Below are 144,179 nucleotides of genomic sequence, written 5' to 3'. Positions count from 1 at the left end.
ATAAAACGAAGTTCGGCCATGTTTTCTTTTTCTGCAGGGAGAAATTTGAAGATCACGTGACATAGACGCCAGCCATTGGAATGAATAGTGAAAAAAACGGGGTTTGTCAAACAGAGCACATGGTGTAGTCCAAACAATAGCTGGGGATTCTGGGTAGTGTAGTGTCTTCTGCCATCCTTTACTCCGAAAAAATATTTGTTTCTCCGAATCGAAGGGGAAAAATACAAAAGCATTGCACACAATTTAAACCAATCAATGTTGTGTAATTATCAAGGATAATCTGGTGTTTTTTAGCCAATGAGTGCAGATATCACTGTAAAATCAATCGACAGTAAGAGGAATACTTACTTCCGGGTGTACAATTCTCCGTTATCCAATGGGAATGGACGCTCACATTGCCTTTAAGGGCAGCCGACACAAACGAATGCCGTGCTTCCATGAGCGTCAAATCCCGCCGCAGATGGGAATACATTGCAATCAGTTGAAAGCTATTTGCGTCCCTTTATGATGCTGAAGGAGCTTAGGAGCGTCACAACTGGACGCCACGGACACTGACCAAACGTCGCTCCTGGACGCTTAGGGAGTGAGAGTGTGTTGGAATGCACGCGCATCACACCGTATAAAAGGAGGCCTCGCCTCCTGACTATCATCCTTTTCTCTTCAGCAGCGGAAGTGATTCCACGAGAGACTGAGAGACGTTTGAAAGAAGAGTTATCATACCTCCAGGGAGTCGCCACTGCTAGAGACCCGGGCCTGTCCTTCGTGCCCTGGCTGAAATAGCGGGCGCCGATCCCCACCACCTTTGCTTCGAGTGTTTGGGGGACCAGGATATGGCCGAGTCGGTGCCATTCACGTTCGCCATTCCTTCCGGGTCTGGCGTCCATGGAAGTCCACCGCCCAGGGCTGTACTCTCCCTGGATGATGATCATGGCGGCGGGTGTGTGGGCTACTCACTCATTGCTAGAGATGCCCCCGCCTCACCAGGTCAGAGCGATTATTGGGCCGCAAGGCCGAATAAGTAGCTTGGTCCATGGGCCTTGCCCCAGGCCCGGTTCCCCCGGGGACCGGTGGCTTCACATGATATAGGGTCGATCCTACTTCATCACAGGCCGCCGCCGCTGCCCGCCGTGTGATGTCCCTGGGATATCACGCCGCGTGGCACTTTCCAAAGAGGCTCCCGGGAGCCCCCGTGTTTACGGAAGGGCTCTTTGGATCGATCTCCTTGCTCACGGGATGAGGAGTTAGTAGTCGCAGCGTGGCTGCTTCTTGCCCATTCCCAGAGGAAGAAACACTGTCCTACACTCCCCGCCCTTGCTGTAAACCCCAGTATAGGGAGCCAGCAGGTGGGCGTGTGCACGTGAGTGGAATAAACCGAGTGCTGTCAAAGCACTGTGCGGGTTCAAGAGACGCTAATGCCGGCGTGCTGTTGTCAGAAAACACACCTTGCCTGGTAAATAGCTCCGATTAATGCATTTCACCATTGGGTAACACTTTACAATAAGGTACACAAAATGTGCTTAGTTACTGAGGAACTACTAGATAGTTAATGGTTAGTTCCTCAGTGACTGCGATTGAGGAACTGATGGTTAGTTACTGGTAAACAGACTGGGGGGCGCCGCCCCACCTCTTCCCACATTCAAAAATATATATTAAAAAAATATATATATTTTATATTTTTATTTTTAATGAACAATGTAAATATCATACAATTGGTATCAGTAAAATCTATAATCTACAATAAAATCTCGTTTAAAATTGTGTTACGATGTCTAAAGTTACTGATAAGTCACATGTTTCCTGCCTGGCCTTGCCCATGGCATTAGTTTATCATTACCGGGCGGAGCCCCCGAGACAAAGAGCAGCAACCAGCACGTTGCAAAAGTCTCAATAGTAAACTGTGCCGCCGAAACATAATTTCAGCCAATCAGCACCGTCAAATATTTTGGTCACGAGGGCGCTCACGTTGGCGCCCACGTTGCTGACGTGACGTGAGTTGTTTTTTAGACTCGTGAGTGACCAAGGTGACGCAGTATTTAGAATGGTGTGCAGGTGGAGTCGCCGGACCTCGGTCCGCACCATAGACTGTATATATAAATGGACGTAGGGTCCGTGACGTCACCCATAGGATTCTGCAGAGTTGCCGTGAAGCCCTTAGTAGGCGGAGTCGGCCACTAACGGCTCGACGGTGTCGTCAGAGTCTAACTCCCGCCTTCTCCCGCCTTCTCCAAATAAGGGCAAAGAGGCGGAGCTGAGGCGGGACAGGGCGGGACCTGCTGCCAACGAGCGTGACGTTCAAGTCCTAGCTCAGGCTAAGAAGCTAAGCTAACATGCTCTCAGTATCAATCGAATGTAAAACATGATTGATGAAAGTAGTAAATCGGTCAGATTTGACCCGAAGACAACAGGAGGGTTAATGCCATATTCACTTAGTAACGCATGAACAACTTTTACAAATATTTCTATATAGTCTGTGTTTGTAAATGTCATCTAGGTTGCACATTTCCTGCTGAAATACATGCATACCAAGTCACTGCGTGGCACTTTGGTTTTGATAAAACAGTGTAGTTCCACTATATAAACGTTACATTCATAATCAAACGAGACAATCTGCAAGATAATTAGCTATTTGGTATTATTCTTAATGCTTGTCATTCACATGTTAATAAAATAAAATAAGTACCGATACATAGCAGAATAATTGTGGCGGTGTTCAGCTTAATAAGCCTTGCTCAACATCATTTATTTAGCCAATACTACAGCGGGCTGCAGGCGAACCAAGTCCGCGTTACGATGCATTCCTTGATCTCCAGTTATAATGTTACGGCCGCCGGGACGCGCTAGCGAGCTAGCACCCTGCAGCCCCGTTAGCTTCGGCGGCGTGGACTCCGGCGGCCCACCCCTTTTAACATTTGCTCCCGTTTAGCATTATGGGCGTCATAGCCATATAGTATAAAAGTCTTACCCAAGGCTGAATCATAAACTAAACTGTATATATGTATAAAGGGTTACGTCCTTAGCTGGCTAATAAGCTACATAACAGGCTAAGCTAACAAGCACACAAACACCTGCTAACGGGGTTAACATGTATAATATTATCATTTTACTCACCGAAAAAAGCTGAAAGTAGAGTTCTTGGAAGATCTGTTAGTACATTCAAGCGCACAGCACGACATTTTAATTATCTGGTATTTGTAACAATATTCCCTAACAGGCACGATCACCACGAACACAGCTAAAGGATCAAGTACAGTAACTACAACTAACTAACGTTGTAGCCTCTATGGTTGTAGCCTAGCAGATTGGACAAGTTGCTGTTAGCTGACAGTGAGGCACGTATCGGTCAATCAAAGTGACCACGCCCTAATGTATGCACAAACTTTAAGACCTAATATAAATATAAAGGGTCGCGTTAGAAAACAATTCACTCACAGATCCATAATCATGAAGGTGGAATCTAACTATATCGATAATATGGAAATTGCTCCTTTCTGCAGCCATCGCCTATCGGCCAATATATGAACTGCAGTGTGTGGCACTTCCGTATTGGCTTCCCGGCTCTACCCCACAGTTTGCCGCTTGGTCCGCACCCAATTCCGGCAAGAGCTACTCTCCAATCCTTTCCAAAGGAGAAGTTTGGGAGATAAATTGATACTTAAAGACCTTGGACCGGACCAACCCGATTTGTATATATCACAGCAAACTCGTGAAAAAGACAAAACGTATCAACGAGGCTAGCTGGATGCAAACGATGCAAACAGGTAAATGCTATCTTTTGTTTCCCATGCTTGCTCTTCAAACAGCCGGGGACAGATACGATCTGTTCAGAAACTAGACAAAAGTTAAACAAGTACAAACCACAGACTGTCTGTGTCATGGAGAATACAGTCTGGTTTATTTATGTCTGTATAGGCCGTTGTTGTGAGTGTGGACGGTCGGAACATATATAACGTTAGCTTAGCCAAGCTCCATTCAGAAAACAAGCATTCTAAAAGGTTTTTCGCCTGACGTCTGTCTGCAGACTTGTCAAAGCATTAATTCATGGTTTTTACTAACCGGTATCAGTAAGTTGTTACGTCGGCCTCATTTAGAAACGTGTATTACAATTTAATCACGGTAAAATATGTTCATTTTGTTGTAGTTGTAGCTCCCGAGCCAGCGCGTCTTGTTTGAATGATACGAGTAAACACAGCTGGCAGCCGCGGTGAAACTCGAGCGACTAGAGCGATAGGAGCGTTTAGAGCGAAGCGAATATTCGCATCGCGTCCGGTCTGAACGCAGCATTAAAGCGAGCTCCGCGCTGCACTGGAAACTCGCCATTACATCACCAGAAATCCTAATTTAAGGGGTGATTTTTCCCCCAAAAAAATGTTTGACTCACTATATCAAAAGCCCCACCAAAAATATTTTCCACCAGCCGCCACTGCTGGGGGGTACTGTATTAATGAATCATTCGTTAATGGTTACTTAATGAGGATTTCCTGCGTGAACTAATGCTTAGTTACTGGTAAACAGACTGGGGTACTGTATTAATGAATCATTCGTTAATGGTTACTTAATGAGGAGTTCCTGGGAGACTTTGATTGAAGCAATGGTCCGCTGCAGCAGGGCACATTTAAACCTGACATCTTCGGCTGGCTTGGGTCCCACCCTGGATCAACTGGTGGAGGTGGATCCGATTTACCTTACCATTACTTAGGCCGTTTGGGTACGGTAAACTCAAGGAACGCAAACAAAAACAGTAGTTACCAATTACCTAATGATTACCTTACCGTTACTAAAACAGTAGTTACCCATTAAGTAATGCCTACTTAACCATTCGTTAAGCATTGTGTCCCCTCAAGTAAAGTAATGCATCAAAAACAGTAGTTACCCATTACCTAATGCCTACTTAACCATTCGTTAAGCAGTGTGTGTCCCCTCAAGTAAAGTAATGCATCAAAAACAGTAGTTACCCATTACCTAATGCCTACTTAACCATTCGTTAAGCATTGTGTGTCCCCTCAAGTAAAGTAATGCATCAAAAACAGTAGTTACCCATTACCTAATGATTACTTTACCATTCCTTAAGCAGTGTGTCCCCTCAAGTAAAGTAATGCATCAAAAACAGTAGTTACCCATTACCTAATGCCTACTTAACCATTCGTTAAGCATTGTGTGTCCCCTCAAGTAAAGTAATGCATAAAAAACAGTAGTTACCCATTACCTAATGATTACTTAACCATTCGTTAAGCAGTAAACAAATAAACAAACCCTGTGCACTCAAGTTTACATTTTTATTTAAACAACAATCCAAAGGACACTAATAATGAAAACGAGGTTGCATCAGAACTTGCGAAAGTGGCGTATGTCATGCAGCAATCTGCCTAAGGGACCATCTTTGTGTTCATTTGCCAGCCAATGTGTCCACTCGATCAAAGCAAGATGACTCTTCAGAGTCTTCACTGTGCGGTTTCCTCGCAGTCTCCAGACCTGTGACTTGTACGTTGACCAAGCCCACTCAATGTTTTGGGTGTGGGCTCCTGTGTCTGGGTTCACAAATGACCGGCTGTGGTTCACAGAGAAATGGACAAAGCCACTTTCTGCGATTGCAGTGGTGTATGCCCTCCACATGTCCGTTATCACCGTGGTCCCTTGGCGAACGTATTTTGTGACCAGAGGAATTAAGTGGCGCCGTGATCTTTGTTTCACCAGCCTCAGGATAGGTCTTCTCCTTTTTCCTCTGATGCCCAGCATTCCAAAGACCCATTTTCTCCTCCTCCACGTAGGACTGAATCTTCCCCTACCATACTGTAATAAAGCAGTGAAAAAGAACAACACAGTTATATAAAAATTAGGGCTGTCAAGTTAACGCAAAAAAAAATTAACGCCACTAATTACGCGATTAACGCATGTGTATTTTTTTTCCTCTGCCGCCCCGTAGTTTCAGAGCGCATCGAGTTTAAAATACCATCTACAAGCTGATGCTGACAGCCCTAATCCTGCCGCCCGCTTGTGGCAGACCACACTTCCACGCTCACCGGCAGGCACCGACTGGCTGTTGGGAGGACCGGGAGGGTGTGTGTATGTGTGGCCCGAGCGAGCGAGAGAGAGACCTTACGTGCATTGTTGTTGTTAGCATCTGGTGCTAGCTAGCTGCGCTAACGGATATGGAGCTGTTTAAATGAAAACAGAGGAGCGACATTTCGCCACAACTGCGCCGAGCACTTGACTTTATGCAGGAAGCCAGACAGTGGAACATTGTACGAAAAGTCAGCACACTCAGCACGGATAGTGCGCAACATGATTGCAGCGTCCAGGCAGCTCCCGTTCGAGCATATGCCTTGAGTTGCACATAGCTCCAACACACACACACACACACTTTGTATTGTATTATTGTATGAGAGAGGTTCCAGGTTGAATTGAGGCAAATATTTGTAATGTTCAGAGGTTGTCGTGTTTAATATTCATGAGAATATTTGTCATTGTTCAAATGATAATTAGCATAAAGCATATTTGTCCACTCATATGTTGATAAGAGTATTACAAACTTAAAAATTATTCCTCTAAGGTACATTTAGAACAGATCAAAAATGTACGATTAATCGCGATTAACTATGGACAATCATGCGATTAATCGCGATTACATATTTTAATCGACTGACAGCCCTAATAAAAATAAACATCAGGAATTTCAATTGATAAACAAAATGTAATGTGTTTATTTGCTTTCTTTTACAATTTAGAAAATATTCACTTCCTTTCTCAAAAAAAGAAGAGAAAAAAATGTAAATGTAGTGGTACAAACAGAAAAGGCTGTTTAATTTTATTAAGTTAAAGTTTGCTTATTTTGCTGCAAGAAACATGAAAATGTAAGATAGATATTGTAATAAGATGATATATAAATAAGATTATGCACTTTTAAAATGTTAGTAATAAAAAGTAAGAATAAGGATTTATTTCCTTAAAGGTGGGGTATGTAAGTTTGAGAAACCGGCTCGAGATCGCTAGAATTTGAAAATACACAACCGGAGAAAATCTGCCACTTCCTTACAGAGCCCCTCCTCCAACACACACGAACGCGCACATGACCAATGAGGGCACGAGATAAGTTTGTGCCCCGATGGGAGGCTGACAGGCAGGTAGGCCATCCAATCCGTTAAACGGATTGGTTGTACTTTTTACAGTATTACGGCTTCTACAGAGGACATTTTTTTTGGATTTTTTGTCAAAGCACTTAAGATATTCATTGCTATCGGGATGTTAAGAGCATTCCATGGAATATAACAAAAAGTGTATCTCGAGCCGGTTTCTGAAACTTACCTACTTCTAGGTTTAGCTTCTAAATTCTTTTTTTCTGTTATTTGACTGTGTATACACTGTGGAGCTAGCTCTCTCTAATGTATACTTTGTCTCGCCAGTCACAAGGGTGTGAATGACACAATTATAAAATTACATTACTTTGCTCATTCATTTGTTAATCTCTGACCTTAAAATATATGTTGTTATTTCACCTTGAAAAACAAAGGTTTTAGTTTTAGTGAGGCCAAAGGCTAAGGCTCTGTAGTTTATACACACCTTCCTTTTGTGGTAGAAGTTGCTTTCGTCCAGCATGACAAATTCGTTTGGTCCTCCAAGTCTCTGCTTTCCCCTCCTTTCTCTCCTCTTGATTGCACTCTTGCAGACCTTCCTCAACTTCAGGCTAATTTTTGACAGCGTGCGACTGCTTCCTGCCACGCCATCCTGCAGCATGTCAATTTGCCTTAGCTGCAGTCCCTGGGAAAATCTGTTAAAGATCAATATAGAATTACTAAATATGAACAAAAGCATATGAAGAAGAACGCATTCAGCACCAGTGGCTAATGTATAATTATAATTCACATTAGACATTTGTTATTACTCAAGATGAAACAGAATATTTTAATGTTGCTAATTAATTTTATCTATCAAGTTTCCCTGTATCAGAGCATCTACACATGTAATTTTAAGCTATTAGAATAATCACACATTGTAACGTTCTGAACCCATTTTTTTGTTGAGGAACATTTTGAATGCAGGAATTTTACTGTAACAGAGTATTCGTACACTCTGGTACTTCTACTTTTACTCTAATACAAGATCTGAGTACTTATAGTCAAGTGCAATATCTGAATACTTCTGTTTTACTCAAGTACAATATCTGAGTACTTCTACTTTTACTCAAGTACAAGATCTATTCTGTTTATAGCCTATGAGAAAAACTATTAGAAAACAAAAGCTAAATCTAATGTTAGCAGATAGTGACAATGTATGCTAGTTAGCTAGCTCAACGATTCCTTAAATAATATTGCGACAGAAACATTTTTCTGTTCACATCACGCTCTGCCGCTCCAACAGGGAGCTCTGCTCTGAACACCCGAACGGTAAGGCGATACGGGTCCGTTCTTATTGTGCATCCATGGGTAAAGGTAAAAGCTTTATATATACAGTCTATGGTTAAGGGTAAAACGCATGTAGTACAGAACACGTAACATGAAGGTGCCGGGCGGCGCGGTCCCGTGGGTTGGATGCGCGTTCATAATGCCGAGGGAAATAACTCTCGAATGTTCTCCTCAGAGTCCGGCGCACTTCCTGGGGGCTTGGTGTGAAAGCGCGCCATTGTGCCCCGCCACACCTCCAAGCAGCCTGCGTTGTGAATTGCCAAATAACTAGCGCTTAGTCCGCTAGCTCAATGCTAATGGATAACGTCATTGACGCGCTAACTGAAATTAGCATTTAGATATCGGTAATGTTAAACAACAGTCAACATGCTTAAAATAAATGTAATACTTACAGGCATTCATTTGCTGTGCTTTGAGGAAATGACTGATATTATTGATGAATTAATATTACCTGTAAATGTATTTCATCCAGCTGAACAAGGACAATTTGCTCCTCTGAAACAGGGACAAAGACCTCACTGACTTCTTCGTCGTTTTCCCTCGGTGTTTTTTACGTCGGCACTTCCTACAAAAGACAAATCGTAAATTCCTAGTCCTTTTTTCCTGATAAAGAACTTGTCTTTGTAACATTACATATCAGTAAACAGAGGAAGTCATCGTTAAAACCCGTGCTAAAAATGTACGACTTAGCCTACCACTGCAGTCCGTCGACGTTTGAGTGTTTCTCCAGTTTCATCCTCTTTTTGCAGTTTGCATTTCATTTTCCTTGAAGCAATTCCTTTTCATTAGCCATTCAATTAATTTTTTCTTTTTTTTAAAAGTCTGTCTTCCGTCAATAAGACTGAGTACTTTGGTGTGCAGTGTCATGATAACCTAAAACCTGACTACTGTGGCGTTACTACTGCATTACTGCGGCCCCGGCCCGTCCACAAAACCTAACACCCAGCGTAGTTCAAGATGTGCTGCCGCTGGGCCAGACCGGAAGTGGAGGCACAGCGAACTCCGCTGAGCGCACTAGCGCCCGAGCACCCTGATTCTCATTTCTTGTTCACACGATTCAAACCAATAGTTTTGACGTTTTGAATCAGGGATTTCATCTTCCTTGTTCAATTGACAAAGCACAGCTTCTGTATATTCACTGATATACAATTAAAATATTAAAACCGTAATAAAGTGTTAATGTGCTGCAAATCGGGATCCGGCTGGAGCACTATGCAAGACACGCCCCTTCATAGCATTCAAGTGCTACGATTGGCCATGAGCCTGTCACGTGCATCTCGGCTGGTGATAAAACTCAACCTCTACATCTTATATGTACAGTCTATGCTCTAGTCTACACGCTTAGAACTGAAAATGGACTCGAGGAGAAGCAAGTGAAAGAGGATGGGGCCCCCTAAGCGTTTAGTGTCAGAATGTAAGTATGAATTGAAATTTATTTTTGTCATTTGAGAAATCAGTAACACTGCATCGCGAAATGGTCTCAATTGACACATGTTATTACACTTTTTGTTCTGTGCTATCTGATTTGAGGTTGCTAGCTAAACCACGAGGACCCACGTGTTACATAATAATAATAATAATAATAATAATACATTACATTAAATGAGATGTAAAAGTTATATAATTAAACATTTTGTTATTCACTGACATTTAATCATTATAGAACAATATTTAAAAAGTATCTCTATTTTAAACTAAAACTAAGGACTTTAAGAAGAAGGACTAAGATGTGTGAAAAAAAATCAACAGATTTAGGGATTTTAGGAGTCATGCCTATTGAGGTTTGTAGGCTAGTGTAATATCTGCAGGGCTGGTGGAATACAATCCAGGTAACTGTAAAGCTAATAAGGGAAGTGGCTTGCCAGTCTTTTCACAATTCCAAAATATGGTGACAGCCTGTATATAGATTTTTTAAAGTTTAATTTAAATATCACTTAACCATAGTATTGAAGATAGCAGATCATTCATAACATTATACATACAAATGATCGAAATCAAATGTATTATTACATTTACAGCCTTCTGTAGATCAGATTTGTCACTTTTGTGTTGTGCAGGATACGTAGGACATGGGAAAATAGGTGTCATTCGGGCTATGTACTCTGAGCATCCTCACCCTGGGTTCTGCAGCCATTTTTCCTCAACGGATGCTGGGAATTTTGAGTAGGAGGTACCTGGTGTTAAGGCCCCGATATTCAAAGCACAGCATTGTTTTTTGCGTTAAAAACAGGCTAACCTTGACGCTGATTTGGGTGACTTGTGTAATTCGTGGAGAAGCGAAGAGTTGTAGTTTTGGTATACAGGTATAAAATACTTTGACAGTAACAAAAACGTTTTTTTAAATAACAAGAATACAGTTTAAAAGGAGAGTGATGTGTAAAATATCCATAAAGAAAAAGAGTAATCTGCTTACAGTTCTGTTTCATATGGGTGTTGAGAGATGTATCCATAGATCTCTTCATTTTGCTCTCAAAGTGCACCAGATTGATGTTTTAACTTCAATATTTAAACACAAATTTGCACACATCTTGTGTCCATATCTTTCTGTTTTGGTGGTCATGCCACAACCGTGTATGCATGCATGCGCGAGTCATGGTCAAATATCTGGATTAAGAGGTTGCTTTTTCTTTGCACAGCATGAAAGAAAGGTGAAATGAATGGGCTGTGATTTTAGAATTTTTAAGCAGAAATTGAGTTCAATAATTTGTACGGCCCTTGGAGAAAGTTGTACAAATTGAAATGGCCCTTGAGAGAAAAAAGTTCCCCACCCCTGATCTAAATAGTAATAAAAACCCTTTATTTGTAACTTAACATCTCTGTCTCCTATCCGTATATTATAAAGAATAGCCAGTTAATTGACGCATTATAGCGCAGGCCTTTGTCAGATGGTATATTACGCTGTTTTTTCTGTTTCTAATAGTTCTCTCTTATTTCACCATACGGGTGTTTGCATCCCTGAATATAAGTAGGCCTATAATGTTAAACAGAACATGCTGTGATGTCGCTCTGTTCAGAGCGACACCAGTGTTTCCAAACAACTGGTCTCTGCACGCTTACATTAACCTGCAGTGTCAGATTTTAATAAAAGAACAGAGAGCAGATTCTCCAAACTGTTCCATTTAAAGGCTGCTGAGACATGAGGATGCCAGGCTAAAACTTGGCAATATTGATGCGTTATAAATTAGAAACGGGGCAATGTCGATAGAGCGTTTAAATCCACATTGTGGATCGTCTTATCAGTTATCATTATTAAACATGATTGGATAAAAGTAGAGCTGATTGCCCAAACCTAACTTCTGTATATAAAGGTACACACCCCAAACACAATAACTAACATGTATACATACATTACTTTGAGCAAAGCTACACGACTAGTAATACCTTTACACTACACCAATTCATTACACAATTTTGTATGTAAGGATTACATTACCACTATATAACACTAGTACAACAATATTATCAATAAATAAACCCATATCCAAACTGATTTCTGCACTACAGACATCATTAGGATAGGCAACAACAAAGTACTGTTGTTAAATAGTTAAATATTTGTCTTTTTTTCTGTTTCAGTCCTGACCCCAGAAGACGCCATAAGCCGCTACAAGCGTGTTCTTGAGGCGGTAAACAAGGGGAATAATAAAACGGCGGCTTACAGAGCGGTAGGAGTGGACCGCAAAACCATTGCCGACACTGCAGTATTTGCAGAACTGCATGCCGTGAACCCGGGCATCGATCAAGATATCCGGGGAACACTGAAGAAGGGGGAAACCCTTCTCCGTTTCTCGGAGATGTGTAAAGCTGCCATAAAGGACCAACATTTAGAGGGGAAGGTCCAGGACTTGAAGACCAATGGAGGACTATTATCCATTAATCCAAAGGGGAAGTGAGGAAGGAATGGATGTTTTTTTGGTTTGCACTTGTTTTTAGTTTTCTTTTATAAAAAGTATTTTTTATTTCCATTTGTTGTTGTTGTTATGTTCATCGTTGTTTGAATAAAAATGTAAAACTTCAGTGGCTGTAGATCCGTCATTGTCATCAACAGTGTTTGTTTGTTTGTTAAACTGCTTAACTAATGGTGAGGTAATCATTAGTTAATGGGTAACTACTGTTTTGGTAACGGTAAGGTAATCATTAGGTAATGGGTAACTACTGTTTTTGATGCATTACTTCTACTTGAGGGGACACACACTGCTTAACGAATGGTTAAGTAGGCATTAGGTAATGGGTAACTACTGTTTTTGATGCATTACTTTACTTGAGGGGACACACAATGCTTAACGAATGGTTAAGTAGGCATTAGGTAATGGGTAACTACTGTTTTTGATGCATTACTTTACTTGAGGGGACACAATGCTTAACGAATGGTTAAGTAGGCCTTAGGTAATGGGTAACTACTGTTTTTCATGCATTACTTTACTTGAGGGGACACACACTGCTTAACGAATGGTAAGGTAATCATTAGGTAATGGGTAACTACTGTTTTTGTTTGCGTTCCTTGAGTTTACCGTAACCAAACGGCCTAAGTAATGGTAAGGTAAATCGGATCCACCTCCACCAGTTGATCCAGGGTGGGACCCAAGCCAGCCGAAGATGGCAGGTTTAAATGTGCCCTGCTGCAGCGGACCATTGCTTCAATCAAAGTCTCCCAGGAACTCCTCATTAAGTAACCATTAACGAATGATTCATGAATACAGTACCCCAGTCTGTTTACCAGTAACTAAGCATTAGTTCACGCAGGAACTCCTCATTAAGTAACCATTAACGATTGATTCATTAATACAGTACCCCCCAGTCTGTTTACCAGTAACTAACCATAAGTTCACTGAGGAACTACTCATTAACTAACCATTAACGAATGATTCATTAATACAGTACTCCCCAGCAGTGGCGGCTGGTGGAAAATATTTTTGGTGGGGCTTTTGATATAGTGAGTAAAACATTTTTTTTGAGAAAAATTACCCCTTAAATTAGGACTTCTGGTGATGTAATGGCGCGTTTCCAGTGCAGCGTGTTAGAAATTAAAATCAATGTTTTGATGGCATAATGTACCTTAAATGTACCTTTAGTTTAAATGCTGTTTTATACTGAAAAACCAGAAGTTCTTGTGCACAACCAGTTAGACTTTTATTCTGAAAACCCTTCACCTCCGGTTAGCATGAGGCTAATATACCATTTCCTATAGAGGTGAATTTAGCAGCGATATGATATGATGTTGCACACCGAAACCTACTGATTTCAACACTACAACTATAGACATCGAGATATTATTATTGTTGGATATTAAATGAAGGTACAGTTTATTTGAGTTCGTTATTGTTTACAGATGTGGGTATCATGTCACAACATTCGGAACGACCGGAAATCAAATTGCTGTGAAGGATTTCCTGTATTTTTTGGAGTATTGATTACAGCGTTTTAAATGTGTTAAATGAAAAGTCATGAAAGAGTTGAGGAGAAAAGGCGTGTTTAGATATATATTGAATGTACAATGTCTGTATCCTGTGATATGCGTAACAACGGACATTAAGATGTGGAGGGCCGGCCCGCAGGGAGGAGCCTGCAGAAGCTATATAACAGCAGCACCTGAGCGGTTCGGCCTCTTTTCTCTGCTAGCGGGGAGCCAGAGGCAGCTGCTTTTCTGTCGGACAAATATCCTGTTTGTGACTTTACCGCGCCTTTTTTTAATTAATTAAAGTACCAATTTCAAAACATCTCAGAGACTCCATTTAGTCTCCTTTTTAAGCTTCTCTTTCCTGGACGCGACAATAACCATCACAGTTAACAATTGGAATGACCCCGACGTGATTCTCGTTGCACCGGGAGAGACTATACACGCGGCTGTTCTCCGGAGCCGCTGGCAAACCCGTTCGACACACAGAGAGCTCAAACTACGGTAAAGAAGAAGCCTGTTACGTCAAATTTCTTCAATTGGTTATGCAGAACAATCTTAGGACTGTGTGTTGGACGGCTGCTTCCGGTTCCTGAAAATAGCTGGGAAGTTAATGTTAAAACAACCAAATTTATAACAATAACAATCATAACACGTGGCGTTGCATTTTCACAAGCAGGGTGAGTTCAAATTACTTATTTTTCTTATATTTAACCCTGCATGCTATTTGTTTGTCTGTTATTACATGTCGGCGAGGCTAATCATTTCAATTGTTTCTTGTTACGTCTCAATTTAAACGTGAATGGTTTTAGGCCATTAATCAGTGGGGACTGGTTGAGACAAGAACAAAGTGGAGTGAGTGTTTGTGTTAAGGACAGTGTGAGGCTGTTTTCTTTTTACAAGTTCTTTGTGTGATGATGGCAATCATTTAAAGTGTTTCTTGTTACATCCTAATTTAAACGTGAATGGTTCTAGGCCATTAATCAGTGGAGACTGGTTGAGACAAGAACACAGTTGAGTGAGTGTTTTAATTACAGCAAGGGGCTTTCTTATTAAAAAAGTCCTTTTTGAGGAAAAGGCCTGAAAAGTTTGAAGCTTTCAGTGGTTGTTTTAAATGTGCCCTGCTGCAGCGGACCATTGCTTCAATCAAAGTCTCCCAGGAACTCCTCATTAAGTAACCATTAACGAATGATTCATTAATACAGTACCCCCCAGTCTGTTTACCAGTAACTAACTAACCATCCATCGCAGTCACTGAGGAACTACTCATTAAGTAACCATTAACGAATGATTCGTTAATACAGTACCCCCCCAGTCTGTTTACCAGTAACTAACCATAAGTTCACTGAGGAACTACTCATTAACTAACCATTAACGAATCATTCATTAATACAGTAACCCCCAGTCTGTTTACCAGTAACTAACCATCAGTTCCTCAATCGCAGTCACTGAGGAACTAACCATTAACTATCTAGTAGTTCCTCAGAAACTAAGCAGTAACTAAGCACATTTTGTGTACCTTATTGTAAAGTGTTACCCACCATTGCAATGGGAAATACAGCGTTAATACGTGGGCGCGCGGCCCTCGTGAGAGTGGCCGCGGTGCGTTCAGGGACCCCCGCAGGAGAACGGTGGTTTACGTTCGTAAACTCTAGTTCTGGAGTGAGGTGTGTGTGTGGGAAAAATGCATTCAGTAAAGACTATTGCATTTATCCCAGAGTAAGAGTCATTTCTCTCCACAATTCCACTTTTCCCCATAATTTCCGTTTCAAAGAGGCGGCATTGTGACGGCGCGCGCGGCCCCCCCCTCCCCCAAGGGCGGGCCACGGTGCGTTTAAAGACCTCAGTAGAGAGGTGAGACGAAGGGAGAGGTGCCGGCACGGAGATCCCGTACCCGCGGCGCCCTCCACCTCTTCGGCCCACCCCGTGGAACCGGCGTGCCGGCACTGACGGGGACGGGCTTTCCGTCTTCACGGATCTGGCTGGCGGGGAGAGAAAATCTCTCCACCCGTGACGAGGGGCCGAATCCCGCCTCCTCCCTGTATAATGCACAGATCACTACGTTTTCTAATAAGAATGAGGTTGATCTGTATCCAAATCGAAGTGTCTTTTGTTTCCACAAAAGCTACACTTACACACAATGTTAACCGTACAAATTCCCCATTCGCTGCCCCAGCTGTAGCTCCTGTAAAGGAGGTGGCTAGTGGGTATGCGCAGATGAGAGGGATGAACCGCAGGGAGTGCTATCTAAAGGAGAGCACTATGCGGATACAGGGACATTATGGCCGGCGTATTACTGTCAGGGAACACGCTACGCCTAGAGAAAAGACTCCAATGCAGTTTACCGTAGTGGTAAAGGCTGCATTATGGCGGAGCCCGCACTCACACAAGAGCGCGTGGCGGTGCATTCAGGGACCTTAGTAAAACACACTACGCCTATAAAGACTCCGATGAATGTTGTTTACCGTAGTGGTGAGAACAGCATTAGGGTGGAGCGCGCTCTCACACAAGTGCCCGTGGCGGTGCGTTTAGGGTCCTCAGTAAATAATCGGCCCTTTCTATGTCAACCCTCCATGGGCAAATCTTCCCTTCGCGGGGAGTTTTGCGGCGGAACGGGTCACCAGAGAGTATCACAGCTTCATAGCTGCGGCCCCACAGCTGAGAGCTTGTCCATTAACACAATGTTCTGGGGAATGGAAACTCAGCTGTGTGCTAACAAGGTGGAGGGACAGGACGCTGAAACGGGGCCATTCACTCCAGTTTTGCAGCGTCCCACTGTACCACATGTCTATACACTACCACTGTATCACATGGACCACTGTCTTTTATGGGCATGCAAGAGGTAAATCTGTCCTCCCAGGAGGAGATGTGTTTCCTCTCAGCAGAGATTCAGGCTCTGGTGCAGAAACAGGCTGTGTCTGTTGTGCACCCTCAGCACAGAGAAAATGATTTTTATTCCATGTACTTCCTGGTTCTCAGGAAGACAGGGGAATTCAGACCTATTCTAGATCTCAGCGGCCTGAATCGCCACATTTCCTGCAGGAAATTCCGCATGTTAACTATGAAACAGTTACTGGGGCTTGTGCAGCCAGGCGATTGGTTCACCACCATCGACCTAAAAGACGCGTACTTTCATGTAGAAATTGCTCCAGAGCACAGAAAGTGTCTGCGTTTTGCCTTCCAGGGGATAGCCTACGAGTACAACAGACTACCGTTGGGCTATTCCCTCTCCCCATGCACGTTCAGTAAATGTGTGGCCACAGCGCTTCAACCGCTGCGCGCACACGTATGAGAGTTTCCTTTTACTAGACGACCTCATAGTCATGGCTGGGTCCCGGGACCAGGCAATGTTTTGCACAGCACAATTGATCACACACCTAACCAAATTAGGCTTTGTGATCAATTGAAAAAAGAGCACCCCCATACCTCACCAACAGGCGTTGTAGTTGAGTGGTGCTCGATGCAGGCGTGCTACGCGCCACCCTGTCAGAGAGCAGAAGTGCGTCCCTTCTCCGGGCGGTTCACAGGCTGCGACAGGGGGCGACAGTGACAGCTTTAACTGTCATGCAGACTTTGAGTCTCATGGCGGCTGCTCACATTGTGGTCCCGCTGGGGTTACTGCATATGCGCCGCCTGCAGAGGTGGTTCTCCAGCCTGCGTTTGGATCCCAAGAGGCACAAACGGCGGCTGGTGACCATCCCTCCCTCAATGGAGGGCAACCTCCGGTTTTGGGGGTCCCCGGATCACCTCCGGAGGGGTCTCCACTGGGACGGATGACCTCCTACATCACAGAGTTCACGGACGCATACAGAACAGGATGGGGAGGGACCTGCCTGAAGAGGGCTATAGGTGGGCGCTGGACTCTAACAGAGTTTCGACACAGTAACCTCCTAGAGCTACGGGCGGTAGTGTTAGTCCTCCAGCATTTCATGCCCCTAATTCAAGGGAGACATGTATTGGTCAGGAGCGACAACAGCACCACAGTGGCTTATATCAACAGGCAGGGTGGAGTCCGCTCCGCCGCCTTGTTGACCACAGTGGAGAGGCTGTGGTTATGGGCTTCAGAGGCGGTGTTAGCCCTGAGAGCCCTCCATATCCCGGGACTGGAGAACAGGGGGGCCGACCTCAGGTCGAGGGGCCCCCTGCCCCCTGCCAGGCGAATGGACGCTTCACCCGGAGGTGGTGAAGCAGATCTGGGCCCAGTTCGGGAGAGCGGAAGTGGATCTGTTCGCCAGCCGGCGCAACAACCACTGTGCCCTGTGGTTCTCCATGGCCCTGGGCGACGACCCGCCCTTGGGGGTGGACGCGTTTGCACATGAGCCATGGCCAAGGAAGCTGCTATACGCCTTTCCACCGCTGCGTCTCATTCTCCCTCTCATGGGGAGAGTGAGGCGAGAACGTCTGTCAGTCATCCTAGTGGCTGCGGACCGCGTCAGGGCGCCGTGGTACTCAGAGATGACACAGATGAAGGTGGGCCAGCCCTGGGCGGTTCCCCAGTTCTGGGGGGCGATGTCTCAAGAGGCAGGTGCAATCGGGGCGTTACCCACTCTCGGCCAACCTCTCCAGGCTTGGCTCCTGAGAGGGACAGGCTGACTGAGACAGGGTGGTTTGTCTGACAGCGTTATTCAGTCTATCCAGGCAGCTAGAGCTGGATCCACCACAGCCTGTTACAGGCCAAGGTGGCTAGGATTCCAGCGATGGTGTGAGGAGAAGAGAATAGAGCCCCTATCTTGTGAGTTGGGCTCTGTTTTTTCCTTCTTACAGTTACTGGTGGACAGAGGGTTTGCGCATTCAACAGTGAAGGTGTATGCAGCAGCCATCTCGTCCTGCCATGAGGGATTTGGTGGCAGGTCAGCCTTTAGTCAACCACTGATGTTGCGGTTTTTACAGGGGGTCAGGTGGCTGCGCCCAGTAGTGCACGCCTCCACCCCGCAGTGGGACCTGCCCCTAGTGCTCGGAGCTCTGGTCTTAGAACCATTTGAGCCTCTGGAGCTCTCCTCCCTAAAAGCACTGTTGTGGAAGACAGCTTTGCTTCTTGCCTTAACGTCAGCCAAAAGAGTGTCCGAGTTAACTGCTGTCGGTGCACCCGAGCTGTTTACTGATTCGGGGTGACCGGAGCGGCGCGACGCTCAGACCGAACCCCTCCTTTGTGCCCAAGAGCCTAAGGAGTGCGTTCAGGTCGAGGGCTATTCAGTTAGGGGGTTTTAGTCTTCCCCCCCATGCTGGGGACAGGGAAGCTAAACTGCACCTCCTCTGCCCGGTGCGTGCGCTAGCATGTTATGTGGAGCGCACGGCTGCCCTTAGACGCACCGAACAGCTGTTCGTGTGCTTTGGGGGCGGGGTGATCGGGAAAGCTCTGTTCAAGAAACGCCTGGCAGGCTGGCTCTGCGAGTGCATTGCACATGCCTACGGACAGGCAGGGAGAGCCTGCCCCACGGGGGCTCGTGCGCACTCCACACGGGCTGTAGCCGTGTCAACAGCCTTATTCAACGGTGTGAGTGTGGAGGATATATGCACAGCGGCATCTTGGTCGACGCCAGGCCCCTTCATAAGGTTTTATCTCTTGGACATGTCGGGCTCTTTCTCCTCGTCTGTGCGTGCGGGGGCAACACAGGACTGGTAGGGGGGGGGGGGGGGGGTTGTGGGTCAGTTGGCATCTGACCCCCTCCCCGGATGTAATGCGCCTTCGCTGTTCTCGGGCCCTCTGAGGGTCCCGGGATGGGCGAGGGGCCCTTACAGGGCTGGAGGGCTGCTCTCCTCCTGCCAAGAGGGGGGTAGCCCTCCACACTTTAGTCCACATACTCTGCACGGGGTCAGTGTTTGAGTGTGGGGCATGGGCTCTGGCGCTCTCCCTGTTATCCTTAGGGATTCAGGGAGGCAGGCGTGTAGTAAGCCCATTCGGGGCCGAGGGGGTTCTCCCCATCCGTCTATGGGCGGGGGGGGGGGGGGGTCCCCCGGCACTGTTTTTTGAGCACACTTTCTGCGAGGTAAGCGCAGCAGGGTGTGCTCTGTCAGCCACAGCCCAGATTTCTCCTCGGTTACAACCGGGTTAAAGGAGAATGTGGGGCAGCAGCTGCTGACCAGAAAAGCCGGTCAGGGGCAGTAGGGTGGAATGTTGTTGGACGACAGTGCGCGTATACATCGCGGCTCCACCCACTGTACCCATAGAGTCCAGTAGAGGGCGGAGCCTGTGAGATATATAACGTTGGGTTACGTATTGTAACCCTTGTTATATTAGCACAGGCGGAGCCCTCTACTCAGGGCACTGTCTGTCCTATTCCGCTCGCTGAAGAGAGGTGTAGGATGATAGTCAGCAGGCGAGGCCTCCTTTTATACGGTGTGATGCGCGCGCATTCAGGTAGGCCCGCCCAAGGCCGGCTACGTCTATAGAAGTCTCAGTGGGAGAATGCTTGCATAGAGGGTAGTACCCATAGAGTCCAGTAGAGGGCTCCGCCTGTGCTAATATAACAAGGGTTACAATACGTAACCCAACGTTACACAACAGTGTTGTTGATACAGAGTTGGAGTTTATTCACACGTCACATACTACAGTGGGTAATGTTTTCAAGAAACATTGAACAGTGCTGCCAGATATGACACAGGAAAAAAAGAAAAGACTCTGAACCCTTTCTTTGCCATTATATAAAAATAGTGTTGCTTCAAAAGTATAAATTAGGCTTACTAATAAGACAACTCAGATCTGAAGCTTCACAGGGATCTGCTGCCAAAGTGCAATAAAAAAGACAAAATTAATAGAATCAAACCCTTTTCTTTTTTGCAGTTTAGTAGATTATAAAAAGAAATGCCTTTTAAAATAGGATGCAAGCAACACTAGTTTCTTAACCTGAATCGATAATAGACTATAATCAATTTAAGTTTGCATTCTTATACCATGTTGTACAATAACTATAATGAATAAGTTCAAACAAACTAAAATTACAGCTGATTAATAACGGTATCTAACTTGAGTTTTTATTGTATCAAAAACCTGTTGAAATGCTACTGTTATTTTTACTGTCCCCAAAAAGCGCGTCGCAGCCTCCAGGAATGCTTCTTTCACAACTTCGCCGTCTTTGAAAGACTTAATGTGTTTCGCAAGAACGTGACTGACACGATAAGATGCTATGGTAGCAGCCTTGCTCTTGTTGTTGGGCCTGGTGAAAATGGACTGCTGTGCATTTAGCTGTCCTTTCAGACCCCTCCCCTTTTGGGAGCGTAGGGCAGAATTAGGAGGGAATTCCGTCTCGTAGCGTTTGTGCACTGTTTTGAAATGCCGCTCCTAAATTACCCTTCTTCGATAAAGCCACGCTCGCATTGCAGATGAGACAGATGGACTTTGAATTGGAATAGATACAAAAATAATCATCCTCCCACTCGGAGTGAAAATTATATATTTTGGGCTTTTTTGCTTCTGCCATAATTGCGGTCTTGTGTGTGTGCGGACTGCCTGACACGTCCAGCCATCAACCCCTCGTCTGTGTTCCTCCATGCTTCCACGCACAACAGCTCAAGCCTGTCTACTCTCGCCGGCTCTGGATCCCCGGCTCTCCTCGCCAGTGTATCCCCCGTGCTTCCACGCACACCAGCTCCAACCGGTAAACTCTCGCCAGCTCTGAATTCTCGGCTCACCTCGCCAGCGTACCTCCGTGCATCTCCGCTGGTGAAAACCCTGGCCCAGGATTAAGTGGATATCTAATCCCTCTTTTTGTCTCCTGAAAGGTTTTTTGGTTAATAAACCTTTTTTACCTCATAAACTCTCTTCCTGGTGTTCAGCATTGTGAGTTCAATCCTGTAAGCTTGTGGAGAGCGTAACAATCAGCACTAATGATAAAGCCAAAGCACCAATCTAAATATAGAGCTAAGCTATACTGCCCCATTCCCAGACCCATTTCCAGAAAGTGTCCAAGGACCAAGTTTGAGAGTGAATTTGAGCTAACAACAAACATTTGGTGCCGGAGTGTACCCTTAAAAAGCTCTTTGTCTTTGTCAGGCAGGGCATATAATGGCGCGTTTCCACTGTCGCGGGTAGCTCGCTTTAAGCGTGCCGAGCCGTGCGGGGACCGTTTTTGGTTGCGTTTCCATTTGGCCTAGTACCGGCTAGCGGGTCCTAATTCACAGTTTTTCAGTGGCGTTTTCTCCCGGAGGCCAAGGGAAGCCAGGCTTCCCCTGTTTTTTCGGATTGTAGTTATAATTTAAATAAATAAATAAAAACACTTTGTTTTGTTTCGATAATTCTCCTTTGTTGTGTGTTGCTGCCGGCCCGTCTCTCCCCCATTCTCATTGAGTATTTTACAAAGAGTGAACCAAACAGCGCCCCTCTAGATGTTATGGTGAAACAGTAGATTGCACTCACTGTTGCGAGAGGAGACCAGCCGAATCTGGCTTCCCTTGGTGGAAAAAAATGGAGGGATTGACCAATCAGATGAGGCTCACGTGATGCCCCTGCCAACCTGTGATTGGTCAGGGCCATGCCAAGGGAAGCCAGAGGCGGCTGGATTCCCTTGCCTCACAATCCAATCAAATCGCATCAATTTAGTGTTGCAGTGACGCTTCTTAAAATCCGGAAGTAAGCTGCGCTCGGTTTCCCTCGACAAAAAAGCTATGGGATTTCTCCATAGGATTTAGGAAAATAGCTCGAAATAAGGTCAGTGGAAAACGAACCTGTTAGATAAATGCAAGTTTTGTTCAGTCGGATAATATCCACATGTCTACCCTACTTTTATAATTTTCGAATCATAAATCTAATCGATAGAAGATAGATAGCGTCACTGCATCACTCTCACCGCCGTTAGAAAGTAGCAAGCAACTGAAGCAAGTGCAATTATGGAGGGTGGAGATTTGGAGTATTTCATCAAAAATAATTGTACTAAACTTCCGCTACAGCAGCAACAACTAATACAATCTGATGACAGGCCAATGCCCAAACTGGAGCTGTGTACAGCGAGGAAAAAAGGAGCGAATCGGACGTAAAACGTTAAAGGTCTCCTGATTTAGTTTGTGAATGAATGCTTATTAGAGTTTCGTCTGGAGAGTGCGTGCGGACCTCTCGGTTAGATAACAGGCGTGTGTAAGTCCTGCATCTGTACGATACAAATGTGTGTAAAATGATACCGGGTGCTGTAATCACTCATCTGGTTACGTTATTACATTGACCACCACACCCCGACCCAAAAGAAAGGACGTATTATTGGCTTCCCCTAATTTTTTCCCCACGCCACGCTACTGCAGTTTTTATGGCCCCATAAAATCGTGGTTCTAGGGCCAGGAACAACCAGGCTGAGTCGGGCTGAGTATGCTAAACTAGAGAGAGAATCGCTGGCAAAGGGGCTACAACTACAACAAGATGAACATATTTGACCGTGATTTAATTGTAATACGTTTCAAAATGATGCCGAAGTAACAACATACTGATACCGGTTAGTAAAAACCATGAATTAATGCTTTGACAAGTCTGCAGACAGACGGCAGGCGAAAAACCCTTTTAAAATGCGTGTTTTCTAAATGGAGCTTGGCTAAGCTAACGTTATATATGCTCTGACCGTCCACACTCACAACAACGGCCTATACAGACATAAATAAATCAGCGACTGTATTCGCCATGACACAGGCAGTCTGTGGTTTGTACTTGTTTAACTTTTGTCTAGTTTCTGAACAGATATGAAGAGCTGTGAGCTCTGAGTGCTAAGAGCTAACGGCTGTGTTGTTTTTCTGGGGCTCTCATTGAAGATGACGTCACGGCTCCGCCTACACTGCGTTACTATAGTAACTACCCCAGTTCCTAAACTGTAATGGAAGCGCAGCATTAAAGTGAGCCGGGCCTAATAAGGCCTACCCAAACCGAGCGAGGCCGAGTGAGGCCTGCAGTGGAAACGTGCCATAAGAGTGTTTCATGAGGTAAACGCCAGAGTCCACCCAGATTCCAGAAACAGAGAACAGCTGCCTGGTCAATACAGTTACAGAGGTCCTCTACCTGGACCAGTTATGCAATGGCAGTCCTACTTAAGGTCGTTAAAGTATGGCTTTACCATGACCGTAACAGCATCTACACTGATTGCCATCTTGGATTATGGGTCAGAGTGCTTAATTTTTCTTACAGCTGATGCTCAAAGGCTTGGTCTACATGTGCCTCCTGATGTCCTCAAGAAGTTCTTAAGAACAATTCAGAGACGACTCTCCATTTAGCAACTGTGAGGAGATGCACCTCCATAATGCCCTCACTCCCTGTATTGAACTCAATATGTTAAATAAATACTTTCTATTACATTTCATAATATATGTATCACTGTCTTTGTGTCTTTTCTCTTTTTAAGAGCACACGTAGCGAAGGTTGGCAAACGACCCAGTATGCAGCAAATTATTGAGAGTTTCAAAAGCTAGAAAGATATAGCTTTGTCACCAAGCTGGGTCCTGATCAGTGGTGACTCGTCATTAGGTCAGCAGAAAGTAATTAAAATAATAATTCCAAAAATATGAAAAATATATATATCTTAAAATATATTTTAAGATCATGTTCAGTCATCTGTTTCGTCTGTACATTGCTGTTTGAATCTGCGTTCTTGTAATTAGTGTCTACACTGTGCCTGTTGAGCGATGTGGGACAAGTCCCTCTCTGCTGTCAAAATGAATGAGTGCTACTGTAAAAACTACACTGGTCAGAGTCTTTTTGTATTCAATGTGTGCGGCAATTTGTTTTTATCATCAGTGGGGCAGTGTGCTGGCATCCCCACCAAACGTCATCTCATAATTCAGAGCCGATTGGCTCTAAGTACGTGTGCCACGAAAAGTGTAGTTGTGAAGAGGAGACGAGAGAGAGCAGCTTATAGCGATTAAAACGGAAAGAAAATGAATGAAGTTGACCATCTACTTCAGCTTTGGTAAGTTCATTTTATGCCGTATATTTTGTTGATCTTCTGTGTTTTGCCTATAGGCTATTGCTCTGCTGATATTGTGACACGCTATTGTGAACATGGCCCACCAGTGCAGAAATACCCGGATGTTGACAAGCAAGCCTCTATCACGACCTTTGGTTCACTATAACAAACATTTGTGGAGAATCCGAAGATTTTTTCAATTCTTGTCAAGCAAATGTATATGTCCTATTATGTTACTTAAGAGATTTTAGATTGGCCAGTGTCCATGTGAAGTTATAGTCATCTCTCGGCGTGAAAACAATATTTCCTGTGTCGCCGTTTTCATAGTAACGGTTGCGTAAATGAGTATTCTCGTCACTGTCCAACACATTCTCACTACCAACTCTTCCTATTTTGTCAGGATCCCTTAGCCTCACTATCAATGCAGTGATATTGGGAGTCCCATTGACTTGCATAGAGCGACACCCCCTCCCCCTCTATCAGAACCATGGATAGCCAGCTATTTGTTTACATGTTTAAAAAAGCACCAGAAGCTTATATATAAACATCTAAGTTTTTCGTGTCCCACAACTTTTGTACATATAAAAACGCCACTGGTCCTGATACAGTCGCCTAGGAAGAAGAATCATGGTGGTTTCAGGAGGAACCTTCACCTGTAAGTGAAAACATCACTGTGATAGTCCAGCAGGCCCACCTCATACCTGAAGACCACCCCTATAGACCAAACGACCTCCAGATATCTACTTGTGGCAGGGACTCTGGCTTGGTACTTCCATGTAGCCTGTGCTGTACAATGTTTGCGTTGTAAAGAACTGTCACAAACAGTGGCGGACTGGCCATCGGGACGTTCGGGACGAATCCCGATGGGGCCGTACTGAAGTGGGCTGGTCGGACGATGTGGGCCGGTCGGATAAGTCAAGTCGCTAGCCCACCTCCCTTTTCGACAATTACTAGCGGTATTTACTTGCGGTATCGAGGTGGGCCGGTCGGATAAGTCACTAGCATCTGATCTGGTTTGGACCTGCCTTCCAATCCACAGGGATGGACTGCTTTGGACCATTTCAGGTCCAGTGTTGGGTGTAACGCGTTACAAAAGTAACGCAGTTACAGTAATATATTACTTTTTGCTGTAACGAAGTAATGTAACGCATTACTAATGAAATGTAGGTAATATATTACCCGTTACAATGCTCAGTAATGCAGTTACAACACATTTTAACCCGCAATTAAATGGTGTTTTGTTTTTTAAGAATGTACTAACATAGCGAGACATTGCGACACCAGACAAATTGTGCGGGTAGATTAGTAAACCTGGTGTGTTTACCCTTCAGGCTTCGCATCAGGATCTTCGGGGCAGTTGAATGTTATGCAACCATTCAAAAAGAGAACGGAGCGAGAAATACAAACAACAAATTGTGTCAGGTGCGCGTGACCTGCTGAAGTGCTTCCACAGCAGTGACACACATCTGATCTGTGGATAATCATTTATACGAAAATGGTTAAAGCAACCACAAAGGCCATAATCTGTTCATTGGGGACCATCAATGCTATTTTTCATTGCTGTTGCCGGCCACTATTGCTCACGTAAACCTACTACTGCTGCGCCCCCTGTAATCTCAGAGGTACCCTGAGTCATTTTGTTCTGGAACCGGGCCTGTACACGGCCAAATACTAAACACACTACAGAGCCCATTCCGTGTCCTGTTATTGTTTACTTCCTGTCTGCCTTCTTCTGGTGATTTATCTGACGCCCAGCGCTCCGTATTTTAATCTCTTTTCCTTTCTCTTTCTTGATCCTCCTTAGCAACCTTCATTATAGTCCTTGACAGTGGTCTGTACTGGATTAACAACGCGTCACATGTTAAGAATTTATAATCAGAATCGAGTATTCAACTAAGCCGTGTAATACAAGTTGTTAGTAGCCTTAAGGGCCTACACAGTTGTTATGCTATACCACATTGCCCTTCACTGGATCTATAATGAGCTGCACTAAACTACATTTTAGCATTTAAAATACCTAGCCATTCTTTTGTGGTTATTTTGGTGAAAGTAACTAAAAAGTAGTGTAACTCATTACATTTCAGAGACAGTAATATTGTAATGTAACTTATTACTTTCAAAAGACAGTAACAAGTCATATGTAATATATTACATTTTGGAAGTAACTTGCCCAACACTGTTCAGGTCTAGGTGGGGAGACGCAGTGAGAAAAAAGGGGATATTGTTCATGGTTCTGACAACTAGGGCAGAACACTTAGACACCAGGACTGCCATCGATGCCGGCTTCATCCTGATGGCCCAAGGGATAGTATTTGTGATGGAGCTTGTGAGAGTACAGAGGCATCTGCTAGCCTTTTCCCCTGGCATACAGAAACAAAAAAAAAGCTTTCTGACTTAACTTCATGAAGACCAACAATTTGGCACAGCTTGGGAAGTAGAAATCCGCTCAGTCAAGATGGCTCTATATAGCTCTGTGATTTCCCAGGCAGCAGATCCGGTAACAAAGAAAAGTCGTCTTGATGCCAGACGGCCACACGGATCATTACCACATGTTGTGTACAGAGACAGAGCCCCTGTGAGCCCTTCAGTCAGAGTCGCTGGCACCATTCATAAGAACTTGTTGACCACCTGTTGCTGTAAGGCTGCTGCTCCTCCAGACATGTGCTGGTTGTATTTTCCTGCTTTTCTACTTTAGCCTGCTTCCTCAGATGTGTTGTAATCCCCACCTTTATGTGGACTTAAGCTTTCCTTTTGTAATAACAACCTGCCTGTTGCTGTTCTGCTTTTTGGTCCACCTCCCTGCATCATAGTGACAGACACATGGTGCACTTAGGAGAAAAAGAGATGCCAAATTGGCAAATAAATAAAGTCACCACGTACCCTGGGATGGAAGCTTACCAATTATGATGCTGCTTTAGATCACGAAACAGAGAAGCTTCATACAGTATCATACAGGGGACACCTTACTTCTTCCTTCTGTCTGTCTGTACCTGATACTCTCATGTTCCGAATAACCCAGATTCCCCCACATTTCTTTTTGGTGTCTATCTACGCCAGGATCCTGAGTCGTGGCTAATCCTGTTGCTGTGGCCCCGAGTCCTGGATCCTGCATCCTGAGTCCTGGATTTTGAGTCCTGGCTGAACCTGTCTCTGCGGTCCTGCCTGACTCTCATCATACTACTTCACTGATGGCTCCCACAGGATTGTTGACATCCTCGGGGATTCATCTTCTTTTTATAGACACATGCATTTCCAAACATTTGGACTACCTAAGTTATCTATGGGCTCAGAACAGTCTCATAATACACACATGCACACAGAAGGATTCACACTTGTATTTCCGGATCCACACTTGTGTTTTTCAATGCACACACAAATGTGTTCCGTTTCATATACATGTAAATAAAATCCAAATACAGAAAAAAGTTTTACATATGTATTTTTGATCCTCACATATTTGTTTTCCGTTTAAAACCGCTGCACCTGCAAACACAAACCGCTTTCTGTGCACGGATCGCTGTGCATTCGTGTGTGGGTTTTTTTTAGACTCCCCTGATGGCAGGGTCGGCTCTAGAACAAATCGAATGGGGAAGCAATCATTTACCATGGGGGGGCACACACTGCCGTCAACAACCAACACAACTTCAATTTCAAAAAACATGCTGTAAAGTCTATTGTCTTTCACACACATTGCAGGGGTGTAGTGTTATTTTCTAGCGCACTTATGACCTGTGCATACATGCACGGTTGTGGCACGACCACCAAAACAGAAACATATGGACATAGGCCACCATATAAAAAGTGTGCAAATGTATTTAGTATCCTATCCATGTGAACATGTTTTAGGTGGGGGTGGACCTAACCTCTTCTAGGAGGGTCTGGGGGCATGCTCCCCCGGGAAGATTATTTTTAAAATATTGAAGTTAAATGCATCAATCTGGTGCACTTTGAGAGCAAAATGAAGAGATCTATGGATAGCCTACATCTCTCAGCATCCATATGAAACAGAACTGTACACAGATTTACTATCTAAACACTGAGAGTCCTTACCTCACTGAGCTGAGGTTATACGATCCTCTCAGGAGAGGACTCTCCTCCACCTTGGTGTAGAAACAGCTCTTTATATCCGTTAGCATAGCTAGCTAACCAGATGCTAACAACAACATTCCACGTTACCGCTCGTGCACTCACAAAATGCGATCGTGCCACACACACACACAGAGCCGAGCTTGAATGAAACACAGAGACCCAGAAGTAGGCTACTTGTACTGTATATCATATTATTTTCGATGGCTTTACTGTATAATCAGTGTAACAGATGAACAAATCGCCACTGGCTTTCATCTAAACACACAGCCACGTAATGATAACAAAACAAAAGTCGGGGGTCATTGGTCTAGCAACACACCAATCAGAGAGCAGCAGTGAGTACACCTCAGGCTGTGTTTTATTTGTATTCTTTATTTCTGATGTATTTCACACAAAAAACATTTAGTGGAAACGTTTTCACTGATATGATTAAAAAAAGAAAAAAAAAGTGGCAAGGCTTGCCCACCCTGTGTTGGGGGGGCACAGTGACTCATTTGGGGGGGCATGGCCCGCGAATGACCCCCCATGACGCCGACCCTGCCTGACGGTCAGCCGATTCGTACTTGTAATTGTTTCTATCTATAGCCAATCAGATGTCTCCTACATTCTAAGCCAATCACATGAGCGCGCCCCCACGAGGGTATGATTTCTTGCGTTCATGACGTAGCGCTTCATGTACGCATTTTGCGCAGTCCGGTCAGCTCGCTAAACAGAGGGCGGAGCATCAGGTGATGATGCAGAGCTGCATGTCTCCGTCAGACTCAGCAGCTGATCTGATCTCTCTCGCGTCCGGTTATACTTCACTCGCGTTTGTTACCTTTTTACTAACGGTATCTCGGCACCGAAACCGTAGTTTCGGTTACACACCGGTGGTTTCTGACTTGGCTAGTTGTCAGAGTTGGGAGTAACGCGTTACAAAGTAATAATATTACTTTTGTCGGTAACGGAGTAGTGTAACACGTTACTTTTATAATTCAGTAATCACACTACAGTTACTAACATTGTCCCGACACACGTTACTTCGTTACTTAGGCTACTAAAATCAGTCATAATCAAACCTCAACAAACACCTGCAAAGAACACATGCTAAGGTGAAGCTAACGCACAGCTATTTGTTGTTTGTTTATATCACGTAGTCTGTTCTTCTTCTCTGTTTTACGGTTATTGCCTGTTTTGAATGAAAGGAATACACACTATCCAATCCAATCCATTTTATTTATATAGCACATTTATTACGTTACCATTGACTGTTAGCAGGCTCAATGTCGAGTCAAGGCAACATAATAAAGGAGACGGTAGCCGAAGTAATCAAAAAAAGAATTTAATTAATAATTACCACCATGGTTGAACAAAGGAAATATAAAGTAATGACAGACAAGAACACATACTGCACAGACAGGATCAACACCAGACAAAGGGGAAGGCAGAATACTTATACATGAGGTAATGACGAGACAAGACACACCTGGGTTAATTACAAATGGGTACACCTGGAGGGGAAACGATAAGGACTACAAAACCATAACAGGAAACTACAGCTAGACATGACACATCACACTAGGAGCGCCTAATCAGGGCACAAACACATAACACCCCCACACCCAACTTGATGTCCATAACCCCAAGGCGAAATGGGGGAATGAACATAAACAGAAGAAGGAAACAAGAAACAATAATACTGTCCGCACAATAACAAATAGTACTAACGGCCATAACCCCCACACCACCCCATGGATAAATAGCACCCCCCCCCCTGACTACAGCCGTGATGGCGCGTCAGCCAACACATTGTCCTTGCCCTTGACGTGCCCAACATCAAAGGCCTGCAGGAAAAGGCTCCAGCGCATTAGCCGCTGGTTCGAATTCCGCATCCTGCCTATAAAGACCAACGGGTTGTGGTCGGTGTATATTTTAATTGGTACCTGAGATGAGCCGACATACACCTCGAAATGGGAGAGAGCCAAAATCAAGGCCAATGCCTCCTTTTCAATTGTCGAATAGCGCCGCTGGTGTATATTAAACTTTTTAGAAAAATACGACACCGGATGTTCTATACCCCCGTCATCGTCCTGCAGAAGCACCGCGCCTGCGGCCAGCTCACTAGCATCCACAGCCAACTTGAAAGGCTTTGTGAACACAGGCGCTGCACTGACCAGGATGGACTTTAATTGCTGAAACGCAAAAATGCACCTAGGCGTCCACTGAAATGGGATCTTCGGGCTCAAGAGATCCGTGAGGGGAGAAGCTACCGCTGAGAAATTCCTGCAAAAACCCCTATAATACCCCGTCATCCCCAGAAAACACCGGAGGTCCCGACGTGTAGCAGGCTCTGGAAAGCCAAGTATCGCCTCCACCTTGGAGTGGACAGGGCGGACCTCCCCCCGCCCCACTACCTTGCCAAGATAGGTGACGGTCGCCCTGCCAAACTCGCACTTGGCCAGGTTTAGGGTCAAGTTTGCCTGACCAAGCCGGTCAAAAACTTCCCGCAAACTAACCATGTGCCCCTCCCAATCGTCAGAATAGATGACGAGGTCATCGAGGTAGGCCTCACAATTAGCTACGCCTGACAGCACACGATTCACCAGCCTCTGGAAAGTCGCAGGCGCGTTGCGCATACCAAGCGGCATTACCGTATATTGCAGGAAACTGTCAGGTGTCACGAACGCAGAAATTAGTTTAGCGCGATCCGTAAGTGGCTCCTGCCAGTATCCTTTCAGCAAATCCAGCTTGGTTACATAAGACGCACTCCCCACCCTGTCGACACAGTCCTCCATTCTGGGCAATGGAAAACTATCAGGCCTAGTCACGTTATTTACCCGGCAAAAATCCGTACAAAACCTATCTGTCTTGTCTGACTTATCAACCAATAAGCACGGCGAGCTCCATGGGCTGAAACTGGGCTCAGCGATATTGTTAGTGAGCATGTATTCCACCTCTTTCTGTAACCGCGCCCGCTTATATGGATTCACGCGATACGCGTGCTGTTTAATGGGTAATGCCTCCGCCACATCGATGTCATGTTGTAATACGTTAGTGCGCGAAGGAATATCGGAGAACAGCTCACAATGAGACCCAACCAAACCCCTGAAATCATCTCGCTGCGTTGTTGATAAATGGCCAAGATGACAGTCAAGAGTGATCAATGACTCAGTGTTTGTCAACCGTCCCTCCACGACCGCCTTGGATGGAATAATGACATCATCTTCCAGTTCTCCAACCCCCTCTGAAAAACAAAGACTGTCATTACTCTCATCAACGCTAGATGGGGCCAACATACAAACTGACACCGGCACAGTGGACACACTCGCAGAGGGAACAACAATACTGTCAATAGGATTCACCAGAGGCTCCCTCACATAATATGGCTTAATCATATTAACATGACACAAGCGAGTCTTCCGCCCACGATCCGGTGTCTCGATCAGGTAGTCCAAATCCCCTACTTTCTCTCTAACCAGGTACGGCCCACTAAACCGTGCTTGTAAGCTGGAGCCTGGGACAGGCAACAACACTAAAACCCTCTCCCCTGGCACAAACGTTCTATCCCGAGCCTTCCTGTCATACCAGCCCTTCATCCTCCCCTGTGTGTCACTCAGATTTGTCCTCGCTAGTTCACATGCCCTCTTCAGCTTCTCCCTAAAGCCACAGACATAGTCTAACAGGTTCTTCGGCTCGCTCTCCCCCAACCACTTCTCCCTCAGCAGCTTAAGCGGCCCCCTAACCGAATGCGCAAATACCAGCTCTGCAGGACTGACTCCCAAAGATTCCTGCACCACCTCCCTTGCGGCAAACATTAAATGAACCCCTTCATCCCAGTCGTCCTTCGTGTCACGACAGAACGCCCGAAGCATTGTTTTTAGCGTGGAGTCGAACCTTTCCAAAGCCCCCTGGGATTGTGGGTGATATGGGCTAGAGAAACTATGCGATATATCCAGCTGCTTTAAAACCTGCGAGAAGATGCGGGATAAAAAATTCGTACCTTGGTCGGACTGTACCACGCGAGGCAAACCAAAAACGGAGAAAAACCTCACCAAGGCCTGTGACACTGTTTTGGCCGTTATCCGTTTCAGTGGAATCGCTTCCGGAAACCGTGTGTTGGCACACATAATGGTCAAAAGAAAGCTATTACCTGCCTTGGTTCTAGGGAGTGGACCCACACAATCAATGATAACCCTCTCAAAAGGTTCCCCCACTGCCGGGATAGGGTAGAGTGGCGCCGGTGGAATGACCCCGTTAGGTTTACCCACCACCTGACACGTTGAACCTGCACCACATCCCGTTTCAACCCTGGCCAAAAAAAATTGACGCAGCACTCTATCATATGTCTTATTGACCCCCAGATGTCCTGCGAGCCTGTGATCGTGAGCCAAACACAGAATATCGTGACGGTATCTAAACGGAACCACAACCTGCGTCACCATATTCCAATCATTCTCCGCTGACGCGTCGAGGCTAGGAGACCATTTACGCAGCAATACCCCGTCCTTCAGGATATAGCAACTTTTAGAAACCTCACTCTCTCCCACTCCCACAGTGTTCGCAAAAAGGCCTGACAGGCTTGGATCTCTACCCTGTTCCGCGATAAGCTCCTCGCGAGCAAAAGAAAACCCAGCCGCGCTACTGGCAGACTCACACGAGGAAGTAGAGGGCAGTAAAGGGCTGAGACCGGCTGGAATAGATGGAAGAACAGCATCACATTCAAGAGGGGCAATTTCAGGAACAAGCTGAGACGATGACCACAAGTCGGGTTGCCCCGGGAGCGCCCCCTCCACCTCAGGTTCCCGTGGTACTGCACCCTGGGGATTATCCATAAGTGGGTCACGACACTCAGGCACCCCGTTAACCGTCGCTATGATGGTATCAAACAAGTCCACGTCGTCCTTTTCCTCGGCCAGAGCCTTAATAACCATGGCCCGCGTGACTGCACATGAGGAGAACACCCTCGGATACGCATCCGCCAGGACGTCCACCGCCCCAGACTCTGCTGGCACACAAGTCACATCTGCCTTCACGAGGACCCTACCCCCTGCCAGATCATTCCCGAGGATTAATGACACGCCCTCGACAGGAAAACAATTTTCCACCCCAATTACCACTGGCCCCGACACCAACTCAGATGTAAGATGGATAGTGTGAAGCGGAACTTCCATGACATGCATCCCAAAAGACCTGACAGTTATCCCAGCATCCACCTCTGAACCACTGTCAAAAGGCAGCACATCTCTCCGAATAAATGACTGGGACGCAGCCGTATCCCTTAATATGGTCACAGGAACCTTCACCCCTTCTCCGGACAAGGATACAAACCCCTCACTGATGAACGGTAAGTAAGCTTTCATATCCTCACCCCTTTGGGCATCCCTACTCAGAGATGTGTGTGTGGGTGTGGGTGTCATTACCAACAATATTTGTTTTACTGGGACGGGTAAGGGGAAAACAGTTCTCCTTTATGTGGCCTTTTATACCACAGTGGAAACACTCACACATTTCTCCCCTCATTCCCCGCTCAGCAACCTCGCCCACACTGCCACCGCCAGAGGCCACAGGCCTGTCACCCAAGCCCCACCTCGGTCTACTCTCCACACTGCGCACGGGATAATTAGGTCTGTCAAAGAGCACTTTGTGCGTCAACACGAACTCATCCGCAAGGCTCGCAGCCACCGAGCACTCAGTCACCTTATGTTCATTAATGTACATCGCCACATTATCGGGCAAACAATAGGACTTAAACTCCTCAAGAAGCACGAGTTCCCGCATCTTAACCAAAGTGTCCACCTTCTCCGATGCGCACCAACGATCAAACAACAGCTCCTTCTCGTAAGCAAACTCCACGTAGGTCTGCACATTGTTCTTTCTAAGAGCGCGAAACCTCTGCCTATACGCCTCCGGCACAAGCTCATAAGCTCTAAGGATAGCAGCCTTCACCACGGCGTAATCCTGGGTGTTTGGGCAAAGTGACGAGTAAACGTGTTGTGCTTTCCCGGTGAGTGCGCTCTGGAGAAGTAATGTCCACTGGTCATTAGGCCATTTCAGAGTTGTGGCTATATTTTCGAACATAGAAAAATATTTGTCAACATCCTTCTCTGAAAATTGCGGGACCAGACGTAGGTGCCTAGTAGCATCGAACCTAGCTTCAAGATGCACTGCCCGCGCCTCTACCCCAAGCCTTCCAAGCTCAAGCTCATGCACGCACCTCTACCCCAAGCCTTCCAAGCTCAAGCTCCACGCGCCCACGTTCTGCCTCCTCCGCTTCCCGAGCGCATAACCGCTCTGCATGTCTCAGCTGCTCGAATTTAAACTCTAGTTCCATCTTCCTCAGCAAAACCTGGTTCTCCGAAACCGGGTCACATGTGACTACCTCCTCCTCAGGTTTGCCCACAGAGCACTCCATAACCTCCTTGGCGGTCAAAGCCTCCACCAGCGCTAACCGCTGCTGCTGCTTTTTCATGCTCGGGGCAAGCCTGACACCGTAATGCTCTGCTATCCCCGATAATTCCTCCTTAGTGCACAAGCCCAACAAGTTGACAGTTGGCCTAGCCACAAAATCACATACCTTCACAGGCATACCTGCCCTAGTACCGTCGCACTGGGGGAGGAAGAAACTAAAGAACCAACCCCGCTTCCACCAGCATATACGACCAACTAATTAACATATACACAAAAAAAAAAAAACCGGCTTCACCCTACACGTCTGTACAGTCTGTTCTTAATAACTCTGGCCACCGCTCCCCTACCGCTATACACTAAATAGAGAAGAGCACCGGTATGACCTTCCGAAGCATCCACACTCAAAATTATTCGCAAGAGATTAACAACTGTCGTGTGTTTAAAAAAAACAACCTAAAGCCCATCCCTCACTATAAGACCACTATATAACTAACTAGCTGACATACGCCGGCCTAGGAGGAGCCTGACAGGGTCTTCCTACTACCCCGACCAGCATAGACGGTATGTCTACCAGGCGAAGGAAGGAACCATAGAAAATGGTCCAGCTGCCCTAGCTGGATGAAAACGCTCCTTATTGGAGAATTATTTACCAAGAGGGTATAAAACATGGGCCACACACACGACACTGTCAACCATAATTCAAAGTGTGGACTAAGCTCAGCGACCACCACCAAATTCCTGCTCAAATCAGTTTGGCACGAGCCCCCATATTACGTTACCATTGACTGTTAGCAGGCTCAATGTCGAGTCAAGGCAACATAATAAAGGAGACGGTAGCCGAAGTAATCAAAAAAAGAATTTAATTAATAATTACCACCATGGTTGAACAAAGGAAATATAAAGTAATGACAGACAAGAACACATACTGCACAGTAGGGCTGTGCATCTTCACTGGTCTCACGATTCGATTACGATTATCCTGTCAACGATTTGATTCAATTCGATATCCCGATGCAAACCAATGCGTTGCATCCTCAATTTTCTATATTGCTGCACATGGCTTATTTTTCATCAATGCATACATGCAGTAAATACATATGAACTCTCTTTTTATTATTTAGAAAGTGCTTCAGAAATCAATAACATAAATGTCTTGACATTAATTTATAAACCAAAATAAATTAATTGTATAGGTCTAGCCTCCCTATATCTGTGTGTGAAGTTGTTCCATCCTCAAAAACAAAAAAATAATGCTTCTGCAGTCTAGCTGCAGCTTCTAGCAACAGTCTTCTGTTAAAGAAAGGACACTGAATGTCCTGAATGTAGCATCACACACAGGACTTGAGTCTGAACACAGCAGACAACAGGAGTATTTACAATAGCATATAACAACTAAAATACTGCATGTGGGTGCACACTTACATTCTCTGTCTTACTGTTACATAAATCCCATGAATGTATGAGATTAAGTTAGCTTCATTATATCTCAGTGATTAAGTGAATAATAAAGTTTCTATCGGGTCACTATCAGCCTGTCACTCATTATTTTCAGGGGGGGCGGGGCTTAGAGGAACAGAGGAGACGGTGATCGCGGAAGCTTTTTTCCTCCTGCCTTCACAAACTTTACACACGTATATATCGTCTGAAAATTGCTTGAGGACATTCATACTTTGCAATCCAAGACTTAATTAAATCCACCAAAAACCTGACATGATTGTAACGCGATTATTTTTGAAAAACATAAATACCTGTGCCACAGCGACACGGAGTGATTCAGAGCGGGTCCTTCTGCTGTTGGTTCTGGACTGGTGGTGTTGTGTTGGTGGATAAAGCAGACTGCTCCGTGTTTGGTGTTGCTGTGCCGTCTGTTCCCTGATCTCTGCGTCACCGACCGATTTGATATTAAAGTGACAGAAAAAAAAAACGTTATAGTAAAGCCGCGGCCGGAAAATCAGGAAGCAACGTTACTACGCTATAACCGATTATCTTCCGTCACTGCATCGATACCGAATCGTCCACGTCCGCATCGCAATGCATCGTAGAAACGATTATTTTCAACACCCCTACTGCACAGACAGGATCAGCACCAGACAAAGGGGAAGGCAGAATACTTATACATGAGGTAATGACGAGACAAGACACACCTGGGTTAATTACAAATGGGTACACCTGGAGGGGAAACGATAAGGACTACAAAACCATAACATGAAACTACAGCTAGACATGACACATCACACTAGGAGCGCCTGATCAGGGCACAAACACATAACAACATTAAAAAACAACAGAGTTGAACAAAGTGCTGTACATCAACAACTGTATAAAAACATAGCAAAAATACATAAAAACAGACAGGACATGAAACAAATGTAATACGAGACAATGAAACCAGATCAGAAGCCACCGACTGAAAAAACTCTCCTATATGACGTAAAAACAATACAAAACACTAGTAAGGTAAAAAATAAATAAATAAAAACCACATTTTACAGCACAAGTGTCACCTGGTCTGTACAGTAAAAGCCAAGGAAAATAAGTGGGTTTTTAAGCGAGATTTAAAAACAGGCAGAGTTGGAGCAAGTCTAACCTGGAGGGGTAATTTGTTCCATAACTTTGGAGCTGCAACAGCAAAGGCTCTGTCTCCCCGCTGCTTTAGCCTCGATTTTGGGACTACCAGAAGGAGTCTGTCAGCAGACCTCAGTGACCGTGTGGGTGTGTATGGTTTTAAAAGATCTGCCAGGTACGGTGGGGCTAAAGCGTTCAGGGCTTTGTATGCGAACAGCAACATTTTAAACTGTATTCTAAAATGGACTGGTAGCCAGTGTAAAGAGGCGAGTACAGGCGTAATATGTTCACGCCTGCCTGTCCTTGTAAGGAGGCGTGCAGCAGCATTCTGGACCAGCTGTAGGCGTGACAGGGAAGCCTTGGTCACTCCAATATAAAGAGCATTGCAGTAATCCAGTTTAGTGGATATAAAACAATGTATTATCTTCTCAAAGTCATTAAAAGAAAGGAAAGGCTTGACCGCCGCCTGCTGGTAAGGAGAGTTATTGCCACTCATGCATGCGCAGTTCGTACGTGCTCGGCTGAAGTCTTGGCGGTGTGCTCCAGTCTGGTTCCAGTGCAACACATGACCAACACGCAGGAGAACACGCCGACGCAACAGCGTGAGCAGAGATAGACTGCGCAAAATATACAGATAGCAGGAGACAGAGAACAGCCATGGTCAGATAGGAAAACATTCAGGATCTGGATCAGTCTTATGCGACAATGGAAACTGCACTAAAGAGAACATTTGAAACTTTAGCAGTCTGCGTGATCTGCCTGCAGGGAGGGGCGGGCCGGCCCTGCGAGTAAAGTAACGAGTAAAGTAACGAGTAAAGTAACGAGTTACTTTATGTAGAGAGTAACGAAGTAGTGTAATATATTACTTTTTTTTAGTAACGACCCCATCTCTGCTTGTTGTCAGCCGGTAACCAGCTGCCCAGACATTTCGAGGGGAAAAGGGATGCAAACGGGGCGTTTGTGTGCCGTGGGAAGAACCTCTGTTTATTCACGTTCTTCAGACTAATCAGTTACATTGACACTGTATTGCATAGGCCTACATACAGACTAGTTACTTTTCCCGTTCTGACCACTTTCTCTATACTTTCGTCTCTCTCTTCATAACCCCGCACTTCGCCTTGGCCATCACATTTTACACACACACTCCAAAAACCCACAACCCCTTGCGGCTGCTACTCTTAAAGTGACAGGCCAAGCCTGTAACACGTTTATGTCCATATCGATCTAGCTCTCCTGATCGGCCTTTATAGAGAGCACCGATCAAACTATTAAGAGTGAATATCGGCCGATAATGACCGGCGGGGCTCCCCCCGTTGACAGTTCACTGTTTAGCACTGGCTTCGTAGTGCACTGATCGATTAGGCCTAACTAACCTAATCTACTAACCTGTAGCTGCTCCCTCCACACTCACAACAACTTCATACAGACATAAATAAAGCAGCTGTATTCGCCACACAGGAAACACACATTTAAAACGGTTTTGCCTGCCGTTTTTGTGTACACAAGCATTCATCAATGGTTCGGAAAGTGGCGCTGTACCTTAATAATATAAAGGCTTGTATTTGCGTGCATTTCCTGTTCGGAAAGTGGCAATGTACTGAGAGTGGAGGTGGCCTGACACATTAGCGCCTGCAGGCAAGCTCCATGGAGCTGTCAGCTCCGGACTGCGCAAAATGCGTACATGAAGCGCTACGTCATGAACGCAAGAAATCTACCCTCGTGGGGGCGCGCTCATGCGATTGGCTTAGAATTGAGGAGACATCTGATTGGCTATAGATAGAAAAAATTACAAGTACGAATCGGCTGACCGTCAGGAGAGTCTCAAAAAACCCACACACGAATGCACAGCGATCCGTGCACAGGAAGCGGTTTGTGTTTGCAGGTTCAGAGGATTTAAACGGAAAACAAATATGTGAGGATCAAAAATACATATGTAAAACTTTTTTCTGTATTTTGATTTTATTTACATGTATATGAAACGGAACACATTTGTGTGTGCATTGAAAAACACAAGTGTGGATCCGGAAATACAAGTTTGAATCCTTCTGTGTGCATGTGTGTATTATGAGACTGTTCTGAGCCCATAGTTATAAAATGTATTCTCTTTTCAATTGCACGTCTGTCCGTCCTGGGAGAGGGATCCCTCCTCTGTTGCTCTCCCTGAGGTTTCTCCCATTTTTCCCTTTAAACTGTGGGTTTTCTCTGGAAGTTCTAGGGTCTAAGGACAGAGCGTGTCATATTGTCATACTGATATTCTGTACAAACTGTGAAGTCTACTGAGACAAATGTAACATTTGTGATATTGGGCTATATAAATAAACATTGATTGACATTGATTGAGTATCTCAGGGCCCTTATTGTGGACATGCAAAAAGGCAGGAACATGTACGTCTTCGAAATAAAAATACTTCTGGTCGAGCTGAATGCAAAAACAACTCTAATTCTGATTTGTAAGTCATTAGCAACAGACATCACACCTCTACATGATAGGATTCATTCCTAAATTAAATGTTCTGGTGTTTAAGAGGAAGTGGTTACACAATTGTGAAGAAGAAGCCTTCATCACAGTTGGCATAGGGGCATGGTAAAAGGCACACTGAGAGAAACACATTCATAACTTACCTGGACATTGATAAAATAAAACCCAAGTCATTGTTTGTTCAAAACAGATTTATTGGAAGTCTTTTTACAAGTAACCTGCTTACCCTCTCCTTCAAGGTTGTGAAGGCCAAACAGAGCAACAGAAAGAAGCAGCCTTAAGTAGAGGCTCAATCAGTGGGAACACCTGTGCTCAATTGGAGCATACCATGTAGTGCATGGGCACGGGTGGCACTTTTCTTGCGAGTGTAAAAATGTTATTGTTTGGGGCTTCTGTGGTCAGAAAGATATAATATGTTGACCTATTTTGATTTGTTGTGTTTGGGTAATTTGTCTTGCATTGTGAATGTGTTTGTAGATTAGAATGACATTGGTTAGGGGTATAAATAGTGGATTGTCCTATGGGGAGGGGCTTAACATGTATAAAACCTTGGCCACAAGTGTTTTGGAGAGTCTGACTGTGGCTGTAGAGCAGAGAGCTACCAGTTATATGTCCTCGACCTGGATGTATATATGAGGTTTTTGTTTTCTTCCTGTAAAATCCTTGTTACTTTAGAGGCTTCTCAATACTCAAATTTCCCCTCCTCGGTTCCCCTCCTCGAGACTTAGACCCGCCCACAGGAGATGCGAGCAGAGGACCGAGGAGGGGAACCGAGGAGAGAGGAGGGGAAGCAGCAGACGTTTAAAGAAATGAGAACTCCTCTCCTCTGAGCGGTCATATTAAAGCGACGTCCGTTCATTATTAGGTGGCAACAGCTGCATCAGCTGTCGAGTGTTTTGTCATAGCGCTGTATTTTATAATCTCTGTTAGATCAGCTGAACATTGTTCCCCCACATATTTACTTTGAATTCATTGAGAGTGCGGTATAATGAGACAATAGCAGGCTACAGATGCGGACACACACACACACAAATATATGTATATTAATATATACAATTTAAAGTATGAGAGCTCAGCACTCTCACAATAACGTAACACAATCAGAGACTGGATATATCCCCCCTCTCTCTGGTCGCTGAAATGGGGAATTGAAATTACGGGCCAAAAGTTGTATTTACAAGTATTAACTTGTAATAATAATAAGCCACTTACAATTTTCCGTGAGATCAGGGAGCAGATATAAGATGGATGTTTCCCTAACATACAAAGCCATGTTAGGGAAACTTCCATCTTATATCTGCTCCCTGATCTCACGGAAAATTGTAAGTGGCTACTGCCTGAGATCGAATGTTGTGGTTTTATTAAATGTGCCAACTGCTAGGACTGTCTTAGGGAAGACAGCTTTTAGATGCGCAGCTCCTCTGTCTTGGAATAGTCTGCAAATTAAATGGAAACTGAACAATCTGGTGCCACTAATGTTTTTAAAGCTCGGTTGGATGCTACTCAATCGGAAGCTATTGGTACCTGTTTATGTGGATAGTTATGTAAATGATGCTGTATGATGTCCTTTTGTTGTTCTATTTATGTTTCATGTGGAACTACTTGAGCAGGTCTCCCTTGAAAAAGAGATCAATGATCTCAATGGGATTTATCTGTATAAATAAAGATTTGAAATTAAATTAAATTAAAAGTAAGCAGAGGACACCAAACCAACTGAGACCCGTCTGTCCGCCGCATCTACGCACTGTACAACACACACCTACATACTGTACCACACACACACATACACACTGCCTACAACACACACTTACAGCTCCTAAAGCATAATCAGGCTACAGCCGTTGTGTATTTTATTATGTGAAGCACTAAATGGTCTTAGAAAAATATCGACTCTTTGTACTACAGCAAATAAAGAGAGTAATGTAGGCCTGTTATACTGAGTGATATTGTACACTGCTCTGCTTTCTGCATGGACCCCACAGCTGTTCTCACTGTAAACATCGCAACGCGATGAAAGCAGTTTCTAAAATAATATCCAGAGGATGCATGCAGAGCTGTCATTGGCTGAGATAAGTCCGGCCGTGCGTCACGCCTCCACCGTTCCCGGAAATGCATCCGCGGAGGAGCCGTGGAGGAACCATCAGTGTATCCTCGGTTAGAGCTCCTCCAGAGAGCCTCCTCGATGCTCGGTCCTCGGTGTGCATTTAGAGAAATGAGATGTCCTTCAAAATGGCGCGCTGAAATTCATTTCCGGGTCACTACCGGAGGACCGAGGAGTCGAGGAGGGGAAATTTGAGTATTGAGAAGCCTCTTTTGTGTTTTTTCAGCATGTTGGCTGTCAATAAAAGCACCTAAGGATACATTTTTGGTGACTCTAGCCATCTTATTTAATTCCTAGTTTTTTCATCGAACCTTTTTGTAACAACAATTTAAAATTCGTGTCACACATAACAATTTTAAAAGCAATGTATTTCTATTGGTAGTATGTTTCGTGCCTGCAGCACGTCTTTTTGTCCGTTTGGGTCTTGGAAGACCAGAAGCTGTGGGGTTCATAAAAACATGTTCTTACTCAATATCAAGCCACGATTATTGTTTTTACTTTAAATTGTATAATGTCGGACTTTTTTTGTCGTCTGTGAGGAAAAGAAATGGGGCTCAGAGCCTCAAAATACTGAAATCTGTATTTTTTTTAAATCTTTTTTTCCTTCTAATTTGTTATTATTTTCTAAATAACACACTGTTATTTACTCAACAATAACACACAATTATCCTTGTTTTTATTTATTTGTTTAATTCCATAATCTCTGGCTTTTTTGGCGTCCGTCAGGAACTGAATTTCAAAATAAAAATAACCGGAAACAGACGTAGGCCTATAAGGGACATTTCGAGCATCATTGTGATACCCAGCCACTGAACTGATTACCCAAGATCCTCAGCTATGGTTTAAGCTCGCTGATTGGATGTTTTAGCCGCAATGCATGTAGGGATATGGTGTCAATGCGATATGAAATCCGAAAAACTATTTTTTTTAAAGAAAATAATACTTTATTCCGAGTGTTCTTGCTTTTCTCTTTGGAAGTCATCACATAACGGCATTGTAATACACGGTTCGGCTGCATTACATATTACAGATCTGCCGTAGTTCTTTATTTATAGAGCCCTGATGAGAAGACCTTTGGAAAAACTGGAAGAAATGCCGCCGAAACTGAATACTTGACGTGGATCATAAATATATCAACAATTAAACAACATCTTCAATTTCTCTTCACACAATACGTCTCCTTGCAGTATCAACACTAATTCGGCTGACTTTTACATTCGATCTAATTCGTAGATAGGTTATATTTACACCATAACGGTGCACAGCTGATATAAAAGGACTTGTAGTTTTTAAAGATATTACTGATTTTCTTTGAATATAAGAATGTAAATACTGAGTCTGAAATAATATAGCAATATGCTGTAAAATTATGTGAAAACATGAATAAAACTACACATCTTGGTTAAAGCACGTTATTTAATTATTGTTTTTATGTGTTATTGTTACGGCTGCTGCCTTCCTGGTCCTCTTAAAGAGCCTGTGACACGAGTTTCCCCCATCATCCAAACCCATCAATTTGAGTAAATATTGTCCCCTTGAAAATCGTTACTGAACTGATTTTGGATATTTGTATTTTGATAACCATTAATCTGCCCTTCAATGTTGACCATTTTCTGGATCTTCTCGGGGATTCTTCAAGTCCCGCCAAATTATGTGTGACGTCATTGCGGGCACAGCGCTCCAGCTGCACCGTTCAGGATCCCAGCATCTGCATGTAAACGCACGATGGCGCACACAGCAGCAAGCTCAGACAGCGATGAAAGTTTAATTTTGAACGTGTCTGAGAGCTCATATGAGGCTGAAGGATCGGTTTATGTTTTATCTGTTAGAAGTTTAGGAATTAGGTGCGTCAATATGGGCAATAATAGGGTCATGTAGCCAGTGGTGGACTGGGACTAAAAATCATCCCGGGACTCTCGACCGGCCCACTTCGGTACCACTAGTAAATTGTCAATGGGGGGAGTGGGGGATGTGCTAGTGACTTATCCGACCGGCCCACTTCGGTACCAGCCCATCGGGATTCGTCCCGATGGCCAGTCCGCCACTGCACCCAGCCCAACCCAAGTAAACTGTCAACGGGGGGAGCTTCGCTGCGGGGAAACGGTGGACCTAGTGTCCCGATCGGAGTGGGAATAATAATAATAATAATAATCTGTGCATTTTATCCATTAATTTCCCCAACATTGTGGTAAAAAAAACACACGTTTAATCCATGTTGGTGTACTACAACTACAAAAAGCATCGGTTTGTTTTCTCATCAGGAAATGCAGACCGGCTCAAACGATTTTTAAATCATCATCCTCACGATCATTTAATGTATCATATGTTCGCCGAATTGACATGAAAGCACTAATAAATGTAGTTTCATCCACTTGAGTTTACAACTACAAAAATAATCGATTTGTTTTTATCACATCCGACGGGAGGAAATTCAGCAGCTCTCACTACCGATTTGTAATCCTAATTTAATCATCATCTTCACCACAATCATTTATGTTTATGTTCGCCGAATTGACATGAAAGCACTGACAAATATGAATATACTGTAGTCAACTTCATTAAAACGTTATTAACGTGCCTAAACTCAGTAATTCACCATTTCTACGCATAACAACACACTTTGTCCGTGTTTGGCTCTCTCGCCGCACAGTGAAGCGTTCCCGCATTGACGTCACTTCCGGCTTCCCCCAAAACTTCAAAATGAGTCGAAGGAATTTCCCCGTGATGTTCGAAATTATTGATATTTATCGGAACGTTATCGCAACTTATTTTTTAAACTAACGGTTCGAGATTACTAGTAGCCCAATATTTCATTGCACAACAGTTGTTGGGAGGCTGTCACAGGCTCTCTGTTGTGTGCGTGTGCGTGTGCGTGTGCGTGTGCGTGTGCGTGTGTGTGTGTGTGTGTGTGTGTGGGTGTGTGTAAATGAGCATGCAAATGAGCTGTACGATTGCCCCGATGTCATTGGCTGTCCCGCCCTCGTATCATCCGAAGAGGTGATTGGATCGACGTCATCCAATCCCTGCCTGCTTCCGGCACATCTTCCGGGGTGAGGAGTACAAAGGCTGGGGACGGAGATCATTCGGGAGGCTCTGTGTTGTGAGACAGACGCCTCTAGCCTCTTGCTGTGCTTACTCGTTGTGCTCGATAATACTGTGAATCCTCTGTGTTCAGTTATACTGCTTCGAAGCGTGTTAAAGTAGTGTGCTCTGTTTAGCGTAGTGTGTGTAAAGAAGACCAGGTTAGCTTAGCGGTTAGCACCTGTTGATCAGCAGCTGTGTTTTGTTGCAGCCTTTTTCAGTTTCATGTACCACGTTTTAGTGAGGTTTTTGTTTCTCGTTTGTACTAATTATTACTGTGTATATCTGTCAAACTCCCTTTTGGAGTCTCTTTATTTTTTGGTTGTTGTCAACCGGTATTTGGCCCTTTGTTGGTGCCAGGCTATATGCCCTATTATTGTAAATATAAACTATAGTTATAATAAAACCACTTATAACTTTTACCAATTCCATTCTGGTTTGTGTTGCTTCCCTTTGGTTCCCCTAGCCCAGTAGGGAACGTGATACATGGGGGCTCGTCCAGGATATGGAACATCATTCCTGGGGTTATAGGTGGTTTTTTTTAGAGCTGGAAACAATTTGGTGGACTTTGTAAGCAGTTCATCTGAGTATGGCAACTTTTGATTTGGAGTCCTTTTTGGTCTGTCCTTCTCATGAGCAGTTAGTTCAGTATCGTAGAGACGACTTGTACAGATGTAGCACTCCAGATCGGACTCACATGGGTGTGTCCCAGTCAAAAGCCCAGCGGATGCCAGTGGCTGGGGGTGTTGCCAAATTGCTAGAGGGCGTTGCCCAATTTCCCCATTTGTTCAATTACAGGATTTAACCATGAGATGGCGCTTCATTCACAAAATACACAAAGACAACTGGGTGTTGTAGAACTTAGTCTGTTTGCAGCTCTGCAGTTGTGTTTGCTGAATACTGTAGCATTTAATCACTTATTTATTACTGTATGGTTTTCACAAGCTACTATAATGAAACAACATCAATATTTTCGATCAAATAAAGTATATAGTTTGCTTTATGCAGTATATTTCTTGTAATATTGTTGGGGTGTTTTTACACAGTACAGTAGATTGAAGTAAATCAACTTATACATTAAAGTGCCCGTGAAGTGCATGTTTTTGCACCAAAATGAAATGGCAGTTTCATTCCTTACATATCATTGTGCCTGTTCATGGCTAAAATAATTTTGTATTATTAATTAATTAATTAATTATTAATTGTAATAATATCGGCCGTCTAAGCCTACCGGAAGTTGCAGACGATAGCGGCTGTGACGTCACAAGATGGGCCCTGTTGTGATTGTAAACATGGCGGAGACTTTGGAAAGTGATACAAGTGCGAGAGAAATGATTGATTTTGACAGCTTTTCGGACAGGATAGATGAGGAAAGTGGCACAGAAGATGGAAGTGACGATGAGGAAGCGCAGGACATCATTGAACCCTACAGATTTTAGCCGTCAGGGACGTCAAGTGGGGAGGATGATGGCGACGACATGGACGATGGGGAAGACATTGACCGGCTACAGAACACTGAATGGTTAGCTAGGTTAGCAGTGACTGTGCTGTCACTGTCGATTGGAAAATAGGGGGGGGGGGGGGGGGGGGGGGGGGGGGGGCGTGAAGACTGAAGGGTCCTTTGCCTTGTTTAAAATCTCTGCTTGGGCTCAGCCTCTGGGAAATAATTAGCTTATGTACATGTCATGTGCTAGAGTATTATTAAACTATTAAATTATTAAACCCACTGAGATAACTTAGGCTACAGTTTACAATATAATCACTCGGAGTCCTTTACCTCCCTGAGCTGACGTTATCTCTCTCAGTCCCACAGGAGAGGACTCTCCCTCTCCTTATTGTTGAAACAGCTAATCTCCGTTAGCTCCGAGCTAGCACCAGATGCTAACAACAACCCTGTAACTCTCTCAGTCTCTCTTTCTCTCGAATCGACCAGTGGCCTTTATTTGTCATGAACAATCAACGAATCTACGAAACAATGACACCAGCCAGGCTCACCTTCATCTTTTGGGAACAGAAACATCGCCACTTCGGCAGACTTGACATTAATACAGCCAGCGGCAATGCATCGCTTCCCGTGTGTTTTTCCTCCCTTTTTCTTCACTGTCGTCTCCATTGTCAGGTTTTCTCGATTGGCAATCACTTCCAGTCGACTCCGACACACTTTCCAGTAAAATACTCGCTCAAAAACGTTGATAAATTCGACTTTGAAACAGAGAAACAATAAACTGTGATGAATGTAAACACTTCGGCGGCGACCATCTCGTGACGTCACGCAGTAGATCGCAAGCCACGCCCACGAAGGCGGAGGTCAACTGCGGATTTCCCTGCCGCAAATTCAAAACTCGTCAAATTCGTTGCTATTCCAACATCTTTTGATATGGGTTCCAATGGACAATTTTGGTCATTACTATACGTATTAGCATAACAGATCATGCACAGGCGTACACTTCACGGGGTCTTTAAGATAAAATGGACCTTTATTAATCCCGTGGGGAAATTCAGTAGTTCAAACAGCAACAGGGTGAGAGTGAAAAACAGGACAGCACAGATTCACACAGAATAATAAAATCAAAAATAAGATGATCGATAAAAATAATAATAATGAGAAATGATGAAATAAGAAATGAATAAAACTAAAATGTAATTATCATATCATATATTATAATGTATTGTATTATTAAGTAATATCATACATTAACCCCATTATAGCAGATGCCACATTGAATGGATGAACACATGTATGCATCAATAATTACAACAGAGTATTTCTAAATACAAGTTGTAAAAATACTTATATGTATTTAATATTAACCCTTTGGAGTCGACCGTCACGCCGGCGTGATCAGATCACATGACCTGTTCAAGCCGGTGCCGCATAAAAACAACAGTCCGGACAACATTGCCGTGTGTTTCTGTCGAAAGTACTGGCTTGAAACTATATCCCAGTCTTCGTTTCATGCAAAAAGACCCAGTAAACACGGAGATACGATGATATAAAGTTAATACATTTCAAAAGTATGAAAAATGGAAGCACATATTTGAATATCTTCGCCGTATTTGATCATTTTACGAAACGGAAAATACTGGAAACTGTAGATCCTGCTCAACAGGATGTATTTACCAGGGAGGGGGTGAGGTAATCAGGTAAACGGAGTGATACGAAACGAGACGAAGAGGGACGGCGGGAACCGAAGAGAGACGGCGGGAAATGGAGAGAGACGAAGATATACGAAGACAGGCGGCGGGAGACGAAGAGAGACGGCGGGAGACTGCGATTGAAGTAAAGTGACAGACAAACATTGAGAATTTAGATATAGTTAGATATATTTAGAGTTTTGAAGATTCAACTATGATGAAGAGAACTCTGAACATGAGTCAAGCTTTAAGCTTGTTTTTTTACATGGAGGAGGAGGAGGAACCTGTGATGTTGCCCTCTGTGTCGTAGTTGACAGAAACCGATTTGAAGCGTGGCACAGATAAAGACAGAAAAAACAGATTTTTGTACATAATGTGTATATATATATATATTTGTATTATATTTATAATAACACTTTTGCCTTATCAGAATGAAATCCCATGCTACCTCAATCAAACTTTCACATTATCATAGTGACATCCCATGTATATATTTCCAGCTTTTAAATGGTTTCGTTGTGTATGTTTGTGTTACCTATATGAAAAATAATATCATTTTCAAAATCTGTTTTTACGGTGTTTTTGTGATTTTGGGTCCAAAATGTTCATATAGTATCTCAAAATGAAAGAAATAACTATCAGGTTATATAGGTGAGGTTGTCCTTAAAAAAAGATACCAAACATTGACATGCCAAATATTTCTTAATGGGGTTTAGTAAGACAAATCAAAAGTATGTGAAAACGGCCAAATTAGCCCAGGACTCCAAAGGGTTAATAACATAATGATTACTTTCAGATGATAATACTTTTCAGGGTTACTGCTTGTTGCAGCTGGTTAGAAGCTAAACTGCATTTCGTTGTCTCAGTACCTGTAATCTGTGCAATAACAATAAAGTTGAATCTAATCTTGAGCAGGAACTAATGTAGGCTATTTACTTAGTACATATCTGACATTAATAACATTCATTTTCTGGACTCAATGTGTGTCTTGGCCGTTTTCTTTGTTCCAAGCAAACGAGTGCTTTTTGTTTTGAAATCACTTCCGCGAGTTTCGCGGGCCTCCCCCCTCGCTCCACTGACCATTAGACCATTTAGTAAGGTAACAAGCAAAAGGGCAAAAACGCCTCTCAGACGCTCTTCCGTTTACTTTTTTAATAAAGAAAAACAAATGGTCCGTAGATACACGGACTCATATAGCCTATGTATGTATACTGTAAGGAGAATGTATGTGCGTGAGAGGACCAGTATGAATTACGGCATAGAAATATGCAAACACAAACCTACAGACTGGGGGTTGGGAGATAACAGGAGTGGGGGGGGGGGAGAGCTGTGGAATGTGACCCTTGGGAGAATTCCTCCACACATTCCGATGGCCAATTCGTTTTAAACAAAGAGTTCGCAACACAGGACAGCATAGGCAACATGGGGGTGGGGGCTGGTGAACGGTCTGGTCAATGTTTGTAAACACAATCCCCAGGATGTGTCCTAATCAAACCAAAAGAGAAAATGCAGATATCATTCTCTCTCTCGACTCGCTGGTATCTCGAGCTGAGCACTCATTGGTGTTCATACTGCTCACAGGCTGGGCTGCTGTGTATATCTAGTGTATTCTGTACCCCTTGTTAGAGATTTAAAGGGAAAACTGGTCCGCTTTTCAAATCTCTGCGCGTCCCTATCAAGCTGGTTAATACAGGAAGGAATCCAGAGCTACCAAATAACCATTACTTTAATGATAATATGACAATACAATACAGTACAAATTCAACACAGTTAATCCCTGGGATCCCGAATGTACCTGCACGTGAGCCAGCCAGAGGAAAGAGGCTGAACACCGCGTGTGTGTCTGTTAATACTCTTTGACAATGGGAGGAGTTATCAGATCCTCCCATTTAGAGCTCATTGATTGGCAGCCCAAATATCACAGACACCTCCGACCTTAGGTTTCCCCAACCACTGTAGCTAGATAAGTTGAATGCAAATCAAGACATGCTCTCACCTTCCCCCATCTTCCTTTGTCATCAAAAACACATGTCAACAGGCCCCACATCCAGCTCACAGTTTCACCCAAATTATTCCCATTTTAAGCTTATCCATAGTTTGCTAACATGAATAAATACAAATATAACTCTACACCCTCCTCACTGTTTATTCATCATTCAACCATTTACACCTTCCTTTTTTCCCGTCAAGAGGTTGAAAAAGATTGAGTCATATGTTTCCAATTGGTTCCCAAATCTGAACATTGACCAGTGGCATAAGATCAGGAGCCGGGTAAATGAGAGACTGAGGAGCCCCCGAAAAACAGATCCCGAAATAGCTCGTCCTGGTTTCCGCAGCAGATAGGCCTACAGTATGGTGTCTGTTATGTCAGTTATTTTAAATAAAACGGTGAAAACTGAACTTGAAAATTGTTTCCTCTTTTTATTTATTATTTTTGGGACGGGGAGACGTGGGGAGACGTGTGTGATTAAAGATTCATTTGCAGAAATGTAAAGTGATCTAACTAAGTTCTATTCATATTCTTGACGAGAAGAGCAGTATAAATGGGTGGCCATATGCATTTGAAAAGCAATATAAATCACACAGTTATTATACAATAGGCTATAAAAGCACCATCGATAACCATTACCTTTATCCAATTCAAACTTTGGACGGGAAAAAAGGAAGGTGTAAATGGTTGGGCTATACTGTAGGCCTACTGTATACATACAAAGGCCATTCAAGCTAGAGTTCTTCTGGAAATGTTCACATCAGGCACCTTCAAGTTAAACAATACTACAGTAAACAATTAACACAGTATAATTATGTGGATTAAACCATATTTATTTCGTTAAAAATAAACGAAATATGATTTTGTTTGAATGATTAAATGTCATCAGGCACCTTCAAGTTAAACAATCAGGTGCACACCTCCGGAGCCACCTCCGGAGTCGGCTTGACTCGGTTTAAAGAGTGCACAAATGTGTTTAATCGTTAATGTCAGATATGTACTAAGTAGCCTAAATACATTTGTTCCTGCTCAAGATTAAATTCAACTTTATTGTTATTGCACATATTGCAGGTACTGAGACAACGAAATGCAGTTTAGCTTCTAACCAGGTGCAACAAGCAGCGAAAAGTAATGTGCACAATACTACAGTAAACAATTAACACAGTAAATGATGTGGATTAAACCACATTTATTTCGTTAAAAAGAAACGAAATATGATTTTGTTTGAATGATTAAATGTAGGGTGAATTGCCCTAATGTGGGACATTTTTGCATTTCAGACTTCGGGAATATATTGCGATATGAAGCCGATACAATAAATCAAAATCCAGTACCACTCCGAAATCCCCAGTAATATTAGACACTAATAATACAGTAAACTATTAACACTGTACATATTATTGTTTGCCCGTGGGATTAGGATGATCGGTAGTGAGAGCCCTGCATTTTCCTCCAGTCGGATATGATATAAAAACAAAGCGATTATTTTTGTTGTTGTAAACTCACGTGGATTACATTTAGTGCATTAATTTCAACTCGCTATGATGATACATGATACATTAAATCAGGGGTCCCCAAACTTTTTCCTGTGAGGGCCACATAACTTTTCCCTTCTCTGATGGGGGCCGGGTCAGTTTGTAACAGAAAAAGTGTGACGATCGCATGGGTGTCTAAACGTAAACATTTATTGTTTTCTAGAAAGCCACACATAACCAAATATTAATAACCCTTTCCGGGATCTTCACAGAAAAAAAGTCAGGAAATAAATAATAACACTATTAATGAAATAAATAACACTATTTATGAAATAAATAATAACCAAATAACCCTCTCTGGGTTCTTCACAGAAAAAAAGTCCATTGAAAATTACTGTAACTTTCTGTTGTGCCGTGCACAATCTTAACAGGTAAAAGTTTAGCTTAGTTGTCAGAGCAGAATCTCTCAAAATAAACGTGGATTTACGTAAAAAAAACTATTTTTTCGGGGTTCGGGTGTTTTGTTTGATTTTAAACAAACAAAGTCTTGGCTTTCAGAATATGAAACTTTTATTTCCTATTTATTTCTCACTCGCAATCTGCTCTTCCGCAGCGCCGCCCCCCCCTCACTCCGCTGAAATTATGAATGTAAGAGTATAGTAATCATAGATAACACGGCACGGTCCGTTACAGTTTGTTTTCATCTGATTTCAATTAAACAAAGTCTTGGCTTTCAGAATATTAAACTTGTTTCGGCAAATTCAGATGATAAATACAACTTTCAAGCTTCGGCATAATTACAAGCGGAGAACGGAGTAACTTGACGTCACAGCAGGCATAACAACAGCCGGTGTTTCTCGTGATTGTTTTCCCCGGGTAACAAACACAATACACACAAACACAAAATTACACAAGCACACACACTCACACACACACGTATACACACACACTCGCGAGCTTCCCCTCCAAACAAAAATATCTTCCCTCGGTAGTATTTTGATCATTTGCTCCGCTAATAATCAATCAGATCGATGGATTCCAGAGAAGAGACAACTTTGAAGGCCTTTTTCTCAAAATGATGACTCGGTGACAGTCATTATATAATGTGACATATTTCGCTTAATATTTGAAGTACAAAAACAATCCTGATATCATTAGAAAGCTAGGAATATCCTCTTTCCAACAGTGTATTCAACTCAAAAGGTGTCTTCGGGTCAATGCGACTGATTTAGATAGAGCAGGTCACAACATTTTGACAGGGGCTAGTCTAGGTTTCGCGTGGCCAGACTGACATTTTTTTTTTTTTTTTTAAATTCAAAATAAAAAAAAAAATCATAATGCGTCTCTGGTATTGTTCAGGGGGCCGGGCCAAATGTGGAGGCGGGCCGTACCCGGCCCGCGGGCCTTAGTTTGGGGACCACTGCATTAAATGATTGTGAGGATGATGATTGAAAATCGTTTGTTTGAGCCTGGATGCATTTCCTGATCTAAAAACATAGCGATGGTTTTGTACTTACGCCAACGTGAATTAAACATTATTTTGTTAAATAAAAACATGGGAATGTTTAGTAAATGATTACATGTCTCTTATTTAGCACAGAATATTATCCTATCCGTGACATATGGATCTTAACAAATATCCGCTATATCAGATACCTGTAGATCAGCTGTTTATTTCACATGAGTTCCAGTGTGGCAGCTTTTTAATCACGGCTCCCCCTGGTGGATCCATTATCCATTGCAGCTGGTTTCATTATAATTAAATGTATTTATCAAGGGGGCGTTTCAAGTCCTGCGGGGGGTTTTCCTTTTCAGCAGGGGCCCACCCCGTGCCGATCACGGACCCGCACGGGTAGGCGTCTGAAATGAAGCGCTACATCTGTATGAGATAGCGCAACATTTCAGTCTCGCAGTGAATAATCAAACATTAACAAAGGAGTTAAAGGCTCTGGTGGTGGATGAGTTGGTGGAAAGGGGTTTTCTGGTGCTGCCTGCACAAGCTGAGCTCACTGTGCCTGATGTCCTTGCGAAAGGAGAGGGTAATGACAGTGAGGGGAGCGAGCAGTGTAACGCACCGTCTGCGCCGCCTCGCTATGACCCACCGTCTGCGCCGCCTCGCTATGACCCACCGTCTCCTGGCAGCTCAGATTCCCGGGAGGGGAGTAAACTCAAGGTCCGTCTCGCACGTCTTCAGCTAGAGGCTAAAGACAGGGAGCAAGACAGGCAGTTCCAGTTGGAACTAAGACAGTTGGAAGTCGACAAGGAAGTCCGGATACGTCAGCTGGAGCTAGACTCCGAGCTGCACGCCTCCAGTGCTTTTGGCCATGTCGGAGGAAGCCTTCCACTTCCTTCTCATCCACCTGCTTTCAACGTGGGTAAAAATATCTCGTTAGTGCCGGTTTTCCGTGAGACTGAAGTGGATGTGTATTTTGGTGCGTTTGAACGCATTGCAACAGCTTTGCGGGGTGGTCAGTTGAAGTTTGGGCTCTGATGGTAACGTGAAAATGATATGGAAAAGCTCAGGAAGCAGTTGCGGCTCTCACGTTAGAGGACAGCCAGCAGTATGACTCAGTAAAGGTTGCCATTCTCAGAGTGTATGAGTTAGTTCCTGAAGATTTCCGGCAAAAGTTTATACACCATAGGAAGGGTCCTGATCAAACGCACGTAGAGTTCGCTAGGAAAAAGGCAATGTGTTTTGCTAAGTGGATTGCCTCATGTAATGCTACAGATTATTCTTCTCTGAAGGAATTGATTATGTTGGAGGAGTTTAAGAAATGTTTGACCGATCGCATTGTTATGTACGTGAATGAACAGAAGGTAAACTCTCTCTCTGCTGCTGCTGTGTTAGCCGATGAATATGTGTTGACGCATAAATCTGTGTTTCCCCTGTCTCTACCGCACCATCGCCTGAGCCGTTAAATGTGTATAATGTAACCAGAGAGGAGAGAGAGTGCTTTTACTGTCACCAACTTGCACATGTCATCGCCAACTGCGTAGCTCTGAAGCGTAAAGAACAGCGGCAGAATATGTCCCTGCCAAAAGGCATTGGCCTGGTTACACACACACGCGCACAGGCAAGTAAAAGTGACTCTGATGTCCCATTGTCTGAGCATGTGTTTGTGCCGGTGCTTCCAGATAAAGCTGTGTCCGAGGAGAAGCCAGAAATGGTGGCTTCCAGTGGCGGCTGGTGGAAAATATTTTTGGCGGGGCTGTTGATATAGTGAGTACACATTTTTTTTTTTTGGGAGAAATGACCCCTTAAATTAGGACTTCTGGTGATGTAATGGCGCGTTTCCAGTGCAGCGCGGAGCTCGCTTTAATGCTGTGTTCAGACCGGACGCGATGCGAATATTCGCTTCGCTCTAAACGCTCCTATCGCGTCGCTCGAGTTTCACCGCGGCTGCCAGCTGTGTTTACTCGCATCATTCAAACAAGACGTGCTGGCTCGGGAGCTACAACTACAACAAAATGAACATATTTTACCGTGATTAAATTGTAATACACGTTTCTAAATTATGCCAACGTTACAACATACTGATACCGATTAGTAAAAACCATGAATTAATGCTTTGACAAGTCTGCAGACAGACGGCAGGCGAAAAACCTTTTAGAATGCTTGTTTTCTGAATGGAGATTGGGTCGACCAGGCTAACGTTGTATATGCTCACTCCACACTCATAACAACGGCCTACAGACATAAATAAACCAGCGACTGTATTCGCCATGACACAGACAGTGCCGAGCCGTGCGGGGCCCGTTTTTGGTTGCGTTTCCACTTGGCCTAGTACCGGCTAGCGGGTCCTTGGTTGCGTTTCCACTTGGCCTAGTACCGGCTAGCGGGTCCTAATTCACAGTTTTTCTGGCCCCATAAAATCATGGTTCTAGGGCCAGGAACAACCAGGCTGAGTCGGGCTGAGCATGCTAAACTAGAGAGAGGATCGCTGGCAAGGGGGCTACAACTACAACAAGATGAACATATTTTACCGTGATTTAATTGTAATACACGTTTCAAAATGATGCCGAAGTAACAACATACTGATACCGGTTAGTAAAAACCATGAATTAATGTTTTGACAAGTCTGCAGACAGACGGCAGGTGAAAAACCCTTTTAAAATGCGTGTTTTCTAAATGGAGCTTGGCTAAGCTAACATTATATATGCTCCGACCGTCCACACTCACAACAACGGCCTATACAGACATAAATAAAGCAGCGACTGTATTCTCCATGACACAGACAGTCTGTGGTTTGTACTTGTTTAACTTTTGTCTAGTTTCTGAACAGATCGTATCTGTCCCCGGCTGTTTGAAGAGCAAGCATGGGAAACAAAAGACAGCATTTACCTGTTTGCATCCAGCTAGCCATGCCTTTCTGGTGTACCAGCTACGTGAGAAGCCTCGTTGATACGTTTTGTCTTTTTCATGAGCTTGCTGCGATATATACAAATCGGGTTGGTCCGGTCCAAGGTCTTTAAGCAACAGTTTATCTCCCAAACTTCTCCTTTCGAAAGGATTGGAGATTAGCTCTTGCACGGAATTGGGTGCGGACCGAGGTCCGGCGACTCCACCTGCACACGAAGCCATTCTCATCCATCTACTGCGTCACCTTGGTCACTCACGAGTCTAAAAAACAACTCACGTCAACGCACGTAAGCAACGTGGGCGCCAACGTGAGCGCCCTCGTGACCAAAATATTTGACGGCGCTGATTGGCTGATATTATGTTTCGGCGGCACAGTTTACTATTGAGACTTTTGCAACGTGCTGGTTGCTGCTGTTTGGCTCGGGGGCTCCGCCCGGTAATGATAAACTAATGCCACGGGCAAGGCAAGGCAGGAAACATGTGACTTATCAGTAACTTTAGACATCGTAACACAATTTTAAACGAGATTTTATTGTAGATTATACATTTTACTGATACCAATTGTATGATATTTACCTTGTTCATTAAAAATAAAAATATAAAATATATATATATTTTTTTTAATATTTGTTGTTGTATGTGGGAAGAGGTGGGGCGGGGCCCCTATCGCCCCTATGGGCCGGCCGCCACTGGTGGCTTCCCCTCGTGAGGATGTCGTGAAACCAGCGCAGCACGCCGGCTCAGACAAGCCTCTCGACTTTTCGACTCTCCCGGTAACCCGAGAGCGTCAGCTAGTTTATTGGATTCTAATGTTGGTGTTAGCTCAGCAACACTTTAAGATTTATGTTGGACCCAGCCTTTGGCCAATTGTGGTGTTTACATTTTACGATCCCTTCATATTCTGCCCCAGCGTGTCCAAGCACAACCAGCGTCTCATGCAATGGGCTCTGATTGTGCGGGACTACAACGTTACACACCCGTCATTAAAGGGCTCAGAGAATGTGTTGGCCGATGCTTTGTCCAGGTTGAGTTTGTGATGTTAGTGTGTGTTATTAGGTAGGTCTGTTTAGTGATGTTAGAATGTGTGTTATTAGGCCGCTTCGTTAGTGTGCTTAGGTTCACAAAACCTGTGGGTTTGTGTCTTAAGGGGGGGAGGGTTACGGCTGCTGCCTTCCTGGCCCTCTTAACTCTGTTGTGTGTGTGTATGCAAATGAGCTGTACGGTTGCCCCGATGTCATTGGCTGGCCCGCCCTCGTATCATCCGAAGAGGTGATTGGATCGACGTCATCCAATCCCTGCCTGCTTCCGGCACATCTTCCGGGGTGAGGAGTACAAAGGCCGGGGACGGAGATCATTCGGGAGGCTCTGTGTTGTGAGACAGACGCCTCTAGCCTCTTGCTGTGCTTACTCGTTGTGCTCGATAATACTGTGAATCCTCTGTGTCCAGTTATACTGCTTAGCAGCGTGTTAAAGTAGTGTGCTGTGTTTAGCGTAGTGTGTGTAAAGAAGACCAGGTTAGCTTAGCGGTTAGCGCCTGTTGATCAGCAGCAGCTGTGTTTTGTTACAGCCTTTTTCAGTTTCATGTACCACGTTTTAGTGAGGTTTTTGTTTCTCGTTTGTACTAATTATTACTGTGTATTGTTAGAAATTAAAATCAATGTTTTGATAAGCATAATGTACCTTAAACATACCTTCAGTTTAAATGCTGTTTTATACTGAAAAACCAGAAGTTCTTGTGCACAACCAGTTGTTAAGCTTTTATTCTGAAAGTCCTTCATCTCCGGTTAGCATTTAGCATGTGGCAAATTCACCATTTCCTATAGAGGTGAATTTAGCAGCGATATGATGTTGCACTCCGAAACCTACTGATTTCAACACTACAACTATAGAAGTCGAGATATTATTATTGTTGAATATTAAATGAAGGTACAGTTTATTTGAGTACGTTATTGTTTACAGATGTGGGTAGCATGCGACAACATTCGGAACGACCGGAAACCAAACTGCTGTGAAGTATTTCCTGTATTTTTGGAGTATTGATTACAGCGTTTAGAATGTGTTAAATGAAAAGTCATGAAAGAGTTAAGGAGGAGAAAAGGCGTGTTTAAATATATATTGAATGTACAATGTCTGTATCCTCTGATATGCGTAACAACGGACATTAAAACATTGGAGAGCCGGCCCGCAGGGAGGAGCCAGCAGAGGATATATAAACAACCGGACCTGAGGGGTTCGGCCTCTTTCTCTGCTAGCGAGAGCCAGAGACAGCTGCTTTTCTGTCGAACAATATCCTGTTTGTGACTTTACCACGCTTTTTATTAATTAAAGTACCAATTTTGAAACAATCTCAGAGACTCCATTTAGTCTCCTTTTTAAGCTTCTCTTTCCTGGACGCGAGAATAAGAACACAGTTAACAGTATATCTGTCAAACTCCCTTTTGGAGTCTCTTTATTTTTGGTTGTTGTCAACCGGTATTTGGCCCATTGTTGGTGCCAGGCTATATGCCCTATTATTTTGTTCATATAAACTATAGTTATTATAAAACCACGTATAACTTTTACCAATTCCATTCTGGTTTGTGTTGCTTCCCTTTGGTTCCCCTAGCCCTGTAGGGAACGTAATAGTTATATTTGATAACAAAAATATTAAGAGTACATACTTTCATAGGGGGAAAGTAGAAGGTCAATGATAGAAATATAAGAAATCAAGAAGATACTGTAAGTGACCTCTACAATAAAACAGTTTAGTGCCGGATGTACAAAGATATTAATATGAGGAGGTGCAAAACAGAACAACAAATTAACCTTTATTTAAACATTAAATAATACTTTCGATTAAGGTCTTCTTTTAAATAAGGAAAAAGCTTTGGGGGTATCTATCTACAGATAAATATTAAGCCTGACAAAGTACTTAACGTCTAATATATTGCTTTCCTGCAATGTTACCTATGTTGAAGCACTTATTTTAACTGATATTATACATATGAATTATACTCTTATGTATGTAGATAGTATAAGAAATGTGCAGAATATGACAGTGTAATGGTGGAGGTACACACATATTGATAGATGTCTTGTAATGCACTGTTGAGGAACCTGTGACCCAAGTTTTTCATTCATTGCATAACTACACCGTAGTTGTGTATGATATGTCAATACACCTTTGAAAATCTTGAAATCTTGAAAGGGATGTGCAAAATAGCCATCATATACAGTCTTTAATTAACTATTAGTAGAGAATAACGAGTAATGAATATACTTTATTACTCGTTTCCATTCATGTCAATTGCAGATAAATGTTTAGTCTTCTCAAGCACCAACTATCAAATATCTCTCCTGATTGTTGGCACTTGACAATCACCTTCCCTGAATTTTACTCAGGTGTAACTAAAGTCTGATTTAAGGGTTGTTTATATTTCACATAATTAATCAGAATCTGCAAAGTAACTCAAATAAGTGTAGTGGAGTAAAAATACCAGGTTAACCTCTGAATTGTAGTGGAGTAGAATTACAAAGTAACAATGAGCTGTCATGTGGGTATATATTAATGCTGCACATTATGGCATGGGAGCCTGCCTGCAGACCTCCACTCTCAGGACAGTTCTGGTGCAGACCTCCACTCTCAGGACACCTCCACTGTCAGTACAGGAAGTGACGATTCTGACGCGTTTTTTTTCCCGCCCACCGAAGGACTCGTTTGATGGAAGTTTTCAAATCACAATGGAGACTCATCACGGAGGTGATGAGTCCGCCCACCGTGCACTTTGGGTCAGAACCATTTCAAACAGCTGTTTGACGCTCGGCGTAACCTTGGCGCACTGCCACTCCAACATCCTATCCCAGAGCTTGAAGATTAATCACAGGGACAGTAGTCCTAAACGATAGCTGGGGATTATGGGTAGTGTCTTCGGCCATCCTAAACTCAGAAATGTTTTTCGGATTTCATATCGCATTAACACCATATCCCTACATGCATTGCGGCTAAAACATCCAATCAGCTAGCTTAAACCATAGCTGAGGATCTTGGGTAATCAGTTCAGTGGCTGTATATCGCAATGATGCTCGAAATGTCCCTTATAGGCCTACGTCTGTTTCAAGTTATTTTTATTTTGAAATTCAGTTCCTGACGGACGCCAAAAAGCTAGAGATTATGGAATTAAACAAATAAATAAAAACAAGGATAATTGTGTGTTATCGGTGAGTAAATAACAGTGTGTTATTTAGAAAAGAATAACAAATTAGAAGGAAAAAAAGATTTAAAAAATACAGATTTCAGTATTCTGAGGCTCTGAGCCCCATTTATTTTCCTCACAGACGACAAAAAAAGTCCGACATTATACGATTTAAAATAAAAACAATAATTGTGGCTTGATATTGAGTAAGAACATGTTTTATGAACCCCACAGCTTCCGGTCTTCCAAGACCCGAACGGACAAAAAGACGTGCTGCAAGCACGAAACATACTACCAATAGAAATACATTGCTTTTATAATCGTTCTGTGTGACACGGAAAAAAAAAAAGGGGAAAATCGTGTTGGTGAACACGAATCAATAGATTAAATGTCGTGACTATAACACGAAATACCATGAGACTGGGTTGAAATAAAAGTTGGTTACATGCTGCATAGTAAAACTGAACTGGTTGTTAATATTTGCTTTGTAGACAAGAATGAGTCCATTTTTGTTTTGTTAGCAGACATAAATTCTGTAAATCAAATAAATGTAACCTAATTATAAATTCCAGCAGTTACATTTTGACTTAATACATTCACAGCCGAGTCCTATCAATGTGGTGCAGTAGCCTCTCTGCCAATAGGAACCCAGTTGTGAGAGGCGGCCTGCAGTTTGAATCTGTGACATGAGGTGCTCTGAGCCAACAGCTGCAGGGATTTGTGTCTTCCTCTGGTTCAATCTGGTCTGTTGGTGAGTTCATGTGCTGCTGGAAACATGCAAACACACTATGAGCGGAACTTGGGTTGCGGTCGAATAGTCCATTTAGCTTAGGAACCTTCCTAACGGAGTGAAATGACCCGGAAGTACCTCAGTGGCAGCCATGATAAGAGCCGTTCGAATTCTCTAGATGATAGGAAAGGAGGTTTCAAACTTCCTTTATAACCTCCTTTAGCTTAAGAAACACTGGAACTTCCTTTATGAGAGAAAAGGAGAAAATGCTGCCCCACAATGCCTTGCAGCCGCAGCATTTGTCATCGCACAACAGTCGGCCGTTCACGGAAACAAACGATTATGACGGAGAAATTATATCATGAAAGTTACGGTGCTTATTAAGCATTTTAAAACGTATGTGGTAAGTTGCCAAAGTGCTTTGTTTTGAACGTTCATCAGTATTATAATCAAAGAGAGAAATATGAACGTTAGTTTTTACTGAAATGATCAAATAAAGTCAACATTTCACAGTCTTTACTGAGCTGTGTGGGGTTTGTTCAACTTTTAAAATATGTTTGAATGGTGATATACACAGTGATAGATGTTAAGGACTAACGTTTATAATAAATACATTTGAATTGATTTTAAGATATTTTCATAGTTCATACAATCATACGTATTGGGATCATTTGTATTAATGTGGACCGGAGGGAGAGGGTGACGAGCATAAGTTTGACTTTCCTTTTTTATTTCAATTCCAACTTTGGTCCTGAAGAATATGTTTCTCTGTTGTCCACGTTCATAAAGCATAAAGCAACAGTATCAGAGCACGGTGCAGAGTCTCTAGATGAGTTTACTGTAGTCCCTCGTTCTTATTGAACATCCATGTTGTAGTCCGCTGTATAGAAAACTGTAGTTTCCATAGTTTCCCCACAGCAGCAGACGCACATTCATGACGTCCGCTGGCGCATCATAAACACGTCGGATAGTGAAAGTGCAGTCGGATTCTCTAAAGTACCGCGGTCTCTTCTCCTAAGTCCTTTTGAATTCTCCTATCCACTATCCCTTAACCCCATGACGTTTCAGTCAGAGGTCAAGGCATAGACGATAGGGTTAGACGTTAGGAGCCGATTTTTGGACTATTCGACTGCAACCTTGGTATGAGTTTGAAGAAACCTGTCAGAAATTCAGAAATACAGTATGAGCTAAAATAGGATTTAAAGAGATTACAAATATATGAAATGCCTGTTTGGTTAAAAATGCATTAAATACATAATTAAATATGTTCACAGATAACTGAAATATGTCTATATTAACCTTTTCAGGAGAAAGCTAAATTGTATTATGAGTAAATAAATGACCAATTATGTAAACCCCAACGGACACTGGTTGCTCTTACAACCTGAAGGCATCACTTAAAGTTTTTAGAAGAACATTCCTTATTAAATATACAATAGCTGTTTAGTTATACACATATATTATTAATTGTAAAAGCAAACACATCATAACTAAGGAGAATGTATATTTTACATATTTTCTAACCTAAAACAACTTTCTATAGATTTTTGAATCTTTAATTAAAAAAAAAGGTTTTATGGGAGAAAAAAAGTGAAATCCCCTGATCATTGCAAAATATCACACTTCAGTGTATCTTTGAATTTATGCATATATTTTTATTTATTATTCTTTTTTATCTATTTTTGTATCATATACAAATGTAACACTAAAATTATATAAGATTATTTTCATCCTGTATCAGCACTTGTTTCATTCTTTCTTTAGCTTCAGTTTAATTGTTCAGTTGTTTTTCTATTACATTGAAACGCATTGTATTGTCTAAAGTCAATGTACCTGTACACTTTAGTTAAGTAGTAAACCAAAGTTGAATATCTGTTGTAATATCGGTTGGTCTTATAGTTTACAAGGAGTCTGTGAAGGCAGCATGGCAGGCGTGTTGACGGTTGACTCCAGTAGCCCCGCCCCCTGTGCCCTCAGCTCTACTTCCTGCTGCTAACATAACTTCTCTGTGCAGAATACAGCAGGACAGCAATCACACTAACGGCAGCTAACACCTGATGAACACAAAGCCGTAAGTGTTTCTAACCTTATAACGCCGTACTTGACCAATACATGTACACTGGTTCAGCTAGCTTAATGTTTTGTAGGCCTAACTCTAACTACAAACGTAGGAAACCCCTCCAGTCTCCCTTGTTTACGTCAGTTCTACCTTAGATTATCCTACTGCACTCAAATGAGCCGCGGAGATGTACGTTTTTTACCCATATATACACCGTAAACTAGTGCGTTAGCAACTAGTAACGTAGACACATCACCTCCAAGTTAGCATAGCATATAGGTAATTAATACCAGACTTTTGTTATGTGTTAAAAAGTCACTGTATACATAAGCGTCCTTGAATTAAAAATAAGCACGGTAACCGGAGTTAGTATGACAACAAATAGTGTGTATTACCGGTGTCATGGCACGTGTGACTGTGAGTCAACAGGATTAGTGTTAATGTGCCAGTTTACTGCACGAGCTGTTAAACTAAGGGAGGCGGGGCTTCACTGTCTTAACAGACTGCAGCAGTTTATCATTCATCAAACAAATGTAACTGTTTCTAAATGGACGGGGATATTATGACGCTTGTTTAGATTGTTCCTCTTTTAAAACCGAGAAAGTAGCCAATAGAGTAATAAAGTGCTAGAGAGAAATATAAACTGGTAGTAATTGATACCATAGAAATGTAGCTGCTAAGCTAACCCCATCACATCTATAATACTCAAAGGTGGGAAAGGTAAGTACAAGTAGTAGTAACAGAGTGTAGGAATCAGTGGCGGCGCTAGGGGGTGGCTACTTGGGCTCAAGCCCCGGATGTTTCCTGAAAAGCCCCGGATGTTTCACTTAAAAAAACGTCTCGGGAGTAATGTGCAGTCCACCAGAGACGCATCCGCTGCAGGACATTAGCCTGCGTACTGCGTAGCCTGCCCTGAAGTAGAAGTGATCCTTCCTAGTGCCTGACGAGTTTTAAGCTAATAGCCTATACAGTTATGGATATTAGAAAGTTATTGTCATTGAAGCAGGCGCCACAAGCTGCAGCAGCAGTATCAGCAGCTGACAACAATGTCATCACCAGCAGTGAAGAAATGGATGATGTTTCAGGTTTGTGAATCTAATGGTGATATCTGCACTCTGGCTGACTGAGTAAGAAGTGAAAAAGAGTGATGTTAATGTTATAGCTAGTAAACATGGAGTAACCACACTAAGTATACCCTTATGTTAGTATGTATACAGAACATGACAAAAAATTATCCTAAGATGTAACGTTAACCCTTCATACCTCAGTCTACTTTTAAGACACTAAAATAACGTATTCCATTTTTTATTTTGTTTTCGCGAGTGGAATTATACCGGCTCTCGTTTCAGTACACATAACAACGGAACTGACAGGCAACCCTCTGAATCAGACTCTGATTGGCTGTGACTGCATCCACTCAGAGTGTCCGATTCAGAAACGTGACTCTTACAAATTGTTTACGTCACAAACAAAGATGGTGGATGAGAATAGATCTATAAAACGATAAGCAATGCGCCAGAATCAAGGTGAGACTATCCGCATCCTTTAAAACTCTACGCACATTCGTTTCACCTTAATAAGTAAACGACTATTTGAGTGAGTTAAGGCATTAGTTTGCTTCATTAAAGGGTGTTAATGAGTGTTCTCCAGTGCCTTTTGTCCGCTTTAAGGTGTTATTAAGGTAGGGTTAATGTTGCTCTCAAAGTGCACCAGATTGATGCTTTCAACTTCAATATTTAAAAAAAAATCTTCCCGGGGGAGCATGCCCCCGGACCCCCCGAGAGGAGGCAACGACCTCCCTAAAGGATGTTCGGTCCACCCCCCACTTATAAAAAATAGCACTGTACCCCTGCATCACTTTAAATCTTCCATTTAAAGTGATGTTTAAAACTCAGTTAATGGGGCTCATTCACTGGAGCTTCCACAAACAACAATCAACTTAATTATTACATTCAAATGATGTACATTATTCAAGTTTACATTCACTTTGGATAATAACACGGGAGAAATGAGCGGAAGCGCTCTCTTTTCCTCTCTCCCCCTCTCTCCCTCCTGACAGCCTGTCAGTATCTCATGCAGCTCACTGATCCAGTAATGAGTGACCCGACAGTGAAGAATAAATATATTTATAATAACTAGTTTAGCTTGTTCCAGAGGTAGATCAAATAGCTAAGTAGGTCTAACTCTTGTGTGTTTTGCTCCGCTCACCGGTCCGTCTCAGCGGGCGGAGCTGCAGGACTTCTGCTTCACACACGTTGCATTCCGCTATTTTACTGTCTTTTTCGGACACCTTGAAATACTGCCAGACCGGTGAAGCCATTTTGGCGAGCTTGTTTTGCCGCGCACAGAGAAAAGTGTCATGTATTTTACGTCATGCGATCGGCTCTCGCGATCGGCATGGTTAGAGAGCACCGATCGATCGGTAGAGAGTGAGTATCGGTCGATCTCGATCGGTGACCGATCGATCGGAGCATCCCTAATGTTTTATAATTACTGATCATTAAAGTGTTCTCAAAGCTGGTAAAGGTGCAGCTAGTTTGAATGACTTTGTATACTGCAGGGTAGCTTGTGGATTTACTCCAGGTGTAACTTAAGTCTGATTTACAGGTCTTTTGCGGTTATTACCTGTGAGTTATGAAGCTTTTCCTGCATGTAAGCGGTCTGCAGAGTCACAAACCCTCAAAGTACACCCTGTAGCGAGTAAAACTCTAACACAGAAAATACCTGTCTCTGCTGCCCCAGAACGCCACGTTCGACATTTTTATTTTTCCATTTTTTTCTTCCTGGTCGTAGTGACGTAAGGGTCACAGTGACGTAACGGTCCGCGGACTTCCTCACACATACACACTCACTCAGCCTTATCTTTTCTCAGCCGCAGCTCCGCAGATTTCTCAGCCAGACTCACAGCCAGGCTACAAGTGTGAGTGTGTGTGCTCAGGCTGAGTTTCGCGGTGTCTCGCTGTCTCGCAGACCCCACGCAGCAACCAGGAAACGACACCAGTAATCCAGCTCACACTGTCCGCAGCAGCGAGCCCGAGCGAGCCCTGCAGCGTCCCGCCAACACGGCATCCAGACCCCACGCAGCATTCTCATCTGTTTGTCATTACTGGTGTCATTTTCTGGTTGCTAACAAACGCCATTGTAACACATAATCACTGATGTTCTGCTGTAATGGTGGTGGACTCATCAGAACAGAGTGGGCGAGCTGACCAATCAGAGCACAGTGGGCTCACAGGGAGGGGGGGGCAGGAGCTCCAACAAGCCGTGTAGGACAGAGAGTGAATACACATACTATACAGAGATGCTGTTTGAGAAACCAATGTGAGTTTGGAACATTGAACAATATAAATCTATTCTAGTAGACCTCAACAATGGAATTATGATCAGTAGAAATGGCCATGACATGAGACCTTTAAGACTTGATTATATTTCACATCATTCATCCAAATCTGTAAAGTAACTAAAGGTTTAATTCTAAATGTAGTGGAGTAGAAGCAACAAAACAAATTACTCAAGTCAAAGTACCTCAAAATTGTACTTAAGCACAGTACTCAAGTACATCTACTTAGTTACTTCTCTGATAATACTGAATGTTTCTTGTTGTTTTAGGTCATTGTGGATTTAATGTGTATTGTCTCCTCGAATTAAATAGTTTTGACAAATTTGGATTCCAAGATAGAAAGTGATAATTGTTGAGTTGTCAGATAAAATGAATAAAATAATGAAAACAGATGTAAACATTAGAAACATTTATTTAAAAAAAGAAAACAAACTGTATTCAGACTCTTCACAAGTTATTGCATACATGTTTTTGTTCGTTTTTATTGAGGACTGGGGCTAAATATAACTAAGTTTCAAGAGTCGGAGGGAACACCAGCAGAAGTTGGGCAGAAGGAATGTTGTGGTGGGGGAAATGAGTCATGAGGGAAATGTCTCATGGCTTCAGCGTTTTGTTTTCCCATGAAGAAGGAAAGTGGTGCCTCTGTGCTGCTGTCTTGTGCCAGCACTGTACTCCTCCCTTCAGTATAGACTCTTGAATACCTCCGTCAGTTGTGTTCTCCTGAGGGCACACTGACTATCTGCCCAAAGCTGGCTCCTGATTTATTGGAATGTGCCATTAACGTCTTCTTGAAAATGCACATTAGACGGGGGACAAAATATTTGAATGTTTCCAAAAGTGAAGGAAATATAACTGAGTATGTTCAAGTAGGACACGAAAAAACATTATTTGAAAGACAATCATGGGACTAATTTTAAGAAAATAATATTGTTGATGCCAATACATTTCAAGAAACAAGCTTTCCCATGATGCCACCAATTTGAACCTTATGTTATACCATGCCTTCATTGTAAATGTCTGTTCAAACTTCAAGCTCCCAGTTTGTAAAACAAATATTTTCTGTTAAAAATGGTGGTAAATGTTTTTCCTTTCCTTCAAAATGAAATAGTTGGAGTGGAGTATTTGAACAGAGAGCCGTTTGCATGTAACAGGAAGCGAAAGGAGTGCCTGTAACACTAACCTGATCAAGAAAATAAATGTGGAATGATTATCAACTTCATATATATTTTATATATACAGCTCTGGGAAGAATTAAGAGCACACTGCAGCATTATCAGCTTCTCTGGTTTTACTGTTTATAGGTGTCTGTAAAATGAAAATGTTTTAATTTTATTCTATAAACTACTGACAATATTTCTCTGTGTTGGAATTCGACAGACACTGGAATGGAATGGCTGCAATAGATTGAGATTGAAGAACATTTTCGAGTGGTCCCTTTTTTCTCTCACTCAGACGCACATTTATCCCGCTTGCTCTCGTTTATTTTTGCCATGAAAGGCCTTCTGACATAGAGGCCCAGTCAGAAAGTAAAAAACAAATGTTTTACTATATCTATTCATAACAACTTTGCTTGAGCTAGATGGATAACATCATGGGGTTGAGGAACGATGTGGAAGGGAATTCATCAGGACTTAGGAAAGATAAGATCAGACTGCACATGAGTCTGCTGTGGTGAAACTACAATGTTCCATACATGGACTACAAGAAATGCTTCTAGAAACCCTGAGCTTTCCTTTAGTTGTATTCAAAGCGACTTGCATGCACTTCAGTTCCATAGACATGCCGACTGGTGCAATTTGGGGTTAGATATCTTGCCTAAGGACACGTTGACATGTTTTCAGGAGGCTGACAGCGTACCAACCCCCTACAGCTATAGAATCGTGAACAACAGTGACAAATAGAACTGTATTAGCAAGTTTGGAAAATAAATAAAAAAGGGAAGTGACAGCAAATAGTTGTCACATTCAAAATGGTTGCTTGTGCTCACCCTACTGTCCACTTAAATAATTGACATGAATCCCAATTACATAACTTTATCAAAACAATTGCATCAATAACACTTCATGCGATATATGCATTACTTGTGAATCTTACAAATCTACTACTTTGCATATCGGTATTCAAACATGTTGAACTAAAAAGAGCTTCTCAACCTCCACATTAACAACACTGAAATGTTGACTTTTGATTTGATCATTTTACAAGTAGTTAGCATAACATCCATAGTTTGCCTTTTGGTTTCACATATTCGTGAAAGTTCCAAACATAAAAGCCCTTTAGCAGGTTTAAGCATAACATGTTATATGCATCATAGGCACTGTAACTTCCATGATCTGCATTTGTGAGTCATGATCAGATGTTTTCGTAGAAAATCGATTGGTGCGTCACTTTGAATGTTCAGGCTGCAAGGAATTGTGGGACAAGATTATCTCCTTTCCTTTTGTTGAGGATGGTCCAGTGTATCCTATGCTAGAGGAGATAATAAAGGAAGCATTGAGGCTCCTCCTCTAGAGGAAAGCTCTTGCCATGGCTGCTACTTAGAAACTTCCGGGTCATTTTACTCCATGAGGAACCTTCCTGAGAGACTACTGGACCTGAGTCTGACCTGTGTTTTTGTTTCAGGCCCGGGACTGGTCATGACACAGCAGCAGTTCAAGGAGAGCCTGGAGGCGGCCCTCTCCTGGATGCGGGTCGTCCAGGAGAGGCTGAAGGCCAACGACAACACCCAGGGCCCCCGAGACGCCCTGGAGGGCCGACTCAGGGAGACAGAGGTGAGATACTTCACCTTCTGTTGGACCCTTTGGTGACCCCTGACGCTACTTCAGTCTTTCATTAGACTCCAGAGTGGGACAGCTGCTCTTTAAACGGAGTACAGTGTCTGAAGAAACTTCCAATTTCTCTTGACATGTTACTATATATAGAAATACAATTTAGAAATCACAGAGAAAAATGAATATTCCAGAAATGCTCCATGGGATACATCGTCATAAGAAGGGGAATAAAACACACCACTGGATTAATGGCAGACCTTCAGAAACAAAGTGCCTGCAGACTGTTAAAGATGCAATGTGTAATATCTAGCATTAGCTCTATAGAAAAAATGGGGCAGCATCTACTACTGGGTCCATACAATCTCGATTTATAGTAATCCGTTTGAAAAGAAGAATCAAAATACCAAACGGCAACAAAGCGAGACTATGCAAATTCCATTTAAGTGCAGACTGTTGAGGCCAATAAAGTAAAGTAAAAATAACACAGCTCTCTGAGATGTTCACGTGTGGGTCTATATTAAAGTAAGCCAGTGTTGTGTTAATTTAGCAAATCTTTGTAGTGGCATACATGTAATGGTGGTTCTACAACCTCCATGTCAGTCCGTCATGTCATTGGGCGCAACATTTTTTTTTGATTGACGTAAATCCACATGCCAGGAAGATCACTTTAATAACCCTAATTTGCGTAAAAGATGTGAAACGTGCCAAAAGAAAAAACATATCGATGGGCCCATACGATCTGGGTACTTTTTCTCTCAACAGTCAGGCAATTCTACCTTCATGCGCCACTAAGCAACTTTCATAGGACCCCGCCTCAAAGGCTGTATCCACCTCTCTTTATACATCGTGCATAGTGCATACTCAATATCACTGCTATAGGTACAAGGGCTATTTCAGTGAGCATGCTTATTCAAGTAGAAACATAACATATTGACGTCTTTGACATAACTGTAGACTTTTCACATTCTGGTGATATTCTTAGTTACATTATTAACCTTTGAACCCCTTCTAGTTAATTCACAGGCATGTTACCATTTGAGGGTAGTGCTTCGAGATACTTCTAATGTTGTTTACATTTGACATTGACTGTAACGCTGCTCCCTGTGCTCTGATGAACAGAAAATCCACCACTCAGTGCACGAGGGCCGTCTGAAGATGGACAAGGCGCTGGTGGCAGCTGAGAACCTTTTGAAGAGCGAAGATGAAGAGCTGAGGAACCACAACCACGCTAAGCTCAAAGACCTGAAAAGCCTGTGGGAGGAGACCTCCACCTACATCATCCACTGTCACAGGTGCTGCACACTACAGCTTACAGGAGATCTGCGATAATATCAGGAAGAATCATGTGACATGACGGGTGAACTTTAGGATTTTAGCCTTCACAGACCATTAACATGCACACAAATCTATATACAGGGTGTCCGCGGGGTCTTAACAAGTATTAAAAGTTGATAAATCAATTTAGCGAAAATTAAGGCTATTAAAAAATATTAAACGGCATTTTCAAAGGTATTATTAAGAAGCAACGACAACATGAAACACCCTTTAATTGACTGAAATGACATGTCGGGAAACCCCCTCAAGGCGTCCCGTAAAATGCTGCTTCTTATTTTAAGTTTCGTTGCCTTGCTCCGCTCTGGGGGGGGGGGAAAGAGTCTGTCGATGAGGATCAAAGCTGTCCGGTCCCACATGCTAAGTGCTAGCCAGAAAGCTGCAGCGTTTAAGTCCCAACTCACACCGCTGCAGTGCAGACTCTCTGCACGGAGGAGCCGCAGAGGAAGAGACACACTTTCACTAGTAAGCCAAACTATATCCGGTCACAGAGATCTGCTATTTTAAAGTAAAGTCAACACATATCGACCCTAAATATAGTCTATATTAAGAACGAGAAAAGTCATAATCGTTTTTTGTAAACATATGACAAATGTGTGAGGGTGATGACATCAGAGCATCTTAGCCCCGGACAGCCCCGGCCCAATTGAACCCCTGGGTATTTGTGAGGGAGCTCCTATATGGCATTACCCCGCTGAAGCTTAATATATTTCATAGTTACATTACATTACATTGCATTTAGCTGACGCTTTTATCCAAAGCGACTTACAATAAGTACATTCGACCAGGAAGACACAACCTTGAAGAAAACAGAATCATATAAGTACATCAGGTTTCATAGAGCCAAACATTTCAAGTGCTAAATAAAGGACTGGCTTTAGGTAAGCCAGTGCTTTATTAGTATAAAAGTGCTTCGTTAATAGTTCTAACGCTCGAAGTGGAGTCGAAAGAGATGAGTTTTCAGTTTGCGCCGGAAGATGTGCAAGCTATCTGCTGTCCTGATGTCAATGGGGAGCTCATTCCACCATCTTGGAGCCAGGACAGCAAACCCACGTGTTTTCGCCGATGGGAACTTGGGTCCCCCTCACAGCGAGGGCGCAACGAGTCGTTTGGCTGATGCAGAGCGTAGTGCACGCGCTGGGGTGTACGGTTTAACCATGTCCTGGATGTAGGAAGGGCCAGATCCATTCGCAGCATGGTAAGCAAGTACCAGTGTCTTGAAGTGGATTCTAGCAGTTACCGGAAGCCAGTGAAGGGAGCGGAGGAGCGGAGTGATGTGGGAGAATTTAGGAAGGTTGAAGACCAGACGAGCCGCTGCATTCTGGATGAGCTGCAGAGGTCGGATGGCACATGCAGGTAGACCAGCCAGGAGGGAGTTGCAGTAGTCTAGGCGTGAGATGACGAGAGCCTGGACCAGAACCTGAGTCGCTTTCTGAGTCAGCTGGGGACGTATCTTCCTGATGTTGTAAAGCGTGTATCAGCAGCAACGGGTTGTAGCAGCGATGTTTGCAGTGAAGGACAGGTTGTTATCTAGGGTCACACCCAGATTCCTTGCAGTCTGAGTCGGGGAAACAACTGAGGTGCCGATGTTGATTGTTAGGTCAAGAGTGGGACAATCTTTTCCCGGGAGGAAGAGCAGCTCAGTCTTGTCAAGGTTGAGCTTGAGGTGGTGAGCAGACATCCACTGAGAGATGTCAGCTAGACAAGCAGAGATGCGTGCAACGACCTGGGTCTCTGAGCGGGGAAAGGACAGAATTAATTGGGTGTCATCAGCGTAGCAGTGGTATGAAAAACCATGCGGGCTAATGACTGATCCGAGCGAGTTTGTGTACACGGAGAAGAGGAGGGGACCAAGAACAGAGCCCTGAGGGACCCCCGTAGTTAATTGACAAGGGTCGGACTCAGACCCTCTCCAAGTCACCCTGTAGGTACGGTCTTTCAGGTATGAGGTGAGGAGGGAAAGTGCAGAGCCTGAAACTCCAAGTTTTTGGAGAGTGCGAAGGAGGATCTGATGATTCAACGTGTCGAATGCAGCAGACAGGTCCAATAGGATGATGACAGAGGAGAGGGATGCAGTTTTGGCAGTGTGCAGTTCCTCCGTGACAGCAATGAGAGCAGTTTCTGTGGAGTGACCTGCCTTGAAACCAGACTGGTGCGGATCCAGAAGGTTGTTCTGATGGAGATAGCAGGAGAGTTGTTTAAAGACAGCGCGTTCAAGTGTTTTACACAGGAACGGGAGGAGAGAGACAGGCCTGTAGTTTATAACATCAGACGGGTTGAGAGTGGGTTTCTTTAGGAGAGGGTTTACTCTTGCCTCCTTGAGACTGTTTGGAAAGTGACCAGAAGTTAGAGAAGTGTTGATGAAATGGGTGAGAAACGGTAGAATATCAGGAGCGATAGTCTGAAGGAGGTTTGAAGGGATAGGGTCCAGAGGACAGGTGGTAGGGCGGGCAGAGGTAATGAGGGTAAGAACCTCACTTGGAGAGAGAGGGGAAAATTAGGTTAGTGTGTGGGTGGAAGGAGGGTCTGGTGACCCAGCGGTGAGTAAAGGTGAGTCAGAAAAAGAAGAGCGAATATCATCAACCTTTTTTTCAAAGTGGGTAACAAAGTCGCTTGACAGAAATGAGGAGGGGGAAGGGGCTTTGGGGGGGTCCAGGAGGGAGGAGAAGATGGAAAATAGTTTTTTAGGATTGGAATAGGAAGATTGGATCTTATCTTGAAAGAAAGTGCTTTTTGCCTGAGAGATCGAAGCAGAGAAAGAGGAGAGGAGAGCCTGATAGGTTAGGAGGTCGTCACGGTGTTTGGATTTCCACCATTTCCGCTCTGCTGCCCTAAGGACGGTTCTATTAGCATGCAGTGCATCATTTAGCCAGGGAGCAGGAGGGGACTGACGAGCCTGCCGAGATGTGAGAGGACAGAGCGAGTCCAGAGTGGATGAGAGAGTAGAGAGGAGAGTTTCTGCAGCAGAGTTTGGAGGCAGGAGATGGAACGAATCAGAGGAAGGGAGGGCTGAGAGCACCGATGAGGCAAAGGTAGGGGGGGAGAGGGAGCGAAGGTTACGGCGGACAAGTGCAGGATGGGAAGAGATTAGTTTGTTATGTTTGGAAAGGGATAGAGAGAATGAAATGAAGAAGTGATCGGATGTGTGGAGCGGGTTTACAGAGAGGTTAGAAGTAGAGCAGTTCCTTGAGAATATGAGATCAAGGACATTGCCAGCTTTATGAGTCGGTGGGGACGGAGACAGTGAGAAAGCAAAGGCGGTTAACAGAGATGTTAGTTCGTCTATCTTCCCCGTCTGGAGGTTGAAGTCTCCGAGAAGTACAGCGGGAGGGCCAGTTTCAGGGATGAGTGAGAGGAGATTATCTAATTCCTCCAAGAAGTCCCCCAAGGCGCCTGGTGGACGGTAGAGAACAACAATGGTTAACTGTATAGGATGGGTTACTGTGACGGCATGGAATTCAAAGGTGGAAGGAGTGAAGTTAGGTAGCTTGAAGAGGGAAAAGCTCCATTTGGGAGATAGCAGGAGACCAGTGCCACCTCCTCTGCCAGTGGGTCTGGGTGTATGGGAGAAGGAATATGCAGTGGAGAGAGCTGCTGGGGTGGATGTGTTGGATGGAGTAATCCAGGTCTCAGTGAGAGCAAGGAAATCCAGAGACTGCAGGGAGGTGTAGCCAGAGATGAAGTCAGCCTTGGGAATAGCTGACTGGCAGTTCCACAGGCCACCTGAAACTAGATGTTGGATCTCAGTGGAGCACGTGGGATAGACGAGAGCAGGCCGGTTATATCGATTAGGAGATACACGGGGCCAGTGATAATTGCGAGAAGACACATAAACAGGAATGGAGAAAATACACATGATTATAGCATGAGGGGCTAGAAAACTAAAGAAAAGAGAAATAAGACACCAGCTCAATCAGAGTAGGATTTGCCTCCTCTTTGCCTCCCTCGTGACTCCCGCAGGACTCCAATGTCTTTGTCAGTCTTACTCCCGCAGGACTCCAATGTCTTTGTCAGTCTTCGGCTGTCTGACGCTGAAGCTGACGCTCCAGGAAAGAGCTACCCAAAAATGGACGCCTGATTGCTCAGTTCACACAGCTGTAGGGCCACGGCCCTCTAATTAGTTAACTATCTACAGCTGATGGGCGACAATAGACTGGCCGTGCCTATATTAATGCAGGCTTGAGTGCTGAGAGCTGTAAAGCAGGTTTCGCCTGAGCAGATCTGAGATTTAAAATCTCTCAAACGCGATTTAGCCGTTTACACTACAATAACAATTTATACAGAGTCGAATAAATGAAACAGAGAAGTCTAATTAAACAAGAATATAACTTACAGTGGTTGCTGCGTCAATAGGTAATGTCGTCACCAGGTCTAGATGCACACTAGTTCAAAGTTTTGTTTATTGGTCAAATACTGGTTTCTAATGGTTTCTGAGGAGTTTTACTGGAATGAAACAGCACAGAGTACAGAAGCAACAAAGCAGCATACTGCATTAAACCTGACCTTCACAGAGAGGTTGAAGTTCATGTGGAGAGGAGGCTTCAGTAGTCTGTCTGCACTCTGTTTAGTTGTGCTATCTTACAATCAATATAGTAAATGTGAGGTAAAGTGTGTCGCCAATGTAACCGGTTAAAACTCAAAGTTGCGATGAGGTACTAAAATATATGGAAAGGGTCTTAAAAAAGGTCTTAAAAGGTATTAAATTTGACTTCAGGATTCCTGCATATACCCTGATGTAACCCCGAATAGGGGCCCTTTAAGTGTAAAATCCGACCCCTCCTCCTCCACTGCATATACATATGTAGTCTGTGGTGAACCATACCCAGATACCCAGCCTCACTCTTCTTCATGTGTCTCCCCTCCCAGTCGTATAGAGTGGGTGTGGCTGCACTGGGGCGAGTACCTGAAGGCCTACGAGGAGTTTGAGCTGTGGCTGACCAGGCAGCAGCGCAGCCTGGATGTGGGTGTGGAGCTGCAGCTGGGGGTGAAGGAGAAGCTTTGGCAGGTGGACCAGCAGAGGGTGGGGCTGAGCGACATCCAGGGCCAGGCGGCGCTGCTGGAGAGGCTGTTGGACGAGGCCTCCGCGCTCCACAACAGAACTCAGGACCCCAGCGTGGATCCCCAGGCCCAGGAGGGGCTGCAGGAGGACTACAACGATGTCAGAGACAGGGCGGAGGTGAGCTGCTGTGCTCTGACTACTGAGCTGTCACCTACAGCCTGCTGCATACTGACAGAAGGTTTGCGTGTAGAGTGGTGTAGGAATGACACATTTTTGTAGGCCAACCCAGAAGTTTGCATAACAAGGGTTCCCTCGACAAAAAGCTATGGGACTTTTATGGGCACTTTTATAATTGTTGAAGTGTAAATGCAGAAGTAAAAAGCTAACATTTCCAAAATGAAAGGCTATAAGCAAACTACATTACGGTCACATGACTTCACGTCACCACTGCTAAGCTAAAGGCGGCTAATGTTCATCGTGATGACGTTTAGTAGTCTCATTGAGTCACTTGTTAGCAACCGCTGTTTTTAAGACACATAAGGCGCTTTCACACAGCAGTACTTTACCCACAAAGTTTCATCAGAACTTAGTTCATGAGAACTCTTTAGTTCTAATGTACAGATCGCGTTCACACCGGAATAAGTCCCTGAGGGAGGATTAGGCAAATGAAGCCGCTGACGTCACTTCTTCTTCTTCTGCTTTGGGTTTACTGGCAGGCCGCAAACCACTTCACGGCGTATACTGCCACCCGAAGACAGAAGTCCCCGGAGTTAGGGACTGGCTTCAGTAGAAGCTGCTGGGAGTCCCAGCAGCTTCTACTGAAGCCTTCCGAGTAAATCGCCAGAACGCCGACACCTCCTCATCTCCACCGCTCCCATGTTTTCTTTTGTGTTGCCATAAGTTAGTCTCTCTGCGTTTCTGCGCTGGGCTAATGCTAATGCGAGCACTTCCATTTCCCTCGTCTAAAACTCAATGGTTTTATGAATGTGTTTTTGGTTAGATCACTGTGGTTTACATGAGTTTAAGAGATTTTCTCGTTTGTTCTACGACATTAAATACATCAGTACATACCCCACTTCTATAGGCACGTTCACACTGCAGTACTTTTCCCACTAGTTCCGATATAGTTCCGAAATGTCGCGTTCACACCAAAAAGTGCCGGAACTAAAATGTGTTCATGAGAACCATTTTACCCTCTGAGAGCAGGTACTTTCGTGGGAGAAAAAGGTTCCTATTTCTGATTGGCTGGGCTAATGCTAATGCGATAATAAAATGGCGGCTTCACACACCCTTTTGGGAGTTTTACGGGGCGTGGTTTGCTCTCAGAGCCAGCTATCGAAAGAAGACCGCTGAATATCCAAATCGACCAATTAGAATTGAATATTAAACATTAAACTAAGCCATGTAATAAAGGGAGACAGCAGTTGACTGAATCATTTCATTCAGTGAGAGATACTGAGGGATTAGTCCACACCAACATGCATGTCGGCTGCTTTTCTCCTCCGTGAGCCGCATAATGAGACTGCTCTTCCTCTTCCCTTTTCAGACAGCCTTCCTAGTGTCACTCACATTTTACCACACACCCACAAACATTGTTATCTGCATCACACATTCACATAAACACACCAGTCGGATGGCAAATATCTCATTCTGAAGTATGGATTTAGATAATGTTATGTTTTACGGGATAATCTTCACCCCCGTCTAAAAATGCAATGTGCTCTCAAGAGTCTTGTAGTTGAAAAACCAGACGATAGATTTTAGTCTCTCAGAATACAAATGCACACTTTTCGCTCTGATACGCTGTGTGTATGTTTGCTGTGAGATGTGGGTTGATTTGAACAAAGCTTTGTTGACATTTCCCCTGCTGTGCTACTGTAGGAGCGTCTGTCGCTACTTCAGAAGATGGCTGAGGAGCACCAGACTTACCAAGGCTGCGTTCACAGGTTCCAGTCCTGGCTGCTGTCAAAAACCAAAGAGCTAACTGATCTGATGGAGAGGGAGGAGACAGCAGAGAACAAGCTCAAAGCCTTACAAGTGAGACGCACTCAGATGAATTAAGAAGCATGTATCTAAACCTGTCCTTTTAAATGGGAGAAGGGAAAATATGGTATTTGGAGTTGAATGAATATTCTGAGCTGGGTAACATGTGTTTTTAAACTCCAAAAGTACCAACAAATGGAGTGGTGCAGTGATGATGTGTTTTTGTAGCCAGACCTATAAGTTATTAGAGCAAGGGTCCCCTCGACAAGAAGCAATGGGATTTTTCCATGGATTCTAGAATATTGCAAAAATAAGATAATCGCAGGATACTCTCCACATATCAATTCCACTTTATGACTTTTGAAGCTAAAAAAGTCAAAGGCTAACATTAGGAACTACTTCACAGTCACATGATTGTTGTTACCTTCGATATGGTGGCTAATGTTCGACCTGATGACATTTAGTAGTCTCATTCAGTCCCTTGTTAGCAACCAATGTTTTATGACTCCATACAAGTGGGGTATTTACTGACATATTTTATGTAGTGAAGCAAATACTTAAAATCCCTTCAGCTTGTGTTAACCACATAACTTATTTGAGGCATCAACCCAAAAGTACATTCAAATATCGATTAACTTTGAGAACAGGAATGGTTCAAATGCTGACCTCATTTACAGGTTTCGTACTCTTTAAAAAAGTAAATATAATTATCGTCATGGTGGATCAAGACATACAAAGAGCATACACGGATCATAAGACCAATATGTGTTGGTTATTTAGCATTAGGGATGACAGCAGAACTTGTTAAGACACATGTCTAACACTACATCATTCTAAATATAAAAATAGGAATCCTATCTTATCCAAATGTTACTGTACAGTGTATATCTCAAATGATGTCTGTCTTTGTTTTAGTGTGATTAATGTACAAACCATTAACACAGGAAACAACGAACACTTTTTACCGTCATTATTATTTTTGACAACTAAAATTCATAAATGTATTTCCTGTATTCCTAAAATGTATTTTAATATATTTAAAGTATAATTTTAGGTGGCACAGATTACAAATTGAAAAAAATGTCCGTGTACCAAATACAATCCTCAAATAATAATAATTTTTAAAAAGGAACATTTTCCAATTCCATTTTCTAAATGACTGACTGTGAACATAGTTGTGCCTGATCCTTCCAGTTTCTGGCTGACATGTGAGAGCATACCGAGTCACTCTGTTAGGCAATTATAACTGTGGATATTATAACACATGAAAAAATCATTGAACATGCACATGTTACATACATAAATTATAGCGAAATGACCATGTGAGATAGTTCCACTTTTTTGACAACTAGCCTTAATTGTTAGGATTTCAGTATTCACAAATATTTAATGTTAAAAAAAAAAAATATGAAACCAAGTTGTAGGATATTTTTTCCATCTCAGCCTTCTAATCCAACACCACTCATCTTTATCTCCTGCTGCTGTGCCAGGCTCTGGACGACAGCGTGGCAGGAGAGGAGAAGACCCTGCAGCACATCGAGGGGCTGTCGGAGGCGCTGAGGGGCACCACCTCCCCCTCTGGGGCGGAGGTGGTGGTGGAGGAGGCGGAGGAGCTGAGGCTGGGCTGGCAGAGGCTGAGGCAGGGTCTGTGTGAGGGTGAGGAGGGGCTGCGCTCCAGCCTGGACTCCCAGAGTCAGTACACAGCCCGCTGCCAGAGACTGGGGGAGGACATCGGACACCTCAGGGTGCTGCTGCAGGGCCTGGACCAGGAGCTAGGGGAGGGCCGAGACCCCCCTGACCACACCGAGGAGCAGATGGTGGGCCAGTGGAGGAAATACACGGTACGTCTTCTTAACATATCTACAGTATTATTGAGTTAAAGAGGCCCTATTCTGCTTTTGAGGTTTTCCCTTCCCTGTAGTGTGTTCTATAGGTTTTTGTGCATGTCAATGGTCTGCAAAGCCTGAAATCCCTGTGTTCCCTCCAGAGGGAGTTTCTCTCAGGTGTAATTTTAATAAGGCGAGATTTATTTTTGGATTAATTAATATTTATTTACATGCACAAGATGATAGAAATGTGAAAAGTCTTTGGCGATTAGACCCTATCGGTGTATCATATCAACCCTACAATGTCCATTTCACAGTTAAAATAATTGTCCAACTTTCTTCCTAATGCAGTTTAACAATCCAGAAAAATGTAAATTCCAAAGTCATTAAAACAAAAAGTAGAATAAGGGCGCATTCACACCAGCCTTAAGTCCGGTTGAATCGAACCCTGGTGCGTTTAGCCGCTTGGTGCGGTTCATTTGGGTCGGTGTGAACGCAGTCCGAGACCTCTGAAGTGAACTAAACAACCGGACTCTGGTCCGCTAAAATAGGAGGTCTTGGAACGCTTGCTTGCGAACTCTGGAGCGGTTAATTGCTGGTGTGAACGCAGTGCGCACCAAATCATAGGAAGCGTAGTATTTACGTGTCACAAGAACGCGGATGTCTTCAAAAATCTTTAGCGAAAGACTCTTTCAAGACATCTGCGGTTGTTAATTTAAAGAGTGAAGCAGAATGAAGTGTTGAACAGTGTCGTGTAAAGTAAAAATGCTCCGTCAGCTACATAAAAGTAAGAACACCTGTCGCCCTCCTTACTGCAGAATGTCTCTCATGTGTTATAATGTTTTTTAACGGACGTTGTCTGATTATATAATCATATGCGCGGACCGCTAGTGTCTGTTGATCTCCAGATTAACAGCAGCATGAGAATAACCTGCCGAAAGTGCCGATGCTCCATGGCGGAAGCTCCGGTAGAAATTGCCGGGATTTGCGTTTTTACGCCCTTAATGTCTGACCAATGGTTGAACAGCATTTCCGTGCACATGACTTGTGTTTAAGTTTATAGTCCGTTTGAGTTTTGCCCGTGTGAACGCAAACCGAACCTTCTGAGAAATGAAACAATGTAACAAACTGTCGTCTGGTGTGCACCAGAGAAGCTAGGTGTGAATGCACCCTAAGAAAAAGGTCCAAAAAAGGCATCGATCTCACCAACCTAGGGGGCAAACAAAAACCCGGCTCTCACTGTTTGCTGCTCAATCTTTACCATCCTCACACTCCATTTGTCTCGATGTCCCTTAGCAGATCATACAAAGATCTAAATGCCCCTTTAGACTCTCTCTGGCATTCTGCTTGGCTCCCCTCCTCCTCTGTCTCCAAACAAACACAGCTTTCTCTTTCAAAAACAGTCCCCCCTTTTGTTCCCCAGGCCACGCCCCCTCACACCTGTGGGAAACAGCACACCAGTGCCCTGTACTACGAAGCAGGATTTGCGGTTAGCGAGGTAACTTCAGGATTAACTCTGGGTTTCCGCTCCTACAATGCTGGTTCACTTCTTACTGGGGTAGATCTCCATGGTAACTTATGCTGAACACCAAACCTGCTCCGGTTCCAGAGAAGAGATCAACTCAGTGAAAGCACCGCTTGCTGACCAATCAGAGCTCAGTGTGCGGGGTTTAAAGCTATCAAGTCTTATTAAGGAAATACAGTTAAAATTGCCGTTGCAAGAAAGACGGCCGGCAAAAATCACCGACTGTGTGAACGTGAAAATTAATAGAATATCAATCTGACTATTATAACATTAGCGTTAAGAAAGCTTACTTAAATATCTGCCACAACATAAGTAACCGGATCAGAGTAACATTACAGTCCACGACACTGAGTGCAGACATGGATGTGTCCATTATCATTCATATCACATCATAATGTATCATATATTTCCTGATCTGAGTCAGCTGAGCCGTATCTGGCCGTGCAACACTCACAGTGTCACATACTGTATGCAGAAGTATTATTTTAAGCAACACATTAAGTTGACGAAACACTCGAGTCAAATGTAACTAAAGTCAGATCGTGTCTTAGACGGGGCAGTGATATCATAAACCTGTTAATGTACGCATTCAAACACTTTTTCTTTTACCAGCTGTATTCACCTTGCAGGTGCAGCTCTGTGGCTTTGATCCTGGATAAAGTGTTTAAGTCAAGGATGTTTAAAGTTTAACTTCTTCATATTTGTCTAACGTGATTGTTTACTTTTCATTCATGAAGTATGACGCTGCGCTGTCAGTACGCTTGTCCATGTTTGTGATTGGTCAAATGTTGCTAACCCCGCCCCTTTCATGTGAACGTGCTCTCAGCTGGTGAGAGAAACCCTGGGTTGATTTTACCGAGTTGATAACCAGCGTCGTAGGACCGCTTAGCGAGATCTCGTTTGTTAGGGTTAGTTAAGCAAGAATCCTTCCTAGCCTCGGAAAACGAAGAATGGTGGAACAGGCTAACAGGTGTGCGTCATATGCGAGGCCCTGCCTTAAATGGGGCGCGATTTCCGCCAAAGATTTGGGAAATTGGTCCGTGCGCAAAGCATTATGGGGATTTTAAGACCGTGGAGGATACACATGTGCAGCCTCGAAATGTTCCGCAACGATGGACGCTGGCCTTGGTAGAATTCCAAGGATCCTGGACAGTGGAACAGTCCTTCGGCGGGACTCGATGACGTAGCATCCTTCAAATAGTGGCTCTGGAGGAGCCTTCCTCGACATTGAGAAAGACCCACTGGGTCAGGGAATATAAACCGTACATTCCCTTACATTTTTGGCGTTATCATAACTTATTTTTTTCTATTTGAAAGTTGATTGATTCCTTCTCTCGATGCCTTTCCTCCCTGAAATAACATCATTATTTCTCTAGTCCCTCTGAGACGTGATACAGTGGACCTGACTTGATGACTCTGGACTGGATTCTTTTGTAAACAGACTCTTGCTGCCCTGTCAGTGAAGCTGCTGAATGCCTCAGAGAGGTGTATCCACAGTCTGATTATTAATTATTTGTGGGTCTCTCACACCCTCCTCTTCGTCTGGCAGGTCACCTGCCAGACGAAGAGGAGGGTGTGACTGGAATGCTAAAGATCTGCATCCGTCTGTGTTCTGATGCAATCTAGACAGACTGTCACCTAACTGAGACACCGCCTATTTAACGCGTGGAATGGATTCAAAAGGACTCCAGTTTATCTACATTGCAAATAAGCCATTGTGGCTTAAATATGTAACTACTGACTATTTGCATTGACAGGAAATTGGAGAAAGGCCAAGTAAGATTTGTGGGCTTTTAATAAATACATTTGTTTACTAATTCACAGTAAATGTCAATGGCTGAAAAGAAGCCTTTCTAGAGTTTTAATAAGATGTTTTGTCTGTGTTGAAATCGATCCGGTCACATCCAAGAGGCCCTCCCAAGGTTCTGAGCCAATGAGTGCTTTGTCCTTCAGTTTGTTTTACACATACCAATTAGAATGATAAAAAAGAATGTTTCACTATTTATTCCGGTGGTTTTGTGACGGTTGTTCCGTTTCAGAATGAAATGAATAAAAGATAAATGGAAAATAAGAAGTAACAATAATAACATAATAATTCAACCTAAAAAATAAAGTAAGTTTGCAATAAAAAGACTAAATAAAAATGAAATAAAGCTATTCTTGTAAACATAAGTTAAAATAAAATATCCAGTAAAAGATACAAAATAGAATAAAAAATAACGAAAACATTTATATGCAAGTAAGAAGTAAAAGTAAAAAAGCACCTTGTACTAGATTATATATATATATGCAGTATTAGTATTCATATTATTATATGTACACATGTGTATGTGTATATGAGAACAACAGTTGCAGTGCATTTATTTCCATGGGTTCAATGTGACACCAACACACTGGTTAGTTCTATAAAATAAAGTGTATATATCTAGATCAGGGGTCGGCAACCCGCGGCTCTTTAAGCCCTCTGCTCTGGCTCCCTTGAGCTTAGACAAAAATAAGAAGGAAATAAAATACAAATATTTGTAGGACTATTTATATTTTGTTGCATGGTTGAACATGTATTTTGAGGTGATACTGTGACACATAAATAATTAAAAAAACTGTTTTAATTAGGTCAATTATAATATGCGTCACATCCTGCTACGGCCCCGCACCAGCGCCTTTTCCTGCAGGCGAATAACCTGAGCCCCGGCTCGATGAGCGAACTATGGATAAATCAAATAAAAGAAAAGTACCGGAGGAACACAGGGTTTAATTCTGCGTGGTTAGAGTTATCTGCTTTCAGAGCAAACGATGCTGGCTCACCGGGATGTTTGATATGTGGAGAGAAGTTGTCAAAGGTGCTGCAGCCTTTACGTATTGGAGGAAACACACGGGAGAGGAAGACAGCTGACGATCTTCAGTCATCATTCCATCAGTTAACTCTTTTTAGGGTGCAGCTATATGTTTTATTTATTTCAAAGTGGATCCATTTTAATTATATTCATTTTCTTCAAATGTGCAGAGGACTCCCCAAGTGCTGTGTTTAATTTATTTTAAAGTAGGCCGGTGTATTTTTTTTTAATTCTCCTTATAAGAGTTCTTTGTTTCTTATTAGAGGTAAACAGTTTCTATAATGTAATAAATGCAAAAAAACTGTAGCTTTTGTCTATGATGTAACAATATATACAACTTTATAAGCTATCAAATATGTTTTTACGGCTCCAGACAAAAGCAATTGGTGGAAAAGGGGTCAAAATGGCTCTTTTGGTCAAAAAGGTTGCAGACCCCTGATCTAGATGAATCAATGGGTAACTTTTGATAACGTTTGCAGTGAGGGTTTTTACATTAGTGCCATCGACTCTCCACAGATGTGTCAAAAGAAGCTATTCGTGGCTGCTGTTTTGTTGAAGGAGGTTGTGCTTCAACAATGCTATTCACAGTGCAGTGCAAACCAAAGGCCAGTAAACATATTTCAAAAACTAAATGTAAAGGGGTAGCACGTCCAAGTTTTTAAAGTTAGGTGGACAAAATAGAAATATTGCACTGGTTTATGAGATCCCATCACAATAAACATAGTGTTAAGCTCATGGTCTTCTTCAGAGTATAATTATGGCTGCGTCTCATTTAGTCATGCCAATTAGCAGCCGACCTTTAGAAACTGACGGTGCTCTCCTTCATTCCCTGAAGCACTCGGCACTGAAGTACTAGTGTGGCATTAGGACACAGCATTGGTGTGAAAAGGGTCTATTAGAAGAACTGAGGGCAGACTACAAAGAACCCTGTTCATTCTGAAAACAGTTGAACTACTGGAACTGTGGCATCATGCTCTTTTCATGCACTTTTGGCACAATGGGAAGATCATGAAAACCTCCTGTTATTTCCAAGTGGATTTGTTCAGTGTGTGGGAGAGAAACTCAACACAGGGACTTTAATCTTTGCAGACCAACTTTGTAGTAAAACCATCAACAAAACAGCCTAAACAAGCTGACCCAGACACCAATCTATCCAGACCCGCACTAGAATCGATCAATTATTAAAGATCACCTATTATGCAAATCATTTCCTCTTCTTCATGTCTCTCCTACATCAACATGTGTCCCCTCTTCTTCATGTCTCTTCTACATCAACATGTGTCCCCTCTTCTCCATGTCTCTTCTGCATCAACATGTGTCCCCTCTTCTTCATGTCTCTCCTACATCAACATGTGTCCCCTCTTCTTCATGTCTCTCCTACATCAACATGTGTCCCCTCTTCTTCATGTCTCTCCTACATCAACATGTGTCCCCTCTTCTTCATGTCTCTTCTACATCAACATGTGTCCCCTCTTCTTCATGTCTCTTATTCATCAACATGTGTCCCCTCTTCTTCATGTCTCTTCTTCATCAACATGTGTCCCCTCTTCTTCATGTCTCTTCTACATCAACATGTGTCCCCTCTTCTCCTGTCTCTTCTACATCAACATGTGTCCCCTCTTCTTCATGTCTCTTCTTCATCAACATGTGTCCCCTCTTCTTCATGTCTCTTCTACATCAACATGTGTCTCCTCTTCTTCATGTCTCTTCTACATCAACATGTGTCCCCTCTTCTTCACGTCTCTTCTACATCACCATGTGTCCCCTCTTCTTCATGTCTCTTCTACATCAACATGTGTCCCCTCTTCTTCATGTCTCTTCTACATCAACATGTGTCCCCTCTTCTTCATGTCTCTTCTACATCAACATGTGTCCCCTCTTCTTCATGTCTCTTCTACATCAACATGTGTCCCCTCTTCTTCACGTCTCTTCTACATCACCATGTGTCCCCTCTTCTTCATGTCTCTTCTACATCAACATGTGTCCCCTCTTCTTCATGTCTCTTCTACATCAACATGTGTCCCCTCTTCTTCATGTCTCTTCTACATCACCATGTGTCCCCTCTTCTTCATGTCTCTTCTACATCATGTGTCCCCTCTTCTTCATGTATCTTCTACATCAACAAGTGTCCCCTCTTCTTCATGTCTCTTCTACATCAACATGTGTCCCCTCTTCTTCATGTCTCTTCTACATCATGTGTCCCCTGTTCTTCATGTCTCTTCTACATCAACAAGTGTCCCCTCTTCTTCATGTCTCTTCTACATCAACATGTGTCCCCTCTTCTTCATGTCTCTTCTACATCACCATGTGTCCCCTCTTCTTCATGTCTCTTCTACATCAACATGTGTCCCCTCTTCTTCATGTCTCTTCTACATCAACATGTGTCCCCTCTTCCTCATGTCTCTTCTACATCAACATGTGTCCCCTCTTCTTCATGTCTCTTCTACATCAACATGTGTCCCCTCTTCTTCATGTCTCTTCTACATCAACATATGTCCCCTCTTCTTCATGTCTCTTCTACATCAACATGTGTCCATTCTTCTTCATGTCTCTTCTACATCAACATGTGTCCATTCTTCTTCATGTCTCTTCTACATCAACATGTGTCCATTCTTCTTCATGTCTCTTCTACATCAACATGTGTCCCCTCTTCTTCATGTCTCTTCTATATCAACATGTGTCCCCTCTTCTTCATGTCTCTTCTATATCAACATGTGTCCCCTCTTCTCCATGTCTCTTCTACATCAACATGTGTCCCCTCTTCTTCATGTCTCTTCTACATCAACATGTGTCCCCTCTTCTTCATGTCTCTTCTACATCAACATGTGTCCCCTCTTCTTCATGTCTCTTCTACATCAACATGTGTCCCCTCTTCTTCATGTCTCTTCTACATCAACATGTGTCCCCTCTTCTCCATGTCTCTTCTACATCAACATGTGTCCCCTCTTCTTCATGTCTCTTCTACATCAACATGTGTCCCCTCTTCTTCATGTCTCTTCTACATCAACACGTGTCCCCTCTTCTTCATGTCTCTTCTACATCAACACGTGTCTCCTCTTCTTCATGTCTCTTCTACATCAACATGTGTCCCCTCTTCTTCATGTCTCTTCTACATCAACACGTGTCTCCTCTTCTTCATGTCTCTTTACATCAACATGTGTCCCCTCTTCTTCATGTCTCTTCTACATCAACACGTGTCTCCTCTTCTTCATGTCTCTTCTTCATCAACATGTGTCCCCTCTTCTCCATGTCCCCTCTTCTACATCAACATGTGTCCCCTCTTCTTCATGTCTCTTTTACATCAACATGTGTCCCCTCTTCTTCATGTCTCTTCTACATCAACATGTGTCCCCTCTTCTTCATGTCTCTTCTACATCAACATGTGTCCCCTCTTCTTAATGTCTCTTCTACATCAACATGTGTCCCCTCTTCTTCATGTCTCTTCTACATCAACATGTGTCTCCTCTTCTTCATGTCTCTTCTACATCAACATGTGTCCCCTCTTCTTCATGTCTCTTCTACATCAACATGTGTCCCCTCTTCTTCACGTCTCTTCTACATCAACATGTGTCCCCTCTTCTTCACGTCTCTTCTACATCAACATGTGTCCCCTCTTCTTCCTGTCTCTTCTACATCAACATGTGTTCCCTCTTCTCCATGTCTCTTCTACATCAACATGTGTCCCCTCTTCTTCATGTCTCTTCTACATCAACATGTGTCCCCTCTTCTTCATGTCTCTTCTACATCAACATGTGTCCCCTCTTCTTCATGTCTCTTCTACATCAACATGTGTCCCCTCTTCTTCATGTCTCTTCTACATCAACATGTGTCCCCTCTTCTTCATGTCTCTTCTACATCAACATGTGTCCCCTCTTCTTCATGTCTCTTCTACATCAACATGTGTCCCCTCTTCTCCATGTCTCTTCTACATCAACATGTGTCCCCTCTTCTTCATGTCTCTTCTTCATCAACATGTGTCCCCTCTGTGGAAAGAGACTCTGAAAGTTTCAGGAACAAAGATTCTCTCTCTTTTTGATCCATTTCTATAAAAACCTGTCTGAAAATGAGCTGATCAGATTTTGGCCACTTTATGATGTCATAACGATGTTTTGTCTTGTGTAACCATTAGCCAATCAGCAACCAAGGTAACCCCCCCCCCCCACATTGAGTTCTTTGGAACCAAAGCTCTCTCAGAGGGGCGTGGGGAGGGGCTCCTTATTTTCATCTAAAGTCACAGACAGAGAATCAGCACTTTGGAAACAGGGCTGAAACAGAGGGGATTATGGGATGCTGCAATGATCTGCTTGGTGTTTCAGCCAGATCTACATTTTCTTAATTGTACTCACACACATAACTATAAATAGAGGCCAGAGCAAACTGATAGTTTTTCAGTGGTCTCTTAATTATTTCCAGAGCTGTATATTTTACTTATTCATAACGCAAGTTAGACTTAATGAATTTCCGGACCTTTGCTTGAGGGCCTTTTCTCTAACTCTTGAATTTGTTTTGAATACCCCTGGTCTATAGCTATTTTCTATTAGGCTGAATGACTGTATTAGTGTTAATATTGGGTTGTAATTGACTCACTCTGCAGTCATTTTTGCCACAGGCTATAAGCCTGACTTCTTTTATGTTTAATGGTCTGAATGAATTGATGTTCACATGGTGTTTAATGGAATACACAACGCCTGAACTACGAGTGTAAGACTGCTGTCTGTGCTAACATTATCAGAGCATCCTGTTATCTGGAGCTCACGCTGCTGGTGTTCCTGTGTCTCCTGCAGGGGGTGAGGAACACTCTGGCAGGGGAGGAGTCCCAGGTGGAACTACTGAAGGCTCAGCTCAAAGAGCTGTTCAGGTTCTCAGAGGACTCACGCCACCTTTCTCATGATGTCCTGGCTGTTGTCAAAGAACATCAGAGGTTTGTGACAGGAAGTCTCTAGCTGTTTAAAAAACCTGAAAGTAAAAAGTTACTTGTTTATGTTACAGTGTGCCACTAACTTTAGGATTGTTTTGCAATGTGTGAACGTGAATTATCAATAAACAGGCTCAGACATCAGGGATTTGAATACATGTAGTTGATACCTGGCAAAATCCATTTGAATTGAATTCCTCTGCTGACGAAATAAATACAATTGTAAGTAATTTGTGGGGGACTGTGGCCATGAAGTAGTGTGGTAGTTTACCAAATTGCTTCAGAAGGCAAACGGTGTGTGTATTCATTTTATTTTTGTTTCCTAAATGAAAATAAATTCTGTATGCAATTTTCCAAGCTGGACTACTCCCTGTGGGATTTGCAACTATTGAAAACTAAATAATGATGCTTTCAAAGTTGATTAAACTAAGACCCAGTTGAAAAAGGGGGCCTTTCTGATATTAACAGTGAGTGTCAGTAAAGAAGCCAATATAAACAAAGGTCTTGAAAATGAAATCAACTAAGAACTACTTCCTACCTGATAATGATAACAAGGAGTGCTTGGGTAAAATCCAGTCAAAATGTGTCTCCAGTATCGGTCCCTGTTCTCTGTTGTAAGTGTGCTGTTTGCTCACGTTGCAGTGTGAAGAGCAGAGCCACCAGGCTGTGTTCAGAGTCCGAGTCGGGGCTGAGGAACATCCTGCAGGACCCTCTGCTGGTGTTCGCTCAGTGGAGCCACATGGTGTTCCAGGTTCTGGAGAACTCTGCTGAGGTTACTGACTTCTCCAACAACGCCATGATGGTCCAGAACATAGAGGTAAACACATTTCCTTAAAGTGGCCATATTTCATTATTTCTAACTGTAATGTATCAAATGCGAGAGGTGGCCATTATAGTAATTGACCTACAGAGAATCATCCCTTTTTTAATTTGTATATTGTTGATAATTGTGTGGTCGTTCTTAGGCCACGGTGTCACAGAAGCTTCATTGAAAGTAATTCACAGTCCAAGTCCACATTGGATCTTGCACGGTCCACTACCAACGGGATAAAACCAAACTATAACACTGCATTCAGTAAAGACGGTACACAACTAGACTGAAACCTTTACAGGTTATTATCACGATAACACGTTAGCCCATTAGCACGTTAACACGATCAAAAACGTTTAACCATCCACGGTTGCACTGAAACCTTCTTTATGGTATGAATCCCCGTCGTAAACAACAACAAACCTTAGCATTATCCTTAAGCATAAATGAATACAAAACAGTGGTATTTATTTAAATGCAATGCAAAGATTATACAAACTGTCTAGCCAACATTAACATTATTCCCAGACATAACAATTAATGAAGTGGCTTTTCTATTCTCCTTAGTGTCTGGTGAATACAATACACACCGAATAGAAATACAGGGAAAGCACTTGCACAAGAACCTAATTATAGAAGAACAATTATCGTACATGAAAATCACAATACCAATGATATCATAAATCCATATTCAGGTCTGTTTTTTGTTCAGGCGGTTATTACAAACAGAACCATGCGGAGTCAATCAAACACACCAGAGTTAATACAAGTCCAACAGTTCTGTTGTGAAAGTGAACACATCGTCTGTTCACACTGCGATCCTAATTACAAATCAGAAATGTTTACCAGAACACCGCTCCATGCCAGGGGTTGCCACTCATCTTTCATTTTCTGTCATAAACATATTTTATGAAACTGTGAGCGTTTGCTACCAGACAGAGAAGGCTGAACATCACTATCACTAATACTAATCTATTAGGCTGTGTTTTGAATGAGTTTTCAGCTCCATGTTAGTGCTCTGGATTCCACCAGAGAGTAAAGTCCGAAACATGTTCAGCCTCCTCCCAAAGCTTCCCGTCTCTACTGTTACACATGACATACAACAGTGGGGATAAACAATGTCAATCCCACTGTCAGGATGCTGTGTGTCTCCAAGGCTAAAAGGAAACACAAGCAGCGGGGGGTGGCAGGTCAGACATAATATCCCTGCTTTCCCCTGCTGCACATACCTGAACACCCTCTGGACAAAAAGATCAAATGGATTCAGAGCCGTCCGACTTCCAGTCAACAGTAAAATCAAGTTCAAAGCTTGTGTTAGAGTAGCTTCACTATCACAGCACGTTACAAATCTCTATGAAGTTCAGTTTGACATTCAGTATGGAGACATTTTCTGAAGTCTGTGTATTGGAAAGAATCTGGCATTACGTCATGATGTGACGAGTAAAGGGGTCAATTAGTAAACACTAATTGTATGTATTTCTCAACTAAGCTAGGCAATACATATGTTTATCATTTTGGGAAAAAGACAAATCCTAGTATACTGAATAAACAAAAACCATTTCTTTGGTAAGGAATCGTCTCTTTAATATCACATCATGATCATTTTAACAGATGTTTCAATTTGAATGAGAATAATGCTTCAATAATGATCAGTCCCTCCACTGTGCAGAGTCTTTTTGCAAATGCAATATCAGTCAAAACTAGAGAATGCAATTCCTGAAGAAATTGCTAGTGGGAATGCTTTATGCTGAAAAGCTGATGCTACTGTAAACTGCTATGCTGAAATGTAATGTGTAAGAAGAAAGTGAAGAAGTGAGATTGAAATGGTACATGAACACTGGGGGCTTGAATGATGAGAGAAGAAAAGAAAGTCAAAAGGCTTGGAAAAGCAGCAGAATATTTGAACTGCATATATTGTAGGGCCATACCTATATAAAACATGTCTATGAAGTTTCTTTGTCAAAATACCAAACAGATCCTGCATTTTAGCCACGCCTCATTTCGCTCTATTTGCTGTATTCCAGCCCTGTCTTTGCAAAAGCTGATTCTGTGGCAAATGAGCTGCAGCTGACCACGCCCCCCTGCAAAGGAGGGGGGCGTGGCACGAGCGTCATGTTACCATGCTGTTACCATGCTGTTACCATGCTGTTACCATGCCACGCAACCTCTCATTCCCCTGATAGGTGGAGAGTTGCCCATATAGGCGGAGCTCCTTGTTTCTGATTTCAGAACAATTTCAAATCTGGATCAGTCTGGATCAGATCCGTTGCATCCCCTTTTTTAGAGATTTGGGTATGGAGGAAAAGAGAGAGGGTTGTGTTTTCTGATACTTGGTGAGTTCCCTGGAACACCGGGGACACATATTCATGTATAAAAGACGTACAAAAGTGCATTTTGAATGATAGGTCCCCTTTAAGTAAGTGCATTAATATTAATATTATCACAATATGAATAAATTAATCCACCTCAGACACACAATTGAATACAATTTTTAAAAAAAATTTTTTTTTTTAAAAAAAACATATATATTGCACAATTATGTTATTTCACAACAATGTTGTTGCAGTTTTAGGTTGGTGAGTGGCAACCAGTGAACACATCTAATTGAAAAAGGGAAGTATGAGAGGATACCTTTGCCTTGAGATTGCAACGATTGAAAAGACGGATAATGTATGTTGCACCAGTACGACCACTATTTGTCCAGGGTGGATTTTGTTGTCATTTTATTATTGTTTCTTCTAAGCCCCCCTTGTTTGAGTATCATAAAGGTACACCCCCATAACCTTGTTCATGTTCATACTTTATTTTATAGCATTTCTGAAGGTCAGCGAGTCCTTGATGTGTGCTTTCATTGAAAATGACTGAAGGCTAAAATAGAATATTGATAAGTATTGTCAATGATTGTATAAACTTGAAAAACAGAATTGAAGAGCATTTCAAAAAAAGCAAAAGGGAAGTGTATAGTGCAGGTAGGTAGTGTTACTGCATTGCAGGGTGCTGTGTGTATGCTGACGGTGTCTCTGTGGTAGCGCCTGCTGCGGGACAGTGGTCAGCTGCAGGAGCGTCTCAGCCTGCTGCTGGTGAAGAGGGGGCTGCTGGACTCTGTGTTCGGTCCTGAGAGAGCTGACGGGCTGCAGGGAGAGCTCACTGCTGCCGTCAGGAACCGAGAGCTGCTGCACGCCCAGCTGCTGAGCAGGGAGAGCCGGCTGCAGGTACACACACACCTCTAACATTCATGTGTACTGTCCACACCATGGAGGAAACTCAAGGTATCCTACAGGCAGGAAGAACATAACACAATGATCATTCCTGCACCACACACCAAATTGTAGTCTTTAGACACAGCCTATGCTAACTCACTTGAGGACATTCATCAGACTCCACATATGACAAAAGAAGCCTTTTTTCTCTCCTTAAGTCTCAGGCTCCTCCAACAATGCAACAATGCAATATACTTAACATAAAAGTAAAAGACATGAAATAGTGCAAAACACATACTTGTTCAATGAAGTTGCAGGAGTAGGAATGCATTTGCATATAAAGAAGAAAAGGATCAAATGGAATGTAAAAGGGAATAGAAGACATGCTGTCTAATATAGCAAAGTGTATATATGAAGACAAAACAGATGTATGGAACAGTGTATTATTAGTGTGATTATCAATTGTGTGGATGTGTTATTTAGCAGCCACCTCTCGCCACACAGTGTCAGTTAAACATTCCTACAGAGGTGACGTCTACCCATCAGACGGGCTGCCGTTGATCTGAAATAACTCTGCACCCCTGTAGTTCCACACATTCCATATGTCTTTGTCATTCCCATTGCTAAAGGAATGAAACACACTCACGTACACAAGCTCAGTAAACACCTCCTGCTCATTAGTAGCCCTGCTGGTCAAAATAGTGGTTTAACATGTGATGAAGCCAGAGGTGGGAAGTCATTAAGTACTCAAGTACTGTACTTAGTTAAAAATGTAACTAGTTTTAAATGTTTTACAAAAAGTAAATCAGATCTTTGTTTGTCTATAGCAGTAAAATGCTACTTATTTTATCTAGAAATGTCACATATATAATTGCACATACACACATACAAGGAATTTTTCTGCACAATGATTACTTTGACTTTTTATACTTCGAGTACATGTTGCTGATAATACTTTTGTTGTTTTACTTAAGTAAGATTTTGAATGCAGGACTTTAACCTGTAATGAAGTATATTGTTAATAATGTATTGGTACTTTTACTCAAGTAGAGCATCTGAATACTTCTTCCACCACTGGATGACTCACCCTGTCTGTGCAGGCTTCATCTCATCATGGAGGAGGAAAATACAATGACCAATCCAGGCTGAATACAATACGCTCAATTCTCATTTCTTCAACTCTCAGGGCTTAATCTCCAGAACCAAGGACTTTGGTGCCGCCTATGAGTCACTCCGCTCCAAGCTGTCCGCTCTCCAGCTCCAGCTGGTGGCGGCCGATAGCCTGCAGCCCGACATCCTGGCTAAGAAGAGCCAGGCGGACCGCTTCATGGTGAGAGTAATCCAAGACCCGACTCAGACAGCCAGCGCTTCTGTTAGAACACAAGACGCTCGCCATGGTTACAGTAGATTACCACAGCAAAACATGTGTTCCTGCATTGGAGACTTCACCTTTTACAAAGCGAGACCCAAGAGTGTGATGAAAAGATGTTTACACAGTTGGATCCATTGAAAACAAATTGTTTTTTGATTTATTACATTCACTAATATCAGTTTCAGCCAACAGCTATTTATTAGGGTGTGCTGTGATGTGCATTACTTCCATCAGGCAGGTTTCCATTGATTTACGTTGACAAATGAGACACGAGTAAGTTAATAACTGTGAACACCGTTTGCTTTGATTGTTGTCAGAATGATTGAGTTATTAATAGAGATCCTGCAGCGATGACGTACGTGATTAGATATCTGACACAATGTGAAAACATGAGTTGCCTGAAATGAAAATGAATAGTTGTGTGTTATCAGATCAATCAAAAACACTTTATTAATCCCAGAGGGAAATGAGGTTTTTATGACAGTTGCACTAAGGCTGACCAGAGGCCTGTACTACGAAGCCGGTTCAACCTAACCTGGATATGTTTGAGTTAGCCGGTTGGCCTAATCCAAAACATACGCGCTCTCGCTAAACGGTCTTACGACGCGGGTTATCAAGTGGATCGCTCAAGCCAGCCGTTTCCTATCTAGTTAGGTGCGCGTTCACATGAAAGGGGTGGTATCTGGAGCATTCGACCAATCACAGACATGGAAAAGCGTACTGACAGCGCAGCGTCATACTTCCTGAATGAAAAGTGAACTTTAATACTAGTCAAAAATGAAGAAGTTAAACTTTAAACATCCATGACTTAAACACTTTATCCAGGATGAAAGCCACATAGCTGCACCTGCAAGGTGAATACAGCTGGCAACAGAACAAGTGCTTTAATGCGTACATTAACAGGTTTATGATATCACTGCCCCGTCTAAGACACGATCTGACTTTCATTACATTTGTCTCGAGTGTTTCGTCAACTTAATGTGTTGCTTAAAATAATACTTCTGCATACAGTATGTGACACTGAGTGTTGCACGGCCAGATACGGCTCAGCTGACTCAGATAAGGAGATATATGATACATTATGATGTGATATGAATGATAATGGGACACATCGACGTCTGCACTCACAGTGTACGTAATGTTACTCTGATCCGGTTACTTATGTTGTGGCAGATATTTCAGTCAGCTTTCTTAACGCTAATGTTATAATAGTCAGATTGCTCTGAAGATGGAGCTGATATTCTATTAATGTTCACGTTCACACAGTCGGTGATTTTTGCCGGCCGTCTTTCTGTATTTCCTTTCTCCTGTAATATGACTTGATCGCTTTAAACTCCGCACACTGAGCTCTGATTGGTCAGCAGGCAGTGCTTTCACTGAGTTGAGCTCTCAGCCTGCAACCTAACCTGCTCCCGACCAGGTTAGCCGCTAAGCATAAGTTACCATGGAGATCTAGCCCGCTAAAAAGAGAACCAGCTTCGTAGGACCGGAAACCCAGAGTTTTCCCTGAAGTCAGCCGCTAAGCGAAAATCCGACTTCGTGGTACAGGCCTCAGGTGCCAACAAGCCACATGTGGGACAAAGAGGATGTTTGTGCAGGACAACGTGGGACATGTTACTGCAATGATAAGAGCTAGTTTAGGTTCAAATATATTGTCTATGTAACCCTTAAAAATAAACATTTCTATTGACACTATTGGCTTGTAAATATAATAGCACATTTGACTATGGGTTAATTGTTTGCACAAACTATGAAAGTGAAATAATTAAATGTATGGTTTGAATTGATTTTCTCCCAACAAACCATCATCCGTAAACATCTCCGTATTTATTTGCAATCTCTGAGTCTGAAAAATGACTCGAGCTATTTTAGCGCAGTCTGCTGAGCTGTGTGATTAGGGTTGCTCTACAGTGCGGTAAACGTTCTGTATTTCAGCCGCTGTTACCATGTCTGTTTGGTTATCCTCTTTTGGTTTCAGGAGGAATGTATCCAGACATTTTTCTTTATGAGCCTGGCATTTTTTGTGAGTTTTGCATTTAGTGTCGCTTCAAATCATAATCACCTCAATGCGAGATTGAAAACAAATCTGTCAAAGGTCACAAAAAGCTCTGAGGGAATCGCGTTCCACCGGCTACACCTATAGTAAATACCTACCTTTGTTGATTGACATTTGACACAGCTAATGGTGACAGCCCTCTTCTGCTTTCTAAACATCCTTGGATAAAAGCCAAGGTTAAAACGGGCGACTGTCAATCCAAAGTGGGACATTGTCTAAATGTGTGTGACAAATGATAAAAATGCTGTGCTGTCCTGCACATACTTATATAAACGTAAGTTGAAGTAAAAACATGCTACAAAAGTCTTGTAGCCACTGGGACACAGCGTCTAAGACAGGACGTCCTCAACAGCACAATCTCTGAAGACTCAGGCTCATGGTGAAGACATGGCAAGCATTTTTTTTTTTTAATGTGTCCCCCCAGGTGATCCAGAAGGACCTGGAGGACTGTGAGGCCCTGCTCACGGCGCTGGAGACTCTGGTGTCGTCCAGTCAAAGCAACAGGACCCAGTTTGAGAGGCTCTATGCCGACTGGAAACATCTGCACACAGCAGCACGGGTGAGAGAGGGCCATGTGAGGCTTTATTGTACAGCACTCCCCATACACATGACATCTCAACATGCTTTAACAACATGGCACACAACACATGTAGCAGTGGCGAACCATGTCTATTACAACAACATGACAACAATTCCGCAACAACATCATCTTCACCTGTTGCACTTTCCATTTCAACGTTAAAACCAATAAAACTTCAAATAAATTGCTTCGTCGCATTCATCTAGATCAGGGGTCACCAACCTTTTTTAGGAGGAGAGCTACTTTCAAAAAATAAAACAAGTCGGGGGCTACTTTTACTCCTCTTTTTGTTGTTTTTTGCAGTGTGTATATTTAGCACATTTGAACATTATTATATGCTTATCTTTAACCTTTGTGCTGTTTGGGTCTGTGGGACCCGTTTCAGTGTTTACTAAAATAACATGTCATTTAATTATTTTAACCTGCTTTATTTGGGGGTGGATGGGCCTCACCTCCTCTAGGGGGGGCCTCACATCCTCTAGGGGGGGCCTCACATCCTCTAGGGGGGGCCTCACATCCTCTAGGGGGGGCCTCACATCCTCTAGGGGGGGCCTCACATCCTCTAAGTGAAATGCATCAATCTGGTGCACTTTGAGCACAACATGAATCTATGGATACAGCTCTCAACACTCATGAAAGGCAGCTGTATACTTTTCAAGAATCCAAACATCTTTAGAATATGATCACAACCAATAATAAATCATTTAAACTTGTTTATTCTTATCTTGTGTTACCACATTCTTTCTTTTTATTTATGCATATTTTACTAATCACTCTCCTTTTAAACTGTTTTTGTACTGTCCTATTGTACACATTGGAATGATTTCTTACTTTATCTATATTAAATAGATAAAGGGGTACACACACACACACACACACACACACACACACACACACACACACACACACAGGCTGTGTGCTCCTCCGTGGCGATGACGGCTTGCGTTAACAAATAATAATAAACATATTTGTAAAGTGGGGGGACACAAACGGGATTTCGAAAAGTGCTGGGGACATGTCCCCCCTGGAGATTACGCCATGCGTGTGTGTGCGTCAAGTGGAATAAATATATGCAAGTTACAACACACAGAGTAAAACTATGGCCCTCATGTGTTGTATAGGCTGGCATGATGGGCTGTTCAATGGGGCTGATGTGTAGATTCTGCCAGAAGGAAAATCAGCGGGGAGGTGCCACATTGCTTTTCTTCCCGACTGCAACGCTGGTCCATGGATGTATAATAAGAACGCGCTGGTCCCGCAAATCAAGCAAGAACGTGATTGGTCGATATTCATTGTGGGGGTGGGGGGAGGAGGGGTGTTAGATATAGAGTTGTAGTAAGTAGATAGAGTTTGCTATGATTTAGGTTTTGTTTATGCATGGGGTAGATTCTTTTAATTACATTTCCTTTTTTGTTTTGTGTATTTTATACATTTAGGATTTTCTTGGCGAGCTATTTTTAGAACGTGCCCGGCGGGCGCCTCACGTTGCCCCTGCGGGCGACTGAGTGCCCGCGGGCACCGTGTTGGCTACCCCTGATCTAGATCCTCTGTCTCGAGCCAGTTAACTAGCGGGCCTTCTAGAATACCCTGGAACCGAGGGAAACTCTGAAAGAACACGCCCATTGGCTACAAATCAATATATGATTGGTTGATCAAACTGTCAGTCCAAACGTACGCTCTCAGTCAGTGTAACGGCCAGGGCATTCGATCAAGGATGTAGAATACCTTGGTTGAAGGATATTCTACCCAGAGACCCAGAACAAGATCTGATTGGTTGCTTTCTTTTCTAACACAAAACCACTGAAATGCGTAGTGCATGGTCCGAGAAGGACAAACAACTCAACGTAACACTGTGATATTACAGATCATCAACACAGATATGATTCTCATTTATTCATTTTATTTACATTTTATTTATATAATTAAATTCAATGTTTTGTTTGTTTTATCTGAGTGTTCCAGAGTATCCTCTGAATACCTTGAAGGCCCTGACGGTTCTCCACTGTTATAGATTTCAAGGAATAGTTAAAAAAATGATTAGCAGATAACCCACTCAGTAAAAGTAAGAAAGACACACTAAATACAGTCAAATCAAATTCAAAACAATGATATTATTAAACAAAGTATATATATTTCAAATGAAACAATATAAAAAATAACAAGAAGAATAAGAAGGAGTAAAAGGGAATTAAAGGAATATGTCACTAATTACAATTTGAGTTATTAGAGAGTTTGCCTCTAATATGTCTTGGTAGGGTGTTCCAGCGTTAGGAAATATGGTGCAGAGAAGCTGCTTCACCCATTCTATTTGTGGGGAAATGTAGGGATATTTAAAGAGGCCCTATTGTGCTTTTTCGTCATTATGTAACACTCACGATTCTACTGGCTAGCACTCCAACACATTGTACATGATAGGCTAAGGGGCGAGACATCTCTAAGCGGTTGACCAATCACAACAGAGCCGGCCAGCAAACCAATCAGAGCAGACTGGGCTCTGGTTTCAGACAGTGGGTGAAAAGAGGTGCTGCAGCACAGGCAGTATGAGAACAATAAAGAGCTTTTTGAACATTAAAGCATGGAGACGTGTCACAAGAGAGGAACTACAGCTTTTGAATACATTGTAAGGATTCTTTTTTTGCAGCTAAAACAGGAGGAATGTGCTCTCTTTTTCTAGTTTCTTTTTTGTTTGCAGCCTGGCAGCATACTTCTGAATTAGCTGCAGCTTTTAAATGGTCTTTTTGGGAAGACCTGTAGAAAGAGCCTTACAGTAGTCCAACCTACTTAAACAGTAACAAACAAGCTGTTTTGGTAACCCTTTTTGTAAGTAAAACAAATGACAGGTAATGCATACAATGAGACAGTCAAACACAAACCACTGACTGTGTGTACTAAACATCTTCTCAGAGAGTTGGTCATTATACTGCAGGTAAAGAGGCTGTTTGTCATTTGTCAAGCTATTCTGATGCAGGGCTGAGAGACAGACATGCTTTATGTGTCTCACTCGATCAAAAGAGGAATACAAAGCAATGTAAACAGAAACATTGGCCCGACCTTAAACATTCATAGCAGTATTGTCTGAGACATTTGCACCCGTAATTTCTGAATCATTTCACGCATAGTTAAAGCTGCAGAATTTTCTTTGATATGAATAATGCATCAAATGACTGTGTAATACGGGTAATTGGTTGCTCATTGGGATGAAATTATAAATGATGATCGTTTTGACTGGTTGCAAATATCGCACCTTAAGCAAACAGTCATTTTAAGAAGAACAGTTGTTGAGGTAGAGCACAGAGAGAACAGCCTAACTGTGCACACTGCAGCTCTCAGCTCCGAGCAAGTTAGCTCAAAGGCCCTTACAGGCCAGGGATAATAAAAACACCAATGTATTCTCTGCAACCATACATCCCTTCAATGGGAAACTTGAAAGAAACGTCGCTATCAGAAACGATGCACAACGTGTTTTGGACGTAATATGGTCTATGTTTACATTAGCAAGCATCGCTAACACAGCTAACCTGTACTGGAGAGAATATGTGTAAAAAAAAGGAACTCACCTTGTGGTAAACCCGCAAGAGAGAAAGCATTTGAGCTCCATGCTGTTTCAGAAATCATCCTTGATGTGGTTTTGAACATGATATGGCGTTTAATCACAGTAGCATTTAGCTGTATCTCGTAGAATTCTGAGCAGGCATTAGCTCCGCCTCCTCTTTTCTCTTTTCAAGCTAAGGACCTAGAATCAACACTTCTCTAACAGTGCTTAAATAGAGGGATATGAGGGATGTCTAAAATGCATGATCTGTTTGGTATTTTGAGCAAAACACATCATAGACATGTTTTTTATATATTGTTATATTTTATATATATATATATTTTATATCTGAGACCCATAATATATGCCTAAAAATAGCATGATAGGAGACCTTTAAAATGTTTCTTTCTGCCACTGAGTGATGTTTCTGTGCAGCTAAAGGTGTCAGAGAGTGAGGAGAGCATCTCAGACCACGAGAGCTTCCACAACAGCCTGCTGAACATGGAGAAGTGGCTGATGATCATCAAGCAGAAGCTGGAGTCCTTCCACAGCCAATCAGGAGAGTGGAGCATCGAGGGCCGCCAGCACGAAGCTGAGGTGTGTGTGTGTGTGACAGAGAGTGTGTGTGTGTGTGTCTGTGTGTCACCTCTCTGAATGAATAACACTTTTTGTTTCAAATAGAAAAATAACCTAAATCCCTTTTTTAAATTTTTTTAAAAGAGGCGTGACCTTCTTTTCCATTCTTTGAAAACAATGCAGCATTGATTATGGGTCACTTAAAGGTCCCATGTCATGGCCATTTCTACTGATCATAATTCCATTGTTGAGGTCTACTAGAATAGATTTACATTGTTCAATGTTCCAAACTCACATTGGTTTCTCAAACAGCATCTCTGTATAGTATGTGTATTCACTCTCTGTCCTACACGGCTTGTTGGAGCTCCTGCCCCCCCCCCCCCCCCCCCCGTGAGCCCAGTGGCCGTCTGCGAGACAGCGAGACACAGCGAAACCCAGCCCGAACACACACACACCCGCAGCCTGGCTGTGAGTTTGTGTGTGTGCTCACACACCGACTCACAGCCTCGCCGCCGTCTCAGGGAGGAGAAATCGGCGGAGCTGCAGCTGAGAAAAGATTGAGTGTGTGTGTGTGAGGAAGTCCGTGGATTGGTCCATTTGGACCAATGGGTCCATTTGGGTATGGGCACGTCACTATACCCAGGAAGAAAAAGATAAATGTCCAACGAGGAGTTCTGGGGCAGCATAGACAGGTCTTCTCTGTGTTAGAGTTTACTCGCTACAGGGTGTACTTTAGGGTTTGTGACTCTGCAGACCGCTTACATGCAGGAAAACCTTCATAACACAAGGGGACGGGTAATAACCAGAAAAGCATGACATGGGCCCTTTACTGAAAACCGCTGAATTTTAATAACACTATTTGAAATAGGAAAGCAACAAAATCTTCTAAAGAAAGAGGTTTGTTCTACCTTGATTATGAGTCTCTGGGACACACGACGTTGAAGCTATTAAAAAAGGATTGACACAAATATATAATAAACAGCTGCATTTTTTTTATAATATTCAATAAAGAAAAACAAAACGAAATGTTCAGATTATACACACAAATGCAATACTTATCATTCCAATACATGTCTGCAATTTCACCTGGTAAAACAATCTTCCTGGGGCTAGCATAAATCCGAAGACGTGTGCTGAATCGGTTAGCATATGAAAACAATACATTGTTCTAACTCTATGCTGTGTCTCAAATCGTGCACTTCTGCCCTTACATTTGCTGGTTTGAGTAGTTAAGTATTCACACACTGCATAAGGGTTTACAGTGCACAACATGGTACTGTGCTGAGTAAATCATCTGACTTGAGACAGTTGTATTCTAGCTCTCTTTAGAGCCTTGTGGACTTTTTGTTTTGCTTTGTAGTGAGAACATCCAGACCTGCAGGTGTTGTTACGATGGATAAAGTCATCAGTTTCATATCATTGACTGATGTATTGTTCTGTCAACCAGTAGTGATCTTAAGAGTTGGCCCCAGCATTCTTAATGGTAATCCTAAGTGAATGTTTTATCCTTACGATGTTCATTATCACACTGGTTGATATCCTTCACCTTTGCATTACTCCAACTCCTCCAACAATACCTGGTCTTGGAGAAGTGTATGTGAAGCCCTCAGGTTCACTCAGCAGATGGAGCGGCTCCGACTGGATCAAACCAGCCGCCTCCAGCAAATCCACCGCACGCCCCCCAGGAAACACAAGCTCTCCTGCTTTCAAACTGGCTGCTGCCCTGTCTCAAGTGGCCAATTACCATCTACGTGGTCACTTTCTGAACCCCCCGGCTAAGGAAAATAAAAAGAAAGCGGCATGGGATGTCACTGCTTATCTGAGTAGTGGAGGAATACAGATGTGCCCAAGAAAAGCTGGACATGACACCCACAGAAAGTCAAGTGTCGTTAAAGCCTTAGCTGAAGGAAGGCCTGAACTCCCACAGGAATCAAAATCAGCCCTTCAACACTGAGATGTAGTCGGCCATGTCAGTGTTGTTATTTTCTAACAAGGTTTTTATTGTGAAATATGTGCTAGATGGGCAGTTATTTGAGGAAATACCTTCATTAAAGTGTTTGTTTACTACAATGGATGGATAGGTTTGGACATAGAAGAGGACAGGAGTTAAGGAAGCAAGGAGAGGAACATATACAAGCAAGGAGAGCATTGAGGAAAGAGATAAGACAAACTCAGGAAAGGATGGGACCCTAATTACCCTAAATGACCAAGACTTGTTTGTACTGTTTTAAACCTGATAAAACAACGTGTTTACTAAAGTCCTTCATGTGTCACAGAGAGCGCTGGGAGAGTTCCCGGAGAAGGAGCTCCAGCTGCAGCAAATGGAGGTCCAGGGTCAGGGGGTCCTGGAGAGGACGTCAGAGGAGGGGCGGGTCCACATCCTGCGGGACATCAAGCGCCAATGGGAGTCCTGGCTGGCCCTGCAACACATGAGCCTCAATCTACACAGGTACCTGGAACATAGGGTGTTACTGCACTGATTAGCAGACACTTGCATACTAGAATATGTTTTTCTGTGACAATACACGCACGTTCAACACCTCACCAATGAAATGCATTCATAAATATTCATCTTAATTCATTGATTCAGCATGACACTAATACGCTCCACAGCAGGTCTGTACCGACTAAAACTCTCACTAACTAAAGCGGCGAGGCTTAGTTAGGCTCTCATTAAACAGTAACACTCACATCTTTAGACTGGCTTTAATGTGCGATAATTGACCTTGTGTTAATTGTTCTAGCTCGATTCAAATGAATGAATTTGTTATCTCGGCAGTGTTTTTGAGCACCTGTAAAAGAGCATTATGAAATAAATATCTTACATTATTATTATTATTAAAAATTATTATTTAAAAAAGGACAACTTTAGAATAATTGTAGGCAAAGAAAACAAAACAAACCACATAAAGTTCACACATTTGACATTTTCACCAGGCGTCTCATATTCTTGTGTCTTCAATATCACCTGTTTCTGTTCTCTGGAAGAATTGAGACCAGACATGTTGTTTGTAAAGACTTGCTGTGTTCCCTTGGCCAAGCCTTTTAATGAACCCCTCAGTGTTCAAATCAGGTGCAGTGATCCAGCATCTCCATTTTAGTTTCCAGTTGATGCTGCAATAACAACTTCCCTCAGTCATGAAATAACGTCTCTCTCCCCCCCCCCCCCCCCCAGGTTGCTTAACAGCTCCAGACAACAGACAGACTCTGCCTCTTGGAGTGTTGGGGGTCCGTCTGCAGACCCCTCCCTCACATCACCGCTCAGAGTGGGGGGGGGAGCCATGGCTAGCTTTGGGTCTGGAAGTGGAGTACACCTGGAGGGAGAGACAGGAGGGCGGGGGGGAGCAGTGGAGGGGGGGCTGATCCAGAGCCATGAAGGTGAAGGTCATCTCATCCTGTCTGCACAAGACAACACACTTCTCAAGTCACCCAGGACAGGAGAGGACAGAGGAGAGCTGGGGGACACCGTGGACTCTTCTGCCTGGAGCATTTACAGCAGAGCAGGACAGAAAGGCTCCACAGACCCCCCCCCTGATGGAAGCACCGGCAGTGAGAGATCAGCAGAGGCTGCAGACAGAGGGGGGGCAGCTTTAACCATAAAGGTCAGCCATGGTGAAGCCACTCTTTTGCCTTTATTTAAGCACAGCTTGGACAGTTCACTAGTTTACAACAGAAGCCAAGAGACACTCAGACCAGGGCACTGCTCAAACTGAGAGGCAGGGGAATGGATGGGGGGGCACTGGCTAGTGTATTAGGCCACCGCACGTTGCATGTTCCATGTCAGCTTTTTTACCACTCAATATGAAACAACGTGTTATTTTATAATCCTTCAGCTCAGGCCTTCCGTTGTTCATCACTTCCTGTTTTGATAAAAAAATCTATTTTGAGAAATCTTCCAGGTCAAACATGTTTTACAGGTGCAGCCAGATAGTTCAGTGGTTAGAGCTGGTGGCCCATATGAAGGGTCCGCTGCTACTCCTGAGCCCGCGGGACATTTCTGCAAATATGGCATCTCCTATATCTCCCCCTTTCACCACTACATCTCCAGTGGGGGAGATCTGGCCCAAACAGGGTCTCATGCTGCGTTCAGACCTGACGCGATGCGATGTTTGGGGGCGGCGCGATTACATGTAAAGTCAATGCAGAGACGCAGACAGATGATAATTAAAGCGGTGGACGCGGCGCGAATCACGCGATTAAGCCGATTGAACTGTGCCGCGTCAAACGCGAGAGTTCCATTTTTTCAACTCGAGCGTCAAATTCACGTGACGCGTTCTCGCGGAAGCCAATCAGCGGTGAGGATCTCAGCCTGCCGTTACTGACGTTCAACCAGAAAACATCAGCCATTAGCTGTTAGTAGTTAGCACACAGAGATCACAGCTCCTCATATCTGTTCAGAAACTAGACAAAAGTTAAACAAGTACAAACCACAGACTGCCTGTGTCATGGCGAATACAGTCGCTGGTTTATTTATGTCTGTAGGCCGTTGTTATGAGTGTGGAGTGAGCATATACAACGTTAGCTTAGCCTGGTCGACCCAATCTCCATTCAGAAAACAAGCATTCTAAAAGGTTTTTCGCCTGCCGTCTGTCTGCAGACTTGTCAAAGCATTAATTCATGGTTTTTACTAACCGGTATCAGTATGTTGTTACTTCGGCATCATTTAGAAACGTGTATTACAATTTAATCACGGTAAAATATGTTCATTTTGTTGTAGTTGTAGCTCCCGAGCCAGCGCGTCTTGTTTGAATGACGCGAGTAAACACAGCTGACAGACGCGGTGAAACTCGAGCGATTAGAGCGAAGCGAATATTCACATCGCGTCCGGTGTGAACGTAGCATAAGAGAGAGCAAAAAGGAAGTTATAGAGATAGCTAACCTGGACGGAGTTCAAGCATCAATTACTTGTTCTAAAGACACGCCCCCCTCAGTGAGACAGACACTTGTATACAATAAGTTACCATGTATTGAAGAAGTTTGTGACAATACGGGATAGTGACTTATTGCCCGTGCTGCATTAAGTATCCAGCAGAGGGGGGTGCTGCCTCACCTCTCCTACATCTGTTTATGTAGCAGAGCTCTGCAATTTAGTTTATTTTGTCTATAACAAATAATTGGTGAAGCTCTGCCTCCTCTGACTGCAGCTCATCCATCCAGTTTTCAAGCAGACAGATACGTGATCATTTGGACAATTAGGCATCACAAGCAAACAAGACTTTAGACGGCAATCTAAACGATGTAGAATCAGTCAAGAGGAGGGAAGGAATCCAAAGCTTACTATTCATTTCAGTGATGCAGCTGTTTGCTGCAGTTTATGATGTATTACTGTATCTTTGCAGAATGGCTCCTCATTTGCTTTGTCTCCATGGCGCAGGGAATCAATTCCCCCGAAGATTAGATTTTAGAAAGAAAAAAATATATATTTAAAAAATGCACGTTTTGATCACAAGGACTACTCTCAAGACACATCCAAGTCTAAATCTAAATGTCTGCCACTTTTCAGTAAAGCACTGCGGAGGTGACGAGTGTCCAGGATATGTGTAGGAATACGCTCTGAATGGCTGTTATCACACATATTGCATTTATCTAGCAGAAGGATTGAAAATGAAATGACATAATATGGGAGGGAAAACAAAGAAGCCTAGAAATGTGGTGACAGGTCATTGCTGAGACAATCCCCCATGATGGATTTGTTAAGTCCTGCCTCTCCAAACACAATCAGGCACAGAATAACGCCTACCTGTTGATGTGGGCTCGGTGCAAGAGTTTCATGAGCTGTGTCTGGGTTTATAGGGAGGCGGAGGGCAGTACCAGTCCAGGAGGAGGGAGTTTGAGGCCTGGCTGTCCAATCAGAATGCTCTCCTCTCAGGACTCTCCAGCAGCAAGGCAGCGGCACTCAGCACCAAGGAGCTGAAGACCAGACAGGACACGCTCAGAGTGAGGCTCTTATTATACTAAAGCTTGACTTTATACATGTTGATAATGTCTAAATGCTGCTGGTTGTTACTTTAATAAACGTTATTAATGTGTAAAGTAACTAAGTACAATTTTGAGGTACTTGTACTTTACTTGAGTATTTAAATGTTTTGCTACTTTTTATTTCTAACCCACTCTAATTCAGGTGAAATGAGGTCAATGTTCCTCAAGTGAAAGTAGAAAAGTATTCTCATCAAAATATAGTGGAAATAGCGACAGTAAAAGTAGTCACTGTGCAGATTGGTCCATTTCAGAATAATATATATGATATGTTTTATAATGATTGATCATGAAAGTGTTCTCAAAGCTGGTAAAGGTGCAGCTAGTTTGAATGACTTTGTATACTGCAGGGTAGCTGGTGGATTTACTCCAGGTGGAACTAAAGTCTGATTTAACACTTGATTAGATTTCACATCATTCATCCAGATCTGTGAAGTAACTAAAAGGTATTAAATACATGTAGTGGAGTAAAAGTACACCATGTACCTCTGAATTGTAGAGGAGTAGAAGTACAAAGTAGCAAAACATTGAAATACTCTAGTAAAGTACCTGGAAATTGTACTTAATTACTGCACTTGAGTAAATCTTTCCACCACTGGGTATTTAACGCACCTACCATCAGTTCACCAGGTGTGCCCTGTTGCTGGATGTACCACGTGTTCATATATAAGCAGTAGCCTCACATGGAGCTGAAAGCTCTTTCACATTTACCCGTGTTGTAAAGATGTGTTGCCTTGCGTTCAGATGTTTCCTGGTGTAGCGTGGCTAACACTCTGTGTGTCCTCTGCAGGCTCTGAGAGCAGAACTGTCCTGGGGTCAGGAGCACTTCCAGCTGCTGCTGCAGGAGAGTCAGAGCGCTGCGGCTGGTCCTGGACCAGCTGAGGATGTGGGTCTGGAGGAGCTGCGCTACCGCTGGATGCTCTACAAGTCCAAAGTGAAGGATGTGGGGGAGCTCAGGAGCAGAGCCAAGGTGAACACTGCCTGCACTGTATCACACTGATGGGCTCTCCAGGCTCTCTGTGTGTGAATGCAACAACTTCAATTGGAATAATTACAGGCTGTGCCCATGTAAAAAAACAAAATTGGGATATGATGTGTCACATGAGAGGGAATGACCACTGTTGAAACATCATTAACATTGCAAAAATATATTCCAATGATAATGGCGGGATTTGGAAGATCTGAACCAAACAAAGAGTTTGTAAACCAAGACTTGGAGATAATCAGGTATAGTTGAATATGACCATTTCTAAAACATTGAATCCCATTAGAGCATTTTATTGACCCGCAGTGGATATTTACTGCAAGCAGTAAGTAAGCGGTCAAATGTTTAAAAATGAAAAGATTGAAGATTGTTAAAAAAGATATCATACCCTTCTTTGGATGATCGGCTGGATTATATAAATGAACACATTATATTGTGTATTTGATTGATTGAAGACATTGTATTGTTGAATGTACTTTACCAGGAGAGAGAGCTACACACTTGTTTTAATGGAAATGTTTTTTCACTGCTGGTGTTTCACCACAAGATGGCAGTGTAACATCATTTAGATTCCCTGTCACACTTCTGTTCAACCAAATCATATAAATCTATCCCCAACTTCTATGTGTGTTTCAGAAAGAAACCCTGGGCTTAGCATCATGAAAATGTCACTTAGACAGTGTGGTTTAGATTTATGATTAGCGGTTAGTGTGTAATTCTAGCAATTTAATTAATTACAATATGTTGTATCTCTGCAGAGAGTCCAAGCCCAACAAGAGGAGCCGGCCGTCGCAGCAAAGGTGCAAAAGGTAACACAAATAAAATAAAATAAATATTTAAATCAACATACTGGGGCAGCTCCATAGTGGCATCATGGTCCACCATGGAACATGTGATCAGAGAGGAGAGTCAGCTCTGATCCACTGCAATCACAAAGTGCTGCACTTTAACTGTGGTGTTACATTTCAAATGACGTGTGACAGGGGATCAAACCTCAGACATTAAAGAGGTTTGCCTGATAAACAATATCAAAATGCTAGAGCAATCTTTTTTTTGTGCTATTTTCTTACTGAGCGAATTGTTTCAGCAATTGAATTACACAGAGTGGTGCAGGAATGAGTCCTAAAACCCAGAAAGTTTGCATTTGACCACTTCCTGTTCCTTTGTCTCCAAGCCAATTTGTTGTTACTGTTTGTGGTGAAATGCCTGAAATAAGGTCTTTGGGTAGGACAATGTGAAGAGATGTATCCTACAACATGAAATACATCAGTATATACTCCACTGCTGAATGTTTGAAGCTTCTATGCATCTGGAAAATGACGGTTGCTAACAAGTGACTAAAAGAGACTACTAAACTAAAGGGGGGCGTTGGGGAACTCCAGTTCGAAACCCGCTCCCGCCCCACTGCGTCAGGCCGTTGTGTCCTTGGGCAAGACACTTCACCCGAATTTGCTCCTGTGGGTATTGTCCACAGTAGATGACCATTACATGTATGATCTGTATGTGTAATGTGTATTTGTAAAGCGCTTTGAGAGTCTTTGATAAAGCGCTATAATAAATATAAGGATTATTATTATTATTATAAACATCATCACACCAAACATTAGCCTTTAGCTTAGCGGTGGTGATGCGCAGCCATGTTACTGTGAGGTCCTTTGATTAGAGCCTAACGATAGCCTTTTACTCAAAGCAATTGCATTTATGATTCAAAAATCCTAAAAATATTGTTAATATGTGGAGATGATCCTGCTGAACAAAAACGTGCAAGTATTACAAACGTGTGTCAGCGACAGATCTTATGTTCTGCAATTCTCCCAACAGCAATGGAAAAGCCCTTTGCTTTTTGTCGAGCCCTTGTATTTTTGGAGGCCAACCCGGAAGTTGGCATCACATCATCCGTGCACCATTGTATTGAGCTAAGACCTAAGACCTCCACCAGTGTTACAGGATCCTGAGTGAACAACTGTTTTGTAATGCAGGATTAGTGACCTGCACACATTCGGACAGTTCCGGTCCTTCTTTAACACCTGAACCATCCTGCCCTAATACTCTGTATAGAGCCACAGACCTGACGTGACCACCCAGCACTGCACCAAGTCAAGCATACCAAAGCCCCCCCCACTCCACCATTCCTTTAGTAAGCAGAGGCTGGTGAGCAGATTAAAGCCCCCCCTTCTATTGACCCCTTAGCTAAAGGAGCCCTCCAAACATTCCTCTATCTGTTCACACGCTTGTTACTCCTTCTTTATCAGCCTTTCTTTCTTTATAAGTGGGTTGTGAGTCGCTGCTCTACCTTTACTGTTCTGGTCCCATGGAAGAGAAACAGTGTTCAGCAGCTATGACTTCACCGGATGAATGATGTGCGGGACTCTTTGAATCAAGACATTGTGTTTCTTCTTAAAGACTGCCAGCAGCTTTGTGAGCATGTCAGCTCAGCGTTCACATCCTGTCTGCTTTGATACCTTCTTTTGGACATCATGTCTTTAAGCTGTCAGACCTCTGATAGGCCTGCAGTCAGGAGTGAGTTTATCAGCCCTTTAACAGACACTTTCCACCAGATCAGAATACAGATCTATACTGAATCCTAAGAGCAGGGGTGTCCATACTACGGCCCGGGGGCCAACTGTGGCCCGTTGTCCATTTTGAAATGGTCCTCAGCCAATTCTAAAAGTATTATGGAATATGGCCCGCACATGAAACATGTGCTTCTCTTACATTATATTGTACTTCTTTCAAATATATCTAAAAATATATTACACAGTAGTGTTCATTTGTTAATAAACCCACTTTTCAAATAAAATCAGCCATTTAAAGTTGAGAACATTTTCCAACAAATCTTAGTTGATAAAAAAAAGCCCAATAACTTATTGACATAGTAATCTTGAAATATACCCTTCGTATTTCCCCTCATTCTAATCAATTTGAGGCTTCTGTTTTAAAGAATGAGCTGCCAACACTGTTTGTAACAGAACAAGTGAAACCCTATTTGAAGCATATTCAAGTATCAAGCATCATTGACCAGCTGCTGCTGCTGGTCAAGTGTTGACTTGTATCTTGGTACGCGGATCGTCCTCCTGGCTCTACGGCTGTCAGACTGAGCGCTGAAGCTCTTTCAGACAAAGTGTGAAAGTGCTCATGGTGAAAAACATTGTCAAGCAAATATATAGTAGCAACAATACATAATAAAAGGCAAGTAGGCGATGTTAATGAATCATAAAACAGTGTTGATTTCCTGTCAATGTCTCGTTTTCATACAACATTTAAAAACCGCTGGGTCGAAGCTCTGCCCATCACCCGGCAAGCAATAAAGAAAAACACACTTCATGGACAAAGGGACTTATTAAAACATGTAATGTGAACAGCCGTGCTCAGCTCTTTGAGCCTGGACTCAGAGTTAACATTCTAATCTGGATGCTAACATGCTCACAATGCTAACATGCACAGGCTTAGTAGCCATAATGTTTGCCATCTTCAACATGTTACATAAGGATGTTGGCATTGTAGTTAACATAACAAAGACCAATGAAACCTGAGCTGTAGGTGTTGGGGCAGTTGGAATGTTGACCTGATGACCCTTTGGTCATCAGGTCAACATGATTACCATTCATCCTGAGGGGAAGTTCAGAGTGGATTCAAATGGTGATTCATAAAGTGTTGTCAAGAGTTATCAGTCGAGACCAAACCTGTCAACTAACTAACCCTGCCAGAGACATTCTTCTATAATGGCAACAAAAAAGAGCTTTTGAAGGCATGTCACCACAAATAAATAAATCAAAGACAATAAAAACGTTATAAAGAGGCTGCTTGCTGTTCACGTACTCCTGTCACCTTTAACAGTCCAGGAAACCCCTGAAATCAATGCTAATGCTATCATTTTGACAAGCACACTAGTTCTACATTATGCTTACAACATGAATATAACTTTAAGCCATTTTTCCACCAAAGGAAGTCACCGCTGACTTGACCCTGAGCAGGTTCTAGCAGGACTCAGGACACATGCTAAATGAATTAGCTAACTGAATGCACAGAGTCCTGCTTGACTCTGACTGTGATAGACCTGCAGGAGGTGTTGAGCACTTCTCAGTGAAGTGAGGCATTGGGTGTTCTGACTCCAAGAACTGTGTGTGTGTGTGTGTGTGTGTGTGTGTGTGTGTGTGTGTGTGTGTGTGTGTGTGTGTGTGTGTGTGTGTGTGTGTGTGTGTGTGTGTGTGTGTGTGTGTGTGTGTGTGTGTGTGTGTGTGTGTGTGTGTGTGTGTGTGTGTGTGGTGTGTGTGTGTGGTGTGTGTGTGTGTGTGTGTGTGTGTGTGTGTGTGTGTGTGTGTGTGTGTGTGTGTGTGTGTGTGTGTGTGTGTGTGTGTGGGGCTAGTTTTGCTTCCATCAATCATTAGCCTTTCCACAAACACACGTCTCTCCCCTCCATTGTTCCTTTCTCTAGCAACCAGCTTGCTCCTGCCTGCGAGAGGCGTTGTTTAGCTAACATTAGCTAAAGGGTTTGACCTTAAAGCCACATGGTTGGTTATTTAGTACCAACAGTTTCAGAGTGCAATATTCTTAAGCCTTTGTTGCTATGGACTGCTGTAACGTACCATGTGCAACTGTTATGATTCAATGACTTTTTTTAGTTTTCCCTCTCCTGTAGTAATAATAATAATCCTTATATTTATTATAGCGCTTTATCAATGACTCTCAAAGCGCTTTACAAATACACATTACACATACAGATCATACATGTAATGGTCATCTACTGTGGACCAGGGGCGGATCTATAAAAATATCCATGGGGTGGCAAGAGGGTGGCAGGAGAATTCCAGGGGTGGCATCCCCTGGCAGAAGTATATGCTGATTTAATCGCAGTCATATCAATCAGTGTTAACTTGGAAAGCCACAATATTAATATTTTAACTCAATAACATTTGGTGACATTATTGTGGCACATCAGTAAAGCCTTACATATAAATATAAGGTGGCAGACATCATTTAATTAATTTTAACTGAACAATACCAGGGGTACCAAATCTATGCAGACTGCTGCAATAAGTACATTAATTAACTGTCTCATCGATGTTTGTCTGAATGAATATGATACTATTAACAATCATATTATTCCTATCAGCTGTCAATCACTGTTATGATTCACATATTCAGTGTTATTATTAAATAAACTATATTTTTTGGAGGAGTTAATGATGAATGCTCCTCAAGATGCTTGCTCACCCTCCTTCGAATTCGAAAGACAAGTAATTACTATCATATATCAAAATAATCAAAAGAACAGTTCAGCGCCCCACAACTTCATTGCAAACAGTTACAACCTTGACTTTACATCAGAAAGAACAAACATTAAAGAAGTGACTAACTGCATCAGTTAGGGTTAAAAAACGTGTATTCAGCTAAAACATATACATCGCTGCAGCTATTATCCAGTGGAAAGTCCGTACCTACTGGCCTAGTTCAATCAAAGTGGTTACTTTCTTTTGGCTGGGCCGTGAAGTTTTACACACCGTCTTATTTGACTTTCTCAGGACTTAAAACTGTTTTTTACGGGCAGACCCCCACAAAGAAAAAAAATATTATACACACGTAAGGTCATCATCTTAACAGTTGTTATTCGACTCATCCGTGAGCAGAGCATCAAGTTGGCATGCCTATTACAGCTGAATGTGGCGACTTATTAAGATCTAAAGCTATGGTGTGTTTTGATTGAATGCTGAGTACAGCCAAACTTGACAGGCTCTTCTCTGTCATTGTAGACCGCAAACAGTGGCGGCTCCAGAGTATTTTTGTTGGGTAATCTATGGTAGGGCTAACCCATACAGTGGTGGGGCTCAAGTCAGTATTTGCAATGTAATTACATACACGCTCCCCTTGACAGTGAAACGCCACGCGTGAGGTTTTGATTATTTCCCTGTCTCAATCCAAATTGAACTGTATGAAATTTGTCTTGTAGTAAATTTGTCTTGTAGTAAATAAAAAGGGCGACCTGGAGCCAATCCTGCTATTTCCCCACAGGTGAAAGAGTTGACATGCTGAAAAGCCAACCCCTGCAGGGGGGTCTGGGGGGATTCTCCCTCAAGGAGATTTTTTGAAATACTAACATAAAATACACATTCTGGTACTCTCTTGAGAAGACAAATAAATAAATCTATTACTACACGACATATTTAAAAAAATGAATGCCATTTTAGTTTTTTGTTACTTTGTTCTGAAAGCTGAACCTGCTGCTCCTCACAAAGAGAAGAGGGAAGAGGCTGTGAATGACTTTACATTGTGGATAAGGGTGGATAGCCCCCATTGTCCTGTGTGTCAAAATGAAAGACAGCCCACACACCTATCAATCATCAAACCGTGGGGTCTCATTTCATTACGTGTTGATTTCTATCAACACGTAATGTTGTATCGATGTATCAGGACTTCCTGCAACAACACCACGCCGTTATCGTGATTCTGATTGGCCAGAAGACATTATCAAAGATGTTCTATTGAGAAGACGATCACTACGTGACAAAAGTTTTCAAAACCGTTTCTAGTCTTCGGTATTTCCAGACAAGTGGCTACTGAAATCAATCTTACTGACTGCTGTCGGGGCAATTTACTCCGCGAATTGGCGGACTTTATTTTGCTTACCTTAACATCATTTTTCATGGTGGGGCTAAGCCATTTCTTGGTATGGCTGTAGCCTACCCCAGCCATACCCTGGCGCCGCCACTGACCGCAAATACCTCATTCCTTCCGTCTACTTGGATCCGAAATGCTTCTCGTTTTGCCCCGTTCAAATGAAATCGCCGCCAATCATATTTCCACGCTCGTTCCAGGGCCGGGGGAGGGGTTACAAGGCTCGCGTCTTGTGCTGCATTCACTTGCACTCGGACATTAGAGATTTTCTCTCATAAATGTCCGATGAGCCACAACTTTTTTTTCAAAACAAAGCTGCCAACTGGGGTGGCAAGGCATTTTTCTGAGGTGGCAGCTGCCACCCCGTGCCACCCTGTAGAACCGCCACTGCTGTGGACAATACCCACAGGAGCAAATTCGGGTGAAGTGTCTTGCCCAAGGACACAACGGCCTGACGCAGTGGGGCGGGAGCGGGTTTCGAACTGGAGTTCCCCAACGCCCCCTTGATCTGATGATCAAACGCACAGACCACTGCGCCACCCGTGTTCCACACTCCAGTTTCCCCCCGCCTTCCAGAACCTTATGACATCACCATGTAACACTCACACTCGCACACTGTAGTTGATAGGCTAAGGGGTGAAAAGAGGTGCTGCAGCACGGGCAGTATGAGAAAAAGAAAGCACTTTTTGTACATTAAAGCATGGAGACATGTCCCAGTAGAGCAGTGGTTCTCAAAGTGGGGGGCGCGCCCCATGCCAGGGGGGGCGCGAGAGACCAGGAGGAAAAATGGTTAAAAAAAAAAAAAATCATAATTTTAAAAATTATTGATTCGAAAATAATATGATGCAGTACAGTATTATTACGTGTTGAGAGATGTATCCATAGATCTCTTCATTTTGCTCTCAAAGTGCACCAGATTGATGCATTTAACTTCAATATTTAAAAATGAAATCTTCCTGGGGGAGCTTGCCCCCGGACCCCCCTATGTGAGGTCCACACACCACCTATAAAAATAGCACTTTACCCCTGCTAAGCTGATTATCGAGCCTTCATTGTAACAGTCGCGGGTACACTGTGTGTATGCGTGGGGAATGTTGCAGTAGAAAATTCCACTGTAGCGACCGGTACATTAATGGGAAACCCTAAATGTTTGAGCACCCTCTATGAAACGTCAAGCTACCTGAGCTACTGAGCCTGACTATTTGTGTTGGGGGGGGCACGACTTTTTTTTTTCTCCAACGGGGGGGCCTGACAGAAAAAGTTTGAGAACCACTGCAGTAGAGACACAACATATGAAAATAAACCTAATATGTCCTCTTTATGAATGACTAAACTAACGAGTAGTCAAATTCACAAGACGTAAAAAAGCTAGCTAATGTTAATTTCATTTTTTAAACTACACAAAGCGAACTTCTCCCTTGGAAGAATTAAAATATATGGAAAATGGATAATCAAATTGTGCCTATAGCTGCAATGATTTAATTAATTGTTCCCCCAAAACATTCTAAATGTACCAAATGTACAATTTCATTTCAAACCTTTATTTAAGCAGGTGAATCGCATCCCTTTTTCAAGGGAGACCTGCTGAAGGTAGGTTCCACATGAAGACATCAAACAACAGAAAAACGCATATTTACAGCGACTACAGTTTACATAGCTAGTGACATTTACAGGTTCCAACAGTTTCCGATTGGATAGCATCTATCTGTGCTTTAAAAACATGTAGTGGAACCAAATTGCTCAGCTTCCATTCCTTTTGCAGACTGTTCCAAGACAGAGGAGCTGCGTATCTAAAAGCTTTCTTCTTTAATTCAGTCCTAGCACTTGGCACATGTAATACAAGCCCATAGTCTAAAGATCTGTCACATTTGTTAGAAGGGAAGTCTGGATTGGTTCCTATTTATTTTCCTCCTTTTCCCTTATTCCGTTTTTAAATGTAGCAAACACCCCTCCAAACTATCAACAGCCTGTTTATTGTCCAAATTATCATGGGATAAGTTTCAATTGTACTTATTATTATCGTCTAATAATGGTACATTGAGTGGAAGTAGTGGGAGGAGGTCTTCGAGCGTACAGGAAGCACACCTACAATTCATATCATTGAAAATGCCACAAAGCACAGTTTACTTCCTGTGTTATTACAGTAGTTACTTTATATCAGTACCACAGTTCAATGGATTTGAACAAATGATGTTCACACAACAATCGAACACTCTAACTGTTAGTGACAGATCTCTCATCTGTTAGGGTAACAGATGAGAGATCTGTCTTCATGTTGAACGCTGGGCCTGCAGGCTCTCAGTGACGCAGAGAGAAGGTGAAGGATGAGCGTAGGCAGGGAACATGATTCACAGAATAACAAGTGAGAGAAGCAACTGTGTTCATCATGTTCCTCACTGCTGCTTCTCCACATTTCCTTACGTGCTTTCTCAGTGTGCATCTGGCAGTATGTTGGTTTCAGAATATGTCATATTTCCCAGAGTTTCAGAGCTTATGAACCATCATCATTCTGAAAATAAAAAAGCAGTCCAGACAGTGTTTAAGGCCAGCAGAAAGAAAAAGTTCAGTTTTGAGAAGTGACTTTGTAGTTTCATTCATAAGACGCAGAGAAACAGAAGCCAAGTCATTAGTAGAAGCCAGCAGACCAGAGGTGTACATGATGTAAATACAACGCAATGCCAAAGTTATTAATCACAGTGCTGAGGGTTCACTTTATCTCCTGTCATGAAGCAGCACATCCTTATCAAACCTAACAAGCAGCAGGATGTGAAGAATGTTTGCTGATGGCCAAATGGTTCATTTTTGATAATAATAATAATTGTATTTTAAATGGAGGCCATTATGGTAAATAAAGTCATTATGGTAATTTATGACATTCATACCTGCAGTTTATCACATATTTAAAAAATAAAACAAAATGGGCTGAGGGATTAAAACATGTCAGTTTTCCATTACTTGGAATATAAATACTTACTAAGTGTTTGTTGAAAGGGTTAGGTTATTCTTCCGACCTCCAGGTTCATATCAGTGTGTAGTGTCTGTTAATGTTCAAAAAGCTCTTTATGTTTCTCATACTCCCTGCTGTCAGCGAACACGGCCGGCTCGGTTCGCTGGCGGCCGGCATCGCCCTTTATTTTGTATGTTTTTAAACGGCATCATTTAAGTTGTGCTGACAGGCGACAGAGGTCCGTTCAGCGGGCCGTTTCCACGCAGCAAGGCTTTACTTCACCACCGCTAAGCTTAAGGCGGCTAATGTTGGATTTGATGACGTTTAGTCATCTCATTTAGACACTTATTAGCAACTGCTGTTTTTAGATAGATGGACAGATAGATAGAAAGATAGATAGATATATATATATATAGATGTTATGACACAAAGAAGCTTCAGACATTCACTAGTGGGGTATTTACTGTCTATTCTATGCATGTAGAAGAAGAAAATCCTATTTCCGACCTTGAACCAAAAGCACAATAAAAAAACCTGTTGACTTCAAGACAAGCTAACAGGAAATGCTAAAATGCTAACTAATTTCTGTGTTTTAGGACTTACTGCACCACTCTATAGGATAGAGATTTCAAAAACACATAAGCCGCTTTCACACCAAGTACTTTGCCGTGCTTAGATCCCAGCACTTAGTGCCAGCACTTAGTTCCCCCATGGAACTAAAGAGCCGATCGCGTTCACACCGGAATAAGTTCCCTGAGGGAGGATTAGGCAAATGAAGCCGCTGACGTCACTTCTTCTTCTGCTTTGGGTTTACTGGCAGGCCGCAAACCACTTCACGGTGTATACTGCCACCCGAAGACAGAAGTCCCCGGAGTTAGGGACTGGCTTCAGTAGAAGCTGCTGGGACTCCCAGCAGCTTCTACTGGAGCCTTCCGAGTAAATCGCCAGAACGCCGACACCTCCTCATCTCCACCGCTCCCATGTTTTCTTTTGTGTTGCCATAAGTTAGTCTCTCTGCGTTGGTGTGCGGGGCTAATGCTAATGCTAATAATGCTAATGCCAGCTAATACAATGGCGGCTTCACATACATTTTCAGAGTTTTACGGGGTGTGGTTTGCAATTCGCCCAGCCAATCAGAAATTGGAACTTTTTTCTCCCCAGGAAAGTACCTGCTCTCTAGCAGGGGGTAAAAAAGGGGGTAAAAAAGTTCTCATGAACTAAGTTCTCTTTTTGGTGTGAACGCAAAATCCCAGGAACTATCGGAACTAAAAGGGAAAAGTACCCCGGTGTGAAAGCGCCTATAGCGATCTGTTTCTACAGGGCATTTACAACATACTCTTGCTAAATTGTGTGTGTGTGTGTGTGTGTTTTTCAGAGGGCGGGGCTGTGGCAGAGGGTCTGCCGGCTGGCCCTCCCCCTCTGGCTCCTTCTGCTGGCTCTGCTGCTGCTGGCCTTCCTGCTGCCCTTCATGGACGAAGGCAGCAGCTGCTCCCTGACCAACAACTTTGCCCGCTCCTTCAATGTCATGCTGCGCTACAACGCACCACCCCCCACGTAGGAGAAGCCCCCATAACTCACTATAACGGACCGTGGTTTATTAGGTGACGTTGACCCTCTCCCTGGATTACAGAGAAACAAAGAGGACTAGAACATCTCAAGGGCAATCTAAGGCTTTGCAACAAATCATATTCTCATTTAAGAAAGTTATATTCATTGCTTAACATCATTTTCCTGATGCTTTACACATTATGGACAAAAGCTCTTAGATAATGGTGTAGAAATGATGTTCATGTAAACTTTAAATAACTTAGCTTTAATATTAACAATATAACCCATCATCGTGACACAAAGACTCTGCTTTGAGATTTGGTATACCCAGCAATTGTTTACACCATTTTCTTGTTCACTTCATGCCAAATTTACAATTTTATAAGATTAGTTTTTTGGGCTTTTTGACTTAATGGTTAGAAGACCTGCTGAGAGCCAGGAAAGGGGGGGGGGACATCGGCAAAGGGCCACAGGTCGGTGAGGCCTTTGAACACAGAACGCCCCAGAGAGCTCATTTTGAGCAAGAAACTATTATGGTTGTTATAACAATTGATCTTTTTAGAAGATCCAAACTAAAGACTGCAGCAACAGAAATAGACATGCTAAGCTTCGGCTAATGCTATGCTAATGTTGTAGCAGTGCACGATAACTATTTTGCAAGGAACTACAAAGTGCAACCTTTTATTTTGAATGGTTGTTTTACATGTTTTAGGACATTGTGTGTTCCTATTATAACAACGTCCACCAGTACTGTCCCTGTGTGTTCATACTGAGAGCTAAGGACTCAGCATTAGCACATGTGTGAGTTGTTAGCATTTTTCACACTGTAGGCTATTATCAGTTTTTACAGCCTGGCAGCACAATCTGCGATCTCCAGTGCTGGGCAGTAAACCTATACAGAAGTGCCAGAAACTGCAGCTCCATGATGACCACTCCACCCCCGTGTTTAAAGGCAGACTGTACTGCAGAAATACACGTTTACAGCCACATACCAAAAAACTGTTTTACAGTTCTTTTCATATTCATCACAACTGTATGCTAGGAACATTTTCATACAACTCATGTATTTTAAACTATATTAAGGCTTACATTTAGGGGCGTGGCCACTTTGAGTGACAGGTAAGAGCGGTCCCAGTTTGCTAGCTGCTAGCTACAGCTCTGCTATGCTACCTAGGTGCGCCTCAATATTATCCACAATGCTGGTTTTTAGATGAGTGGAGAGTCAGAGGGCGGCGTCACTGCAACACGAGTGACAACCAGAGGAAATCTTGAGCTTCACAACAGCTCTTCAGACACCTGTGGGTGACGCCACAGAGAATCTGTCCGGCTTTAGGAAGGCAGCGCAGTCCACATACAAATGGCACAATCAGAAAAAAGACAATTCTTATTCAGATTCAGATCCTTCAGTTGTTTTGAAATAGTGGAACAGTGGTTTATCTTGATCAATCAGTGTTGGACTCATTCACTTTCACTTCAGTCCCAGTTGTACACATGAAGAATCATTATGATAGTATGGCCTATTTTGTGTTTAGCCAAATATTGTTATCTCTGTTTTAATCCTGTCAGCTATGATGTCATGTCATCTGCTCACATACATGCAGGGAAACTGAGGTGGCCCTGATCTATATGCTTTAGGTCTACTTTCATGTCAGTAGGGTCGTAGCTCTTCTTCTTTGGTATTTATTTGAAGCTTCTTGTACCAGAAACTCCTGAGAGCAGTACTTTTCTTATTTTCTGAAGCTGCTCCTTTGGCTCGAACATGGTGAAAACAACCTGCCTGACACTCTGGCTGTGCTCCGGGTGCCAGCAGAACTATAAAGCTTGGCAATCATCTTTTTATGTGCAGACATGAAATAACTTAGAACTGTTTTTCTCCTCTCTTTACACTCCACACACAGCTCTAAGAATACACCCACCCCCTCCACACACACCTTCCCTGTTTTGTCGGGCTTGTGGGTGTTATTGAATTATCATGCTGCCATGGCAACAGTGACCAAATCGGGTGTATCTATTCTTCTTAAGTCTCTGTTGTTGTTTTTACATTATATCTGGAATCGTGGACGAGGAAACACATCATCTTCTACCCTCATGTTAATCCTTGATTTCCTTCTGCTCCACCAAAACACTCAAAACAGAGAGGTCCCTGAACTCATCACACACAAATACTGGTTCATGCTGTGTTTACATTATCCGGGAAATAAGTTTCCCTTTTATTGGATATCCTTGAAATGCAGCTGTAGGTTATGTAACAGACATGCTCACACTAGAGCTATCCCTGTCAGAAACTTGCATTTTATCAACTGAAATGATTACAGATGCTTTCTCACCTCTGAATTATTCTGTTCGGATGTTTTACATTTGACAGTCCTGAAGAAGACTTGAGTCATGACCTCGGTCAGTTCATGTTAGCCACCAAGAAGAGAACAAGGAATATTTATATATCAGTACAAAATATTTGTTCTCATCACACAGTAAAAAGTGAATTTCAGCATCACGTTAAAAGATGTTTGCCACTGACACTGTTAATCCTATGGTTACTTTATATATCTACCTGCTAGCTCAGGGTAGACTACAGGCTCATCTTTAACTTATATTCATGTGGGTACATTACAAAGAAATGATTACAGTTATTAGCACAAGTACAACAGTACAGATATATTTGATCTTCTTTTCCCCAGGTTTGGTATTGTTCATAGTTTTCTAAATGTGTTTTCACATGGTATTTCAAACAGTTCCTACATTTGCACGTAGCTGAAAAGCATGTTTTCTTAGTCTGTGTTGAGGCCCACACTGTAAGAGGAGGGGGCCATCATTCTAAAAAATCACTTCACGGTTAAAGAGTATGTGAATATGCTACGTCCAGCACCACATATTAAATATTCAGTTACCTTGAAGCTTTAAGTTAATCAGCCGTTCCATATTACATTTGTATTTTCTATGTAGCTTTGTACTATAAACGATATTAGCAAGTTTAATAGAAGGTTTAATGCGGCATTATATTCTATTGTACTGCTGCTTATCCCCCCCGCATCTATGCATGTCTCGCTTAAAAGCCTTTTGTGTATTTGAACACTTTATGCAACTTGAATTGACTTGAATCGGAGTGTGTGACAAACAAGAATAGTGTGAGAACACTTAATATGCAAACATTCTTAATGCCGGCTCAGATAGAGGTATTGATTATGGAAATATACAAGTAGTGTTAGAGCTTTTGTATTCAAAGAATTATATTTTATTCATCTTTGAGATGAAACGCGTCATGTTATTCAAAGAGCTTGTATTCACCAATGTTTTTGTATTCTGTTGAAATAAAAGTGCAGTTTGAATATTCTGGGCTGGAATTCATTGTGACTTTAAAATGATGATTATGATCACACAGGATGAGGAGAACACACCTTTGGAATCATTTCTCACTTTGTATAGAGCGCTTTTCCAACAGCGTCCTGTCTGTGTGGACCCAGTGTTCTCAGAGGAGAGACTGATGGATGCAGGTGGTGCAGACACTGTTTAGAGAATTACTAACACATTTCTGCTTTAGTCTTTATATGGAATGAGTCAAAGAGAACAACGGAGAACACATTGTACATTCACACACATCCAGTTGATATGTAATGTATCACATTTTGTGTTTCTTATCTGTGTGTGTATGTTCGTTTTCCTGTACTAGTGAGCACCAACTATTGAGAAACAACCGGTGATGTGAGGACCACCAAAATAATATGCTATATTCTAATGGCCACTTAGCCTATACTTCATGCTGGGTAAGTGCAAAACTCCTCACGGAACGTGTGTGTGTGTGCAGCCTCCTACGCTTCTCTCACCTCCCCCCCAGCCAGCCCACCGATCTGTGCTGCAATCTGGAGACCACTCTCTGCCAGATACAAGCTTCCAGTCCTCATCAATCTGCAGCACCAACATTTATTTCAAAAATCCTGTTTGTTTTCTGACTCTGATCACTATGACAACCAGATCACAAAGTCAATGAGGGTCAAAGGATGTTTTTATATTTTGTCTTTGAGAAGTGGCCTGATCAAGTCAGTACAAAATGTCATTTTCCTGTGCAAATAGTCATTTCTGCTAATATGATTTAAAAAATCCTATTATTCTCCATCTTTCTGTGGTCTGATTCAGAGAACAGCATTTGAGGATTATGAACTCTCTTTTCATGCAGAGTGATTCAAATCTTTCAGGATTAGCGGGTCACAGAGAGTTGCTCTGACAGGTTTGTGAAGGTTTTCAGGAAACACACACTGCTTCTGCAGAGGACTCTTAAATACAGAGTTAGTGGTATCAGTATAATACTGTATGTCAGCACCTGTATGAGATCCATCAGTCAGTTCAGCCAGACACATGCAGGGCTATCATTTCTGATCTTCACTTTTATGCTTTATAAAATTCTTCTTCCTCTTCAATTCTTCTATCAGGTTTCTTTTATCAAATTGATGAAGTGGTTGAATAACCTCGCCCCAGCTGTACTTTTTCCATATGTCACAAAAACAATCAATACAATGAGCAGGAAATGGAAACTGCACAAAACTGACACCAACACATTTGAGATGATATTCATATTTTAACTTTTATATGATCATATATGACAATTTCGTATACATCTCATACAGAATCGATTACGGTAAGCAGTTCATGTATCCGATGTACTTTTGACAATGATGACACACTGTTTCCTGTAGTAGAGAAGTCTGACCAGGGACGAACAACATGTCAAACTGTATCCTGTTACAATGTGTTTTGCATTTCTTGCAAATAAAGTAATACAATCACAAAATGGAAGGATGACGGGGGAGTACACTGAACTCTCACACAGTTTGTATTATTGTTGATTTCCCAGTTAGTCGCATGCTGCCATCTTTATACACCCTTTCATCATGTTCCCAATTCAGATGACTGCCAATCAGCTTTGTGTGTGTGAACTCAAGTGTTCACTTCCTCTCACTGCACGTAGTGTCAGTACTGAGACTACGTGTGTGTGTGGGGGGGGTATTCAGGAAGTCTCACTACCGATGGTAAGGAGGGTGATTCGCACATGTTTGGTGTCCATTAGCAAAAGTGTGGTATAGTAACTGCTAAGTGGTTCTGCTTTTAGCAGCACCTCAACCAAGGTTCTAGCCCACTGATTGGTCACAGAGAATCGTGACTATTGCGTTTCTTTAACTCTTTTGATTACCTCGTCTTAAAGTGAATGTTTTATGATTGGTTGGTAAGATACTTGAAAAACGGTCTGTGGTTAACACAAACAGCTTCCATGCGTCATAGAAACGGGTCTGAATGAGACTATTAAACGTCATCACCCCCAACATTAGCCGCCTTTAGTTTAGCGGTGGTGACGTGAAGTCATGTGACCGTGATGTAAATTGGTTTTAACCTGAGGTTAACTTCTTTCTTCTGGAGATTACATTTACACTTTAGAAGTCATAAAGGTGTGTTTTTATATGTGGAATCATTCTTGCTAAATAAAACGTATAAGCATCATCACTGTAAACCTTTTTGCCATTACATTACTGTGTGTGTGCGTTAAGGAGAGGTGGATTAGGAAGTGTTTGCAACAGGACGAACTAATATCTTAATTTGGGTCAAAATGGTTTATGTGTAGTTTTTGAATAAGGAAATGATGTCATCTCCTATAGTTTAGCATATTAGCTGTGAACTATCAAACCAGAACAAAATCTCATTACCAAAGGGGAGAAAACCTCATTCAATCACATAAATATATAGTTTAACACAAGTCACCTTAATCCATTCTGGGGAAACAATCTTAAACAACTTTAAGGTTTGTGGTTTGCTCCTTTGGTCTAGAACATTTGCAATAATAAAATAACAAAACACCTGGAAAGTCATAATGCAAACAGAAATAATACATTGAAATATCACAATCTAATCACGTTATAATGTGGAACAAGTGTAATCAATAAAAACTCAAACTAAATGTGACAAAATGCAATGTAAATACAGTGAATCCTAATGTTCTGTACTTGAAGCATGTCACTTGAATGTCCTCTTGCTGCCACTGGAAACATGAGGGACTGACCTTTCTCACAATGATACATACATAGAACGTTAAATGTCATATTTCCATCCTGCTTTCTGCTTGCTTCTGTTTGAGCTTTTGCTGGAGCTCTTTTAATTACATAATCTCATTGGCACCTCAATTAACAACTTTTTTTTTAAATTCAGCTTGAATTTGAAATGTAAAAAAAGTCATTTACTGTAAATAATGCATGTCTTGTCATTGACGTCATGAGAACCTTTGAGAGGCTGCCTCTGAGGAACCTGCTCACTCCAGAGGCTGCCTCTGTGGCCCCTGAGGAACCTGCTCACTCCAGAGGCTGCCTCTGTGGCCCCTGAGGAACCTGCTCACTCCAGAGGCTGCCTCTGTGGCCCCTGAGGAACCTGCTCACTCCAGAGGCTGCCTCTGTGGCCCCTGAGGAACCTGCTCACTCCAGAGGCTGCTAGAGGCATGTCTTCACCATGAGTCTGATTCTTCATCATCAAATCAAATCAAGTTTTATTTATATAGCACATTTATAAACGATTTTTGGTCAAGCCAAAGTGCTGTACATATAATAAAAATAGCCTACAGTAGAGACACTTTACAGCAAATACAACAGCACAGATTGTACAGAATATCAGTATGAGAAAAACGACACCCTCTATCCTTAGACCCTCACATCGTACAAGGAAAAACTTCCAGAGAAAACCCACAGTTTAAAGGGGAAAATGGGAGAAACCTCAGGGAGAGCAACAGAGGAGGGATCCCTCTCCCAGGACGGACAGACGTGCAATAGATGCCGTGTGCAAATCGAAGAGATAATACATTTTACAGCATATAGACCGAATGTTAGGAAATGCATGTGTCTGTAATCTTGTCCTCACCATGAGCCTGAGTCTTCATCATGTCTTCATCATGTCTTCATCATGTCCTCACCATGAGCCTGAGTCTTCATCATCTCTTCATCATGTCTTCATCATGTCCTCACCATGAGCCTGAGTCTTCATCATGTCTTCACCATGAGCCTGAGTCTTCATCATGTCTTCACCATGAGTCTGAGTCTTCACCATGAGTCTGAGTCTTCACCATGTCCTCACCATGAGCCTGAGTCTTCATCATGTCCTCACCATGAGCCTGAGTCTTCATCATGTCTTCATCATGAGCCTGAGTCTTCATCATGTCTTCACCATGAGCCTGAGTCTTCATCATGTCTTCACCATGAGCCTGAGTCTTCATCATGTCTTCACCATGAGCCTGAGTCTTCATCATGTCTTCATCATGAGCCTGAGTCTTCATCATGTCTTCACCATGAGCCTGAGTCTTCATCATGTCTTCACCATGAGCCTGAGTCTTCATCATGTCTTCATCATGAGCCTGAGTCTTCATCATTTCTTCATCATGAGCCTGAGTCTTCATTATGTCTTCACCATGAGCCTGAGTCTTCATCATGTCTTCACCATGAGCCTGAGTCTTCATCATGTCTTCACCATGAGCCTGAGTCTTCATCATGTCTTCATCATGAGCCTGAGTCTTCATCATGTCTTCACCATGAGCCTGAGTCTTCATCATGTCTTCACCATGAGCCTGAGTCTTCATCATGTCTTCATCATGAGCCTGAGTCTTCATCATTTCTTCATCATGAGCCTGAGTCTTCATTATGTATTCACCATGAGCCTGAGTCTTCATCATGTCTTCACCATGAGCCTGAGTCTTCATCATGTCTTCACCATGAGCCTGAGTCTTCATCATGTCTTCACCATGAGCCTGAGTCTTCATCATGTCTTCACCATGAGCCTGAGTCTTCATCATGTCTTCACCATGAGTGTTACGTGCCGTAGTGCTTGTGCGGGTGTGTGTGTGTCTTTCTCTCTCTCTCCCTCTGATTCCCCAGGTGCAGCCTGATTGTCTCCAGGTGCAGCCTCTCCCCAGGTGCTCCCAATCCTCAATCAGGGCCTCCATAAAGGACCTGAGGAAGGCTGCAGTCGCTCTCTCCTTCTCCTCTGGCTGCATGTGTGCAGCCTGTGTTACGTGCTGTAGTGTAGTGTCTCTGTGTGAGGCCTAGTTTAACCTGTGTACTGCTAATTGTTAGGAGATGTGCCAACCCAGTCTCACAAAAAAACATGTAATAACTACGTTGGTCCACAACGTAGGACGTAGTATTTCTACAAAAACGCCTCTGAAATTGTAAGATCCCTACGTTTTTTTTTCACCATTCATTCCAATGGCTGGCGTCTACAGTATGTCACGTGATCTTCAAATTTCTCCCTGCAGAAAAAAAAAACATGGCCGAACTTCGTTTTATTCTCGGTGTAAAATGCCTATTTTAAAGTTAGTTTGGCCATTAAAATGCGTTTTGATGTCATTTGATGCGAGAAATATGAGTTGTTATTTCAGATTATGTGTGCAGTGGATGTACATGATCTTTAGTTTGCTAGTTATTACGAAGATTACTTCAGGAAATTGTGTCGATACAACGTTTTCATTGTTACCAAGGTGGTTGCTAGGGACGCTGCTATCGATATTATTTCTGTTATGTTTTGTAACAGTTTAATGGTGTAATCTTTATTGCTACCCCCTTCCACGTCAATGTATAGTGTAAACGTATTAGTTTAACAAAATCCGCATCTAAAATTGTGGCATAGATAGCCTACGTTATTTTCCCGTGTGCAATTCTCCATTTACTCAACAATAACACATAATTATCCTTGTGTTTATTTATTTGTTTGATTAATAAACACAAGTTGGAGTCCGTCAGGACCGAGGGTCGGAGCAGCTCATTTGCTTTAGAGAATATTACACCGGGAAGTAAGTATTCTCTCCGCTTCGCTTGACAAACCCCGTGATAGTCCTCAAGCTCTGTGATTGGAGAGTGTGCTCCGAGGGTTACGCCGAGCGTCGAACAGCACTTGAAATGGGATGGAACCACGGCAGACTGTCCAAAACTGGATTTGAACGGGTCCACCGCGTACAAATCCCTCCCCCACCCCGTCCCCAGAACTACACATGCTGGCTATTGTGTTTCGCAACATGCTCTAAGGCACTCCTCTACTGGGAGTTGTAGTTTTAAAAGACGTTTTCGTATTTCCCATAATAAGAAGTTGCCAGTATTAAACTGTGTACATCCCTGGAGGTTTAGGGGATAGGAAACACTCAAATGTAAAACATATAATTAATAAATGGTTGAAAATTGCTTGTGCCATGTGTAACAGTTGTAAATATGCAGTGGTGTTTATTTGTAAATCATTTAGTATATTCACACAAATTCTGTGTTTTATATTTAATAATTCTGTGTTCTATATTTATTGATTGTTCAATACCTGACAAGGCCGGAGATGAAAAACTTTGGTCGCAGATTCCTCAACAGTGCATTACAAGACATCTATCAATATGTGTGTATTCCTCCACCATTAAACTGTCGTATTCTGCACATTTCTTATACTATCTACATACATCTTATATAAGAGTATAATACATATGTATAATATCAGTTAAAATAAGTGCTTCAACATAGTTAACATTGCTGGAGGTATACACAAAGTTTTTCATTCATTGCATAACTACACCGTTTGTGTATGATATGTCAATAAACCTTAGAAAATCTTGAAATCTTGAAAGGGATGTGCAAAATTGTCATTATATACAGTCTTTAATTAACTATTAGTAGAGAATAACGAGTAATGAATATACTTTATAGGGATCCTATTAATATCTAATAATACAAATAATGAAATTCAATAACATGCTTTAACCACTAGGTGTCCCTTTATATCAGCTGTGCACCGTTATGGTGTAAATACAGCCTATCTACCAATTGGATCAAATATAAAAGTCAGCTGAAATGTAAGATGTTGTTTAATTGCTTATATATTTATGATCCACGTCACGTTTTCAGTGTGGGCGGCAGTTCCTCATGTTTGTCCAGAAGTCTTCTCATCAGGGCTCTATAAATAGAGAACTACGGCAGATATGTAATATTTAATGCAGCCGAACCGTGTATTACAATGCCGTTATTTGATGACCTCCAAAGAGAAAAGCAAGCACACTCAGAATAAAGTGTTTTCGGTCTGTTTCCGGTATTTGTTTATGACGATGTGATGTGAGATGTGAGACTGGAATTGCACAGGGGAAAATAACGTATCTATGCCACAATTTTAGATGCGGATTTTGTTAAACTAATACGTTTGCGCTGTGGACCAACACTATACATTGACGGGGAAGGGGGTAGCAATAAAGATTACACCATTAAGCTGTTACACAACATAACAGAAATAATATCGATAGCAGCATCCCTAGCAACCACCTTGGTAACAATGAAAACGTTGTATCGACACAATTTCCTGAAGTAATCTTCGTAATGACTAGCAAACTAAAGATCATGTACATCCACTGTGTGGTGTCTCGTCAATTGTGTTAGTCGTGTTTGTTTTATGTCTGTCATTTCATGTTTAGTCAGGTATGTAATTCCAAGTCTAGTCAGGTTTCTATGTAGAGTCAGGTTTTCTTGTTACTTCACGTCTGGTCTGTCTATTTTATGTCGGTCATCTCTAGTCAAGTCCCCATGTTTCATGTCATGTATCGTTTTCCCATTTCCTGTTTTATTTTGTACTTACCTCTTGTCTTTCCTTTCAGGTCCTGTTACTTCCTCACTTTGGGTGTTTTCCGCCATCGTCAGAGTCTGTCCCGCCCCTGATTGTTTCCCCCTGTTCCCTATTCCCTCATGTTTAAATAGTCCTTGTCTCCCTTTGTCTTGTGCCAGTTCGTCTTGTTTCAGTGTGCTTCTATGTCCAGAGACCCAGCGTTAAAACCAGAGAGGAGAGTTTTGTTTGTTTGAAATCAAGAAGTTTTGTTTTGTGCTCGCAAGAGTGATTTTTTGTTAAAACTTTGTTTTATTTTTTCTCATTAAAATATGAGTCGACGCATTTGAGTCCAGTATTTTTGTACCCCGTTCTAACAGAACGAACTGGCCAACATGGACTCAGCCGACTCAGAAAGATTTAAAGCGGATGTCGAAGGACAGAGAGCAGAGCTTGCTCACCATGCTGCACAGCTGGTCTCCATTAACAGAGGAGTTGGTAACCTCACTGATCGCCAAGCAGAATTCCAGGAGGCTGTAACTAATCAAGTTAATCACCTGGCGGTTCAAGTGCACAGAGCTCTTGCCCAACTCGAAGCTGGATAATCTACACGGTCTCCTACTATGCCAAGCCCATCCGTTGCATCCGCTGGTTCTGCTGCTGCTGGTTCTGCTGCTGCTGCTGCTGTGGATGCCTTGAACGAAGGCGCTCTCCCAAAGGTCTGCTCAGGACAACAAGCTCCATCCTTGTGCTTTCTTGTCACGTAAGTTGACAGACGCAGAGAGGAACTACGTTGTGGGGAACAAGGAACTTTTGGCAGTAAAGAGAGCCTTAGAAGACTGGCGTCATTGGTTAGAGGGGGCGGAACAACCATTTCTAGTATGGACTGATCACAAGAACCTGGAATTCAATAGAAAATCCAAAAGACTAAACCCACGCCAGGCTAGATGGTCATTGTTTTTTAGTCGCTTTAACTTCACCTTGTCATACAGACCAGGCTCTCAAAATGTGAAACCAGATGCTTTGTCACGCATGTACGAGCCTGAACCTGCTGCCAAAAAACCTGAAAGCATCCTTCCACTTCATTGTGTGGTTGGGGCAGTTTCATGGCAAATAGAATCTGTGGTGAAGCAAGCACATGGTGAGAGCCCGGCCCCTAGTGGTTGCCCGCAAAATAGGTTGTTTGTACCTGTTTCAGTTCGCTCACAGGTAATTCACTGGGCTCACACGTCTTTGCTCACCTGTCATCCGGGGGTTAAACGCATAATCTTTATGATAAAGCAAAGTTTCTGGTGGCCGGCTATGGAGAAACAGGTGGCAGAGTATGTGGCAGCCTGTACCATTTGTGCCAGAAACAAGACCTCCATACAAGCTCAGATGGGTCTGCTGCAGCCTCTTCCTGTTCCACACCGTCCATGGTCACACCTCTCCATGGACTTCGTCACTGGATTACCCGTGTCCGAGGGAAACACCACCGTCCTGACGGTGGTGGACAGATTCAGTAAAATGGCACATTTCATTGCATTACCCAAGCTCCCCTCTGCCAAAGAAATTGCAGAGGGTCATGGAATGGCATGGTCATGTTACGTGAAGTTTTCCGCATTCATGGTTTTCCCAGGGACATCGTATCGGACCGAGGCCCCCAGTTCATCTCAGGTTTTTGGAAGGAGTTCTACCATCTCCTGGGTGCCACCGTCAGCCTGTCTTCGGGTTACCACCCGCAGTCCAATGGCCAATCAGAGCGCATCAAACAGGAGCTGGAGACCTGTTTGCGGTGTCTCGTTTCCCAGAACCAGGCATCGTGGAGCAAGCACCTGGTGTGGGTCGAGTATGCTCACAACACACTGCCCACCGCATCTACTAGACTTATTCTTTTCCAGTGTGTTTATGGTTACCAGCCACCCTTGTTCCCTGCCAATGAAGGTGAGGTCACAGTCCCGTCGGCACACGCCATGGTCCGTCGGTGCCACCGGATCTGGGCAGGTGCTCATCGTGTTCTCCTGCGCAGTGCCAGCCAGATGAAGAAGGTGGTGGATCGGCATCGCAGACCTGCTCCATCCTATAGGCCTGGACAAAGCATTTGGCTGACTACCAAAGACTTACCCCTTCATGTCATGTCCAGAAAGCTAGCCCCAAGGTTCGTGAGCCCTTTCCAGGTGTCTAAGGTGATTAACCCAGTGTCTGTACGCTTACATCTACCCAGGTCGCTCAAGGTCCATCCGACGTTTCATGTGGGGAAGGTCAAGCCTGTAAGAGAGAGTCCTCTGGTGCCCGCCTCTAAGCCCCCACCGCCTCCCCGGATGAAACTGCTTGGAGTCCGTAACCGTGGTCGAGGGAAACAATTCCTCGTGGACTGGGTTGGTTACGGTCCCGAAGAAAGACAATGGGTCCCTGCAAGCTTCATTGTAGATCGGAGTTTGATCACTGACTCCAGGAGTGTCTGGGACTTCCGGAGCAGTCCCTAGAGGGGGGAGTACTGTGGTGTCTCGTCAATTGTGTTAGCCTTGTTTGTTTTATGTCTGTCATTTCATGTTTAGTCAGGTAAGTAATTCCAAGTCTAGTCAGGTTTTTATGTAGAGTCAGGTTTTCTTGTTACTTCACGTCTTGTCTGTCTATTTTATGTCGGTCATCTCTAGTCAAGTCCCCATGTTTCATGTCATGTATCGTTTTCCCATTTCCTGTTTTATTTTGTACTTACCTCTTGTCTTTCCTTTCAGGTCCTGTTACTTCCTCACTTTGGGTGTTTTCCGCCATCGTCAGCGTCTGCCCCGCCCCTGATTATTTCCACCTGTTCCCTATTCCATCATGTTTAAATAGTCCTTGTCTCCCTTTGTCTTGTGCCAGTTCGTCTTGTTTCAGTGTGCTTCTATGTCCACAGACCCAGCGTTAAAACCAGAGAGGAGAGTTTTGTTTGTTTGAAATCAAGAAGTTTTGTGCTCGCAAGAGTGCTTTTTTGTTAAAACTTTGTTTTATTTTTTTTCATTAAAATATGAGTCGACGCATTTGAGTCCAGTATTTTTGTACCCCGTTCTAACACACTGCACACATAATCTGAAATAACAACTCGTATTTCTCGCATCAAATGACATCAAAACGCATTTTAATGGCCAAACTAACTTTAAAATAGGCATTTTACACCGAGAATAAAACGAAGTTCGGCCATTTTTTTTTTTCTGCAGGGAGAAATGTGAAGATCACGTGACATAGACGGCAGCCATTGAATGGTGAAAAAAAACGTAGGGATCTTGCAATTTCAGAGGCGTTTTTGTAGAAATACTACGTCCTACGTTATGGACCAACGTAGTTATTACACGTTTTTGTATGAGACTGGGTTGGATGTGCTCCAGTGTGTCTTTGTGTATTGTTTTACGTTGGTCACTTTCTTTTGAAAGAAAGTTGTCCTTAGTTAATTAAGTTTGTTTTGCAATTTGGCTGGTCAGCCTCTTTACTTTTTTATTAATTAAAACCTCACTTTGTGGCTTCAGCATTCAGTTTCCTCTCCTTTTTCTCTCGGCCGGTTATTTTGTGTGTTGTTACTTCCCTTTGTACCCCTAGATTTAGAAGGGAATGTAACAATGAGCCTGAGTCTTCATCATGTCTTCACCATGAGTCTGAGTCTTCATGTCTTCACCATGAGCCTGAGTCTTCATCATGCCTTCACCATGAGTCTGAGTCTTCATGTCTTCACCATGAGCCTGAGTCTTCATCATGTCTTCACCATGAGCCTGAGTCTTCATGTCTTCACCATGAGCCTGAGTCTTCATCATGCCTTCACCATGAGCCTGAGTCTTCATCATGTCTTCACCATGAGCCTGAGTCTTCATCATGTCTTCACCATGAGCCTGAGTCTTCATCATGTCTTCACCATGAGTCTGAGTCTTCATGTGTTCACCATGAGCCTGAGTCTTCATCATGTCTTCACCATGAGCCTGAGTCTTCATGTCTTCACCATGAGCCTGAGTCTTCATCATGCCTTCACCATGAGCCTGAGTCTTCATCATGTCTTCACCATGAGCCTGAGTCTTCATCATGTCTTCCCCATGAGCCTGAGTCTTCATCATGTCTTCACCATGAGCCTGAGTCTTCATCATGCCTTCACCATGAGCCTGAGTCTTCATCATGCCTTCACCATGAGCCTGATTCTTCATCATGTCTTCACCATGAGTCTGAGTCTTCATGTCTTCACCATGAGCCTGAGTCTTCATCATGCCTTCACCATGAGCCTGAGTCTTCATCATGTCTTCACCATGAGCCTGAGTCTTCTTCATGTCTTCACCATGAGCCTGAGTCTTCATCATGTCTTCACCATGAGCCTGAGTCTTCATCATGTCTTCACCATGAGCCTGAGTCTTCATCATGTCTTCACCATGAGCCTGAGTCTTCATCATGTCTTCACCATGAGCCTGAGTCTTGTTGGAGATTTGGAGGGATAACTGGTCCGCTTTTCAAATCTCCGCGCGTTCCTATGAAGCTGGTTATAATACAGGAAGGAATCCATATCTACAAAGTAACCGTTAACAATAATCTATTTTAATGGCAATATGACAATGCAATACAATCATTACAATACAACATGATATATTACAGTTATATTGCAATGCTTAAGGAGTAATGCCGGCTTACTCCTGCTCTGGTCCGCATACTGCAGAGCTACTTTCACCCGAGGGCAGCATGTGAAGAAGAGGCCGAACGCCAGGGATCCACCGGATATATACCAGAGTAAGAAGGAGGGGTTTGGTGTTAGGTCAGCTGGTCATCTTTTCAGGTCATCTCATTGGGAGACGCAACGCAGCAGGAAACGCAGCAGGAAACCAAACAGGCTCACTTTACAACAAAAGGTCTCAAGGCCTGCATACCTACACCTCCCCCACAGAGCCATAAAACCCTGTTTACTCCAACCAGCCCAGAATGTTTATAGCCATTTGTAGTCCTTACATTTATGAAAGGATAAAACAGAGAAATCAATATAAAACACAAACACAGGTATTGTTTGAACAGTATTCACTTAACTGCTACTATTGATAAGCACCAGAGAAACCCAAGGGACCTCTCTTAACATCACAACCACTGTAGCTCGTTCTAAGTTGAATGCAAATCAGGACATGCTCTCACCTTCCCCCATCTTCCTTTGTCCTCAAAAACACATGTCAACAGGCCCCAAATGCAGCTCACAGTTTTACCCAAATTATTCCCATTTTAAGCTTATCCATAGTTTGCTAACATGAATAAATACAAATATAACTCTACAAATCCCCCTTTTTATCTCCTTCTCCAGAGATAAACTTAGACAAGGCATTTTGAAATATACCCACGGTCATTCTTTTCTACTGTGTCCGTAAATCCATCCGAAGCTGGTATTCAGAGTACTTGAAACCTTCATGGAGACCGAACACCACTTTCCATGGCAGTGAAGGAACCATGAGGGGGTAGCTGAGTGCTAGAATCATCAGCCCCCCCCCCCGGAGGAATAGCCCACAAGGACAGCTAATAGGGAGGGGGAGATGCAGCTTGCCCTTCACGGGTAGAACTGATCAGAGCGAAGTAGACTCCTCTGCTGCGCCGTCCTGGCTTGCCGTGTCTTTGTCTCCCAATCCGCTGACAGCAGCTTCTGGGCTGCTTGCTAGAGAGATGTCTTCCTCCTCCTCGTCCTCCGGCCCGCTGATGGCGGCTTCCGGGTCGGTGCTGTAGAGATGTCTCCAGGGTCCTCCTTCTCCGGCCCGCTGATGATGCCTCCCGGGTCGTCTGCTGTAAGGATGTCTCCAGGGTCCTGGTCCTCCAGTCCGCTGCTTCCGAGTAGTCCACGTCTGCCAGGACCACGTCCGTCCTGATGTCGTCCCCTGGTCCTAGTAGGTGGTTTCCCCGCCGCACACTGGCTTCCGTGGTACGAGCTGTCCCCCTTTTCTCCCAGGCAGACGGCATAAGAGGTCCGCTGGGTCACTCGGTCGGGGTCGGAGAGCCTGGGGTTGAGCCACTTTGTCCTGATGACTTTCAGCCAGACGAACTCTGCTGTCGGCCTCGTGCTTCTCGGGTCCCCCTTTTGGCGCCAGCGACCTGTGTGGAGAAATCTGATACAACTCCCTCAAGCCTACGCTCAGCTGTTTTGACCCACTTGGAGCCTGTTGGTGGGGTGTCTTGAAACAACAGCCGTCTGTGAACAGGTTTTCCAAATTAATTGTAGACCTCCTATCTGCCAGTGCAGCTTCAGAATCTTAATACTTGGATTGTGCCAACTAAATAAGAACCCCAACATCTTTAGGTAAACTAAATAACATATTTCAATAGCTCTGAATTTCTGACAAGCATCCGTGTTTATTTTTAAATGAAATCCTATTTAAAATCCAAATATAATATGAACTGCTAATGTTTCTGGTAAAGAAACACACTAATGTTATGGATTCAAAAACAACCAAAATCACGATGCTAACAAAGTGAATGATTTCCTGGTGATACTGCTTTTACCTGTCAGTGCTTAGATATTATCACGCTGAAAAAATGAATACAGAATTCCAACAAACTGTCATCAAATGTCTTTCTATTCTAAATTTAGATGAAATGTATATCCTCATAATGACCTAAACAATAAAGTCTATGGCTTTTACTTCTTTACCAGGCTAGTTACATGATGTTGTCTAAATTAAATTCTGTCTCATTACATTACTATGTTTTAGCTTAACTTAACTGTAATATGTTCTTTCTACATTTCAAACCTCAGTTACTCTAATGTCTGTTAAAATATTACAAAATTGTTTCATTATCACAGGTCAACTTCTTCGGTTTCACAGTAGCCCCTTGGCCACTACTTCTTTGTTACCCGTTATAATTCAAATCAATATTTAGAAACATCTCAACATTCATCAAACAGTATCTTATCCCCAGATATGGAGCAGGTTAATTACATTCAATGCTCAGTTTGAACATCTGGGTTGGGGCGGAAGGTTTCTGTCAATCCTTAAAAGAAAAATTTAAATTGTGAATTTTACAGCCATGTTGAGATTTATACATTATACTCACTCCCCCCTTTTACACATGAAATCATGTGTAACAAAAGCCTGTAATGGGAGGGGAACAAAAACTGTCAGGTAATTGGTTAGCGACATAACGAACATTATTATCATTATTTCCACAGTGAACACTTCAGTGAAAAGAAGTGTTCCTCTCCGTCCTTCAGGCCTAAAAGAAACAGAATCTTCAGATTGTAGTTTTACATTTGCAAACCGCCAACTCATGTGAGAGTAAAATATCACATGTGCGGTTTCCCCTTTTTGTGGAATTTTTAGGAAACCTCTCGTTTCCCTTGGAGCTCCAAAATAATATGTTAGTCCAAAAACATGCTTGGTTAGTTATTGTTTTAGAATCATGCAGTTACACTGATCACATGCCGGCATACATTCACACTCACACTGTCTGGTCGTCATGTCAAGTTTGGTCAGGTTCACCCCAGAGTCAGTCATCCACAGTGCCTTGTCAAGTTACACTGTCGGTCAGGGTCAAAGGTCAGTTGGTCTCCGTCTTTTTTGGCCATGTGTCGTGCTCTGCAGAGACTTTGACATTTCAGCATAGGCCAGTATCCTTTGTCTACAAAAATATGTCACGATTTCAACTATAATTTTCAAGATGATTCTCACTTGTCATTGGGACTTCCGCCTCCCACTTTTCCTGAAACTTGGTACAAAACTCACTTCCTTTGAGTACCACTACTAATTAAAATGTCTAATGATCTATTTCAGAAACTTGTGTACAATAACTATTATCTTGAGTCAAAACATTACTAGGATCTGTGTCGCTCTGCATTTCATAGCTCATTATAATTCTGGTCTACTTAAAAAACGATGTTAAACTCTTTAGCAGTGTGTGGAACCTTGGGTGTCCGAACATGCAACAATTACTCCCTCCTTTATCAAGGATTTAAAACCGAAGTCTGGTAATAACTATGCCACAATGGTGAAATCAACACTTTAGATTGGAATTTAATATGTGGCTTGGCACTAGCCATTAATACAAACAAAGATTTGTCCTATAGAGTGGTTCCTAAAACTATCCTTTTAATGGTGATCAATATTGTAACCAATGAGATCACTACTTTATTCACACGTGAATAAAAATGTCTTAAAGAATGAATTGTTAACATGATGAAAATATTGAAGAATATGGTTCTACTCTGTCAGTGTGTTTTAGGATGATTATCATTTTACTTTAATAGTTTCCTCTTTACTGCTATTTTTAATTTACCAAATGATTAATAAATCTTTCTGTCTTTACGTATTTATGAAGTTAATTCAAGTTATTTAAATGTGCGTTTCGTGAATAAGTGTGTTTATGTGTAACTCACTCATTCCCGTTCTCCTTTCCTCCTCCCCTGGTTTTCTCAAGCCGTGACCCCGGCCTCCTCACTTCTAATCGACCCTGCCAACTCCTCTGATTCTGTCTTCTCTTCAGTCCATCAGCTGTTGAATCCATCCGCTGTAACTTTTGTAGGCAGCCATTGGCCCAGTCACATCTGCAGCCCCATCATGCCACTGTTGTTGCACTCCTCCTTTACAGTCTCTCTGCTGTTTTTATGGAGGGCGGATTCTGCTCTCATGTCTATTGTGCCAAATCTCGCGGCGCAGTTTGGAACTTCATGTCCTGTTTGAGGGACCGATGAGAGTATCTCTCTGTATGTCAGCATGCTGGTTTGGTTCTGGATGCCACAGGTGGAGATAGTTCTGGCTGCAGTCTTGATGTAGTCTTGTTGTTGTTGTTGGTTCAGCTCTGGTTCTCTGTCTGTACGATGGAGAAGGAGGAGTCTCCTGTTGGGTTAGGTCTCGTTGTCTGCTTGGAGGGTCGGGATCAAAGCCTTTCTAACTCAGAGGGGGAGTCCAGGTCCCGGTACACATTACCTATAAGAAGTCTAGCACACTGATGTTAAATAAATCCAACCCTTTCCACTCTGTCTCTTTCTAATCATACTATCTGTCTTAGTTGTTAAATGCCATCTAAACAACATAATTAATGTCTACTTATGATATTACAAAAACTAACTCCAAAAATTGTTTCATCCATTGTTACATATTTACCCAACACAACTCTGAAATACTTACATGTTTCCAGCATCACATATTCCACACACTATGAAAGAACATCTCCATATCTTCTCTCATTTTAAATCCCACTGTTACTTCGAACAATAGTAAACCTGCAGAGCACACCAATCGGATCACAGTAATGAAATTTGAATCAAGTGTAGGCCTATGTCTTCTTTCTGAACATGTATTTATATTGTCTACATTTGCAAACAGTTCGAGTGTAAAATGTGTTTTGCACAATGTATTTACACTCTACAGATTCTTGAGTTTACTCATCTCCTGGTGCTGTCGTTGTAAAAAATGTTCAATCCCTTATTGTTTTGTACCAGTTTACCAAACAATACCGGCCAGCAATGTAATGATTAAACTCTAAGCTCGCATAAGTTTCAAGGGTGTGATACCCCCTTTCAGCCACTAGATGGCAGCAGCAGAAGTTTCAAGGGTGTGATACCCCCTTTCATCCACTAGATGGCAGCAGCAGAAGTTTCAAGGGTGTGATACCCCCTTTCAGCCACTAGATGGCAGCAGCAGAAGTTTCCAGACAAAGGGAAACGCTCTACCTTGGTTTAATATATAACAGACCTCTGGCTTTAAGCTTTTAGCATTGGTCTGTTATTTAAACCCCAGTTTTAAACGGCGACTCGATCTGATATATCGAGTTTTCAGGTTTTGCCGTGCAGGATTCAAACCTCGCATTCACACAAACTGCACCATTTCTACGCCACTCAGGAATAAACACCTGCAGATCCGCGCCAAACTGCTCTATTTTACGTCACGCAGGACTTTCGTCTACCTGTCGATCAACGTTTACGTTTTGTATATAACTTTCCTAACATAGTAAAATATGCATTGTATATTCCATTTAAACTATAAAAACACTGTGAAACGCCTACAGACAATCCTAAAGTTTTAGCGTATCCAATTACAGACAGGCGACTTTCATCGTCTGCTTACCTTATTTGCAAAGTTGCAGAGTCCTGCTGATTGTCTGAGATGTTTGAAAGCGTCTGAATTCTTCCTCAGCTTCGTTATAGACGTCGGGGTCACCATTTTGTTGGAGATTTGGAGGGATAACTGGTCCGCTTTTCAAATCTCCGCGCGTTCCTATGAAGCTGGTTATAATACAGGAAGGAATCCATATCTACAAAGTAACCGTTAACAATAATCTACTTTAATGGCAATATGACAATGCAATACAATCATTACAATACAACATGATATATTACAGTTATATTGCAATGCTTAAGGAGTAATGCCGGCTTACTCCTGCTCTGGTCCGCATACTGCAGAGCTACTTTCACCCGAGGGCAGCATGTGAAGAAGAGGCCGAACGCCAGGGATCCACCGGATATATACCAGAGTAAGAAGGAGGGGTTTGGTGTTAGGTCAGCTGGTCATCTTTTCAGGTCATCTCATTGGGAGACGCAACGCAGCAGGAAACGCAGCAGGAAACCAAACAGGCTCACTTTACAACAAAAGGTCTCAAGGCCTGCATACCTACACCTCCCCCACAGAGCCATAAAACCCTGTTTACTCCAACCAGCCCAGAATGTTTATAGCCATTTGTAGTCCTTACATTTATGAAAGGATAAAACAGAGAAATCAATATAAAACACAAACACAGGTATTGTTTGAACAGTATTCACTTAACTGCTACTATTGATAAGCACCAGAGAAACCCAAGGGACCTCTCTTAACATCACAACCACTGTAGCTCGTTCTAAGTTGAATGCAAATCAGGACATGCTCTCACCTTCCCCCATCTTCCTTTGTCCTCAAAAACACATGTCAACAGGCCCCAAATGCAGCTCACAGTTTTACCCAAATTATTCCCATTTTAAGCTTATCCATAGTTTGCTAACATGAATAAATACAAATATAACTCTACAGTCTTCATCATGCCTTCACCATGAGCCTGAGTCTTCATCATGTTTTCATCATGATCCTGAGTCTCCTACTCCTATATACCACATTTTAAATATGAATGTCAATATAAAGGTTTTATTCTCACAACTGTCACAATCTATTATTTCCCTCTCAAACTAATAAAATATTTGTAATCCCACTATGATAATGAAAGGTGATGACACAGCAGTAAAAGTCACACACAAACACACTAAACAAGACATGTTTCCTGTCTCGAGACACTCCAGGTTCTTTGCAGATGACGACCTGTCTGTCCGGCTCCTCAGCTGTTTTGTACGGAGCCCCCTAGGGCAGCAGTCCCCAACCTTTTTTGCGCCACGGATCGGTTTCATGTAAAAAAATATTCCCTTCAAGTTGTGGGGGGATAAATATGACGAAATAAAATAATACGACTTGTTTTCCGGTTTAACTGGTTATTCCAGTGACTGGTTAGCTATTTTCCATTGGGTTGAACGTTGCAATCAAACACACCACAAAGGCATATAATTGCAACAACAACAAAAAACGTGTCTACGGCAGATGATTAGATAACATGCAAGTAAAGTAGCGTTTTTCAAAGCATGGGTTCAGACAGTGGCGTGCACAGACATTTATAGGGGCAGGTGCTCAAGAGAAAAAAAAGGGGCACCTTCTGAGTCGTTGTGCGCTCCGAAATTGTGCGCAAAAAGGATTTTGTTAAGTTTCTTTTTGGTTTTTGGTTACTTTATTTCGGTGTTAGGGTTATGTTATTTAATTCTTATTTTTGCCTGATTTTACTGATTTATTATCAACATTTGTATTATTTTAACATTTATTTTTATTATTCTAAATGACTTAGGGGGGTCCAATCTGAAGCTAGGGGGGGATGAAACACCCCCCCCCCCCCCCCCCCCCCGGGATTGACGCCCCTGGTGGAACCGCCGGCTGCCTTAGTAGTGTGAGATTTATTAAAGGCACATCTTGTATGTCGTAATTGCATATATATTTATTTCAATAACCATATGCTGTCTGATGCAGATGCCTATCTAAAACAAATCAAATAGTAGGCTTACTAGCTTCTACACGCTAACGCAACTGTAGTCAGGGATGCAAACTCATCAGGTATGAAAAAGGTGACAAGGATCCGAGCCCCCGACCCCACGGAATATCAGCTTTAAAATGAGGAATAACAGAGGATTTTAGCAGTCAGAACAACTAAAGCAGCAGGTAATAATAACAGAAACGCCAAAGAGTTACATCTAATAGAAATATATAAAAGCATTTATTTTAAATGTGTAGCAGTCAGTTTATAATTATGGCAGCACTGTTGAGCATTTTGAAAATGTATTTTCATGCCTCTTAGTATTTTTATAACACTTTTCTACTTTCACTTGAGGAACATTTTGAATGCAGGACTTTTACTGTAACAGAGTATTCCTACACTGTGGTACTTCTACTTTTACTCAAGTACAAGATCTGAGTACTTCTACTTTTATTAAGTACAAGATCTGAGTACTTCTACTAAAGTACAAGATCTGAGTACTTCTACTTTTACTCAAGTACAAGATCTGAGTACTTCTACTACTAACAGCTGTTCACCAGCGGTGCAGTCTGTGCCACAGTGACTCCGCACAGTTAACGAACGCACCGTAGCTAATGTAGCTGACCCTCATCCCGGAGCAGCAGAGTTCAGCCGGCCCGACAGGCAAGAATACTCGAGCACACAGCTCGCGCTTCATATATTAAAAAATAACACCATGCGCACATAACAGCTCGCGACCGCAGATTAATTCGGCGATTAGATCAAATGTAAATTATATTTGACGCAACTTTAGTTACATTACCATGACTTTGGGAAAAATATTGTTTTCCATAACTTTTCCAGGGCCTGGAATTTGCATTTTGAATTTCCATGACTTTTCCAGGTTTTCAATGACCGTACGGTACGAACCCTGTATAGTTTAGTTTGGCATCTGATTTAGGGGATTAAACAATACACTCGTTGTATTTGTTACCTGGTGGTTACTTACTTGGTCGTCACTATAGGGCACTTTTAATCGTGTTGCTGCGTGCTGCTGCACCACACACCCGCCGTGGCCTGTCTGACTGAGTGACTGACTGTCAGCTCTGCGCGCTGCGCGTTCACGTTGAGAGCAGGGAAGGGAGGGGCTGCAGCCAGGGCACGTACAGGAGTGCCGCGGGGCACGCGTGGGGATGTCTGACAAAATTACAACGCGCATTTGGGGCATTGTTGTATATATTAGAAGCTTTTAATCCAGAATTGATCGATGTTACCATGAGCCACATACAGTAGGCTACACTGTAATTTTTTTTTTTTTTTAAACTGTAAAAAACGAACTTTCAAAAGGGCACATCTGTCCAGAGGGCAAAACGGGCAGGTGCTCAAGCACTACCTAGAGTCTATGTGTGCACGTCTCTGGGTTCAGACCTGAATTGCCTCGGCTATAGTTCAATCGATTTTATTTATTTATTGCAGGCTTCATTTATATGCTGTAGTTTACAGACAATCTGCCCGTTCAAACACTGACTGAACACAGTTTGCTGTCTCAAAGTCTCTCGCACTGCAAAATCAAATCAAATCAAATCAAGTTTTATTTATATAGCACATTTATAAACGATTTTTGGTCGAGCCAAAGTGATGTACATAAAATAAAAATAGCCTACAGTAGAGCAGGGACGTGCACAGACATTTGGAGCGGCTATTGCTCTAAACTGGAAAAAGGGCCTCCCAGTTCAATAGACATTATTCTTATCATTCTTTATGAGCGCAGTAACGGTAGGTAGGCCTATCTAATTATTTATTTAGTATTTCATAACTTAATAACAGAGATGGTCAAACTGAAGTAGAGACATGGCAGAAATCCTACAATGAAGCGGGACAGTGAAGTGTTCTCCTGTGAGAGGGCGATCAAGAAAAGAGAGTGAGCGCCCCGTTGAGGGAGTTTACAGATGAGAAGACACAGAAACACAGAAGCTCAATAACAACAAGTAGGCTATATTTAGGTGTTTGTTTGTAAATAACCGACGGTAGCAAGAGGAAGTAAAGTCCCCTGGTTTGTCCCCTATGCTCTAACGCCAGGCAGGTATTTGGTGAGATGACTATAGCCATATGAGGCCGGAGGGCTTTCCTTTGCTTCCAGCCAGGGCCGGCCCTCGGAATAGGCAGTATAGGCGAATGCTAAGGGCGCATCAACCCATAGGGGGCGCCGAAAATTGGGGAGAAAAAAAAAAAAAAGTTAGAAATTAAAAATATATTTATTTTTTAAATTTCATAACAACACAATTTCACGATTTTGAATCAACAAAGTACATCTTATTATCTTATACTAACAGAACTACGACTATATTGCGTACAGCGCCCATAAACTATGGCACACCCCCCCCCCAAAAATCAAGTTGAACTGCCCCAGCCCCAGTAAAAACCAGAGGTTTATGTGAAATTGTTCTTTTTTTTAAATAATGGTAGTGTGCAATTATAGGTTTTAATTTTATATTTGTGTTAATTTAAAATAAATCAAACTCCCAAAAAAACGTACACAGCTTCTGTGTGCTTTTATTAACATTGGAATTTACTGTGTAAGCGGCCGCGGGGGGAGAGCTTTAGAGAGCTCTCTCCTGAAAGACTG

General features: G+C 42.8%; 1 protein-coding gene across 3 annotated transcripts; it reads left to right on the top strand.

The window, feature by feature from the left end:
- Positions 1-61,419: 61,419 nt before the first annotated feature.
- On the top strand, positions 61,420-122,336 carry syne3 (spectrin repeat containing, nuclear envelope family member 3). Of its 3 annotated transcripts, none has more exons than XM_034224373.1 (18): positions 61,420-61,622; positions 69,248-69,396; positions 70,516-70,688; positions 75,595-75,904; positions 77,609-77,764; positions 79,201-79,551; positions 88,680-88,816; positions 89,453-89,627; positions 92,651-92,833; positions 94,008-94,151; positions 96,674-96,808; positions 100,797-100,958; positions 103,214-103,386; positions 104,113-104,539; positions 106,731-106,874; positions 107,704-107,883; positions 108,657-108,707; positions 118,833-122,336. In XM_034224373.1, the coding sequence occupies exons 2-18, from the start codon at positions 69,262-69,264 to the stop codon at positions 119,013-119,015; spliced, it is 3,219 nt and encodes a 1,072-aa protein (XP_034080264.1). In that variant the 5' UTR covers positions 61,420-61,622; positions 69,248-69,261; the 3' UTR covers positions 119,016-122,336. The 3 variants fall into 3 exon arrangements, with proteins under 3 accessions (XP_034080264.1, XP_034080263.1, XP_034080262.1); XM_034224372.1 differs by having other exon boundaries at positions 61,576-61,629; XM_034224371.1 differs by lacking the exon at positions 61,420-61,622 and adding an exon at positions 63,178-63,297.
- The last annotated feature ends 21,843 nt before the right edge of the window (positions 122,337-144,179 follow it).

The sequence above is a fragment of the Gymnodraco acuticeps genome, unplaced genomic scaffold, assembly GCF_902827175.1.
Source record: "Gymnodraco acuticeps unplaced genomic scaffold, fGymAcu1.1, whole genome shotgun sequence".
NCBI lineage: Eukaryota > Metazoa > Chordata > Actinopteri > Perciformes > Bathydraconidae > Gymnodraco > Gymnodraco acuticeps.
The sequence above is the reverse complement of the archived record's forward strand: the minus strand, read 5'-3'. Positions and strand labels throughout refer to the sequence as shown.

What these genes read in the sequence shown, in the direction of transcription:
- syne3 (XM_034224373.1), top strand. Translation starts at nt 69,262, where the DNA reads ATGACACAGCAGCAGTTCAAGGAGAGCCTGGAGGCGGCCCTCTCCTGG. An exon ending in ATCTGCACACAGCAGCACGG is followed by an intron (nt 96,809 to 100,796) that starts GTGAGAGAGGGC and finishes GTTTCTGTGCAG; the next exon opens with CTAAAGGTGTCAGAGAGTGA. An exon ending in CCAGACAGGACACGCTCAGA is followed by an intron (nt 106,875 to 107,703) that starts GTGAGGCTCTTA and finishes TGTCCTCTGCAG; the next exon opens with GCTCTGAGAGCAGAACTGTC.